At 41.7% G+C, this 144,179-nt stretch overlaps 2 protein-coding genes and 1 long non-coding RNA gene across 10 annotated transcripts; 2 read left to right on the top strand and 1 right to left on the bottom strand.

Moving 5' to 3' along the window:
- The first annotated feature begins 23,798 nt into the window (after positions 1-23,798).
- Positions 23,799-39,540, top strand: MSH6 (mutS homolog 6). 2 transcript variants are annotated; one of them, XM_061354050.1, is made up of 10 exons: positions 23,799-24,024; positions 25,624-25,826; positions 28,453-28,631; positions 30,966-33,510; positions 35,193-35,458; positions 36,001-36,118; positions 37,544-37,633; positions 38,530-38,684; positions 38,814-39,013; positions 39,369-39,540. In XM_061354050.1, exons 2-10 carry the CDS (start codon positions 25,667-25,669, stop codon positions 39,448-39,450), a joined length of 3,795 nt encoding a protein of 1,264 aa, XP_061210034.1. In that variant the 5' UTR covers positions 23,799-24,024; positions 25,624-25,666; the 3' UTR covers positions 39,451-39,540. The 2 variants fall into 2 exon arrangements, with proteins under 2 accessions (XP_061210034.1, XP_061210044.1); XM_061354060.1 differs by having other exon boundaries at positions 23,818-24,024; positions 30,969-33,510.
- On the bottom strand, positions 39,507-116,775 carry FBXO11 (F-box protein 11). Of its 3 annotated transcripts, none has more exons than XM_061354072.1 (23): positions 116,315-116,775; positions 76,566-76,693; positions 76,364-76,445; positions 69,837-69,981; positions 68,395-68,524; positions 67,250-67,333; positions 67,035-67,167; positions 62,871-62,977; positions 62,661-62,772; positions 57,688-57,794; positions 57,462-57,599; positions 48,447-48,664; positions 47,786-47,871; positions 47,606-47,700; positions 46,075-46,197; positions 45,885-45,970; positions 45,450-45,526; positions 45,194-45,337; positions 44,145-44,255; positions 42,902-43,009; positions 41,620-41,728; positions 40,942-41,040; positions 39,507-40,863 (listed from the first exon to the last, which is right to left on the bottom strand). In XM_061354072.1, the coding sequence occupies exons 1-23, from the start codon at positions 116,421-116,423 to the stop codon at positions 40,734-40,736; spliced, it is 2,661 nt and encodes an 886-aa protein (XP_061210056.1). In that variant the 5' UTR covers positions 116,424-116,775; the 3' UTR covers positions 39,507-40,733. The 3 variants fall into 3 exon arrangements, with proteins under 3 accessions (XP_061210056.1, XP_061210066.1, XP_061210074.1); XM_061354082.1 differs by having other exon boundaries at positions 69,837-69,978; XM_061354090.1 differs by lacking the exon at positions 116,315-116,775 and adding an exon at positions 110,402-110,749.
- Positions 116,776-116,965: 190 nt separating this feature from the next.
- LOC133212534 (uncharacterized) lies at positions 116,966-131,588 on the top strand. Of its 5 annotated transcripts, XR_009725513.1 has the most exons (3): positions 116,966-117,329; positions 117,633-117,723; positions 127,410-131,588. It is a non-coding gene; the product is annotated as an uncharacterized LOC133212534 (long non-coding RNA). The 5 variants fall into 5 exon arrangements; XR_009725520.1 differs by lacking the exon at positions 117,633-117,723; XR_009725514.1 differs by lacking the exon at positions 117,633-117,723 and having other exon boundaries at positions 116,966-117,377.
- Positions 131,589-144,179: the final 12,591 nt, after the last annotated feature.

Raw genomic sequence — 144,179 nt, 5'->3', positions numbered from 1 at the left:
CTTAAAGGTATTTTCCAACCTGCTTAATTCTATGACAAATCAGACTGAGAAAACCTCAGGACTTCAACTGATGTTTTAACTCTTCTGGAAGGTACTGCAGACCCCTATTGCCTCATGCTCATGGCTGCTTTTCCTCATAGGTGATTAGTTGTATATTATATAAATGTCTAAAATCCCTGCAGTATATTAATTCCATTTCTCAGTGCTCAAAAATTCTGAAGAGTCTGCTTCAAAATGTCCTGTATTTTGCCCATAGTAGTTTAAAATCCTATCTACAGTATGCTGATCTCCTCAACCTGAAATGAGGGAACAGTGATCCTGTGAGCAGCACTGCTGCAGTTTTCTGCCTATCATTAGTACATGCCAACACTTCATTAAACTGTCCAAAGCCTGCAAGGGTAAGACAAATGGACTTGACTGTGCAAAAGAAGCAGAAGGAAAATAATCTTTCACCATGTATGTTTTGCGGATGAATGGATGTACATTCAATTGATGGGGTAAGGATTTGGATGGCCGAGAGAGCAGCGGTTTAAAATATCATATTCCTACAGTTGAAAGTCATGTGTTTGTGAGCCATTAGCCCCTGTGAAGGTTGACAGACTGACAGTTCCTGGCATGGGCCATGACATAGTCACCTGTAGATACCTTGGGAAAATCAGAAGTTATCTTGCAGTCCATTAGCTGCAAATTCTAATGTGTAAGGTCAGGGCTGAGGCACAAGGATACAAGAGTATATGAGAGATTTGAATTGGTGTTGCATCTCTTCTGTTGACAAAAACCTTCGGTTTCCAGTGATATTTCCCCCACTGAAAGCCATCTCTATCTCTGAGGGTTCATGATTTTTAAAGGTAAAGGTTTGAAGCCACCGAAAGACAGTGGTGCGTTATGTATAGGCAGAGACCAAGCCGTGCTAAGCAAACACACTGACTGCAGAGGTGAGAAGAGAACAAAGGCAAGCAAAATAAAGCAGCAAAATGGGCACATTTATAAAAATCCTCTAAAAAAGTAAAGCTAAAACAATGTTTTGTAAAAACAGTTTACTGCACACATTAAGCATGCTTTTATCAAGATAACGTTGAGAAACAGAGGCAAATCATATATAAGGACTGTGCTTAGGTTTAATCTATAGGAGGAAGAAAATCAGGCAAAGAGGAACGAATCATGAGGAAAGGATGCCAGATAATAAGTGAGTGAACACTGGGGGGTAAACAGGATAATAATCATCCTGCAGTGGAAATCAGACATTTGGGATGACGGGGGCTAATGTATTAAGATCCTCAAAGCCTCTTCATGCTGTTTAAATTCATGAGTGACCAAAACCACAGCTGGTTGAAATTCATCCTGGGCTCTCAAGGGAGACCTGAAGTATTATTTCATTAAAACACTTGGCCAGTTTTTAATTGCCTGAAAGATTGTCTGTTCTTCCAGGTCTGTTTGATAAAGCATTTTCTTTCTTTTATTACTCTCAGTGCTTCTCGTCGACCAGCAGTGCCACTATTGGTGTTTTAAAGAACTTGGTGGGGAAAAAATCTGGAAATAACCAGTATGAGAAATACAAGAACACTGAAAATCAAAGAGGGGAAAAAGTAGCTTTACTCTGCAACAGTTTACAGGGAAATAAATTAATAGGGAGAAGTTAAACTAGATTTGCCTGAAAATCAGAAGATCTACTGTAGCAAGATAAAACCCTTACAGGCATGCAATCTACAACCGCGAGACCCCAAAGAGCTGCAGAGCTCTTGGGTCCAGCCATGTCCCAGCACCATGCCAACAGCATGGTGGGTATCCACCATCCTCCTGCGAACAGAAAGCTGGGTGAATGTGCAGGATTTGCAGATCTCAATAGTTTTTCTGTCTCCTGAAAGAACAAAATCCTTTCGTATTATGTGCTGTGTCCAAAGGGCTTTGCGCCAGCTCATACTGTATTTCAAAATCGATTTTCTCCTGCCCTGCTTACACAAGGTCCAGCTCTGACACTGGAAATGTTATAAACAAAGGCTGAGGGAGGGGACTCATGGTTATAGCTCCCTGCTCAGTTTTCATAAGGTAGAATCTTGATATTTCAGTACAAGGTGCCTCTGGAAATGTTTTTGCCCCTGGATCTCAGCCTATTTACAGCTTGGAAAAAGACTCCACTGGGCAAGACAGGCAAATGTAACACGGAAAGTCACAAATCAAAACAGGTTATTCATGACCATCGCACAGGTTTCAGACAGCGAAGAGCTGCCCACTGCTAGAAATCATTGCTAGAATATTTCTGTGAGTTTTGAAGGTTTTGGCAAGAGTAAGAACTAACCTTAATAAATGACTTATGAGCTCAGGCTTATTAGAACTCATGCAACAGTTATCTGAGAATCTGTGAAGGTACTGTGAGCTCTTAAACACCTGATTTAATTAAATGCAATGAAGGGCTAAGAGGTATGAGGTGCATTGCAATCATATTCTCTTGATCTATCAATTCATGCTAATAACTCTCTGAGAGGGATTTCAGCATTGTTTGCTGGTGCTCACTCTTTGTTTTTGATGGATGTGATTTATTCCCATTACAGATTCCATCTTGTCCAACCACCAAATTCCGCTTCATTATGCTGCTATTCAAATTTTGCTTGGGGAATATAAGCCAAGCTTAGAAAATCCAAAAAAGAGGGATCCTCTCTGTCTCTGCATTTATTTGCTTTGTCTGACACAGATTGGCTACCACCTCTGTCTCTAAAATACTTAGGCAGAAGTGGTGCAGCAGCCTTACAAAAAGCGTAGCATGAACCATATTGTGAATTAAACTAGGAAAAGACCTAGCCAGTAATTCCTCCTTAGCAGATAATAAAATAGAAACAAGTATCAGAGACTTACTACAGAGGGAAATAATTGTTTCAGAGCTGCTTCCATAAACGTTAAGTATTAAGAGAATTAGACATGCTCTGTAAAATATTAAACCAAACCACTTTTCCCACCCATGTAATTGATATTCCTTCTTTATGTGACGAACAATCTACCTTGTTTGATATATTGCATATTGCCTTTCCCAAGTTCTTTCACCCACGTCCCAGAAATAATTAAGCTGAAATTACTCTGTGCAATGCAGTGTAAAATAAAGATAATAGTTTAAGAATCTGAACACTAGCTTGGCAGAGCCAGACTGTCAGCACACAGGATTGAACCAGAAAGAACTAGAGTCCTTCCACTTACAACACTTGAAAAGCATACTTCTGGTGGGTGCTTCCTTGATGTGGGGCAGCGTTTGTCAGCGTCATGGAAAACCAGAGGAGAGTGAATATTGTGTTCCTAGAAACCTCTGATCTCTTCCTTCACTAAACATGCCAGGCGGCTTGAACTCCTGGCACTGGTGAGCATGCACAGAATACCATTCAGGCAATCAAAGTCACACACTGCAAAGAAAGGCTTGGGTTTTCTATAATGGCATCACTCTTCTTTTCCATAATGTTGTCACAGAGAAGGAAAGGACAGTGGCCCATCAGATCCCTAAGAAACTTACCCTATAAGGAAGGGATCACCCCACAGCTGCCAGTCTGGGGTACCTTGAACTGAAACGCTTCATAGAATCCCAGACTGGTTTGGGTTGGAAGGGATATTAAAGCTCATCCAGTTCCAAACCCCTGCCACAGGCAGGGACACCTTCCACTAGAGCAGGCTGCTCCAAACCCCATCCAACCTGGCCTTGAACACTGCCAGGGATGGGGCAGCCACAGCTTCTCTGGGCACCCTGTGCCAGCGCTTCAGCACTCTCATAATGAAAAAAATTCTTCCTGATATTTAATCTCAGTCTCCCCTCTGTCAGTTTAAAGCCATTCCCCCTTGTCCTGTCCCTTACAGGCCCTTGTCAAAAGCCACTTTCCAGATTTCCTGTAGCCCCTTTAGGCACTGGAAGCTGCTCTAAGGTCTCCCCTTAAGGATCCTTCTCTTCTCCAGGCTGAACCAGCCCAGTTCTCTCAGCCTGTGTCCAGCGCAGAGCTGCTCCAGCCCTCGGAGCATCTCCATGGCCTCCTCTGGACTCCCTCCAGGAGCTCCACATCCCCCCTGTGTTAGGACCCAGAGCTGGATGCAGGACTTTGATGAGAGTGGAGCTGAGTGGGAAAATCTCCTCCTTCGATCTGTTGCTCACGCTCCTCTTGATGTAGCCCTGGACATGGCTGGTTTCTGGGCTCAAGCACACACTGCCAGGTCATGGGGAGCTTCTCATCAGCCAACACCTTCAAGTCCTTCTCCTCAGGGCTGCCTTTGATCTCTCCTCTGCCCTGCCTGTATCTGGGCTTGGGTTTGCTCCTATCCAGGCGCAGGACCTTGCACTTGGCCTTGTTGAACTTCATGAGGCTTACACTGACCCACCTCTCCAGCCTGAGCTGACACAGTGCAATACATGTGGGAGACTCCTCAGTTTTGTAACCCCTGTACTGTTTAAATGGCTTACAATAATGTTAGCTCTTGTGCTAGTAGCACTGTTCCTCTTTAGGAACATTTAGGGAATATTGTAAATCCTTCAGTAATTTTATGGCCAAGGCAGTATAATAGTTATTTTGGGCTTTGGCTCACAGTGCCATATAATTACATCAGAATCTGCATTTTCATAAAAAAGAAAAATGCAAGTTCCTTGCCCTTACAGAAAGCTTTAAAAGAAGAAAAGCTTTAAAATAAGAGTTGATGCACTGTCATCTGCCTGAGGGCCTGAAACAAGAGCTCTAAAGACACTGATGCAATGTGATGTGCTTGAGAGCCTGAAATGTGCTCTAGAGTGTGAACTCCGGTATGCATCATTATATTTATCCCTGAACCCACGGTCCCAGCAAAGCTAGTGACAGCCACCCTTGCAAAGAGCAGTGAAAAGGCAGGAACAGACCATTGTGGTAAGCCCTGACTACTCACCAAGCCTTGCAAATTTATGGAGATTACAGGTTATCCTTGCTTCTTCTCTTAAAAAAAAAAGAACAGGTTCCTATTTTCCACTGCTGCTTTCTCTTGTTAAGTAGGACTATGGCAGAAGGCCACTATGGAGCTACGGAAGGCTCATGCACAGTAAGTATGGGCTCTGAATTATCTTATTCTAGGCACTGTGTATTGGGAATGTCACTTAATAAGAGGATGTGACATGGGGATGTAAAGCAAAGTAATGTTGAAAATTCATGAATGTTGCATAGCTTGGTAAACTGTTATTTTCCTCTGTAAAGAGCCCTGGAAGCACACTTGGGGATAACAGGAAGAGCTGAATCTGTCAGGAAACTGGTGAACAATTATGCAGTTACAGCTAGAAACAGAAAAAAGCAGAAAACTAGAATTAATGAAGCCCATTCTTCCCTTTGAGCCATAACGTTACCAGCCTGCTTTACAGAGCTGGCTCATCTCCATTTGTTAAACTCACTTACATGGTATAACTGGAGGCATCATCTGGCCTTTTGGTGCTTGTTCCTATTTTCACCTGCTAAATCATTTAAGCATTTCTGTAATTAATAAAGGCTTTTAAGTGTTTTTTATTAAAGTGCTTCTCCCCCCATCTTTGGGCAAAGCTGTTTTAATTGCTGGATCGCTAATCAGCTAACAGTAGTTGGTTTGATATTTGTCATCTGACAGTGTATTCTCATGGGACTGAAAAAATGCATGTTTCTGGTTTACTAGAAGTCACCATGACATTTAACTGACTGAAACCTCCATCCCATAGTGAACTTAATATAACCTTTGGTATACTATTGGATAGCAGATAAAGAAAACCTTAACATGGAGTTAAAAGAAAATAGAACTGAAGAAAGAAGTAATGGTAAAACATTTGGCATACAAATAGAACAGAAATACATCTCTATGTGTATGTATTTCTTTCTCTCATTAACTCCATTTCTGTGGCTACGTTTCTGAAGAACAGAAGCTGAAAGAGAAAGATGCTCAAAAGCAGAAAGAAGGGAAACGAGCAGCGTAGGCCATAGCCAGATTTGCTGTTGTAGCTCCAGTTGGGTAAGAGGTTACTGTTGAAGCTGCTCCTCACCACCTCCTCCTCGATGTTGCTGCCTCTCCAAGATCTGCAGGCGTAACTGAACATCCAGATTTGAGTTGTGTTATCTAACTTTAGGGAGTCACTGAATGCACAACCCTTCCAACAGATCCAAAATCAGCACTACGGCATGGGCAGCAGCATCCATCCAAGGGTCTATGTGGTCATGGTCACCCAGATAACCCAGCTCAGCTGCCGGGAGAGCACTTCTGACCAGTTTAACTTGCATCAACCCAACACCACCAGATTTTTACTACTATAACAAAGAGCAGATTGTGCCACATAAAAACTGCAAACAGACTGGGAGTGAAAGTGCACCGGCTTGGAAGAATAGGAAATGAAGAAGAAAAAGTTAAGAGGAAAAAAACCCAAACCAAAATGAGGCAGAATCTGTCTCAGATGTATAAACCATCTGTACTGTGTATCAGTGGAGCAACAAGGATCTGCAGCAATACAAGCTTCGAGTCCCCATGGAAGAGACTGCAAAATGCAGTGGTTTACTTATAATCAAGGACCTGTTCCAGAGGAGTCTTTGGCATTGATTTGTGCTGCATGGGCTGCTCCAGGTGCAACTCAGGTGTAGGTTTTCTGATTTATTTTTTTTACCTTTAAAGCTATAAGAACCCTCTTACTCCTTTTACCAGATCAATATTTCCACCCTAAGATGCAGCTCAATTCTGCAAAGCAATCCTGCCTTTTGTCTGCCTGAGCGTGGATCTCACAGCTCTGTCAATAAACTGTGAAATCCCTCATTTCACTCAGCACAGAGGAGTGGGAATGGATATGCTGGAGTGAGACTTTGAGAGGTCACTTGAGTAGGAAGCCTTGCAGTTGGGATGCTCTCCGAGATATCTGTTTTGGTGGGTAAAACAACTGGTGACTGTTCTCTCAACAGCCGGTTGAACTGTGGGAGGGTGCTTAGCACCGAGCCAGTTCTCAGCACTATAATCCTATAAATCGAAAGAAGTTAATGGAATAAAGAGCTTTTTTTCATGGCTTGGGAGCCCCCTGTGGCTGCAGAATTGGCAGCAGCGCCTGGCTTCGTGTTCCAGAAATCTCACAAAAAGCCTTGCAGTGGAAAATCGAGGCGCATTAGATCTCTAAGCCTTTGACATGTATTTCTCATCACAAACCCTAGTATTTTTTGCCCTTCTCCACACACTTGTGGATTAGTTTTGAATGTCTTACATAAAGACTCTGCAGCTTAGTTTTCCATGTTATTGTGCCCTCAGTACATACTTGCTTTTATCTCCTGCAGGCAGTGTTGGTACCCCATAGTCAGTCAAAGCATCTGACACTGTGGTACACCTTTTACACCACAAAGAGGGTGGTGTCTTGTGCCAGCCCAATCCCTTTCCACTGGAATTATTCATTGTTATTCCTTAAGAAATCAGGACTTTCCAAACTGGCTTCCACAGTTATGAGCCTTCCCAGCACAATACAGTTTAAGCTGTCATTCGGAGAGGGCTGGTGACTCAGCCAGGAGTGTGTCTTCCCTAATTCTCAGTTTATTCTGTATTTAAAAAAGTACCACAGAAGGGACTGCCACTGACATTCTGTGACTTTCACACAGTAAAACGCTTGTTCTCACTCCTATAAAATAAAGGCAACAGGAGAAAATTTTAGACTGTGCCTAAAAATTAGGCATATAAATATAGACAAACATTCCTGATGGGACCGTTCAGATCAAAAGCTTCGTCTCCAGCACAGGCAATGGGAGAGGCCATGTAAGGAGATCAGCTGAAACCCTCAGAATCCACAACTATTAGAGTATGTCCTTATTGTATCTTATGATGGAGCTGAAGACAGTTTGCCTGTGCCTTTTTTGGAGCTTGCTGAGATCATCAGAGTCACAATGATCTAGGACAGCAAGTTCCTTAAGTTCAGACCTTGCTATGTACCTTTGCCCATGGCAATGGGTTGGAGCTAGATGATATTAAGGTCCTTTCCAACCCAAACCATTCTATGATTCTATGTAGAGCAGTACTGTCCTGGGTTCAGCAGTAGCAGTCATTTTTCTCCTTCTCAGTAGCTGGTGCAGTGCTGTGGTTTTGACTTTCGGCCTGAGAGCAATGCTGATAACACCGATGTTTTTAGTTGTTGCTCAGTAATGCTTACTCTGACCAAGGACTTTCTGAGTCTCATGCTCTGCCAGGGAGGAGGGGAAGCTGGGAGGAAGCAGAGACAGGACACCTGACCCAAACTAACCAAAGGGGTATTCCATACCACAGCACGTCATGCCCAGTATATAAACTGGGGGCAGTTACCTGGAAGGACTAGATCACTGCTCAGGTCGGGCTGGGTATCAGTTGGCGGGTGGTGAGTGGTTGTATTCTCTCCCCTTGTTATTTCCCTTATCATTATTATTATTGGTGATAGCAGCAGTGGTTTGTGTTATACCTTAGTTACCAGACTGTACTTATCTCAACCCGTGGGAGTTACATGCTTTTGATTCTCCTCCTCATCCCTCCAGGAGCAGGGGGATGAAAGGGGGGGAGTGAGCATGGTTCTGGGCTGCTGACTGGGCTTAAATCACAAGTACATTTTTCATCTCTTTTAAACCCATCTTCTACTAGTTTCATTGACTGACCCTCAGCTCCCACACTGCAAGATGTGGTGAGCAACAACAGTTCCCTATTCAGCTTACAGTGGCTTTGTAAACCTCAGTTATACCCTGCTCTTCCTTTCCCTCTTCACACAAAACAGCAGCAGCCTTTTTGGTCTGTCTGTGCAAAAGCAATGGCTCCATCCTTTGAAAATGTCATGCCCACGCTGAAGTGCGCAGGACCAGACCTGCCTGCACACAGGGCACAAGATGTGGGTTTGCCATGGCCTCTGCGGTGGCCCCGAGGTGCTGTCTGTTTTTCTGCTAGTGCCCTCATGGTGTTTCGATGCTTTTCCAGCTGCTGCTGTGCACTGAGTCAATGACTTCAGTGACCTCTAGTGATGGCTGCAGGAGCCCTTTCCCAGCTGCCCTAACTGCCTCTTTTGAGCTCAATACCACATAAACTCGACTTACATACAGTAACTATACTCCCATCTGCACTGAAGCAGATCTGCCACCTTTTTAACCCCTCACTTAGTTCCCCATCATCATTTGACTGCTCATCTCCATAAACGTAGTGATTTTACTGTCCTCTGCCCTCTCCAGGTCGCCGAGGAAGACGATGAATGAAACCAACTTCACATCCAGTTCCAGAGACTACTGTTGACCTTTCTCTGCCCTGAAAAGTGACTGTTTTGCCCTTCCTTTTGCTTCTTATCCTATAATCAGATCTTTCCTCCAATCCCATGGAAATTTACTTTAATAGATTTTCATGAGGAGTCTTGTAAAAAATATAATAAGGGTATAATGTCCATTAGCAATCTTTCCTATAATTCATCAAATCCTCCTTGTCCTTGCTAATCAGCAGCATATAGAGTTACTATACAAGAACTAAGGACACTTATCATTTGGCCTCAGATTTAGAAGCACCTTTAAATAATATGCTTTTATTCCTCAGGTTGCACTTTGAAAGGAATAGAATCGTAGAATCCCAGATTGGTTTGGGTTGGAAAGGACCTTAGAGATCATCCAGTTCCATACCCCTGCCATGGACAGGGACACCTTCCACTAGACCAGGTTTCTCCAAGCCCTGTCCAACCTGGCCTTGAACACTGCCAGGGATGGGGCAGCCACAGCTTCTTTAGGTTCCACTCCCACGTGATGTATCTGCTAGCAGAAGGTAAGTGACAGAGCCTCATTCAAGCTGTGTTTTGTATCTCGGTAGCTCAGAGCATTTTCCAAAGTGAAATCTGAAGAAAGGAAGAAGCTGCACAAATATGTGTTTTCCTGCCTTTACATCTGAAAAGGCCTAAAGACCTCTGAATATACCTCATATTACATCCATCTTTCAATAATTTTTACTTTTAACCTCTTAGGTGTCTGAATTACTAAAGGTTATCTGATGGCTTGCAGACCAAAAGGTGAGCCAGAAGGGGGATTTGCACAGGGTGAAATCATAACCAACTCTGAATCACTCTTCCAAAAGATGAATGCAGGTACTTAGTGCTCTAAGCACATGCCTGAGGGAAATTTACATGCCAGTGATGTATTCTTCGAATTCAATAATGCATATGCATGGTTAATTCATAACTTAGCAAACATGGAGAATATCATTTATCAGTAAAGCAGAATTTCTCCTATCATCTTCAGGTTTTTTCCCCTGTTGCCTTGGTCTACAATTCAAAATGAATGATCATCTCATTTTTACTTACTCAAAATACATTAAAAAGAAGATCTTTCATGTTGGTCAGGGAGCATTTGTTTATCACACAGTTTGGAGATCTCTTCAACAGTACAAATATGAACAGGCCTGCCTTTCTCCAAGACCAACAGCACTAAGGAAAGTGGGGACAAAAATTAAGGCTGTCAAAAATATATAAGCTGGGAAAAAGACAATTTCAGCCTGGCAAAAATGAAAAACATTTATAAGAACCTACTACTGATACTTTTACTGGTGGGATTTGAAAATACAACCAACTACAAAAGGAATGCCTCCTTGCATACTTCTTTACAGTACTATGTAAACTTGGAGATTTCCTAAAAAGTGATCTCAAATTAGAGCTTTGTTTCATTTTTCAAATGACTCCAAAGGTTACAAAACTTGCAATATTACTGGATTTTTGTTGTTTTAACTTAGCAAAAGATCTGGAGGAGGGGAAATAATGAGCACAGCCTAACCAGATCCTATAGTCTCAGTGTTTTATGTAGGGGTATAAGAAAACATAATTCTACATGATTCTGTAACACTTTTCTAGCAGTAATCTACTGTAAAAGTTAGGTTCAACATATATCTAGTAACTATTTTTAAATGATAGCAAGGTCATCAGAATATACACAAACTCTATATCCTCAATATATATACAAACAAACACTATATCCTCAATCTGCAGTATGAGTCCCAGTAATTTAAGCTTTTTGTTTCCATATCTGATATACCACTTAGGATTCAATTACAATCTGTTGCCTTCATTTAAAACAAATTATTTTCTTTCCCGTTTAGAAGTAAAATAACCATCTTGGGTCCAGTCTATCTGACGGTCAAACATAAACCCCAGAAAGCTGAAGTAATCTGAACTCAATTTTACTTTTGATGTTAGGAAAATATACCTCCTCCATCCCATTTGAAACAAATTAGTCCATCCTATACATTAAGCAAAAGTCAAAACTGAACAGCAATGACATCAAATATTATAAAAACAACATTAAAAAATAGATAGTGCTGAAGCAACGACATTCTTCAATCTGTTTCTACAAGATGTTTATAAGAAGCCCTTTAAGTAACAGATACATACAGATAGAAAGTACCATTTGACCCTTCTTTGATCTTTAAATACTTTTACAAGTCTAGCTCTTGAACAATAAATCTATCTATCTATCTTTGTTTTCCTAAAAATCCTATCAGGTCAAGATTCATCAAGTAACTATGTTCATCTTCATTTACTCTTTCTGTTGTAACAAAGCTGTGATTAATATTGTATTAACCTGTCACAATTGCAGTCAAAGACAATAATGCCTGGTGGTGATAGAGTGATAGAATAGTTAGGGTTGGAAAGGACCTTAAGATCATCTAGTTCCAGCCCCCCTGCCATGGGCAGGGACACCTCATACTAAACCATGCCACCCAAGGTTCTGTCCAACCTGGGCTTGAACACCGCCAAGGATGGAGCATTCACAACTTCCCTGGGCAACCCATTCCAGTGCCTCACTGCCCTTACAGGAAAGAATGCTAAACCTTTAGCACCTGGAGTTAGGAACTGTTTTTCTGATGAGGTTGTTTCTTTTGATTTGTCTTCCTACATGAAACACATAGGGGTATCCAGTGCCCTAACACACAGAACATCATATTACTGGAAGGTAAGAGATTAACAGAAAAAACGCTGCCATGAAACCAACACAAAGCATGTTACGTACTCTTGCTGTTACTCCTTTTACTTCAGAGTTTGGGTCACTGCAGCAGACACATGTATTCAGGTAAACACAACATGCTGGAAAGTAGTTGAAAGCTATCTAATCTTTTAGCTGAGGCAAAGTCACCCACAACCAACCCACAGAATAAACCCTTTTTGGGTGGGGTTCCGTGTACCAACTTTCCTCTTTGATTATGTTCTTACTGGACAACTCTGTATCGGTTAAATAAATTGGTCCTTTACAGTGATGGAGGAGATCTGAGCATTCAGTACACGTGTTTCTTCCTATACATCGTTTCCTACCCATGCAGGAGCTGATTTGGCTAACAGGTGCTCACAGAGAAGCAAGGTAAGTGCAATGCACTTGAGAATGATGATGATGTGGCTCCCTCTACTGCAGTATCCTAGATGGTGTTGCTGGTCTCTGGCAGGGCTCTATGGTGTGGCTATAAGAAAAAAGAAATAGTATTTTTAAATAAAACCAACCAACCCCAAAGTTGACACTAATATATTTGACTCAGTAAGAAATAGCTTTAGGATTTTCTAGAGTAAGTCAGGAAAATACAAGTCATTTCAGATAGTAGAGCTGGCAGAAAGACAAAACACTCCACCAAAACAGATTCAGGTGCAGCTGGAGCCTTATAGCTCATTTTAAGGCAGGGAGGTGCCTTAAGGAAGTGGAATGTTCTTCCAGAAGGTCCCCAGATACAGTCTCACATCTTTTAAGTTTCCTTTCCCTCCTGCTTCCATTGACAACTCTTCTTCTTTTTCAAGTACCTTTTTTTTTTTCTCTCCTAGGAGAATAAAACATCAACTCTCAGATGAGATGTTTTTTTCTGACAACAGCATCAGCCATTGCCATGAAATCTTTAAAGTGGAGAAAAATGCACTGCCAGCCCCAAAAGAAACTGGTTTGGTGTCCTGATGCTGCATTTATTATAGTGCACTCACAGCATGAAAGCTAAGTGTTAACCATCACCTGCCACCCACACAACCACAAGAGGAAGAATGCTGGGGACCATGGAGCTGATCAGTGCTTCTGCACTCAGTGTGGTGAGACACCAGTGTGACCTGTCACCCCTGTGCTACACAAAGCTAGTCTGCTCTCAATTAATTGAATAGAAACAAATCACTGAGGACTGGGAACCACATTTAGATCTGATGTGGGAAATGGTTGACTGGAAATTTGCATTTATTCTAAGCAGAATATTATTCTTACCTGAAACCAAGATGTAAATTTACATTTCCTTTGCAGCCACCTGGAATGACTGTGGTGCTTGTGCCCGTCACTACCTGGTCTCTCAGCGGCAGAGCAACACTGTGTTATTCCTTTGTATCTTTGCGATGTCAGTGAGCATCTGTGATTTGAACTCATGCCTAACTTTGCAGTGGAATTAATTGGCACTGAAGTTTTCACATGATCACCTCCATCTGAAGCAGATGTGGAAGGTGATGTCCAGCTGGTAGATGACTGTGAGTACAGTTCTTGTGCCATTTTCAACCACTCCAGCTAGGCCCATTAGAAGATATCCAGCTTAGCCCCTTAGACTCTCCTTGCCTACTAGCAGGTACTTTACCCTTTTCAGTGGGCAGTTCATGAAAACGGACTACCCTTCACAGACTGCTGGAAGGACGATCACTTCAGGAAAGACAGCTTTCTGGATTCAGCACCATGTGTCTATGTGCACATAGCCATGGGCAGACAAACACACCAGATGCACTTCAGTGAGGATGCAGAGCTGCCCTGTTTGTATTCTCAGCTGCAAGTCCCAGGTTTCTTCCCCATGAAATTCACAACACAGGACGCTTTTTGTGAAACCCAGGTTTCCAAGTCCCCGGGGTTACATGAGGATTTAAGGGTTTTATCTGACAGGCAGGCAGGTTCGTAGCTTTCATCCTTCCAGAGAAATAGTTGAAAATGAGACCACTCGGAGCTGAAAAACCACAAGGCAAATTGCAAAGTTCATTACGTTTTGAAAACTTGTTATTTTTTTAATGCCTGAAGCTGGCAGCATAGCATAAGTCTGCTGTCAGCTCACAGCTTTTACTTAAATTAGATACTAAAGGAGTTCAGCCGTCCTCACCAAAAAATATGGGGCCATCTGTTTCGAGAGTTTAGTCTAAAATTATGAATCCCCATTGCAAGTGCTGCCCAGCTGTAATGAGAGGTAAGTAAGGCACAGCCTGAGGGGAGAGAGGAAGGCAGTGAGCAGGTACTTTACCCAGAAAATGAGCAAACGATACCTCAACTATTTAGTATACTTTCCAATACAGAGCTGTTCCAAAATAGTGAAGTGCATTTTCCATTCATTGGAAGTGTGTTTAAAAAGGGTACCAGTTCGACAAGCTACTTTAACTATGAATCAGGGTTTTCTTTGAGAGACCCTATGTTAAGGTTTAAGGAAGAATGTGGGAGGAAATAGCAGATGCTCCAAGACAAGTGAAAATTATTTAGGTGTGCTTCTATTAGTACAAAAGCTGCACTGTATTATCACTATGAAAGCTGGAGTTTTGAAGATAGACGGTAATAGACAAGCCAAGCAATGATGTGGGAGTCTTCCTGCTGAAGTTACCTTCCTGAAACTATGACGAAAATAGAATGTGTCAAAAAGAACACCATTAAATATGAAACAAACAAACAACAAAAAAAAAAAGTAATGAAAAGGTGGTATGTAAAATGAGACTGTCTCCTGGAAACCCTGTAGAAAAGTCAACTTTAGTGATGGAGATTGTTGTTTAAATTAGGCATGAATGTATGGCACAGCTAGAAGCTTTGACTTCTGAAGTTCACGCGGCACTGATAGCAGACTTGCTGTGCAACCACTCTAACCTTTCACATATTTGACAATGCTGTGTCAAATCTGAAAATGCCAGTGCCTACAGCCTGAGCAATACAGACATTTTTTGTCCAGCACAGGCACACGAACCTGTATTTCTGATGAAAATCACAGTTCACAGGTTAGAGAGTTGCATAGGAAAGATACTTATCATCCATGGCTACAGCACTTCTGTTCAGAGGTGGATTATTATCCCACAACAATTTGGCAAAAGCCTCTAAACCCATGCGCTTTTCCAGTGTCCCTTTAAAATCAGAACTCCTTACTTTATAGGTTTTGACTCCTGTGTTACTCATAAAATGAATATAGGTGATGTCCATCAGTTTTTAACACCCATCAAGGTTCTAACATAAGTTTTAGTTGGACTTGGTTCTGCAGAGCAATGTAGGAAACCCATAGGCAACATAGGAAGCCCTTGGATAAGGAAGAATACCAAGAGGGTCATCCAGTATTTGAGGAGGGGGACCTGCTATGGCCAGCCTGCATGTGCTCTGGATGACACACAGGGGTGATTGAATGTCATGGTCATGATGAGCACATGTGGGCTGGCTGCACATCCTCTCCACAGCTCCACAGAGCAGGATACCTGCTCCATCCTGGTAAAAAGCCTTATGCACATCTCTTCCAAATTCTCCACAGGAAAACAGAGAACAAAATTCTCCAGTGAACCTAAAAATGCAGCATCAAATAATGTGCTTGCTCAGTGCAGACCATCAGGGATGCATCGAGTCCCACTGTGATCAGCAGTGCAAGGCTGCGTGGTTCCATGACACAGTTGTCACTGGCTCATGACTGGATTGTTGGCTTTAGCAGGCAATTAAAGGAAGGGGTGAAGGATGCCGTTATATAGGATGCCTATTTTAGAGATCAATAAATCTTAGCATTTAGGGATTTTTTTAAATTAAAATAGAAACTTGCTTGAGAAGGGAAAAGTTTTAGAGCGTGATCTATGGTAAGGATTAGTGTATTTGGCACTACTTGTGATTTCTGAAGATACACCTTTGTCCTTACCTGAAATGCATTTAGTTTGAAATTCCCTGCCTTTCCACGGTTTGGGTGCCAGCTAATAATATATCTAATAATTCAGTAAAAAAGGCAAATTGTCCTATATCACTCCTTGCCTTGCTGGCTCCTCAGCATCCTTAACTGCCACATTGTATGAATTAGAGTGCCATCAGATACATTTAATGGATGATAGGAGATTGCAGGTTTTAATATAACTTATCAGCAAAAAACTGTGAACCAAACCAATTACACTAGCAAGGGATTTCAATGGTAACTATTAGCTACCCAGTAGAAGACCAGTGCTGGTTGTATTCTTGGATGCTTTGACAGTATTTTTCTCTAATTTTAGAGCAGTATCAAAAAATAATGAACTGGACTTTATAGCCAAACACAGGGGTATTTGTCTGCAGGGTTTTGTTGCTGTTTCTGTTCAGTTATGGTGATCAAAGCTTTGTAGAAACTAGGAGGGGAATGAGGTCAGACTGATAACCGCCTACAGATCAACTTTTTACAGCATGACATTGCCTTTATGTATGTCAGTTTTGAACAGCAGCGTGGTGGAGCATACAAGATTAATGTTTTTCTCTGAGAGAAAGAAAAGAAAACCAGCATCCAGGGGAGCGGTTGGCAGGGACTGGAGATGCCTGTAGAGAAAAGGAAGGTTTATAGAAAACATAAAAGAACAGGAAACCTTGTATCTCCAACATGTGAAAGAAAGATGGTGTAAACAGCAAAAAACAGGAGGTAACTAGGGAAAGGGTCCTGAGCTTGTTTCACCAAGCCCTGTCTCCCTGGAGGCTTCATGTTATGTGCCTCCCAGTGATGGCTGCTTAAATGTAAAGTAATAGTGAAAACCAAGCCACATGAAATAAGCAGTGTTCTAAAACAGAAGCATCTTAGAGTGTAAGCTAGTAGGTTAGCACAATGTATATTGAAACAGCTCTCTAGTGCAGCCACAAGCATACAGCAGTGATTTTCATGAAAACAAACTCTTGCTAAACCTCTGAATTCATATTGTGGGTGCCTCAGCTCCTTTGGCCTTTGTGCTACTTTACAAGCACTAACCTGGCTGTTATGGGGAAAAATCAATTTCTAGATTCACTTCAATCAATCAACTGTTGACTGTCACAAACTCAATGTATGCGTACTTTATAAGTAAACCTACATAAAGCTGCTAACAAAACACAAACTTCAGGAAAAAGACCTCACACAGCGTCTGCATTAAGCAAAAAAAAAAGGGCTCAGGGTAGTAGCTCTAATCATAGAATCACAGACTGATTTGGGTTGGAAGAGACCTTAAAAGTCATTTATTTCTATCCCACCTCCCACGGGCAGGAACACCTTCTGCTGGATCTCATTGCTCAAACCCTCATCCAACCTGGCCTTGAATGCTGCCAGGGATGGAGCTATGAATTCCCAGTAAGATGACTGGTTATTAGCAAAAGAACACTCAGCAAAGATTCATAGCTCAGCTACAGCTCTCTCATTAGGAAAACCAGTCATTAGCTGAGATCTGAGGATCTCAGGGGATCCCCCGAGGATCAGGAGATAGATCCAGCATGCACAGGGCTCAGTGGGCACAACACTCCTCCAGTGTGAAACTCAAAGTATTGTAGCAGAGCAGAACAGGCCACCTCATCTCAGGTCACCTCATCCTTGTCCCAGTCTGCACCTTCATCAGAGAAACAGCTTCCAGAAGACATCTCCCAGATTTAGTGCAGATGTCACTCAGCAGTAGATTAGCTTCCCATAAAGAGCAAAGTTAGAGATTTAAGAAGGAAAACAAGAAGCCTCTTCTCTATTTTCCCTTGCATTTTAATTAGTAGGAACCAATCTTCCTTTGGCTCTCTGAGCAGTGTCTGGCAGGAATGCAGAACTGAATTAATTCTCCGAGCAGTGACTGTACTTGTTCATCACCAACAGGCTGCTTTCCCTTTGCCGCTCTCACCCATCATCAGTGGTGACAGGTGAGATCTCTGAAGTGAGGGAACATCAGCCATGCAAATTACTAATACTTTCTTTTTGCAACACTGATTTGCTAATTCAGTGGTGGGATAAAAAAAATGGAACTTGCTTAACCCTATCCATCCAATTTAAATTTATGTTCCTTGCCTGGACAGCTGCAAATATCTCATGGTACTTAATTAACACACCATTGCCATGATCTGTCTTTCATAAACCTTTAAATCAAAACTGTTTGTTTTCCACAAGAGATTATCTCGCCTAATTGTGGATCAAATCATGGAAATCCAATGCTCGGTGCTATGCAGGGCAGACTGATTACAGTTGGGTTTTTTTTCTGGATTTATGAGTTAATTTTTCTTTGCAAATTGAAATTATTAAACTGCATCATCAAAAAACCCACAAGTGTTCATACTATTAATAGAAGCACAATAAAGCAGAAGGCAGGAAGCAGGAGAACTGTGGGTGGCTACTACACCTTCAGAAAGCAGGAGCATCTTGAAACCAACAAAATCAGCAGATGAATGTTCCTGCTGTGTGGGAGCAGGATGGAACCATGGGGAGGAGTTTGATGGTCTTCAGACCTGGCCCATTTTTCTTTTGTATCCTGCTCTTTTCATTTTTCCTTTCTAGTCCAGAGAATCATAGAATCCCAGACTGGTTTGGTTTGAAAGGGACCTTAAAGCTCATCCTGTTCCAACCCTCTGCCATGGGCAGGGACACCTTTCACTAGAGCAGGTTGCTCCAAGCCCTGTCCAACCTGGCCTTGAAAACTTCCAGGGTTTGGAGACATTCTATTATTGTGTTCAGATCTATACTGTGTCACACGAGGAACATCTGAATTGGAGATGCAGTCTGTGTGCGGTTTTGGGTGTGAGTCAATTATGTTTAGACTTGGTTTTTGAGCTCGTTTCTGGTAATTCTGCTACGTACCATTCCAGGAACTGTCATTTCACTTCAGATGTGCAGCTAAAAGAAGGCTAAAAGAAAGCGAAAGGAAAACATCCTAAAATGTCATTTATTCAGAAATCTTAACATTTTCATCTCTTATTTTCTTGCTTTGTCATGTAAGAAAAACAGTAAAAAGGTTTTAGTCACAGAGTGTGCAATTAAAGGGACACTAAATGAACACGCATCTCTTGCTTCATTTCTTGCTGATATACAAGCTCCTCTCAAACTGGTACAAGGAAGCTGCATGCCTGCATACATGCAGTAAGCAAGCAAAGGGGAAATGAATTCTCTTCTGTAACCAAACTGAAGGTGGTTTCTTAATGTAATTACAGAACAATGAGTTACTGAAAAAAACAGTCCTGAAAAAACAGTAGCTCATTGTTCTGTAATTGGGTTAAGAACTTACTCTGACTTACTTTCATATTCATGCTTATCCCTTCAAGTATGCTGGATGATGATGAGGGAACTGAGAAGTGGTAAACTTAGCACTGGGGAAAAAGTGCTCTTTAAACACCCATTTACAACACCCTCACATATTCCTTTATCCGAGCCCTCATAAAATTAGTATATCAGGCTATCTGGTTTTTTACCAGCCTACCAGTTCTATTATATTTAGGTCAGAATGACCTTAGCAGTCATTACCATGTTGTCATGGTCATATTTTCCTTACAACTCAGCTTTTCACTGATTATCTTATTTACAGCATCCATCTCGTGCTTAAATTCTCCTTCGGGACAATTTCTGGGATAGGTCAATATTGTCTTCAGTCCTGTCTACATCAGTAGGATGAAACTGTATCTGAAGATTGTTCCACCTCACAATCTGAGACTGGTCTGGCTCCCTTTGTCACCAAGGTAAAGCCCGTAAAGCAGTTAGTACTACTTTAAGGTTACTTGTGACTGTCTTGCCTCTAGGCGTATAAAAGCAGCTCAAGTCAAACTCAGAGAAAGGACATTTATTGTATGAAGGAGCCTTCTTTCCACTCCCCACTAAGCTATATGAATGCCAGAGTTATTTCACTTGGTTTTGATAGAGATAATGGGTATTTGCAGCAGCCCTAAAAAATAAGACTCACAATCTTCCTCCATAGTAATGTTTTGTGGCAAAAAGTGAAAACAAAAACATACTAAAACATTTTAGAAAATGGGTTTATACTAAAAGGGAGAAGTAAAAATTGTCACATTTGTCCCACTGAGACAACTGTGGAATACTGGAATAAGAAAATCTTAGTTTTGTTCAAAAAGGAAAACATCCTACCTATAACAGCCAAAGGTATTTTTCCTGACTTTAGGAGCTTTCTGTTAGCTCTGGATGGCAAACTTGTTACTATGCTCAGCAGACACATAAAGAGGGGGAGAGCACATATCTTGCAGCTTAAACACCCACCAAAGTGAATTTTCCCAGACTGCTCCTCACATTAACTATCATAGATATAGCTCTCTTGCTAATGGTTAAGCAGATTTTGCCTGAAGAGCTTTTAAATTTTGTTACTATGGTCAACCTCCTCGATGGACCTTTGTATCTGATCAACCTCCTTGCCCTGCTGGGGCTGTTGTGCTCACCAGTACCCTGCTCTGCCCACACAATTGAATATCCAAGAGGAAATCAGTAAGGGGTGGTGTCCTCTCAAGGGTCTGGATTGGGATCAATAATATTTAATAACTTCAGCAATGACATAGTGGAATCAAGTACACCCTCAGCAAGCTTGCAGTCAACACCAGCTGTGTGGTGGACACACTGGAGGGAAGGGATGCCATTCAGAGGGACCTGGATAGGCTTCAGAGGTGTGCCCATGTGAACTTCATGAAGCTCAATGAGGCTAAGTGCAAAGTCCTGCACCTGAGCTGGGACAATCTCCAGTATCAATACAGGCTGGCGGATGAGAATGAAGGAATTGAGAGCAGTTCTAAGGAGGACTTGGGACGTTGGTTGACAAAAAGCAGCTCATGACCTGGCAGTGTGCAGAAACCAACCATGTGCTGGGTTGCATCAAAGGAAGCTTGACCAGTAGGTCCTGCTGCTACCTAAGCATCACCAGTTTGCTCTTTGCTGCACCTGGCAACTTCAAGAACAAGATCCTGTACCTGAGGAATGAATCTTTCTTCCTGTCAAGTGTTTCTTGCAAAGAATATGAAGACAGCAAACACTAGAGACAACAAACAACCAGGCACCTGGCCTCAAGTGTACTTTGCTTTTCTGTTGTTTTCTATATATCCTTATTGATTTGCATTATTTCATTTTTCCAGAAACACCTCAAAATTACCTGTTTAGCATTTTTCTTGGTCCAGCATCTAATAAGATAGAAATTATTTATTCTCAACTTTAGAGGAATGCCTAGGCATAGCAGAGAGTCACTGCACTGCAAGCTAGCTCTTGAATCCTGCTCCACCATCTAGAGCAGTCCATCACCCTTTTCTGTATTAACTGTATGATTTAGTATAGCAACATTTATCCAAACTTGGTTTGGTTTCAAAAATTTAGAGATATTGTCTTGAAAAAAGCCAAATCCTTGCCATTTCCAGTGTTTCTAGAATGGAAATTGTTCAGAACCACTGAGGGAGCTAAAAAGAACAGTTGAAGGCTGTGTGGGAGTATTTGCGTATGCATTGGCAGGGGGAGAGGGAGGAAAAGAATGAAGAAAAATACAGTGCTTTTTGGTGTTCAGCTGAGCTTAGTGTAAAGTCTGCACTACAGCAACTTAACAATTCCCTATGGTTTTGTCTTTGAAAGAGGATAGTAAAAAAAAAGGGGGGGTAGGACGGATTTGTTTATGTTTTCAGTCACATCACCTTTTATCAAGCAAGTTCAAAACTTTCATGTTTTAGTTATTCTAAAACCTCCCCTGCTGTGACTGGTAGAAAACCAAGTGGAATGATGTATTTTACTGGAGAGAAACTGAAGACCACGTCATAAAAGCCCCCTCTGTATGAGCATGTGTGAACAGCTCTCCAGGAATGTGTGTGGATGGAGAAAACAGCTGGCTGAGGAGCAGGAAAGAACATGCCAAGCAGTAGCACGCGGGGTTTGCCAAGAACTGATAAGCTCCAGAGACCAGCAGTCCGGCTGAACTCACAAGAAACAATGAACAGTGGGACTCTGCCAAAGCTGTCCAAATCCACTAGCGTCAACCATGGGTTGTTCAACCCAGGCTACATCCCAGAAGGCTGCTAAATATGTGAAACTACAAGATTATCTATCTATCTATCTATCTATCTATCTATCTATCTATCTATCTACCTACCTACCCACCCACCCACCCATCCATGCATGTATCCCCAGCACAAGAGGAACATGGCCCTGCTTGAGCGAGTGCAGAGGACAGCACAAAGATGATCAGAGGGTTGGAGCATCGGTACTTATTAGATAGCCTTTTATTAGTCTGTTATTAATAACAAGGGACTTATTGCACACTGCACTCACTTATTCCCTCACACCGTTCACAGTCATGCACTAACATGGGTGGGAGACCAACCCGGGCTGTTTACTTAAAACCAAAGGCAGGTGTTGATGTGCCAGGGGCTTTGAGGAGGCTGTTGAGGAAGTGTTTCCAGATGATTTGCTTCAGATGATACGCCTGTGTGTTTTATATATTTAGATAGACAGGTAGACAGATAGAATCACAGAATGGTTTGTGTTGGAAGGGATCCTAAACCTCCTCCAGTTCCAGCCCCCTGCCATGGGCAGGGACACCTTCCACTAGACCAGGTTGCTCCAAGCCCCTGTGTCCAATCTGGCCTTGAACACTGCCAGGGATGGAGCAGCCACAGCTTCACTGGGCACCCTGTGCCAGCGCCTCACCACCCTCATAATAAAGATTTTTTTCCTTAATGTCTAATCTAAATCTACCCTCTTAAAGCCACCCCTCCTTGTCCTGTCACTACATACCCTGTAATCCCCTGGACTATTCTCAGCAAGCTAAACTCAGTTGTTTTTCTACTCCAGTTTGAGGTGTATGTCGCTGAGGATGCACCGGATTGTAGATGAAAGCTAGAGATGCTAAATTAAGTGGAAAATACGCTTTGAAGTTAAACGGAAATAATTCTTTTAGTAGGAACGCGATTTTAAAATCCTCCAGTATTGTCTGGGTTTGTGTGACCTCTCGTGGTCAAATCCCTGCCTTGCAGCTCCATCTTTTTAACTCGACAGTGGAAGCGCTCCTGGGACTTGGCTACAGTTAATGCTGAACTGTAAGGGAAGGTTTGGCTTGCAATAGTAAGCCACAGTTTTAGTGAAAGAAAAAGCTGTGCTAACAGACATCTTGTGTCACTAAATGATCTTTCTCTGAATCTCATAGAATCCCAGATTGGCTTAGGTTGGAAGGGACCTTAAAGCCCATCGAGTTCCAGCCCCCTGCCACAGGCAGGGACACCTTCCACTAGACCAGGTTGCTCCAAGCCCCTGTGTCCAACCTGGCCTTGAGCACTGCCAGGGATGGGGCAGCCACAGCTTCTCCGGGCATCCTGTGCCAGGGCCTCAGCACCCTAACAATTTCTTCCTAATGTCTCACCTAGATCTGTCCTTTATCAGGTTAAAGCTGATAGAGCAAGAGCAGATGCCACGGCTTCTCCTTCCCTCAGGGTGCTTCTCTGGGAAGGCCCCACCAACAGGAAGCACCGCGGCCTCCCCGCGGACAAGCACAGGTCTTGATGGGCTGTGGTTACTTAGGCTGTGAGATACTGAACAGGGAGAACGCTCGCCCGGGGACGGGGTCTCAGGCGCCGCAGGCCGGGACGCTGCCTCACGGCGGAGCCTGAAGCGCCACGGGCTCTCCACCAGCAGCGGGGAGAGAGAAAGCGGGACGGGCATAAGGAGCCTCTCCGGGCCCCGGGGCTGAGGCGGGCAGGCCTGAGGAACCGGGACACCGGGCGGATAACGGTACCACCACCACCATCCCCATCCCCGCCGCGTTTCCCGCCAGCGGCAGCTGGGAGGGGCGGGGCGGGGCGGGGCGGGGCGGTGCCGTGCCGTGCCGGGCACGCTCAGGGCCGGGGCGGGGCGGGGCGGGCGGTGGCGGGTTTGGCGCGCTGTGGGCGCTGCGCTTCCCGCCGTGGCCATGTCTCACCAGAGCACTCTGCTCCGCTTCTTCACCAAGGCCGCACCGGCACCGCCTCGGCCGGCACCGCCGGAATCGGCCCCGTCACCAGCACCGGTCCCGGAGCAGCCAGAGGCCGGCGCGGGGACCCGCCGCCGCTCTTCGGGGGAGCAGAATGGGTGTGAGACCACCGCAACCGAGGCGAGGAACGGCACAGCGGGCAGAGCAGCGGCCCGGCGCAAGGAGACGGGGAAGAAAGGCGGAGGGGACGGCGCGGCCGCCAAGGCGCACGGGTAAGCGGCGGGGGGGCAGAGCAGGCCGCGGGGCCGAGGCCTGCAGGGGGCAAAGCGGCAACGCGCGGCCCGTTGCGGACGGGGAGTGGGTGGCTTTTGAAGCGGGACCCCTCGGGGCCGCCGGTGTCCGTACGCCTTTCCCTTCCCACCGGGAGACGGTGGCCGCCCGCCGGGCCTTGGGCCTGCTGGGGCCTTCCCGGTGGGGAGCAGGGGCCGGTTCGCAGCGAGCCTCACTGCGCGGGGCCGGCGCTCGGTAGGAACCGCCGGAAGGTGCTTCTGTGTGTGTCTGTATAAACATACACACAATGCACCCAGCGTGTGTGTGTCCTGGCGGGGCGGGATAACGCCGACATCCGCGCAGAGCGGGTCTGGTCCTGTTGTGTTTGCCGGGTTGAAATACATTCTTTCAGTACTGCCTAAGTCTCCTGTCAGGTCTGTATCACGAGTGTCCCAAGTGCTGTCGAAGTGAGTGTCGTAGAATTGCGGTCACTTAAGGTTGGAAGTGACCCCAAGGATCCTCTGGTCCAACTTTTTTTAGGCAAAGCATGACCTAGACCAGATGTCCCAGCGGCCTATCCAGCGGAGCCTTTAAAGTACCCAATGTTGTGTCATCCACCACTTCCCTGGGGACGTTATTCTAATGCCTGATAGTTCTCCCTGTGAAAAGTTTTCCTCTTATGTCCAATTGGAGTCTCCCCAGCAGTAACTTGTCCCCATCACCCCTCGTCTTTTCTGTGCGACTCGTGGTAAAAAGAGTCTCCATCTTCTTTATAGCCACCCTTTAAATACTGGCACATGGTGATAAAGTCTCCTCTGAACCTTCTTTTCTCCAGGCTGAACAAATCCAACTCTCTCGCGTCTGCCCAGCCCTTGAGTCATCCCTGTGGCCCTTCTCTGGACTCTCTCCAGCCTGATCAGTGTCACTGTTTGGCTACAGGCTGTAGGAATGCCCCCGGCCATCAGTGGCAGAGTGTGGCAGTGGCTGGGTTGAAATCTTGGGGCAGGAGGAGAAAGCAAATAAAAGCTGCATCAAGTGCTTTGCAGCAGAGACAGTTTTATTTATTAATTAATTTTTTTTGTAGCTTGAGGGTTTTCCTTAAATCACACTAATTTAATTTAGGTACCCTCTTGAGAATTAGTCTCTGCAGGAAAACTTGTCATGTAGGTTCATGATTCATAATACATAGTCTGCAGTGCTTTGTTTTAATGTCTGGTTGGATCCAGTTGCTCTCTCTTCCCCACCCTTAAGTGGGCTGCTTCCCTTAAGAAGGGGTAACAGACACTAAGAATCTGATTACATATGGCTCTAGGTGGCCCTGCTTGAGTGGTTGGACAAGATGACCTCCAGAGGTGCTTCCCAACCTCGTCTGTGACTGTAAAGGTCTGTCTCAGTGGGGATCCAGGAGAACTGGGAGGTATAAATCCAGAAACTTGGTTGGGGGTGGTGTAGGAAGACTGTATAATCCAGGTCATACCACATGGGAGCCTTCCAGGATGTTTAGAGGGCAAGCTGCTTGGAAGCAGTGTGCAGTTATGTTTAGGAAGAGAGCTGTTTTAGGTGTTTATGTTCCTTACATTACACATCTGTTGTCTCTGCAGTGTCTCCTGTGAGTATTCGCCTGGTGACCTGGTCTGGGCCAAGATGGAAGGTTATCCTTGGTGGCCGTGTCTCATATACAACCATCCAACTGAAAAAACAATAGTCAGAGGAAAAGGGAAATCCACTCGTGTCCATGTACAGTTTTTTGATGACAGCCCTACGAGGGGCTGGGTCAGTATGAAGTATCTGAGGCCGTATAAAGGTAAGAGATATAAATAGAACTTTCTGAAATGGAAATAGGCCACTTGCTTTGGGAAAATAAGCATGAGGTGTAGGATATGGTATTGCCCATGGAGAAAGAGCAGCAAAATCAAGATCAGTATTGAGTGGGAAAGCATATTTTGTGTTTTCTCCCATCAATGTAAAAGAAGATGTAAAAGATAAATCCACTGTTTCAGTTTTTAGACCTGAAATCCTTAAAATATTAGCAATGCCAAACACAGTTTTTAAGCAGCTGTTTGGGAACTGCAGTTTGTCCAGAATGAAAACACTAGGTGCAGGGTGTTAGGTTGCTAAAATCAATTCTACTGTGACATTATTTCTTTTAAGCTATGTAGTACAGTTTTGTTAATAAAATATGCAACTTTGTTAGGGTAGTGCTTGTTGTTACAGAGCAGACTTGGTGCTTGTCATATTGAAGAAATGATTTGGCTAACTAAAGAAAATCAAATGTCATCAAGAATTAAAACATTTTGCATAATAAATCTCACCTTATTAATAATTAAGGTCTGTTTTCCCCTTGTTTTGTAATTCTGGTGTTGCTGTGTAAATCAGTGTGCTGCCGTCTTGTTATTCCAACAAGTGCTTTAGGTACAGTACAGTATTTTTGACATACTATAGATTTGCTTATGATGCAGTGAAATAACTGAATTTAAACAGTTTATTTCTTTTTACAAATCAGTTCCATTTTGTGATCATGTAGTCATGTTATTTTTTGGCTTGTTGATACTTAAATGTACTGCACTTAAGGCATAGTTAGTTTAATTTAAAATGGTAATGTTATTACCGGAAGTGTTAGCATAATTTAACCCAAGGGAATTGGTCCAGGGTTTGTATGTATCTTTCCTGGAGGTGTTTTAAAAGAACCAAGTATATTTTAACCTCTTAGGAGCAAATGCAGGTAAGGAAATTGATCTCCTTGCCGAAAGAGAATTGCAGAACAGAAGTGTTTGGAACTTCCAGGCACAGAAACACAGGGTCTATCTGTAAGAAATACGGCTAATGCAGAATAGAGTAAAAGTATTTAAAGGACATGATTTGCTTTTAAATTCAGACAAAAAGCATCTTTATATACAAAATAAGAGTTTTGGAGTCTTTGAGTAAGAAAATAGATTTCTTACACAGGGTTATTGTTTGTAACTGAATACATAGAGACAGCAGGGCGCTAGACAGTTGGGCATACAAGAGGTGGAGATACACTTGAGAATGCGATTAAATTATAAGATGCTATTTTTCTCCTGCCATTGTTATATTGCCAGTATTAAACATGCAGTATTTTTAGGTTGTCTCAGTTCATTTGCAAAATCAAAATGGAGATCTGGTTTGCTAACGTGTTGCATTCGTGCTGAAGAAGTAGCTACTTGTAACTGGATGCTTTGCTACTGCAAGCTCAAAGAAATGAATGTGAGAGAGAATTCTGTTTGGCTCATTTCTGAGGTAGTTGGCCTCCTACAAATCAGCTGCCTTTTGTCTGCTGTTGATTTAGAGCTGAAATGTGAAGGGATTCACAAGAGGACATACTCAAGCAGATCCTACTGTTGTATGCAGCCAGCTACACTAAGCAAGAACAGAAAAAGGGATCACCTCTCCCCATCTGTAGTCTACTATTATGCCCTTTATTCTTGTTTTATGTATTCAGATTGAATACATAATACATTATGGATACGATTCATATTTTGAGCATTGCATTAAGATCTGAAGCGTGTAATAGCCTGTTGTTTATGATGAAAACTCCCACCACTGGCAGAGTTCCAGGCCAGGTTGGAAGGGGCTTTGAGCAACCTAGTCTAGTGGAAGGTGTCCCTGCCCATGGTAGGGTTTGAACTGGGCAATCTTTAAGGTCCCTTTCAACCCAAACTATTCTGTGGTTCTATGAAGATGAATTTTAGCATCTTTGGGGACCCTTTCTAGAAATCAGTCTGTAGACTAGTTGACTTTGTGTTTATGTACAGGTAGTGGAGGAGGAGCTGTGGTGCTCAAGGGATATGAAAGAGGATGAGGGGATAGTGCAGTTATTAATAGCAGGCTTTGCTTGATAAGCTGCAGTGTCAGGTGAACTGGCAGTGTGACTGCTGTGCAGTTAATCTGGCTGGTATTGGGCCTTGCTGCAGTTACAGGAGCAGTTTGAACAGCCAGCAGAGCTTTAGCCAAAGGGCCTGTCATAGATGACTGATGGCCATAACTTGAAGATAATTTTGTGGCTGAACTTGCCTATCACTGCTAAACTAGCTATGTGGCCTCAGTCAGGTCTGCTGCATTGCTGGTATAAAGTGTTACTTTTCAGTAGTAACTATAGTTAGTGTGAGGGTGTTTAGTGCTCAGCTTAGAAGTATTCAGATGTGGTAATGAGTTACAGAAGTAGAAGCAGCTCTTCAGGTGTTCATGTATGGGCATTCATTTTGTTTGTGAGTGGTTATACTTTCTCTAGGGGTACTTATTTGCCTGAATGAATATTTAAGATGTGGTGGAAATGACTGGTAACCACCAAATTTAAGGTAACTGTACTAGTTGTCTGAATACGTTTCAAAGTGAAGTATGAACAATAACTAAAGGGCTGGCTGAATGCTAGACTAACTTTGGTTTCTGACAAGTTATTTGTGGTTTTACAGGTTCATCAGATGTGGAGGCACTGAAGGGTGGTATGTTCTACAGTGCAAAGCCTGAAATTAAAAGAGCAATGGTGCTAGCAGACGATGCAATGAATAAAGATAAGACCAAGCGGCTTGAACTGGCAGTATGCAATGAACCTTCAGACACAGAGGAGGATGAGGAAGAGCAGGAAGTGGAGGTAAATTTTTTCTTTCTTGCTGTCATTTTCAGAGGCAGTGCTAGAACTTAGAAGCTGTCTTTTGGAACTAAGAGTGGAGTATCTAGCTGGAGAGACAAGTCTGAAACCTCCCTGGTGTTCTGTGTGGTAAGGGCTGACCTCAGAAGCTGCTTAACTTCTCTGACTCTTCATAGTCCTTGGGTAATTCAGGTGACCCACTTTCTCGCTCACACTTTTTTCGTGATGCATCTTTTTATCTTCTCTATCTGCTATTCATCTTCCAAGCTCCCCTTAAGATCAATCTGAAGTTTTCATTTGCTTATGATATAGAAATTTCTGATTTTTTTGAGTATTAAGGTGTTAAATAGGAGTTTTGGAGCTTGCCCTGTTCTTGTAGAGCAGCATTAGAATACAAATTCTTGTACTGTTAACACTAGTCTGTTGGTCAGGTAATTAAAAGATCTTTTATTTTATTGTATTCACCTTGTATTGTGAATCATTCAAATATTTCAGTACCACCAGATGCATTGGAACAGATTTCTTTAAAAAGGAATCATAGAATAGTTAGGGTTGGAAAGGACCTTAAGGTCATCCAGTTCCAATTCCCCTTGCCATGGGCAGGGACACCTCACACTAAACCATGCCACCCAAGGCTCTGTCCAACCTGGCCTTCAACACCACCAGGGATGGAGCATTCACAGCTTCCCTGGGCAGCCTGTGCCAGTGCCTCACCACCCTTACAGGAAAGAATTTCCTCCTTATATCCAATGTAAACTTCCCCTGTTTAAGTTTTAACCCGTTACCCCTTGTCCTATCACTACAGTCCCTAATGAAGAGTCCATCCCCAGCATACCTATAGGCCCCTTTCAGATACTGGAAGGCTGCTATGAGGTCTCCACGCAGCCTTCTCTTCTCCAGGCTGAACAGCCCCAACTTTCTCAGCTGATCTTCATACAGGAGGTGCTCCAGTCCCCTGATCATTCTCGTTGCCCTCCTCTGGACTTATTGCAACAGTTCCATGTCCTTTTTATGTTGAGGACACCAGAACTGCACACAATACTCCAGGTGAGGTCTCACGAGAGCAGAGTAAAGGGTCAGGATCACCTCCTTCGACCTGCTGGTCACGCTCCTTTTGATGCAGCCCAGGATACTGTTGGCTTTCTGGGCTGCAAGCGCACACTGAAGCTGGCTCATGTTCATTTTCTCATCGACCAGCACCCCCAAGTCCTTCTCTGCAGGGCTGCTCTGAATCTCTTCTCTGCCCAGCCTGTAGCTGTGCCTGGGATTGCTCTGACCCAGGTGTAGGACCTTGCATTTGGCATGGTTAAACTTCATGAGGCTGGCATCAGCCCACCTCACAAGCGTGTCAAGGTCCCTCTGGATGGCATTCCTTCCCTCCAGCGTATCAGCCAAACCACACAGCTTGGTGTCATTGGCAAACTTGCTGAGGGTGCACTCAATTCCACTGTCCATGTCACTGACAAAGATGTTGAACAAGACCGGTCCCAACACTGATCCCTGAGGGACACCACTTGTAACTGGCCTCCAGCCGGACATGGAGCCATTGACCACAACTCTTTGCGTACGAATGGTATGAAGAAACTGTTAATGGGATAGTGGTTTCTCTTACCTCCTCTGTCAGCATGGCCCATCTACTCTTTCTTCAGTGTAGCGTTGCCCCAAGGGACAGATGCCATTCCAAGCACTTTGTTTGTGGCAACGGTGCAGTGGGCACTGGCACTTGACAGTTGGACTCTTGGCAGTCCCTCCAGTGCTGGTTTTCTCCACACTGGTGCTGGAGTTCTTGAAGTTTCAGCCTGAAAAGGCAAATAAAGGCAAATAATTTTATTTCTCCTACACACACACATGATCTTCTTGAAGGCTACTACAAGGTAGTATGTCTATGGGTGGAAACAGGTAGTTAACTAAACCCCACAAAACAAACACACCATCACCACAACAACAAAAACCCAAAACAAACCCCCAAAACAACCCCAAAAATCCAAGTCAAACCACTGTGGTCAAAGTTTATATAGGCTAGTACCTAATTTCATGTACCATATGGCTTTTGTCCACTTTAAATGTTTTGTTCATCAGTGCATCACTTATGCAAAGTAGTGAATGAGGCTGTAAGGAATACAGAGAGGAGTAATTATGCCACTGGCTGGTAGCAGGTACTTATGCAAGGGAATAAGGTCTGTGAAGGTAAACAGAATTGGTTGTGGCTCTTACTGTCTCTTACTTGAAATATCACAGCTACTACATAAGTTGAATGTTTTTTCACTTCTTTTTGCAGCAGCAATACTTTACTTTGTAGGCAGAATTTTCTTTTGGTAAAATAATCTATCTCCCCAGCAGATGAGTGGAAGTGCATCAGGCAACAGTGATGACCGTGATAGTGAGGAGGATGTGAAGAGTAATAAGCGAGTCATGACCGGTGAAGGTGCTGTAAAAACCAAAAGGAGAAGAGTGCTGGATTCTGACAGTGAGCACGATGGCTCTGACGAAGAGTTCAAGCCTGATGTGAAAGATACAGCAAGCAGCGAGGAAGCTAGCAGTGGGGTGGATGAAAATGAATCTAGTGACGTGGGGACAGATGCAGAGAGTGTTGCAGAAAGTCCCATCAAAGTCCCTTCTAAACGAAAGAGAAGACAGAGAAACAAGCCTGCTAAAAGGAGCAGCTTAGAAAATGAACGTTCTGAAACGCCCAAAATAGCAGCAACGGTTTCTTTAGAAGCTAAGTCTAAGCTGACATCATTTGCAGCACCTGAGAATTTTGAATCTCAAGCAGCTGCTTGCAGTGGAGGGAGCAGTGGCTTCACAGTGTGGGAGCATGAGAAGCTTGACTGGCTGCAGGAAGGGAAAAAGAAAGATGCACGCAAGAGGCGGCAGAATGACCCTGATTACGACCCCTGCACTCTGTATGTGCCTGAGGACTATCTCAACAAGTGCACACCAGGGATGCGGAGGTGGTGGCAGCTGAAAAGTCAGAACTTTGATGCTGTGATCTTCTACAAAGTTGGAAAATTCTATGAGTTGTACCACATGGATGCAGTCACTGGTGTGAATGAGCTGGGCCTGATCTTCATGAAGGGGACTTGGGCACATTCAGGGTTTCCAGAAATTGCGTTTGGCAGGTTCTGTGATGTTCTGGTGCAGAAAGGCTACAAGGTTGCCCGTGTGGAGCAAACAGAGACTCCAGAAATGATGGAAGTGCGCTACAAGTCGATGGCCCACCCGACAAAGTTCGACAAGGTTGTACGCCGTGAGATCTGCAGAATCATCACCAAAGGAACTCAGACTTACGGCATCATGGACTGTGATCCCTCCGAGAACCATAACAAATACCTTCTGTGTGTGAAGGAGAAAGAAGACTCCTCTGGACAGCGTGTTTATGGGGTCTGCTTCGTTGACGCATCAGTGGGGAAGTTCTATGTTGGGCAGTTCCCGGATGATCGGCACTGTTCGAGGTTTAGGACTTTAGTAGCACATTACACTCCTGTGCAGGTACTGTATGAGAAGGGGAACCTGTCTGTGGACACACAGAAGATACTGAAGGGCTCACTTATTTCTTGCATTCAGGAAGGGCTGATCTCTGGTTCCCAGTTCTGGAATGCATCTAAAACACTAAAAGTCCTTCTTGAAGAAGGATATTTCAAGGAGAGTGAGAACTCTGAAAACGGATGTTCTCTGCCCTCTGTAATCAAATCTCTGACTTCAGAGAGCGACTCTCTGGGATTAACTCCTGGGGAGAACAGTGAATTAGCTTTGTCAGCACTTGGGGGATGTGTCTTCTACCTGAAAAGATGCCTGATTGATCAGGAGCTGTTATCGCTGGCGGACTTTGAGGAGTATATCCCTGTGGATATTGACACTGCAAAAACGATGAGGCCAAGTAGTTTCTTTGCCAAAACTGACCAGCGGATGGTGCTGGATGGAGTCACCCTCATGAACTTGGAAGTCCTGCAGAACGGGACCAATGGAACCACGGAAGGTACTTTGTTGGAGAGGATCGATTCTTGTTGTACGCCATTTGGGAAGCGCCTCCTGAAGCAGTGGCTCTGCGCTCCACTTTGCAATCCGAAATCCATCAACGATCGTTTGGATGCTGTCGAGGACCTTCTGGCAGTGCCAGATAAAATGTCTGAAGTTAGTGAGCACCTGAAGAAACTGCCTGACCTTGAAAGGCTGCTCAGCAAAATACACAGCATCGGATCGCCGCTTAAAAGCCAGAACCATCCTGACAGCAGGGCCGTCTTCTATGAAGAGATCAAATACAGCAAGAAGAAGATTGCTGACTTCTTGTCTGCACTGGAGGGGTTTAAAGTCATGAGTGAAATTGTCGATGGCATGGAAGAAAGTGCCAGTGACTTCAAGTCTAAAGTCCTTAAGCAGCTGGTCACCCGCAAAGACAAAAACCCAGACGGCCGCTTCCCAGACTTGAGTGCTGAGCTTAAAAGGTGGGATACTGCTTTTGATCATAACCAGGCTCGAAAGACAGGGGTGATTACTCCAAAGGCAGGTTTTGACCCTGATTATGACAAAGCACTACAGGATATTAAAGCTGTTGAGGAAGAACTTCAGAAGTACCTGGATAAGCAACGCAAACTGCTTGGATTCAAATCTGTGCTGTACTGGGGGGCAGGCAAAAACCGATACCAAATGGAGATACCGGAAAGCATGGTGTCACGGAAACTGCCTGAGGAATATGAGCTGAAGTCAAGCAGGAAGGGGTACAAACGTTACTGGACCAAGGAGATTGAGAAGATGCTGGCTGCAATGGTTAATGCTGAAGAGCGCCGGGATGCAGCACTGAAGGACTGTATGAGACGCTTGTTTTACAACTTTGACAAGAACAGCAAGGACTGGCACACAGCTGTGGAGTGCATTGCTGTGTTAGGTAAGAGCTCGTCTTCTTTTTGACATGCAACAAAGAAACCATCGCCTTGTTTAGTAAATGATGGAATCTCATCTGGGTAAGCAAAAAGGGCTCACTGCCAGCGCTTAGTCTGTAGTTTAAAAGCTCTGATTTTGGTAAAACATTGATAACTGTCAGGGATCACCTGTTTCCTGCTGGTTGGTAGGTGGCAGTTGCTGGGTCTTCACATGTGCAAGATCTTCCTTCTGTTGTGCCTCTCTAGGTGTGCAGCTGAGGATTTCTCACAGCTCAGCATAGCCTGGAGGGTCTCTCACTGCTTTTGGGATACTTATGTATGGATTGGTAGATTCTTATAAGTGAAGACAGTGATAAGAGGTGGAGGTAACAAAATCTGACCTGCTAGTCACCTCCTTCCAATCTGAGCAGGTTGCTTTCATAGAGTCACAGACTGGTTTGGGTTGGAAGGGACCTTAAAGCACACCCAGTTCCAGCCCCCAGCCACAGGCAGGGACACCTTCCACTAGACCAGGTTGCTTCAAGCCCCTGTGTCCAACCTGGCCTTGAACACTGCCAGGGATGGGGCAGCCACAGCTTCTCTGGGCACCCTGTGCCAGAGCTTCACCACACTCAGAGCATCTCTCTGGGCTTGCTCCAGCAGCTCCAGGTTCCTCTTGTGTTGTTGCCCCCAGAGCTGGATGCAGAGCTGCAGGGGGGGCCTTAGTGGAGGAGAAGGGAAGAATCCTGTCCTTTTCCAGCAGCCTTTAAAATTAAAAATGTGGTCATTGTCACTGCCTTGAAGAAGGCCATTGAGTAGAAAGACTCCCCAAAATATTCCTTAAATTTCTGGGGTAAGACAGTCATCTCTGTTCCCTTCTCAGGACTGGCATACTCTGTGCTGTGAATTCTCTGCTAGTGTGAGGCACTCTGGGATGTCTTTGTTGCAGGGGAAAATGAAAGCACTCTCTGAATGCCACTAGGGCAGAAGATGGAGGAGAGGTAGAGAGGGAGGGAGCGTTGTCTGGGAATGGATTCTCCGAGTGGTCTGGGAGAGCTGGGAAGCAGCCACACTGCAGTGGCAGCCAGGGCTGGGTAGAGGAGAGGCGGAGAGGGAGGCAGCTGTAATGTGTGTAGATGAAGTCTCTGAAGTCACATAACACAGTCCCATTTTGTAGGCAGTTGGCTTTTAGAACTGTAGAGGCAGGTGAGCTGAGGGGGCTGTGCTGCTGCTTTCTGCAAGGCCAACACAACTTCAGTGGTTATAAATTTATGCTGGTACTTGCAAGCAGTGTTAGGATTCTTCAGGTTTTCATTGGCACAAAAGCTGATTTTCTCTTGGCTTACCTTGTTCTGAATTAAAGCAGTACAAGAAAGTAGTTGTTTTAACATACACGTCGAAACATGTATGCTAAAGGAAGTAGCTTTTGAAGTGAAATGGTGTGGATTTTAAAGACTTGTAAATTACAAGTTAAGAGTGGAGGATTTTTAATCTGACATCATCGGGAATGTGGAAGGGATGAGGAAAGACACTGTGGATATCCACACCTTTTATTTGTTCTGGAGGACTTCCTGGGTGTTTTCCTTACCAGGAAAATGAAACAGAAACTGGTGTTTACAAAAATGCTATTGAATGAGTAAATGCATTCCAGTGAATGAATAAGGAAAGGTCAAAGTGTGACTTATTGGAATTTCTCTTAACCTTATAGATGTCTTGATTTCCCTCGCTAACTACAGTCAAGACGGTGATGGACCACTGTGCCGACCCGTAATTCTACTGCCTGCGGATAGTGCTCCTCCCTTCCTGGAACTTAAAAATTCACGCCACCCATGCATTACAAAGACTTTCTTTGGGGATGATTTCATTCCTAATGACATCGTGATAGGCAGCAAAGAAGAAGATGGCAGTAGTGAAGCTTCCTGTGTCTTAGTAACTGGCCCGAATATGGGTGGCAAATCTACGCTCATGAGACAGGTGATGGTCTATTGACGTGGGATGTTGCAGAGTACATCTGTGTTTTGCATAAAGGAATAGACTGTTTATAAATGTCAGAGGAGGTACCATTAGTGGTCTTCAGGGTGTGCAGTGCAAAGACAAAGTATAATGTGGTAGAAAATGCCCATGTTTAGGTGGTAAATTTTCTACTTCAGTGGGGAAAAAGCAGTAGAGTATCTTTCCTCTCTTCCAAGTGGCCTTATGCATATCTAGGACTTGATATCATCTGGGAGAAGATGCTTCTGCAGGTAGAACTAGATGAAAATAGGGATCAGCAGCAAGTGTGAAAGCAACAGGGGTTTGCTCTATGAACACTGCTTGCTGTGACAACTTGTGTTTTGAAGACTTTCAGAGTAGTTTAATCATACTTGGGATTATGATGCTGCAGGCTGGAGCTGTTAAAACAGTAGGAAGTTTATGTACTCCAGCCTTTGTTTTAGGGGGAATAGAGTCTCATTCCCTTGTTCTTTGTGGAGCTGAAGCTCTAAGCACATGTGAATGTTTTCATGTTCGTTCTGCAGGCTGGTCTCCTGGCTATAATGGCTCAACTGGGATGCTACGTACCTGCTGAGGTCTGCATGCTGACACCGATTGACAGAGTGTTCACGAGACTTGGTGCCTCAGACAGGATTATGTCAGGTGAGTGGCTGAAATCCAACTCTCCACAGTGCTCTTGCCAAGGAGGGAGTTTCTTTCCTTGCTCTGAGTGGCAAGTGGCAAGGGATCGTCTGTTGAGTTTGCAGGGAGAGCTGGGCAACGGTAGTTGTCTCTTGTTGCTCAGAGTAGAACCAGGACTGTAGTTATCCTTCATTTGTTTGATGTGCTTGTCCTCTGTTACGTTTGACAGACACATATGATTGCTTTTTAATGAGTTTTAATATTAAAACCTGCCTTCCACCTGAGTGCAAGTCTAAGGAGTATCTTTTTGGATAGTGTAGAGTTGATTGTGTTCTACTCACATAGGTACCTTTTTCCAAGTGTTCTGGAACAGGACAGTGATGTGCAGGTAGCTATTGTAGAGGATTTGTTTCTGTAGTTTCCATGGCAGCCACTTTGTAATGGATGTCAACAGGACTTCTGTGAATTAAATGTTAAGTAATAGCATTTTTTACCTACCTGTGTGATTTAATGGGTTTATTTTCTAAAGAGAATAAATGCTTATTCCTAAATACTGTTAAAACATACTCAATCCTGGGAATTTCTTCAAATTAATGCAGAAAATCAGGATTGCTGCTTAATAACTTATGTTGAAAAACTTGGGTTTGAGCTCAGTAGTGCTCATGCAGCACGAGTACAGGAAGTAAATACTTGTTTGCTCTGAAGTTATATTAATCGCTGCTGCGTGTGGTTATTTGGAATGAACCCTACAAAGCACTAGTAACTCTGGACTTGATGCATGTGGGTTTATCACGTGCAAAGGTCTGAATAATTGTGTGATTCCGCTCATGAGCTGCTGAAGAACAATTGCAGGTCTAAATTTCAGGCTTTGTGTTACCTGGGTTGATGGAACTCCCCAGAGATGTTCAGTCCTTAGCAGGAGTCCGTTTCTTTTGCCATACTTCACTCGAGTACATATGAGTATCTGAATAATTAATTACCTGATGATATCAACAACCAAACCAGTAAGTCTGGTCTCTTAAGTCTCTTTTTAAGCTTTGCTGCTTGCTTTTTTCACAGAGAAAGGCCACACACCTTGGGCCTGCCTTGTGCACTTTTAGAGCACAAAGATTCTCCCCATCTTGTACCCTTCGTGCCCCTTTTTGTCCAGCTGGTACATGTGACCAGTGATGTTAAAAGCAGAGATGGGGTGTCCTAAAACCTAATTAACTGTACTTTTGCCAATGCCTGCGCTCTTAAGGAACCAAAACCTGCTTTTTCTTCTGGCAAATGGAGACTGCTTTCATGCTGGAAAAAAAGCAGTTTTATGTTGTTGTTCATCTTCACCTTGCTGTCAAATTTCATTTTAGCTTGATCAGGATTTTAGTGCAGCTTAAATGAGGGTTTAGTTGTGGTTTTCAGATCTTTGCCTACTTCATGGTGTGTTTTGTATCATTTCTTTTATAGGTGAAAGTACCTTCTTTGTTGAATTAAGTGAGACTGCCAGCATTCTCCAGCATGCAACAGAGCATTCCCTTGTTCTTGTGGATGAACTGGGTAATCAGTCTGTGTTATAACAGATGGAAACTGAACTGCAGGTTAAAGGCTATTGGTAAGGTTGTTGGGCTGTCTAAATGACAACCAAGAATCCACAGGCCATTTTACCATAATGCTCCCAATGTTTAGCTGGTCAGCATCCATGTAATTCTCTCAAAACACACTTCTTGGGTGCCCTTGGACCTAATGGCCCACCTCCATCCCCAAGTCATTATTAGCCTATTTCTGGCTGAGTTTCCTGCTTTCCTTTGGGTGATTACTTGCAGCAAACCTTGAGCAAGCCAGTAGCAAGTCTCAAGAGAGAAGAAATGTCATTTTCTAGTGTGGAAGAGTGGTATTGTCACAGGACAAATACTCGGGTCACTTCATGCTGAGGCTGGTGGCTGTTACCACTCACTGCTGTTTGTCAATCTTCCACACAGCAAGGAGGAAGGGAAACGACACAGAGTGATAGGGCAGGTTTGTGCCTTGGCCTACAAGAAATCTGGAGTGGGACTTTTTGCAAGGGCCTGTAGGGACAGGACAAGGGGGAATGGCTTTAACCTGACAGAGGGGAGATTGAGATGAGACATTAGGAAGAAATTCTTCCCTGTGAGGGTCGTGAGGCACTGGCATAGGGTGCCCAGAGAAGCTGTGGTTGCCCCATCCCTGGCAGTGCTCAAGGCCAGGTTGGATGGGGCTTGGAGCAACCTGGTCTAGTGGAAGGCGTCCCTGCCCATGGCAGGGGGTTGGAACCAGATCAGCTTTTAAGGTCCCTTTTCAACCCATTCTGATTCTGTGATAGATGGCAAACAATGTGTTGCACTTGCCTTTAGAAAAGCATCTTCCCTGCAGTTTTTTAATCCGAACAATTAAAGGTGAACATTGAGTTCACTTTGCCACTCTTGTTCCTCCAGGCAGAGGCACAGCTACTTTTGACGGAACAGCGATAGCCAGTGCAGTTGTGAAGGAGCTTGCAGAGAAGATCAAGTGCCGGACCCTGTTCTCCACCCACTACCATTCACTGGTGGAGGACCACGCACACAACGTGGCTGTGCGCCTGGGGCACATGGTAGGTGTGATGTTGGGACCGCTGTCGTGTGGGGTTTTGCCTTATCTCCGCTGTCCTGCACTCCTCTGCCCAGAGTCACCTAAACACATGAACCGTTACACACACTGACTCGTAACTTGCTCTTTCTAGGCATGTATGGTTGAAAATGAGAGTGAGGATCCAAGCCAGGAAACAATCACGTTCCTGTACAAGTTCACTGAAGGAGCATGTCCAAAGAGCTATGGCTTCAATGCAGCAAGACTGGCTGATATTCCAGAGGAAGTTATTCAGAAGGGGCACAGAAAAGCAAAGGAGTTTGAAAGAATGACCATGTCACTGCGAGTATTCAGGTAAGGCCTTGGTTTCCCTGTTACAAGTCCTGCCTTGCTTAGCAGGCATCCATCTTAAAATTTGGGTGGTGGCTTTTGCTGATAGCAAAAGGGGCAGTTAAAACTCTGAGTATCAAACATACTTCACCAGCAGTCAGGAAGTACTGAAGCCTGACTTACAGAAGGGCAGATATGATGAGTAATGTGGTATTTTAAGCCCCTGCTAGTCTCCAGGGCTCAGAGCTGAATTTGCATAGAGGTGTATGGGAATTGAGGAGCTTTATACCAGACACAGGATGGCATCTGTGTCCCCTAAGGCAGTGTGAGGGAGGCTGAAGCATCTGCATTCAGTGAAGCTGACTCTGATCTCCCTCAGGTACCTGTGCCTGGTGGTGGATGGTGCAGTGAGGGATGGAAACGCTGTTCAGAAACTTACCACTATGATCAACCATCTCTAAGGACCCAAGTGGCTTTGGACTGGTGACTTCTCAAAAAAAGCTGGTATCAGACAACGTTATGATCTAATAAACTTTATTTTTTAAAAATGACCATTTTTCCATTGTCTTTCCTAGGAAATTAAACCCTTTAATTCTTACCTACCCTCTACATAATGGTTATTGAGTACTCCACAATATATTAAGTCTAGATGTTATGGTACATGCATACACTTTCAGGCTGTTGATTACCCACTGTCACCAATACACATAAATGGAAAAAAGCTATGAAACTGGATAGGGCTGTATATATACTTGTCTCAGCTTCATTAGAGCAGGAAATTGCTGTGATTTCCAGCAGGTTAAGTAATGTCCGAGACTGTTCAAAAAAAACTATGAACAGAGTAAAATACAAGACTGTTTTGAGGAGACTTTCTACGGTGTACTTTAAAACATAGTAAAAGTTCTTTCACAAAACTTAGTTACGTGGGTACTTTGTTTTATAGTGCATTATAGTCTAGGAAGTCTCATTAAAACACTCGCTCTTTTCTTCTTTGTTAGGGTGGTTTGAGTACAGACTATTGCTGGGGCAGGGAAGGAGATTATTCTAACTTGGGAGGACACCAGAAAAATTGCTGGATATAATTTAAGATTAGTGTTTTCTCTTTCATAGAAAGAACGTACATACTGGGACATGAGTACAGTTACAGCAAGTCTAGGTGTGCTAACAAAACAGGACACATTCAAGTACAATAAGAGTTGGTTTTTTTTTTGCTTGAAATTAGAAACAAACTACATGAGATTAAAGCATTAAACTCAATAGTTCTCAATCTGAATAAATGTTAAAAAAAAAATCAAAAGAAATGCAGAAGTGCTAGCTCACATTTTTTTTTACCATGTTACAAAAGCAATTGGTACCCATGTCCATAAAGGCAGCAACAAAGAATGCTGCTTGTCTACAGAATAGTACTACTGCAAATTGGACTGCGCTTCAATGCTACTTGTAAAAACACCAGCTTTCAGAAGTTGGTATCTGTACAAAATTGCAGCTTATTTTTTTTTTCTTCACTTCTGTCCCTTCAAAGTCTTTGTTTTACACAGTAATGCTAAAACGCCCAGTTCTGTTATCCTGAGTCAACATATTGCCACTTTCTTTTTTGGTAGGTTGAGCTCCATAGTGTCAACACCTCACACATCCGCTTTAACACAGTGTCTCTCTGCAGAAATGGGCAAGTGTAACTTCCTCCAAAAAAAAGGTTTGAACAGTTATGCTATTTGAATGGCAGGACTTGCTTTCTGAAAGGAATTCAGTTGTGCTGCAATGTATTGGATTCTATAGGTGGAGCAGAGTCATATAGTGTGTCTGTATCATGTGTAGGCTCTCCAGCAAGCGTACAGGGATTGGACAGTGTTCCAGCACCACAGTCACAGAAAAACCTGCAAAGAGAGACAGCTCTTTAATTCCTCCTGCACTTGCACTGTCCAAACAGCTCAGAGTACGTGCCCAGAACATACCTATCGTGTCTAATGAATTCTACGTCATGTCCTTGATGGCACTTCTTAATGCAGTTCACGCATATAGCATTGCGGTCCGTGGTGTTACAGGTGTGACATCTGAAGGGAAACATCATGTTTAAGCACAAATCAAAAAGGGGTGAGTGAAGGGCTGGGGGAGCATCTAGGGGCACAACAGTGCTAAGAGAAAGATATACAGGGAAAGACTGCTTGGGTCTACAGGAAATCCGGAGAGGGACTTCTGAAAAGGGCATGTATGGACAGGACAAGGGGGAATGGCTTTAAACCGATTTAGATGAGGCATTAGGAAGAAATTCTTCCCTGTGAGGGTGCTGAGGCCCTGGCACAGGGTGCCCAGAGAAGCTGTGGCTGCCCCATCCCTGCAGTGTTCAAGGCCAGGTTGGACACAGGCGCTTGGAGCAACCTGGTCTTGTGGAAGGTGTCCCTGCCTGTGGCAGGGGGTTGAGACTAGATGAGCTTTAAGGTCTCTTCTGACCTAAGCCATTCTAGAGTTCTATGACAAGGAGAACTTGCTTAATCCTCATCTGCTGCAGCTGAGGAAGAACACGCATCTATGTGCTAACAGACATATGGCAACTGTTTTAGGGGTCTTAGGATAAGAGAAATTGTGTTTATTTGAAAACATGGCTGTAGGCAATGGAAAAAAACCCCTGTTACCTGTAGAAGTCATGCATCGGGTAGCTGGTGTAACTGGATATCTTATATAAACACTGGCCTCTACTGACAGCTTTTTCTATGGCATCTTGATTGTTCATTATTTTGTTATCTGTTGGGGGGGAAACAAAGCCAAGAACTAATCACACCTGGACAGATAACTCTGGTTTAGTTTTGGCACTGAAGCATATCAAATATTCCATGCCAGGTTAGAAGACAGATGCCCAAAGACTGCAGTGCACTCCTTGACCAGAAGGACTTCCTTTTTTGCACGCATTGTGTACAATACGTGATCAGCTTTCATTTAAATACTCTCTGTGAACTGACCCGTGAATTAATGCTTAGAAAGAAGCCTTCCTGAGAGGATGGAGTCTTCTTTTGAGAGTCTGAAATCTGAACATTTGAAAGCCTCTTGATGACCCTAAGGACTTTCAACACATCCCTTAGAACGCAGGAAACGTGGGAATTTGGTCTGACCACTCCAGCATTTAAAAGACGTGTCGAAGGCACAGTGAATTTCATAATCCTCTCTGTTATTCACCTACTAGATCTTCTGTCATGTCCCGAAGTGCCCCTCAAACTAGTTTTGTCTGCTCCACTGGCATCACAGCGCTGAGTGATGCAGTTGGCAAGCCCAGGGGCTGTGAAGCAGGGAGCGAGAGCTCATGCTTATGTGGTCTAAAGGAGATAAAGTACAGCCAAGTGGGTAAAAACCCCGCAAACCAAACCTTTTTCTTCTAGAATAACCTCCTGGAGCTGCCTGTCACTGAAACCATCATTCCAATCTCCTCCAAGAGGATCTTGTCTCATGCACACTTCCCCACTATACATGGGAGTTTTATGCATGCAATCTGTTCCTGTTTTCTGAAAAAAGGGGTTTGAGATTGTGAGTATTCATGCTTTTAGATCCTAAAAGCCAAGTGAGACATGCTTCTTTGCTGGACACTTGCATTCAGGTATGTGACAAAGGAATTGCCATTCTACTAACTTGAAATCTGAGATGGCCCAAAGTACAGTACCCAGCTCAGAAACAGAGCTAATAACAGAGCTCTGACATATGAACCTTAACTTGCCTTCGTCTAAAGCTATCTTAGATTTTTAGACCCAGTAACTTCAGTTATTGGCTCATTACCTTCAGCTGAAACTCTTGGTGTCAACTCAGCTTAAAGCGCTACTAAGACCTGAGTCAGAAACGCTATAAGGAATGGCATGGTAAACCCCAAACCCAGCAGCAAATTAAAACCTGCAAAGCGAACAAACCCAACCAGCGAGGGCTCAGGCTCACCTTTCATCGTGACATTGACACCAGATGCAAGAAATAAACCTCCAAAGCGGTTGTTGAAAATCTGATTGCCTTCTAACGTTGCAGTTGCGTGATTTGTTATTTCAATACCTTTATTGGGTCAGGGGGAGAGAAAAAAAGAAAGTGGGAAAGTTAAACCCTCAGTGATTGTGCATTTGTACCTCTTGTCATGATCTGTACTTGGCTCATTTTTTTTAACCCTCATAAACTCAGGGGGAAAAAGGAAACTTACACAGCTGGAAATTACACTCTCATTTGCTATAAAACTGAGGTTCACATACTTCCATTACATCCATTACAGCTGGCATGCGTGCTGCCTGGCCGTAACAATAGATTATTACTTTATGTGATAATAAAACAACATTATGACTGTGTATTTTCAAGAGGGATATGATTCTTGGATGCTTAAAGCTGTCATCTTCATGTATATCTGAAAGTTCTTGGGCACATACCTTACCCTTCTTAGAGTATCTTTGAAAAATGAAAGTTCTTAAGATGGGTAACCTAAAATTCATTTCTTTAAATCTCAACTTTTATCTGTAACCTGTGTCTTCCAAGTCATTTGTCCAGGACTGCTCTTGACAGCAACCTATCCTTCTCCCCCCACCACACTGAACACCTTTAGAGGCTCTCCTCAGAAAACTTCCTGCTTCTGAAAGAAAGATGGGAGAAAACTCAATAACGCAAATTTAGTTGGAATGGAAAACGGATGGAACTGCAACCATTAAACAGCAAACCGCACAAAAATCACTACCAAACATTCCTAGTCTCTTTTGGAGTAAGGAATGCTCATTTTATTCATTTTTCAAGTTTGTGGAGTGAGAAAGTTGTACTCGAGATGTAATTCAGATCTCTAAAACGTCTATTTGCTGTTGCCAACGATTTACAGCACTGATAAAACATTCAAACTGACATCCAGCAGATCAGCTACTAATATGCTCTAGATAGCTTCCTCAATTACTTCTAGAAGAAAGTAATGAAGAAGTATTTCCCAGCCAAGTGAGAAGCAGAACATGTGCCGCTCCTCAACACCCAGGAATTCCAGAGGCTGCTGTAAAGATATTCTGGCTACAATTCTGAAATCAGTTCTAGAATACACAGAAGGCTATCCCCAGCCTCTGATAAAATCCCTCAGTACTGTGGGGTAAACAATCTCAGCGTTAGCTCTGTGAAGAGCTTGCTCTTAAGCTCTAACACTTCAAGACTTGATTTAAACAACACAAACCTGCAGCAAATCCATCAAATATTCGGTTTTTCCTTAGCACAGGGTGGCTGTTGGTGCTGATAAGAACACCAGCTTGAGCATTCCTGAAGATATCGTTCTCTTCCAGGAGACCTGTGACAGACCAAACACCACACTGGAGCTTGTTAACACTTCCTTACCTATCACCATCCCATAAAGTACTTGCAAAAGATCTCATGTATCATCACCCTGCTAATACCTTTTATTTGGGGAATACCCATCAGCAGCACTGAAGTTAGCAAGACAAGTTTAAAGTGATCCTCAGTGCATAACCATGTATTTTTTTCAGCATACAGAGAGAATTTGGGATCATATGCACCATTACAGAAAACCCTGGTTTCCTTCTGGGGGAAAACTAAGTCTTTACACTTCCCAAAGGTTTCTTCCATTTTTCTAACATCTTTCTGTTCTTGTCTTCTAGAAGGAGCAGCCTGCCAAAGCAAGGCTTAAATTGCATTTTTGTTTTACTGCAGGACAGGGTTACTTTGAAGTGCTTAACTTAAAACATAAAGCTCATTTACAGCAAGTGATTGCCTACAAAACATCGGAATCTGGTATTGGGACACACAATAGTCAGCAGGGGATTTCAGAGGAGGACCACTTGTAAGTTTACAAATATACCTCCTGGAAGACGTGTCTTTACTTTTACACCACCACCACCCCAGTAAACCTCTGATACTGGCTGAATCTGAACTGTTCAGATGCACTATTTTGGCTGCATGTCTTGAATTAAATACTGTCTTTCAGTCAAATAGCAAAGCTTACAAAAGCAGATGAGATAAAAAGACTGCCCTAAGCAGCAATCCAACAGTCATCTTGGATGAGATTAATTACCTCTGCCTCCCACAGATTTCAGTATTAGTGGTAATTAAGGCTAAAAAGCACCCATGTATGTTCATTGTAACTGTTTCATTACTTCAGAAGGTGAGAGATAGGTTTCTAAAGAGCGCTTTCAAAAGGACACTGCTTAATCTGAAATGAAACTCTTATCCAGAATACTCAGTATATGCCACAGTAAGGGAAAAAACTACCTCTTCCCCCATTAAATATACAGATGCCTCCATCTCTTCCATCATGGATTTTATTTCTTCTTAGTGTAGGATTACTGTCTGTTTTAATCCATACACCAGCCATTGCATTATCAAAAATCTCATTGTCTTCTATAAATCCAAGCCCTAAAATTGAAGGAAGGGTGGAAAAAAAATAAAATCAAAAAGGATAATAAATGGGAAAAGGTAATATTGCAAAACATGAACAGTTCTGGATAAACATGAAAAACAAACCTACCAGAATTATAGACAAGAATACCACCATTCTGACCACCCCAGATCTTGTTGCGTCTGATTTTGGGGTTGCTTCCAGTTCTAGAGAGAAATGTAAGCAACAAGTCATGTAAAACAGGTTACTGTCTCCCAGTGCTTAGAACACCTCTAAACACGTGCCCATAGATCTCGCTGCTTAAAAATCTTACTAAAATAGAGTTATTTCCAAGCATGCAGATGTATTTTAGCTTTACAGACTTCAAGGGCCACACATTCTATTCAACATCCAAGCTATTATAACAGCAGAACTGTTTTCTAAGTTGAAGCAGAGGGTATTCAGACATACTGGATTTCCAAAACAGTTATTTTTAGAAACAGAAATGCAAGAACAATTAAAAAGGCCCAGAAGAGCACAAAACAAGCCACATCTGTTTTGACGTCAAACCAGAATGCACTTTACCTTATCTGGACCCCTGAGTACATGTGGTTATAGATGTCATTGTCTTCTAAAACGCCGTGTCCATTGTCATAAAAATAAACTCCAACCTAGTACATCGAGAATTAAATTATTAATTCCAAAGTATGAAGTATGAAAACACAAAAGAAGTTTATCCTCAATGGCCCTCTTGTAGCCACAGAGCAACACTCACTTGTTTCCCACTGTGTATTCTGTTCCTCCTCAGGACTGGAGTGCTCCCTGTTGTCACCCAGACTCCAGCCAAAGTATTGCTGTAAACTTCGTTTTCCTCAATCACACCTTGTCCTTTTTCATGCTAAATACAAGACAGTTTCGGAGTTGAGATAATCTGCCAACAGCCAATACTGTTTTCCTGGCTGTACCCATCCCTCCCCAATATGCCTTCTTTACCACAGCAAAGTAATTCTTTTTTGAGTACTATTTTTTAGTAACAGCACATCATGATGCTGAATGTTTGCCATGATACAAAGACCACTCTGCATGTAAATCATTGTATCTTGGGCTTGTTCAGCCTGGAGAAGGCTCCAGGGAGACCGTGTAACATTCTTCCAGTACCTAACAGGGACCTACAAGAAATCTGGAAAGGGGCTTTTGACAAGGGCCTGTAGGACAGGACAAGGGGGAATGGCTTTAACCTGACAGAGGGGAGATTGAGATGAGACATTAGGAAGAAATTCTTCCCTGTGAGGGTGCTGAGGCGCTGGCACAGGGTGCCCAGAGAAGCTGTGGCTGTCCCATCCCTGACAGTGTTCAAGGCCAGGTTGGATGGGGCTTGGAGCAACCTGCTCTAGTGGAAGGTGTCCCTGCCTGTGGCAGGGGTTGGAACTGGATGAGAGCTTTAATGTCCTTTCCAACCCAACCCATTCAGTGATTCAATGATCTCAAAGTCTGCAGTAATCTTTGCAAATCTCTGCAAGCTGCTGGTAGAAAAAGCACCACCCCAGTGCCACATCTGATGAAAGCTATGGCACCCAGCACATAAACCTACAGCCAGCTCTATCCACCAGACTGACAAAAAATTGATGTGTCTCTCAAGGTAACTATCTTTACTATGTGCTGTGCTTAAAAGTAAAGCAGTGTATTCTTGGTCAGGGTAATCTGTTCTGGTTAGATCTACAGAACAAACAGATGAAGCTGCACACTTGAATCATCAGCTGAAGCACAGGTAACTTTTGGTAGAAAGATGGGCAAATTATCTCTCGAAGTCTGATATTGCTTAGGGGAACCTGACAGCTCTCAGTTCAGTTAGCAGAGCCTTTGCACATGCTGGGAATTGCACTTTATTCCTCCTTTTTACAATACAGGACCATACAGCAAGTGCAATGTATAGCATCCTGAAGGCAAAACCCAAGTATTTTCTGAGGACATGATAAGCACATTACACTCCAAAAGAGCTGAACAGATGTCTATTTTCTTAAATAATAACAATCTTATACGAACACTAAGCCTTTAAAAAGCTTTTAACCAAGAAATGGTGAAATTCTGTCATCAGCCAATTTTACACCTTTTACTTTGTAATAAGAATAATTTAGTGACATTGTTTTAAATATCAGCACCACCGTCAGTCTATTAGAATTAACCTAGTTTATAACGTAAGAGCTTCAGTCATTGTAAATACAAGCAAACATTTCAGAGAGCACCCCTTCCCAAACTTGGTAAGAAGAGGAAACAAGGTTGTATGCCTGCTTGTAGGTAATACTCACTACATAAATTCCTCCATGTTGACCATCATGAATCTTGTTGTGTCGAACTATGGGACAGCTGTTTGTTCGAATCTGTATTCCCGCTAATGCATTACCTGTTATAACAAAAAGATGTTCTTTCAGACAACTTATGTACTGGTTTGGCTCAGAATTCAAGAGGTAATAAGCAAATCAGCTTACCATAAATGTCATTTCCTTCAATAAGGCCTCTTCCATCACCAAAGATATAAACACCACCTTGATTCCCATTAAAAATTGCATTCCCCCTAAGAAACAGAAGTATCCACATTATGAAATTATTGTAATACAGGTACGTAGTGCCTAGGACCGTACAACAGTCAGATTTAACATAGAAAATGTATGGTCTGTTGCTTTGAGAACTACATACTTCCAAGTATACATGCAAATTAAACATGCAGTTCAACCAAACACAAGACAGCAATTTTATTTTCATACATATACAAAAGTACTTTCAGTTCATTATAAATCGAATTATAGAGTGGTTTGGGTTGGAAAGGACCTTAAGATCATCCAGTTCCAACCCCCTGCCATGGGCAGGGACACTTTCCACTGGACCAGGTTGCTCAAAGCCCCGTCCAGCCTGGCCTTGAACACTTCCAGGGATACAGCATTCACAATTTCTTTGGGCAACCTGTGCCAATATCTCACCACTCTCAAGTAAAGAACTTCTTCCTCATATGTAACCTAAGCCTCCTCTGTTTAAGTCTGAACCCAATAATAAATGAAATAATAAATAAATGACATAAAATTGCTCTTTTCCCATCCCCATCTAATCTCTTCTTCCAAGTAACAAAACATCAATGGGGAAAAACAAAATTACCTTATTGTTGGGTCACTGTTTGAGGTAATCCAAACACCTGCAAAGTTGTTTGCATAGATTTTGTTCTCGATGAATTGTCCTCTTCCTTTTTCATGAACATAGATTCCTCCAGTCTGGCCGTGATGTATTTCACACCGAACTACTGTAGGGTTGGCATACGCTTTCACTTCAAAACCTGCTATCCTGTTTCTGTGTATGTTGCAGCTTTCAAAATAACCCTTAAAACACAAAAATGCAGTTTCCTTTAAAAGTCCTTTTTAAAATTAAGGCTATTCCTTACCCTCCCTCCCCTCTAAATACTATCCTCATTTAAAAGAAAACAGTACCAAAACTGACAATATGTAAATACTTACATAGCTAGTTACTTTTTCCCCCTCTAAAACAAAAAAGTGTTTCAAAGACACTGTGTTAGCATCCCTATTTATTACTACCCATGGAATACCAAGAAAAAATGGCAACTCTGGATCTGCCACCTCAAAGAGGACTGAATGTCAGGTTTCCTTAGCAGCTCCTAAGGATCAGACTCCTTTCAAAGCCCATAAACCCCACAGGCTTTGTATGAAAAGGACAGTGCTATGGGAAGACTACCTACTTATTTTCAAACTCAGAACCATACATATTTGATAAGAATATGATTGATTTAGTAAAAAAAAGTCTTCTAAATTTCTTTGAAATAACTGGTCAGAATAAATACATGTGAATGTTGGAGTAGTTTTTCCAGGACTGGACTGGTCTGAGAAACCAACTGGTAAAGCTCCCCCCGAGCTCACCCTTTTTAAAAGGGTGCACACTTCCATTTTGACACTGCAATAGTAATAGCAGGCCTACATCAAAACTGTATTTGAACAAAGGCTTTATAAAAAACCCATAGCTATGAAGAAAAAAGACAAAAAGATGTTCCACAAAGCCATCCTGGCCATGATCCTTCTGCCATGCCAACAAGCACTCGTGCAGCAGCATCAAGAACTGGTCCATCTGAAAATTCATCTGGCAAATGGCAGACCATTTTTCTGACAGTTTTGGAACACTTTGACACTAAAATTCAACCTATTCTTTGAGGTGAACTTTAATGGTATTATATGCCCATTTTTCCCAACTGAAAGAAGAGAAACGGAACAACTGAAAAAGAGGAAGCATCTCTTACTGGAGATGGTGGACAATCACTAAGCAATGTGTTTTAATTTGTGGATGGCTTGGATGCAAGTTCTGGCAAGCTCTAACCTAGACTATCGCCAGCAGGCAGCTGTGAAGACCAAGACCAAAAGCAGCACATGTGACATTGAGAGCACTGCTCTGCTGCTGACAACCAACAAAACTGCACTGTTCCCTACATCCAAGAATACGCAGCTGAAAACCAACATGAACCAATCTTACTTTTTCCTTTTCTCCTAGATGGTTTTGTAGAGCAGAGAGAGACAGGCATCTGTAGTATAAACTATCTGTATGATTCCAGCCACAGTTTTAGCATTATCAGTCCTCATGATTCAAAAGATTAGCTGTTTACTGAACTAGTAACGTGTATAGGTAAAACATCTGACTGGAAAGGAAAGGGGCCCAACTTTCATAGGCATCTTGGCTGCATACTGTTTCTCCTGTAGCCACTTCAGTTGGTTACTTAGTCTTGCTAATTGTGAGGTTTGTTTTACTTACAAACTACCAGAAAAGCACAATTCCTTCTACTGCTCAGTGTAACTGGATTCCAGTGTTTGTACTCACATGACCTACAACCAAAAGCACCTCAGTCCTGGAGTTTCTCCTACCTATCACTCAGGAATTACTCAAGTTACTGCCAGCTTAGGGAGAAAGCACTCTTACTTATGTGCTGTGGGACAGTATTGCTAAGGGATTTCATCAAACTTATCTGGATTACAAACAAGCAGATATACATATATAAGGTTCAATGAGGAAATCAAGGCAGCAGGCACTTCTTCCTGCTTTGAGGACTGCAGCTAGGGAAGGCAGTGCATTGATTAAACATGCTCCAAAAAACATACTATCAGTGTGCACAGCTTCGCTCCCCAGGCCCCTCTGGGAGACAAATAAAACAAAACGGAATGGAAACAATCTACTTTCTGTAAATATCCAAGAAGTATTTTCTTCAAGGATTTAGGATTAGATTTCTTCAGAGTGAGTCAAGATGTTTTCAGACAGACAGGGGAATCTAAAGGAGATCTCAGAAACACACCTTCCTGTCAACAGGTAGCCTTTGGGACTTCTTATCCCAAAAGGAACCACTTCCTTGTCCTCATTTTCACTTAAAATGAAGCCTTCAGAGAAACTTAAGTAATACGACTATGCGGTATAGAGCGTAATCCTCTTAATGGAATATATCATTTCAATTAAAGTATTACTATACTTGGTTTAGCATCTTTTTAATTACTTCACATATCATCTTCCCTTTGAGTGCCAAATATGTTGTGACTACAGCAACACGATGAAGGAGAAGAGGTATTTCAGATGTGCTTCATCATAGCCGTTTCAGATTCCATGTCAAGTTGCAAACAAGCAGAGATTTTATCATGTGGTCAGCAACATCTCTGCAAGCTTCAGCAAGCACTGTTATTTAAGAGTAAGAAAGTATGAAAGAAATCCTTTTAACTCTTGAAAACAATACATACACTGTGTAACCTTTAAACTTGCTTGGAAATGAAGTAGAAGAGAAAGGGGGCTCCTTTGCTTGTCCCAGTGTACCTACATAATACGCACCTTCAGGGAGGAACAGAAGTACCTGTACATGAACTGTACTGTACCACTAAGGCCCAGAATACCATAAGATCACCTGATAGCAGAGTACAAGTTTAATTTCATCAGAAAACAGAGCCTTCTAAGTTATTGCTTTCTACCTTCTTGAAAAAAATAGGCCTGCTGATGGAGTAGAAACTGAGAGTTTTCTGTAAGCTTCTGTGAAGGAAATGCTCCTCAAAAGTTCAGCAGAACTAAAAAAAAATAGATCATATCTCAGATTCCCCAATAAGACTGAACGCCAGGTCAGAAAGTCAAGGCTTTCTGAGAGGTAAAATGCTATAACATTCAATATTAATACGGAGAAACTGCATTAAAAAGCCCAGTCCACCTCATGCAGGGTCAGTTAAACTGAACTGCTTGCCCTTGAGCTGATGCAGTTAAAAACACTGTACTTCTGCAGCTGTTGAGACCATGTCTGAACACTATCTGCACATGTAATTCATAGAATCACAGAATGGTTTGGCTTGGAAGGGACCTTAAACCTCACCCAGTTCCAACTCCCTGCCATGGCAGGGACACCTTCCACTAGACCCGGTTGCTCCAAGCCTCACCAAACCTGGTCTTGAACCCTGCCAGGGATGGGGCAGCCACAGCTTCTCTGGGCACCCTGAGGGCCTCAGCACCCTCACAGGGAAGAATTTCTTCCTAATATCTCAATCTCCCCTCTGGCAGCTTAAAGCCATTCCCCCTTGTCCTGTCACTACATCTTTTTGTAATATGTCCCTCTTCAGGTTTCTTGTTGGCCCCTTTAGGCACTGGAAGCTGCTCTAAGGTCTCCCTGGAGCCTTCTTTTCTCCAGGCTGAACAAGTGTAATGCCTCTCAGCTTTAAACTACAAAACTATCCTTACTCTTACGATAAACTGGAACTCCTCTGTTGCTTGCATACAACTACTAAATACAATTTATGACAAATGTTTCTAACTTGTCTTAGGCAACTGGCAGGAGACGTCAGCGCAGGGCACTGAGGGCTGCCAATGCAGTGTTGATGCCTGCTTATTAAACGCTTGGCACAAGCACTAAGGCAAATGTCAGAAGATTGCCAGTTTAGAAATAAGAGGTGAAGTTTCTACAAGTATCCAAACACAAAGAATAGTCTGAGAACATGAAACTGAAAAACAAAGCACTCCTGAACCTTTCAAAGGCAGCACTCCAGCACAGAAACCCACGGGAAAAGAACGTGTAGGCCAGGAATTCGGCACTGGAATGTACTTATCCCACTTCACAATCACAAGCAACGGGGGGAAAAAAAGCCACCCCCAAAAATAACAGAAGTGAAGTGAGAGAATTGAACAAAGAAAATTCATTATTTTGTTTAGATACGTGGTATTTGTATCTGAAGGGCACTATGTCACTCAAAGAGGATGTAAATACTGCCAATGATGTCATTTCATCAACTTCATCACAAGCATGATGCAGAACAGAGGACACTGCCAAAAGAAGGCTTTGAGATGGAATGGGAGGGGGGAATCTTTCAAAGGATTTTATGACTAAGAAAGGTTTCATTAATTTTTGCAGCTGAGAAATATTATTCACATGTTCTCTTTAATGTGTTAGTGTTTCCTTTAAACAAAAAGGAAACATTTATTTCTATGCCATTTTGCTTGTGCTATCACACTGATCACAGCATTGGAACAGGCATTCCACTGGTAAAAAAACAGTTCAAATATACTTCTACTTAAAATTAATCAAGTGAATTCAGTCTGGCTTTTTAATTTTTTAGTATTTCAATACCCACATATTTAATATTTATACTTCAGTACTTACACCAAGAAGCAGCTCCTAACCAGACTTTCCAATTAACCCTCAAGCATACAGACATCTTCCCTCCAGGAGTTACTGAAGCACGCTCCTTTACCAGTTGTCTGTAGCTTAAATAACTTCATCAATGTTCTGAGCCTGCTTAAGTCTTGGAGGGGTGCAGGGATCTATGTATCCACTGAAGCTGATTAGGAGTCCTTATACAACACAGCTTAAATGAGGCAGTGGCAGTGTCCAGACAATGAGATAATGTAAAACAAAGACATAACATCTGAAGTTGACACCACTCTTTTCAAAATAGCCGACCAACTACATCTACAGTAGTAGGGACAAAAGCCTCGCTAGATTCCATCCACAGGGGATTTTCTACTACTACTTCTAGCCTGCCAACACTCATCAGGAACCCAACCAGATCTGGGTTAGAACTAAGGCAATAGAACAAGTACTTACAAAGGAAGGAAGACACCAAAGGGAAAAAAAAGATCCACGATTTAGTGCACCTAAATTCACCCAGTTAGGGCTAAAAATGTTGATCTTTAAAAACCATCTGCTTCTCTTCTTCCTCTTCCCTGAAAGCTTTGCTATGTTACGTATTAGCTATAATTGCATTAATCATTCATCAAAATTATGGAAATTTATTTCCCCAAAGGAATGTCTTATTACGAGAGATCATTATTCTATTCAACAGGCATCTGAGATTTAATCAACAGTCCCCCAACACATAACACACTGTAGAAAAGCCTGATGTAGAAGTTCAGTAGGAAGGCTAAAGCAATTTAGTACCTGAATTAATAAAACATTTTATTTAGGAATAACATGACTTCAAAATGGTGAGCTACAGTTTCCTCGGAGCAAACATCGGATGACTAAGTTTGAAATTAATGTTTGCTGTAGTTAGATCTCTGATCAAGCTAAGTTTTTTTGGGGGAAAGGGGTGGTGACAGCAAGATGGAATACATGAGGAATACACAAGGAACAGTGGTTCCAAAGGTCAGATGATAAAAATTGAGAAAACTGAAATGAGAGAACAGAAGTCCAGTCTACACCCAAGATAGGCCTGCAGAAGTGTGACTTGGGACTCATCTTTCTCAGCTAGTCTAAGCCATTACTGGCTAATGCTTGCATTTTTACAAGTATTACTTATCCTTCTCAGGGAATAAGTACGATCTACCAGCAAAACTACTTAGATAATAAAAGACATTTACTTATGAAGAACATCTGTGGATATAACATTAGCATAGGTCTAATTATAGTGGTCTTGCCAAAGAACAGGCCTAGCATGTATTTACCCATAGCTGACCAGAAGTGTGTCAGGAAGTAAGGCTAGGACCAAAACGCAGGGAGGGGAATACACTCCCAAAGTACGTGAAACATGCAATGGTTTGGTTGACCTCATTCTTAGCAGTGTTCTGAGATCAAGTCTGTTACACTGAGATTTTCATTACAGCAGCAGCACAGCACCAAAGAGGTTCCTATTTATCTACAGCACCTTTAGAAGTAAAACCTCCAAAGCAACTAACAATACAGTTTATTATTCCCTATCACCAAAGTTATAGGCAATCCATGTCCTGCAGTATCCAACAACTACAGCAAGATAATAAAATTCTGTGGTATCAGTTCAACCCTCCCCCCTACAATGAGCAAGGACATCTTCAACTAGGTCAGAATGCTCAGAGCCCTTTGCAACTCGACCCTGAATGTTTCCAGAGATGGAGCACCACCTCTCTGAGAAACCTGTTCCAACGTTTCACCACCCTCATCATAAAAAAATTCTCCCTTATATACAGTCTCAATTTCCCCTCTTTTAGTTTAAAGACTCCCCCCCCCTTGTCGTACCACAACAGACCCTTGCTGTGGTTTGTCCTCATCTTTTTATAAGCCTATTTTAAGTATTGAAAGGCTGCAATAAGGTTTCCCTGGACCTTCTCCAGGCTGAAAAAGCCCAGCTTTCTCAGCCTTTCCTCATAGGAGAGGTGTTCCAGCCCTCTGACTAACTCCTCTGAACCTGCTCCAACAGGTCTGTTTCTTTCCTATCCTGAGGACTCCAGAGCTGGATGCAGCACTGCAGGTGAGTTCTCATGAGACCTGGAGGGGCAGAATCACCTCCTGCTGGCCACATTTCTTTTGATGTGGCCCAGCATACGGTTCTGGGCTGAAAGCACACACTGATGGGTCATGTTGAGCTCTTCATCTGCTAGTAATCCCAAATCTTTCTCCTCAGGAATTCTCTCAAACCCTCCATCCGCCAGCCTGTATTGATACCAGGGGCTGTTCCAACACAGGTACAGGACCTTTCTCTTGGCCTTGTTAAAATTCACATGGGCCCACTTCTCAACCTTGTCCAGCTCCCCCTGGACAGCATCCCAACCCTTAGGTGCATCAACTGCACCACTCAGCTTGGTGTCATCTCAAGGTTGCAGAGGGTGCACTCAATTCCACCATGTCATTGATGAAGATATTAAACAGTACTTGTTCCAATGCAGATCCCTGAAGGACACTACTTGTCACTAATCTCCATCTAGATGTCAAGCCATTAACCTGTGCCCTCTGGATGCAACTATCTAACCAATTCCTCATCCACCAAACAGCCCATCCATCAAATCCTCATCTTCAGTCTGGAGATGAGGATGTCTTATGATAGACAATGTTGTAGATGACATGTAGATCTTCCCTTGTCCACTGATGTAAGTCACTCCAACATAGACAGCCACTAGGTTGGTCAGGCAGGACCTACCCTTAGTGAAGCCGTGCTGGCTGTCTTGAATCACTCTTTTATCCCCCATATGCCTTAGTATAGCTTCTAGGAGGCTCTGTTCCACCATCTTCCCAGGCACAGAGGTGAGGTTAGCAGTTCTCAGGGTCCTCCTTTTAGACTTTTTAAAAATGGGTGCAATGTTTCCCTTTTTCCAGTCATAGGGAATTCACCTGACTGCAAAGGCTTCTCAAATATCACAGAGTGGCTTGGCAACTACACCAGCAAATTCTCTCAGGACTCTGGGATGCATCTCGTCAGGTCCCATAGACTTACATGTGTTCCAGTTCCTCAGATGGTCACAAACCTTGTTTTCTTTTACAGTGGGAGGGACTTTGCTCCCCAGTCCATCCACTTGAGAAGTGTGGGAAGAGAGGACGCTAGTGAAGACAGGGGCAAAATAGTTGAGTACCTCAGGCTTCTCCTTGTTTGTTGTTACCAGTTTGACTGGTAACAACAAACTGACCAGTTTGCTTATTGAGGGCATATGCTTTCTTTGACCTTCCTTTACTAGCAGACGTACCTGTAGAAGCCAATCTTACTCTGCATCCCTTGCCAAGCTCAGCTCCATCTGTGCCTTGGACTTCCTGAGCCTATCCCTGAGGTCAACTGGGCAGAGTCCCTGTACTCTTCCCAGGATATTGGTCCTTGCTTCCACTGCCCGTGCATTTCCTTCTTGTCTTAATTTTGACCAGCAGGTCTTGACTCAGACATGCCAGTCTCACCTTCCTTTCATGATTTCTTAGACCTGAAAACCAAGAGCTGTTGTACTCTATGGACAGCATCCTTAAAAGATCTGCCATACTAACAGTGACTAGAAGAAAACTACTAATTTTTGCCAGCTGGGAGGAGGGAACTAGGACTTCGTCATTCAAGCAGGAAAAACAATGATTCGGCACTGTTAGATGACATGCACAATATTACCCTAAAATATATCAGCAAATAAAAGCACAGAATCATAGAATGGTTTGGGTTTGAAGGGACCTTAAAGATCATACAGTTCCAATCCCTTGCCACAGGCAGGGACATCTTCGACTAGACCAGGCAGCAACCCTATCCTTCAAGCCCTGTCCAACCTAGCCTTGAACAATTCAGGGAATAATAATAATAACAACAATAATAATAATAATTTCAGTGGCTAGAAAAGCTTTATTTCAAGGGCTATGCAAAGTCATTACTTGCTACTCTACTGGTACATGGAACTCATCACCTTCATCCCACAGGAAAAAAAAAAACAAAACCCAAAACATTATTTATGGAAGAAGGCCTGAATTCTGCAAGGAAATTCCGTGTTAAAATTCCAGTATAACTCCATGCTAGACAAGTCTTCTTCCCAAAGAAGCTGGACATACCCTGTTTGAGATTTAACGTGAAAATAAGACTAAGACTCCACAGAGCATTTTAGTTCATTTTTTAATCTTCTAGCACCTTATTTTTCATTCTGTTTCAAAGAAAAAGGAATGCAGTGATAGTGTAAATGTAAGCCCACCATTTACATCCTATTTCAAGAGGTATTTTGTCACTGTAACATAATTTGATGTAACAGGCTGCCAATCAACTGCAAAACCCTTTCTTAAACCTGTTCCAGCTAATAATGTCTTTAAAGTGGAGTTATCCACTGAAGGGTAAGAGAACAGTAGGCATATTTTAAAATACCTGTTCACATGTAAAAGCATCTTTTTTGAGCCTTTCCTCAATGAAGGGAAAATCAGCTATGCAACATCTAATTTCTTTCTTCAAAGGAAAACAGGTACGTTACCATGCCATGGTCAAAAGTGAAAACGCCAACATCACGTCCATGGTGAATGTGATTCCGTCTGATAATGGGATTTCCGTGGTTTTTAACCCAAATCCCTGCTAACGCATTATTGGAGATCTCATTGTCCTCATATATTCCCTAGGAAATAAAGATGGCAATTAAAACAGGAATCAAGGATGGTAGCAAACAATTTTATCAGAGTAAAGAAACTGATGCTGCAAAATACCTGCGCATGGTCTGTAATGTAAAGTCCAACATTTTCACAGTCGCTGATGTTACAGTGTTTAATAGTAGGACAAGCTCCTTGGCCACTAACGCATACTGCAGAGCCAACTGGAAGAAAACAGCACAGTTACCATAGCTTCAAAGCAGAGTGTATTTATAAATAGTCTGGCAGTGCTTTTGCAAGAAAAGTTAGTGTGAACTGGTATTTCAAAAGGACTCGGCATGCAGAGCGCCAAAGCACTGCAAGCCACAGGCAGAAAACACGTCATCATCTTGCAACTGGTTTAAAATCCCTCTGCAAGGGGCACCTGCATATGACTGCCAGAATAGACAACAGCTTATATATTGATTTGTGCTTATGACAGTTGTCACTCTCTTATTTCTCTATGTTAGGCTGACTGTATACTGACTGTTCACACAAAAGGACAACAGAAACACAGTAAAATTCTGTATTTACTGCTTTTACTTCCCTTCAAATTTTCCTAACCCCATAATTCCAAGAGCCCAAACAAATAGTATTTCTGTAGCATACAAAGACATACTGTCTATCTAAAGATGAGCAGGATACAAACAACACAATCTCGAGTACAAAACTACGTACACATCAGAAACCAACAGGTCTCTTCCCAGCTGAATTACAAAGCTCCATTTTAGCTACCATACTATCACCCAGAAAACAAACCCTTTGCAGGCATCAAGAACTTGAACTGCTTAAGGCTTCATTAGGTCAGCTCAATTCCCTGAACTCCATCAAATAAGAAAATACGAAATTCTACAGCCGCTAAAAACAAACTGTGGATTCATAGTGATTTCAGAAAGGTCAGAGCTCATCCTGGGGTATCTGGCCTACTTAACACACAGCTTACCCACAATTAAACATTACTACATAAGCAAGCCAGTACATGCTCTATTAGTCAGTTTTCATATTACCTTCTAGCACAGAACCACAAAGACTGCTTTAATAATTCATAGACTCATTTACAGAGGGGTTTTTTTTAATCCTGAAGAAATTATTTTGATTGTCAAGTCTGACCTTATGAATAATACAATCTATAATGATTCCCTGAATTAATTCCTGCTTCAATTCTAGTAATAGGAACTTCAGTGTGTATCTTTTAGAAACACATTTAATTTTGATTTGAGCAATTCCAACAACTGAGAAACCACCATAAAGCTTAATAGCTGGTGACAGGGTTGCTATCCTGTTAATGTCCATTTTAATTGCTCGTCTGAATTCCTCTAGCTTTAGTACCCAGTTCCTGGTTCTCTTTATACTAGTGTACGCCATGCCCAATGCATGTATGTATTTTAGTGCAAGCAATTTAGTCCTTCAGCCTTCTCCTTGATGCAAGTCACAAATTGCAGTCAGTGTGTTTTTCATGACAACCGCATTTTTCTGCTTTAAGGACTTTTCATGGAACTGTTTCTAAATTTTCCACATGTTGCTATGGACACAAGGGAAGAGCACTTTACTCTGAAGCAGGACTAAGGAGAGGCGTAATACGGTCTCTCTACTTCTGCTCAGTATTCCCACTGGTGCAACTAAGATTCACATCACTTCTTTTAGCCACTTAACTACAGGAGGGCTCATATTTAGATCTTTACCCACAACTCTTTAAGCTTTTCCCAAGATTCTCCAGCTTTGCAGGAGAGATTTATCCTTCAAAACCAGGAATAAAATCAAGCTGTGCATATAACTGATTTCACACTTATTCACAGTAACGTGAATACTGTTTGAGAGGATACCTTCCAAAAAGGCAGCAACACATACTCGTGGTTATTCAGATACCCTCAGCCATAAGTCTTCATTGTCTACAAGCCTCATCAATATGCATTTTATTTCTTCTCTATAAGCCACTGATAAACGGCTTAAAGTCAAAAAGCCATCTTTGAAACAGCCACAAAAAAAAAAAAGCGCCATTTAAATTTACCCTGAAAGTATTTTTCACCTATTTAATCTGGTAATTCTGTGAATGTCTAGTATCTTAAGGCATGATATACTGAAGTCCAGTATTTTTCAAGGATGCATGCAATCATACCAGGACTGCTACCTTCTTTTAGTGAAAGTCAGTCATCAAAAATGCTGATTGTGTGATGTAACCATTATAACTTGCTGTAAACACGTTGAGTTTTTTTCAGTTCTAAATTTTACTACCTCTTTATTCTACACAGGAGCAGTAAGCAGAAGTACCTGCCGTATTTCATCCCTCTTAATCTCCTTCGTGCTGCTGTTCCCCACCTTAGGACATACACCATCACACCCAGGTTTTAAGTTACTGTTGATACATAATAGGAGCCCGGAAGATTTCTTGGCCAGTTCTTTCTAAACTCCTGCATCATTTTAGAATGTCTTTTTTTACAGCTGTTTAACCTCAGCCACGGTTACTGTCAAGAGTGGAACATATTTCATTATCCCTCCAGGGTATGAACGCATTTATCATTCCTGCCTATTCTCATTAAATATGGAACAAAAGTTACACAACACTTTGCCATTCAAATTCTGCTGTTCTTTGATGGATTAGCATCACTGCTCTCACTCGCTTTGTTTCCCAAGTTAAGACACAAGCAGTTTCTTCTAGACAGACGTTAGATCTTGTCTTGTTTATCAAGTTCTTCTGAGGGGGCAGGAAGGGTATTTTGTTGGAGTGTGTGTAGCAGGGGGTGTGTGTGTGTTGGTGGTGTCCCACACGTTCCTGGTGTGGTGTGCTGACATCACTCCTCCCTCACATGTTGCTTATGTAAATGAAAGCAATCTGTATTCTGACTCACTTCAACTGGACTTTATTATTGATCATGTGAAATATGTCCTTTTAGAATACCAAGCACATGTATTACTGGTTTAGGCTTTATTTTGTTTACTCAGAATATAATGATTGCACACACTTAAGCAATATTTCGGGAAAAAAAAAGAAAAAAAAAGGAAAAGGCACACTGCCATCCACTACTACTTTTATCTGTCAAGGTGAGGACTAATACAGATTTCTTCTCCAATAGAAGCAACAGAACCTCTAGACTCAGTATCTTGCATTTGAACTATGCATTTAAACTTTATTTAGTAGTATTTCAAAGATGCTTTGGACTGGCAAGGCACTGATACTTACACAGCTCACATCTTCCCATATTATATACATCAATGTAAAAATGTGCTTTAATGCAATTTGCAGGTCTACAGGAAGAGTATCAAGCATGTGTTAGAAAATTGTGAATGCTCATGGATCAATACTTCAGAGATGGCACTGGAAACAGCCTCTCTGGCAGGCTGCCATCCTTCTTCCCTTTTTACATGCACTCAGTACTTCCCGAGTAGGTCAGAGCAAGGCTTGGTAGGATTAAAAAGTCAATATAAATTAATAATCAATACATGATGATAGTACAGCCTACACACAGCCTCCAAAATGGACCAGAAATTTTAATTCTGGAGAAGAAGAGCAATAATTCAATGCAGCAAACATTCAGAAATCCAGAGTACTTAAGAGGGCAAAAATCCAAAATGCTCAGAAATAGTCTTCCATAATGAAGTGGTCATGAAAAAAAAAAAAAATAAATTAATCAAAGCTTAATATTGAGAAATAATTTTCACAAGAACACAGCTTTTCTATAAGTGCATGTTTCAATATGAAGCCATGCAGCTCTTCAAACTCCTTTTATAATGAAGCTGAATGTGATCCAAGAAATGAATTTAATTCTTCTCATTTGTTATCAGGATCTCTAGTATTGATATATAGGAACCAACAGTATGCATTTCTTTGTATACTTCAATTTCCCAGTATTTAGGATTAAATAAAGAACTCAAGATACTGAGAGCAGCTAGCTGTCTTTTGTTCCTCTTTTTTAGCACTTTTGCATATTAGCTGTTATGCCTCCAATAGAACAGATGGCGATTTGAAGCACAGAGCTGCCTTGACCAAAAGTGTAGTTTATAGCCTGAAACCTCCAAGAAAGAGCCTATCTTCCTCTGCAAGGCACAGACAAGATGTCCTTCCACCATTCTTTTTACAGTTCCCTGCAGAATTCCCTCCTCCAAAGTTCATACCAGAGAAGTGTAGGGTTTATTATCTCAGTGATGATCTCCTTTGTTGTCTTCCCTCTATGTTGAGCTACGTTAACCTTTACACACAGCCTATGTTGATCCACTCCATTTCACTAGCTGAACTTGGGTATATAAAGTTCATATTGCCATTTCCATGCAAAGAATCAGTGCTTTAGTTCTCCCGTACCTCTTCTTTCTCACACTTCAAATCCATTTCATCTGGTTGTGTTCAAATCCATTAAACTTGCTATGTTGTGCATGCAGTGATGGTCAACTGCCACGTCCTCCTGCCAAATGACTGAACTGCCACCCAGCCTCTTACTTCCACTATCTCTAACCTTTTCTTTCCTGAATCTGGACTACCAATGTTTTCCTAATCAGGTAGTATAAATTCCTTATTATCTCAGGTGGTGAAATGAGTCTAACTTTCCACACTGCATTTCTTCTGTCTGTATAGAAACTTGTATGTTGAGTATGTTGAATCATTCCACTCTTGACAGGAAAGTGAACTTAGCAGTTACAGCTCATGACTGTTTCATGCCATCAAACCAAACAGTGCATATTACAATGAACCTAATGTGAAAGTCCCATGTGTGCCCCCTTCAAATGCTCTCTCCTGGCAGCTACAACTGTATTTATGTCAGAACCAGGTAGGTTTATATGAACTGTCACTTTTCAGGTTTTAAACTAACTGCCCAGATCCCAAACTCATTAAAAAACAAGACCAAGTATAGATTATCCAAAGGTCTTAGATGCAAAGTAATCACTGTAATAACATCGTTTCCACACAAAAACTGCTTGCAGACCTGTAATAAATACACGAATCAAAAAATGTACTGTTGCAATAGTGATCATAATCGATTTGTGTGCTGCTTCCGTGTGCCCTGGTTAGTTTGGGAACTCGAAACACAGTGTTAATGACAAACAATAAAAAGCCCACTAACCCGTACAAGTACTTCGAATAATACAGTGATCTATAATTGGGCTGCAGTTCACGGTGATCTCTAAGCAGTGGTGTGCATTGTGGTGCTGAGCAGATTTGTCATCAGGGTTGAACTGAAAAAGGAAGACAACACAACAATGTAGCATTTATTTAACTGCACAGCCATGGAAATGAGATTATTGAGAGCTCTGCTGAAGTTTGAGATTCTTACCCTGATTGTCATATATCCAACATAGGCATCTTCAGAACCCTCCATAAAAACGAAGGTGGAATCTCTAGTGTTTTCTATTATAACTTTATCTGCTACTTTTCCGGGTGCTGTAAAGAAGACATTTATTAAGTCTCAGTTTATGCCACTGAAAAGAAATCCTCAAGAGTTACAGATTCTGTCCACAACAATGGAGGAAAAAAAAACCAACAGTATTCCTGGCACATAAATAGTCTTCTTGTCAGAAAAACCTTAAAACAAAGTTTTGAAGACAATGAAGAAACCAGTCTAAGACAATCCTGCACCAATTTAGTATCTAGTACCAGGAGAAAAATCTCTTGTACAGAGCTAGTTTTGGCTACTCTTTATCACAAACTGAATTACCAATTTAAACATGGATACCAGTCTGGAGGCACTGTAATTCTATTACTGAGTTCAATTTATTTTGGTACTCTACACCCTTTAATAAAAGCTAAATACATACATTCCAAAACTAATTTGAACCAATTTAAAGAACTACTTAGGAATCTGCCCATGACCTACAACTGACCTCCCCATACTCCTCAAATGTAAGATTCAGAGTTTTGAATTGATATCCTCATTCTTTAGAAGGAAAATCTTATAAAATTAAATTGAACTATACTTTTGAATGTACAGAAGGTTTCAACATGTTCCTCTGCAAGTTCTCACAATCTGCAATTTGATTTCCTGTATTAATAGCAGGCTTTGCTCTATTCTTTATCTTCAATTCAAAGGAAGGAAATGTTGACATTGGTATGCAACAGCCAGAAGAGGGAGCACAAGGTAACGGTCTCACATCAGTATAAATTCAACGATACTCATTCACAAGCAAGGTAGCTTGATTTAAAACTGCACATTAAATGCAAGCCAGAAGAAGGCTTCCTCAATACACGAAATGTAGAAATATTATAGCAGATAAATTATCTGATAGCAATTTTCAAGCATTCCCAACTTGAGACACACCAATGTAAATGTGACCAGCTATTTACCCTAAACTCTGCATTTTATTGAAGAGCCCACACACAGGATTTCTCATGAGCAGGTATTTTTCTGTTGTCAGTACTAGCGTCAACAGACAAGTGGTATGTCCTGTTCTTTCTTTATCACTCGGGCAGAAAGGTGCCAGTCAGAATGAAGCAACATTTACATCATTACCCAGCTTGTTCTCACTATCTAAAAGGCAGATCTCTGCTTTCATTACTGCAGTGCTGCAAATACTTTAAGGTAGTCTAGCTCTGCTTCATACCACTATCCACTTCGCACTAGAAATAATTCAACAGAAAACATGTACTAAGGGACTACCTAAAGAATTAAAAATTAACTGGATGTTGCCTCAGAATTCTTCTATTCCTCAAAAGGAACAATTCCACTTTTCTGTGCATTAACAGAAAAATAACTAGCTTCTACAGAAAATAGTTGTGACCCTCTTCAATCGTATCAGACAAAAAATGCAGAGGCCCTTCTAGATCTTGCAGGCTGTAAAAACTAAAGCGAAGAACACAGCCCTGAACTAGACTAAAATGTAATTTTCTATTCAAAGATGCACGACAGACATTTAAAGTTCAGGCATATGAAAGTTCTCTGGCACTCAAAAGTAAGAAATACATCTAATTATGACAGTCTTCATTTTAGATTTTTCTACCTTTAAAACTACAATAATTCTTCTACTATTTTTTAGTATTTTTATTTCTTGTTTAGAAAATTCCTTTGATAATCCCTTTTTCACTCACACGTTATTTAAATCAAATGGAAAAGGCGGGAAATGAAATCTGTGTCTCCCAAAAACACAGGAAAACATGTATTTCGTAAAGATTCTCAGATCAGGACATGTCAGTACAACTGCTGAAACTCAGTTACTAAGATGAGAGACTGTATCTAGAATGAGACAAGCACTCCATGGAAGGCTTGTATTCCTGTAGCAATCTGACACAATACATATTAAAGGAAAGCAATAAATAACCCCAAATTTCAATAGAGTAACAAACCCAGAATACCAGGCATTATTCTGCAAGAACAGTTTTGCTAATATGAGAAAGCAGAAGCTTTTTGAAAGCTCGAGGTATGCAAAACTCCATTTCTAATAATGTGCTTCTTCAGAGGTCAGCAGAAGAAACTATTAAAGAAATTTGAGTAGAACTGCAGAGAGATTTGGTGCTGCCTTAATCCCACCATCCTGAAAAGCATGCCAGACTGAACAGAGAAGAGGAAGTTCTCCAAGGCTTAGTGGTTCACTTTAATTTGTTTTCTTTTCCAGACAAATGAAAATTGACTCCCTCTACAATGTCACTCACCATTCAGAGGAGAAAGTCTGAGGAAGTGAAGAATCAGCAGTGCCAGAAACTGAAATATAAATACATCTAGCATTTCTGGATTCCTCTTGGAGGTTTTGTTCCCCAAGACAGCTATTCTGTTACAAAAATACACAATGCAGATCCCTTGCTTTTAAAGAACTGTAGTTAAAATAGCTGTTTTTTCTGAATAGCTTAGTTAATTCCAGTGGAAGAGAAAGCAGAGGGCCTTTCAAAACTTAAAAAGGAGCCTGAGAACATGCAGGAGTTCAACCTGATATCAAAGATGTCGTTTCAAGTTTCATGAAGTAATAGAGAAATTTTATATCCTAGGTCAGTGCCGATCCAGTTTCTTCTGGATTTTTAAGCACTTCAGGAATACAACTTGCCCTGTTTGTACTGGCATCTATAACTGTCATCTGAAAACAGATGCTGGGGTTATTTTGTTATTTGTCTAAGGCCACGTCTGCATTAAGAAGCACTGCAGCATGACAGGAGTGGCACTACAGAGTGAAGTAGTGCTGTGGGTCAGACACCCACACCATGTGTTGCAGGACAGGGAGGGTAGAAGAGACACTGACTTTGGACAAGTCCTAGCCTGGTCCCTCTGACTGAATGTACACCAACTACTAGAGAGCAGGAAGAGTATTCCAGGAACATATCTCAGATTAGTCTCATCTAAAAGGAATCCAGTTTGTGCTCCAAAATGTCTCCACAGCACAAACCAAAGCACTGTAAGTAGGGAAGTTCAGGATATGAGCTTCAGAAATGTAGTCATGAACTGAAAAACTAACACACTAACACAGCTGCACCTTGCAGATCTGCAGGGACAAGTTTTAAGGCTAACACTGGAACAATCTGACTGCATTGCTCAAAACTGTTCTTGCTGCCAAGGCTGCGAAACCCAGGCAAGTGCCAGAATAAGCTTGCTGAAGAACACAGCAGCTGGTATTCAGAACAGATAGATACCTGAAAAGAGGGACTTGGAAGAAACAAAAACCAAGTAAAATCCAACAAAAACCTCACAAACAACACCCCCAAACCCCACAAAAAGCAACACACCACCTCAAATAAACCCCAACCAAACAAAAAAACCCCAACCCAGACAGAATCTCAGAAAAAGCAAGGAGCAAAGTAACTTTAAGGTTACCACAGGAGCAAGAGGTCTGAGAACCCTTAAACTAGGTGTGGACCAGACACTAAGACAACTGAAATTCTTACCACACTATCATGCTACTGGGGATTAGCATTCTCAGAGTGGGGACAGGAAAAGCAGACAGCTCCACAAGCACCACAATTTGCATCCAGATCTATTAGCTTACACCAACTTCCTAATCTTTCCTATTCCAAAAGTCTCGCTTCCTTCTCCACAAAGGTTCTCCTTTGTGGAGGAGAACAGAGAAAAGAACTTCCTGTCTCAGAATCTTTCTGCTGGATGCTCTCATTTCCTTCCTCAAGATGGAATTAAGATGCTGAAGGAAAATGGGACAGATACTAATTTCGGCTTGCTCCCACTGCTGGATTCTACTCGGGAGATAGGTTATATATAAACAAATTTCATAAGAGCCACCTGAAAATTTCAACTGCAGCCATGTAACTGAGTATACTTCCTGACAAATTCGTTTCTTAATCCTAATGAAATAAACCGGTAAATAAGTTATTCCAAGAACTAACACACACACAATGGTACTTCAATCTGAAGCATCATCTACCTTTTAGTTTGACACTTATACAGAAAATACTTATTAGGCTGATGAAGAAAGATAGGCATTTATATTGGATATTTAATAAACCAAAATATCTTTGTAATTAAGGTTATAATTAACACAAGTCATACTTTGAGACAAAGATTAAATACCTGCACCGATCATGGTGATTGGAGATTCTATATATATCCATTCATCAGTATATATACCAGAGTGAACAAAGATAAGACCATCAAAATGAGCTTCTTGAACTCCACCAAGAGCATCTTCAATAGTATCATAATACTAGAAGAAAAAGGACAGGTTTACAGGGAAGTATCTATGCAAAGATACAGAAATATTATTAACAACTGCTTTAGAAACATACCAACATATTTTCTCTTCCTTTGTATCTTGCAGGATTACTGTAGAAGTGTTCAGCAAAACCTGGCTTTACATGTGCTCCTTTGTACTGAAACAAGGAAAATAGTTTATAAGCTTGCAGACAGGTGGGTCTGAATGCACAGACAAGAGATCTACTAATTCCCTAATTCACAAGCCATTTGCTGGTATCAGTTTGTTCCAGGGACTAAGGATCGTATTCTGACCTCCCATATTAGGCACTCACTTTGAAATGGTACTGTCAGAAAAAGTCTGAGCCTAAGTGATTGACTAAGCCAAGAAGCTAACCTACTTACATAGCCACAAGCCTCTGAAGTGACTGAAAAGCCTCTTGTACCTTATCCCCTCCCCAGCAGATGTTCTTATTTCCATCTTTTGATTTTTTAGCAGCTTGCCACAAAACAAACGACAATTCTATGGCAAAGGAAAAAGAATCCTATACCTTCACTTTTGATGGACTACAGAATGAAGAACCTTGCCCTCAACAAGCTTCAGAATTTTACTAACCAGTCACACATAGCATTGTATAATATACTCACCTGGATACATATTTCCCTTACTTATGTTTTTCAGATATTACACCAAGCCATTTTTACAATACCTTTGAGACTTTGGACTGGAGGTTCAATCACATGCCTTAAAGGCAACTTGTTCAGCTCCAGTCACATCAGCTGTAAGTCACTATTTAAGCCTAAGTGATATTATCAATATACTGTTTGGTTTACTAGGGACTGCATACGAATCTGACAACCAGCACACACACTAGTTCAGTAATATATGACAGCAACAATATATTCAAAGTTTATTTGCAAACCACAGACCATGACAATCTCTCCCACAAAATTTAAGTAATGCAAAACATGAGGAAGACACAACATAGAAGAGCTGGATGCTCAAGTGCTCCACTTTACAGTGATGTGTCCCCCTAAAGTGTGCCTCAAACCATGAAATAACTTCAGACATCCCCCTATTGCATAATACAATACAAGAATCTCTCCCTACCACCTCAGTCCCATCATCTTAAAAGCTAAACTTGAAATCATTACTATTAATCAGCCACATTTCAAAAGTTGGGGTTCTTACTTGTATAAACCACCTTTAAATTGTAATATAAATGAATGCTACTGTTACCAGTTGCTGAAAGCTTTCTTTCCAGGGATTCGGATGTTCATATTCTTCTGGATTAATCTGATAAAATTTTCCAGGTTCAGGATGCATCATGGGACGAGTGTACTCAAATACTTCCATATACAATCTTTTCCTGAGCAGAAGTGTCAAGCAGAAAAGAAAATTAGTGTATTTCTGATTACTATTCTACTTTAATATATACGTCAAATGTTAAAAACTAGGTTTTCTCAACAGTATTTGCCAGTCTGTGACAGTAAATTTGACCAGGATCACTACCAAACACTTCCAAACCATTGTTTTTTCCTGTTAGACCAACTTCTGTGTTTTTCTAAGAAAAACCCTGGCATGTGTTTCATGATCCAAGAAGAGTTCTCAGTATGTAACTGCCATGGAGAAACTTAACCAGTTAGTTACACTATTTGAGAAACCAGATTCTAATTGTATATTAATTTCAGCATTACTTTAACACTTAGAAAACCTAGTAGCGTAAGAACAACAAAACTTAAAACATGTCACCACCTCTTCTCACCTTGCCAAAAAAAGGCTGGAAAAAAAAATATGATGCATTCACAGAGAACGAATTATGCACTGTATTCCAAAAAGAGTTCATCAGTGGACACATTACAGTAGCTTAGAAAGAAGAAAATAGCACACAGCAATTGGTGTCTTTTGATTAGTGCCAGAATACAAACAATAACAGTGCCTGAGCCTGCTGATATTAAGCCCAGACTTACAGAATGGCACTGAATCTCAGTAGTTGTAATTCATCTGACAAAACATACCCAAAATTGTCTTTAGGACAGTAAGAGAAAAGAGAGGTGGGAGTGGGGAGGAAGGCATTTTTGCAATGTTATATTGACATTTTATCCTTATTCTTAAAGTCTTATTCTTTATAAAAATAAAAGGCCAAGAAACAGGTGTTAATTTTTCCCTTATAAGAAAATATTAATTTAGATCCCATTTCACCAAGCTCTCAATAACCCACAGGTAAGATGGATTTATATGGGGCAGAAAGAGTCTGAGTATCCAATTATTAATCCAAACCAAACAAGCAATCTAAGTAACACTAGGCAAAACTTGCATCTAACATTAAGAGATGTGTTGATTCTTCTGCATCAACACAATACCCACAGAAGCCTGAAAAAGGTTAAAGAGGGGGGAAGAAGGAAAGAAGTGGCTACTGAAGGAATGCCTCACTGATTTTTAAGACAGCCATTATTTAACTAGTATCTACACTACAAGAGAAATAAAAGTTTTACTGCTTCACACAGATAACCAGACATTCCTAAGTTACAAATAACACTGAAGTAAGCCAGACGTATTAAAATACAATTGGCTTTATATCAGCTAATTGCAACCAACATATCAATTTTTCTATTGTACTGACATTTCATGCAGCACATCTAGTTTTTCCTCAAGATAATGAGCAATAGCATTTCACTTACCACAAAATGGGATCATTAGCCAGCTCACTGAAGCGTTTACACACACAAGCTGCTCTACAGAGATCCTGCTCTAGCAGGTAGGAGAAGATCTTTAGAACCACTTCATCTGGCAACTTCTCCTGAAGATACTGCTCTGCAGGTGCTGCTAATGAACAGTAATCGATGTAAGATCATTGACATATTTAACCAGCCCAAATTCCGACTAAACCAGATCACCAATATGCCACCTGAAAGATTCCCATTTAAAACACCAATGACCTCAAAGCAGCTTTTTTTGATTTCTGAAGTACGTTTTCAGCTAAAGCTAAGGCATAAAAGAGGCGAACAGCTGACTCTGGATTCAGGTAGAAATTATAGTCTTCCTCTTTCAAAAATGCTTAGATCACCTTTTTTATTGGAGGAATCAATGTGCATACAATGGCAGACATTAAGAAGGCTACTGTGTATATTTCAGATATACTGGCTCCTCACTATTAGCTTTGTTGTGACAATAGCAACAACAGTAACTAATCCCAACATCAACAGCTCTGCAAACGTTTTCAAACGCAAAAGAATTTACTCAGAAACCATGACCATCTCAAAAAGCTACTACTAAAATCTCCTTTTCTCCCGAAGTGCACATAAGGAAAGAGAACATCTTTTGGGATGCAGGAAACCAGTAGCCAGCAACAGTTTGAGTCCCCTCCTTCCACCTACTCCCATTTATGCTCTCTTTTAAAATGAAAAATCCAAGCCAGAAGCAGTGTTAGCCTTGCCAGATGTATGCCCTGAGAGAGGTCTGAGGAAACTGTTCCTGTACCCTGCGGCAATGTGAGTGTGCTTTGTTAAACCCCTGCTCTTGGGCACATGCATGCTCTACATGTGAGTTCATACAGGGAAACCTTCATCTGCTGTTTGTGTTCTCCCAAGATCCTTCAGTGGCAGGTATCCTCACAGCAGCAGAGGTCTCTCTGCACAGGTCATTTGTTTTGTTGTCTTTAGGATCCCTTCTTAGGCAGCACTGTTCAGAACAGCTTCCAAAGTTTAGAGGATTTGTATGGAAGGCATTAAAAGCTCCTGCTACATTCATAATGCAATTACATCCAAGTAATGCCCTTTGCATTATTCAAGTTTTCCTAGAACATCTGAACCTAGGAAGCAACAGAACTGTGATTCTGGCTTCTACAGGCTACTAAAGTGACCCTCAGAAAGACAACAGCTACTAGATTTGAGGGAATAATCATTCTGAAAAATAGTTTCCATATGAGATTCCACACCAAAAAAAAAGAGACAAGCCCCAAGCCTTCCTTGGACAAATTAGCACAAATACTCGTGTTATTTCCAACTAGAAGAGAGTGAAGATATGAAATGCAAGGACCAGAATGGTGGCTGTTATGAAGATGCCAAGCTGCTGTCTGTAGACCACATCACCAGACCCTGTGTACTACAAAAGAACTGATTATAGCTGGTTTTGCAAGGTTTTGTGCTCATATCTGCGGTGAGAGCAGTTCGCAGCAATGCTGAAATATTACTGACTTTGCAGTGACTCCCAGAACCTCCTCTTGCTTTGTGCAAGTATCACATTGGCGATACTTGTACAAAGATACATTGTACATGTACAAGATACATTGTACAAGCATTACCTTGGTGATTCACAAATACTGATTTCCTCTAAGATGTTAGGAGGGCATTTATCTAATGGACTGATGGTGGCTGTGCTCAACAGTAGTAAGACTTACAGTCATAAGCTATAGGTACAGGCCAGTGCAACAAAAAGCTACACTGTACAAAGAAGATGAGGGTCACTATTCCACATGCCCATAGCTATGAGCTCCCGAAGTATCCTTTAAGTTGGCAGCATTGACCATGGCAGGGTAGAACAGATTTACTTTTTTTTCCTCATCCTTACCTACCTAAACGAATTCTTTTATGGATCAACTCTTTGTTGTAGTTCACTGCAAGCTACAGAAGTGTTAGCACAAGGAAGGATACAGGACTGAATGTCCAGAAACTGGCAAAGATAGTTCCCTTCAGGATCTAACAAGCCAGACTGAAGACAGAAGTCAGCAAAATGAACAAAGAGCAAGTAGTCTTCAAGGGCCTCATGCTCAAGAGACACCTGAGGAGCCCGAAGTCTGGGGACCATATGCCAGGAGTCCACAAGGTGAGCATGGCTGGGCATCACCAAACAAGTCTTATGCACATGATCAATGCTGGCTTTAAAAGGTCCTTTTACACTGGAGATACAAAGGTTCTTTCCTGTGTCGAACAAGCAGCAGCAATTCATTCTACAGTCTTAATAACACTTGAAATGCATAACAGGATAATTGGACATTCCTTCTGAATTCATCTTTTTCCAGTAGCTTTCCAAATCAATGTGGAGATACAGTCTTCTACTGTCTCACAAGCTGAAATGTGATACTGCGAATGCAAGGCAGTAAATCCTTACAGCCTTCCACAACCTGTCTTCTCCTTCTAATGCACAAACCCCTGAGGCATACAATCTGATCTTCCCAAGACGTTCAGTTACTTTCCTAAATGAACTGCACAAATTCTTCTTCCTTTAAGTTTATATATGTTAGGGCCTCGATTATTCTTTTATTGAAGGGGGAAGTTCACTAGTGTAATGCCCCGCACTGCTCAGCGGTTCATAGTCTCTAGGCCCTATCTCAAGACAGAAATTGAAATCCAGGTGCGTTTCCTTACAACAAAGAGTAGGGACTAACCTTGTAAGTGCCAAAAAACTTCTTCAATTACAATAAATAGAAAGATAAAGCCAGAATAAGGTCTCCCAAACCCAGGAATTTTGTATTTACTTGGAAGCCTAGGCTCTGCTTGCAAAATGAAGACAATGGTTTTAGAGGTGTTTGCTATTCTAGCCCACCTCTATGCAAAATCCACAGAAATGAGGGATTGAAACTGCACTTCTAATCAATTCAGAACCAGTGGTTGATTTAAGATTCCTCCACTCAAATCACCGATACAGTGATTACCAGGTAGAATTCTCCAGTATCATATGAAAAAAAAGCTAATTTGCTTCTTAATGTGAAGTCCTGAATACCACCTGGGTCCAAGAGAGAACGCCACGCTTTTGTTTTATACATTCACACTTCACCTTTTGGGTGTCTTTTCATAATCTGTTGAAGTCAGGATGCATTCAACATGTTCTATCTCCCAGTTTACGAAAATAAGCCAAAACGGTTTAAACAGTTCTCTGGTCATCAAATCAGAAGCTTTTATGTGCTGCTACTCCTGACAGTTTTATGGCTATTGACAAGGTGAAGGTTAAACACATATAAATGCATATTCTTACTTTTAAAAAATAGTAATAAAATTGTCAGTTTTCCAAGTGCTGAAAATAGACAAGAATAAAAATAAAATCACCAATCTTTACCTTTGCCCTAACAGATGCTAACAGTTGAACTATTTATGATTTTAATAAAGTGCTAATATACTAGATAACTGAAAATCAGAACCACAACGGGTTATGTCATTCTGTTTCCACAGGATATGTGTGAAGTTAATTCAGTTTCAATTCTGACCATTTAATAAACAGAAATTAGTGACAGTAATACCAAGGCAAAGTGCAGAAAAAACTGCCTGAAAGCTAATTACCTTCTTTGTACAAAGACCAAGAATGCCATTCATGAAACCCAAACTGTAAGTTATATCTTGCAGCGGTAACTTTTATGTCCATTTTAATGGAGAAGATGGAGACAAATAGCTTTTGCTCCATAAGGCAGCATTTAGTAAAAATACTTTCTTATAAATTTAAAAGACACTAAGTTCTGTGACCTATGAGCAGTGCATGTATCTAATGCACAGGATAAGCAATGAGTGATCCAGTAACTCAGGGTTCTCAGTATCTACTGAAACTCTGTAGTTCAGAGAAAAGAAAGAAATCATCTCTGAACTGAAGCCTGCCAAAGACGGTTAAGCCTGCAAGAACTGCCCAGTATAAAATGGTTATGCAAATATAGTGGTCTTAAAGCAAGAGAGGAAGGAACCTACACAGCAATAAACAAAAAGGAAGAGTACATCAAATGATTAAAACCCTGGATTAGAATGACATGACAAGTGGCAGTGAAGACTGAAATATCCCAGTAAGCAGAAGCATACATTTACAGTTGAGGTAATGTAAGGAAACTGTCAGAGTGTAGAGAATTGCAATCTTTCTGTAAATCAATAAATACTGTATTAGCATATGAAACAAATATTTGTATCAATAAGATCTAAATGCTGTAAATGCTTTCTACAGATGTCTAACAAATGCTGACTTTGGAGGTTTACCAGTCAGCTGTGATGCAAGCAGCACAGCTCCATCATATCTATTTCTTGACTAAATTTTTGGTTTCTGTATTTTTTGTATTCTAAAATTTCTCTTTTCTGTATTTCTACGTGTTACTTTCCCATCAAGATTCTTGTATATTCACTAATCTTTCTGTCTTGGGATTGAAGAACTTGTTGCCCATCACAGGACAGAGCTGCAAATGGTAGAAAAAAATACATCAATATTTCAAAATTCTAATGTGTTCATTGTGACAGTATCAGAGACTGATTTTATCCCCCCCCCTTACAATTTGAAATGGCAACTCTCTCTCAGCAGCAGTTAATTCTGAAATCAGTACTAAAATAAGGAATAGTCTTCTGTTTTTCCAGCTAATGGCTCCACTCCAGTTGGAAACTAACTGACTCCATTTCTCCTTTCATTTACACCCAAATTTTCCTCAACTCAGAGTCCATGTGAGAAGGAACAGTTCTCCACCAACACGATCCTGTGTTTCCAATCCCACGCTTTCATTTCATCTACAGTTCTGAAAAAAGCAGCTATATGTTCCAGATGACAATATACAATCTCCACTGATGGCAATCCAGAAAGTCTCATGCTTACAACTCAGTCACAACAGCTATCATTATCTATGCTAACAAAAACAGTGTGTGTATGGGGAAATCTCACTGCAGTCAATACCTGTACAAATTTAGAAGATTACTTCTGGAACTCAATTGGGAAAATAAAAAATAACCATCCTTCATACCAGGAAAGAGATTAATAGAAAATGGGTTAAGAAGGACACTCTTCTTAGACTGCAACTGGTTTGAATGCAATCTTAAAAGTCCAATAAAAAAAAAATAATCATTGATTACAATTCCTCTGGTGCTTCCATCCTGGAGAAGCCCCCACAATCTTTCCCCACATGAACTCAAGAATGTAACAAAAGGAATGTGCAGTCAAAGCATGGAGAATTCCTTTGGAAATCAGTGCCTTTCATCCTGTAATTTATACCACAGAAGTCAAATCACATACCTTCTCTAAAGCAAGAAGGTGAGTACAAGCATAAGGAAGAACACATCAAAAGTGAATGACCTTGAAAAAAATCCCTAAGAACTAGCAAGAGAAACTGAGTCTATGACGAGTTTGCACAAGGCTTCAGATATCAAATCAGGAAATGAAACTCTAAGTAGAATGGCACAGGTTGATGTTCAGTTGGTTCTGGTTGTTTCAAGGATATAAATCTGAGATCAAATGATTCTTGAACAGTTGTTGAAATTATAAGAGTTAATGGGGGGCTTGAAAGAGAAAATCTAAGCTATGGAGAAGGGGAGAAGCCAGAAAGAAGAGACTTCAACAGAAGCAATCAAAATGGACCAAAGCCTTGTGCCAGCTGCTCAGTTTTAATTCACAAAGTTAAGGGAGACATGGACTAAAAACCAAAAAAAAAACCCTAAACAAACAAACAAACAAAACCTCCAATACAACAAACAGGAAAAGCAACAGAAACCACATCAATGGGAGTTTGCAAGAGCTGGTGTTGATTTTCCAGGGAAGAGTGACAGCAGATCTCCTGGAACTAAGGAGTGTGTCAGGAGACAAAAAGAAACAGAGACTGAAAAAATGATGCAGAAAAAAAGAGAGTAAGTAGGGTATGTATGACTATATGTGTATGTGCGTATAAGTATACATATGTGCATGCACACACACAATATAATTATATATGCATGTACTGCACATATGTGCTTATTATACAGTGTACATATATATTAGTACCTATCAGTAAGCATGTATAATTTTTTTTACTTACAAGCACACAAATTCTCTCCCTCTCTTCACAATTAGGTGCTCTAATGACACACTGAAACTACCTCTAAACAATATACTGCAACAATACATCAACATGAGAAACAGTAAGTACACCTAGTCAGAGTGCTGTACCACTGCAGCATTACTGCTTCTAACAGTAGCTTGGATACATATACACAGCACTCCGAGGAGAGTAAAAAACCCAAACAAAACCAGAACAAAACCAAAAAACCCCAAACCAACGTGCCTGCAACATGCCAGACTGAGGGATCAGATTCTAAATATCAGGTTAAATTCATCCTCCCAAGTTTGAAGTTCAGAACAAGTTTGCAGTTGTTTTTTCACTGCTGTTTCTTGGTTGGAGGACAGACAGGAAATCTAAGTTTGGGGGTGGTTTGTGGGTGTGTGAAGTTAAGTGATGTCTCCACCCCTTCTTCCCCACCCCCTTTGTTGTACAAAAAGTTATTACCTGATAAATCCTGGGACTTTCCAGATACTCTTGCACGTTTAGCTCGGTGACCAAAGTTTTCAGTAGCTGAAGTGGAGGCACCCTTTAATGAAATAAGAAAGAATGAGTTCAATCATTAGGTGGCTTATGAAAAGTTCTGTTCTTGCTGTTCTTAAACCAGTAAGGTTTACTTTACAATTAAAAAATCAAACAAGCAAGTTACCTCCATGCTGCTCTTTGTAGGGCAAGCTGTTCTTTTAGGTAGAAGAGTTTTTCTGCGAAGTTGGTATGGACTATTTTGTGCACCAGGACCTGATTCTTCTGCAACCATATCTGCAGGTACATCATCATCTGTCAACAGAAAACAAAGAGAATTTGACAATGGGGATTGAAGTTTTGGTTTATGCCAGAAAAAGGTTACAGAAGTTTTCAGATATAGACATCCAGCCAGTGGTGTGGGGAAGTAGTGCTGGAGCACAGAGAACTTTTGGTGGGGAGTGTGGGGAAATCAGAATATATACACAGCATACATAAAATTACATGAGAAAGTACACATGAAATAACTCCTCATATGTACACAGCAGCTATACCAAAAGCTGCTCAAAAAACCCCAAACCACCAACCTCCCCGGCCCCATAAAAACCTCAGCTTTCAGTTTCTCTGCAAGCATGTGCTTGCGCTCACTGTGCTAATTCCATAACCTCATCACCTCAAATTTTTGACCTAACACTAGCAGCATAACCAGGAACACTGGAGCTTCAATTATTAACCAGGTGTTATCAAGAAATCCTTTAGTAAACACAGCATTTAGTACAAAACTCAAGGCAGAATTTTCCCCAAACATTTCAGGAACAGCCTAGGCCAGCATACAAATGCTTCTGTAAAATGAAGCCAGCTTTAAATACAAACACTCTGTTTACCTAAATTATGCTGTAAAAGAGTGTATTTTCTCCAAACCCTTAAAAGATTAACAAAAATTACACCCCACCAAGAAGTGCAGGAAGTGTGGTGAATAAGGAGTTTTTTACTCGTTTCAATGATGTAAAAGTGATAGCCAGAAAAGCGATACCATTCAAGTAAGCAGTTTTCCTGAATATATTTCAGTAAAGAAAAACAGACATAAACACTAAAAAACACACCAAACCAATAACACCCCCCCATAAACCCCTCTATCCTTCAAATATTAAACCAGTCTGTTTAAAACCACGAATAAAAGCAATTTTAAAACTTCTACAGATCCCTGTCATGATCCCAATATCATGATTTTCCTATGGGTTGTTTCGTTGGGAGGGGGTGAGCTTTGACATAAATTGTAAACCACTGCATTTACATGGGATGCATGCCATCATAGCCCAAGCTGCTACACCTCTGTGATAGCTAACCAACAGAATTCCAAAGAAAAAGCTATTCCAGTGTCCTCCTGCTCTTTTCTGGTCCAAATTTCTCATCTACCTTAGCAGGTATTTATAAACACCTTGTATCATAAACACTGCCAGGACATCTAAATAGATGACAGAAGCTGGTAAAAGCATGAAGTTAGCTGGTGGCACGCGTGCCACTTCACACAGTCAGCTCAGGGCAATCTAGGAGAGCGTCATCAGCTCATTAATCCACCTGAAAACCAACCCTGCCAGAAGCACTTCCATGATCAGCCTTCAGCCAGCTCAGCAGCTACTCCTGCTCTGTGCAAGGGGGGGACAAGACCACACAACTGGGAAGAACCACCACCCCTCTACCCCTTCTGCAGCAACAGCACAAGATTTAAGGACAGAAGCAAACTGTTGAACTTCTACTAAAAAGTCACCACTCTTAAAGCAACAGAGGCAACCTCTGTAACTTCAGCTAGAAGCTAGCTCACTCTCCCTTCTCCTTGTCTGCTACATACATGACATGCCTCACGAGCATCTCAGTATTTCCCTGCCTATGAAGGCAGGATATTTATGCATTATGAAAAAAACCTAGAGGACAGTGATAAAGGAATTGTAGTGCATTTTCTTGTCAAGAAGTACCTGGTCCAGCACTGGCATTGCCCACCTGTGGAAGGTTACTGACCCCAGAGCAGACCCATTGTACACTCACAATTCAGTTACCTAATTTTACCTGCCTGTCAAAAGTACTTGAACAATTTAACAAGATATCAGCAGACAGAAGAGAGAAAGTGCTACAGGAGAGTTCCCAGCCTTCCCTTACACATCAGGGCAGAAAAGGAATTGTGGGTCTGTCACAGTTTAAACCCAGCTGGTAAATCAGCACCATGAAGCCACTCACTCACGTTCCCCAGGAAGGATGGGGAGGAGAATCGAAAGAATGTAAACCCCACAGGTTGAGATAAGAAGAATTTAATAACTAAACAATAAAAGAAAGAATACCAACAATAACAATAATGATTATAATAGGAAACAACAAGAGAAGAAATGAAAGCCCAGAAAACACAAGTAACGCACAATACAACTGCTCACCACCCCCTGACTGATGCCCAGACCTACCCGAGCAGCAAATGGTCCCTTCTGGGTGACTCCCCTGGCTTATATACTGGGCATGACGTGCTGTAGTATGGAATACCCCTTTGGCTAGTTCAGGTCAGGTGTCCTGTCTCTGCTCCCTCCCGGCTTCTTCTGCCCCTCCTCACTGGCACAGCATGAGAGACTGAAGAGTAAGCATGACTTATCAACAACTAAAACACTGGTGCGCTATCAGCATTGTTCTCAGACTAAAGTCAAAAACACAGCCGTGCACCAGCTACTGGGAGGAAAAATAACTGTTACAGCTGAAACCAGGGCAGGGTTCGAGATGGGCCCCACCATGAGGAATGCAGGCAGGCACCACCAGCAGCAAGGCTGTCTGATAGCAAAGCACCCGAGCACTGCAGCATGTATCTACTTCTCACCCCTCATGTCTATTTAATATCTGATACAATAATTGTGATTTCTGCTTGTTACTATCCCCAGAAGCATGCTACTCAGGGATTTTCAGTGTCCTACCTTAAGCTTTTTCTCCTGTTTTGCATTAAGATACAAAATGACAGCTCCCCACCCTGTTCTGGATGGTCAGTATAATAGTTCCGAATTGCCACATGAAACACAGCAAAAGCAAAGAAAACAGGAGGAAGAAAAGAAATAAATCAAAGGACAGAATTTTGATCCCTTGATAGGCAATGAAAAGGGCAGAGACAAACCCCAGTCAGGTCTTTAGAAGTAAACCCACAGAGGCAACCAAGGACAAAACACACTACTGCTGGAAAGACAAGGCAGAAGCCTGTGGGGGGAAATGGAAGTAAAGGTCAGTTTGGCTGAAACACTGAAGGACTAGCTAAGCAGAAAAGAAATGTATTCATTTTCTTGCAGTGGATTTGTGAGGATGGCAGGAGTCCCACTTGAAGATCACTTTTCAAACACAGATGACATTCAGGGATATGCACACATTCACTTAGATTCACAGCAGTTATCCGAAGAATTAAAGTCATCTTTTTCTCCACTGAGTGGCAAAAAAGATGAGAGAAGGGCACTGAGGGAAAGTACAAATCCATGCAGCAGGCAGGAAGCAGAAGGGTGCCCAGGGCACACATGTGCCAAGGTGCCCATCACGACTGAGCAATGCTGGCCTGCAGGCACCAGGGAACGTTATCGTGACAGCGGCTCACGTATCATGAGAGTGGCTCATGGGGAGGAAAGTGCCTTAGGAACCAAAAGCTTCCACCCAGCCTGGCCCTGCCTAAACCTGCTAATTGCACACACATAATTTCATGGCTAGGAAAGGATAAGCAGACTCAGGCAAGGTAGATGACTTCTTTCTCATCAGCAGGTACACCTTCGAGGAACTGACCAGCTCCTGCATAGATTGAGGACATTTCAGGGCCATTAACAACTGATAATGTTTTTCCAAATGTGGCCTTTGGAGTTACTGTCAAATGAAACACTATCAGGAAAGCCAGGAGTTTTACGTAATCTGTTACAGAAGCAGCCTTGGTGCTTGGTTTTAGCCTTCCAGATGCTCCACACTGTAAGGTCTGAACAGACTCAACAGCTACAATACCAGCTTCGAGATAAGTACTTCTCAGAACGTACTATTTCCTGAAGACAGTACATTACCTTTCCCTAAGCAATCAACCTGGCAACACTCAAAATAGACTTGAGAACTCCACCAGCTGAATTCTGAAGATCCTTCCCTAAAAAACACTCTCACATAACAGACACATGCTTGCTTTGAAGTAGAAAAATCAACTTTAAAATACAGAACCTCAGTGCCTTGAACGTATTTTGGAAAACCTGGTTTTAAAGCATAACTGTATCAGCTACTACATCTAGTAACATAAATAAGAGGCATTATAATCACATTTACTGATGGTAGAAGTATTCAAGTCAATAAACAAATTTGGAGGAGTGTGTGTCATGTTAATATCCTCATACAAACACCTGCTGAAATGACTGCCAAATGCTGTCACAGATTTACCCAAGTCAACACATTTGCAGGTTTTAAGAGATTAAATTAAGCTAAATCTGCTCTCAAATCAACGTTTACCTGAATATTTTACACCAATTATATTGTATAGTAAGATAAACTAATTTCAAGCAAAATCATATTTCTTGAAAGTTAAAAACTTCATGATACTGACAGATCAAACCTAAATAATTTAAGAAGTATCTTATTTGATACTTCAAAATAGCCCATGAAACCTGACCCATAACTGTACAAGTTTTAACACCCACAAAAGACTTGTAAGCACAAATACTTCCAGGAGGAAACTGAAACGAGATTAATCTGCCACTCTGTCAACTGCTATAAGCAAGACAGTCTTGCATTTCCACAAATGCCATGCGAGTCTCTACTTTTAAGTGTGTAGGATAAAGAGTATATAATTGACTTTATTCTGTTCCGTGAAGAGACTGTAAGTTATGGAAGAGTGACAAAGGACTACCAAAATAACTTAACAGATATATATATACATGCACAGATCAAAAGGTTGATCATGTCCACACCATCTTCTCTACAAAACACATGTGCATGTGGTTTTACTTCTACTTGACACATGTTCAGATAGTATTTCCAAAAGGAGTCTTACATATTAATGACTGTCATGAGGAAATAAGGCTAATAAAAAGCCTTAAAAAAAGAAGAAAAAAGAAAAAAAAACTATTTAACACACACACACCCCCTACCCCAATACACTCTTACCAGACAAAAAGAAAAAAATAAAAAAAAGAGGGTTTCAAGGACTAATTTGTAGAGTTTAATTAGTTGCAACACAGTAATTTCCCTTTTTTTTGTGCTGTTTTTCTGTATCTTCCCAAAATGGGGTAGGGAAAACAAACCAAAAATAAGAAGTCTAGAGATGCAAAATGCTGGGGCGGCAGGTATTCCTAAACAGGCACAGCACTGGGATTATTCCTGCAGACTGGGGAAAGAAAATGGTGAGAAATGTAACCAGTTTTAAAACAGAGAAATCCTTATCAAACTGGGAGTAGGTCCTAGAAAACCTCCAAAAAACAAAATTAACCCATACTGAACCTGTCTGAACAAAGATTCATCTTGCCTATCAAACAAATTTGAACATTAACAAGAGTTCATGATACAGTGTCTTAAGTAGAACTGGTGCAATTTGGGAGTGAAATAATAAACTATCAAGACAAAAAAACTGTCCATCTTCATAACAAGAAGAATATCTGATAAATGCAACCAAAATGTGAGCTGATCCAGTTCAGTTGCTTTGGGTAGAGGAAATCTTGCCATGCCTTTGGCAAACCATGGGTAAGGCATACTGCCAACCCGTGAGATGACAGCTCCAACTACCTCACTGCTGGATTAGCTTAAAATTGGAAAGGAGCAGAACAGACAACACAAATTTAAGTGAGTAGAAAAGGGAAGTACATACAAAAGAGACAGCAACAAAGGCAAAATAATTTACAGAACAGGAATGCAAGGCAGGAGTTCTGAATTTGCACATACAGTAACTGCAAGAACATAGACATCTCCGTAACAAATTGTCAACCCAAACCCGACGGAGAATACACCCACCCACCATTTTTCTTTAAGCAGCAAAATCTCTGGGAGTGAGCTGTTAAATAAATGTATGCATCAATGGTGTGACTGACACTCATTCTATGTCCTTGCAAACACCCCTAACAAGTGGCTGAGGCTTTAAAGCAGATGCAGCAACAAAGCCTGAAAGACACTGAACATAGAAATGGTACATTTTACTCCTTGTCTCAGAGCAAGTTGTTTCTCCCACTAGTAGAAGCTTTCCCACTGATTCAGGGCAGCATTAAAAAGTTTAGTTTAAATTATAGATGGCAGACTGCTTTTGAAAGCAGAGACCATTTTCGCCTGAAAGCTGATTATCCCTCTATAGAGAAAGCCACTAGAACAAGGAACACCACCCTCCCGTCCCCAAAAACAAACCCAAAAAATAAACCCCAAACAACTCAAACTGAAGAAGATGACATACAAAGTTCATTGAGCCCAGAACCAACATGTCCTAAAGGCAAGAGTGCTTTGGTGGTCTTCCACTGTCAAGTTCTATTTCCCCAAGGTGGTCTTCAAAACAACCGCAAAACCCCAAGAACCACCCCCCAGAAACAAGACACGCATACACAGCAATTGTCTTCATTTCATGTTTAATGTTAATGAAAAATTGGTATTAAAATGAGAAGTAGATGCAAACTTGTCTACTACTAGCATGAAAGAGACTTTAACAAATACCATAATACATTTTAATTATCATCATGGAAAGAAACTCTGCAGTATTTTCCAAGCAATATCCAAAGCAGCTTGACTCACAAAGATAAAAATCTAAGAGGTGGTATTTCTGCAAGCTTCTGATGGCACAGGTCAACAAGAAGGATTAATCTCTGACAGGAGTCAAGGCTGTTGGGAACTGGAAGAGACCCGGCAAGAAAGATTCAGAGACAGCTCTCCACTCAGAGAAGCAGGCTTTCAGTTTGGAAAGGGGACAGACCTAACATTAAAAATGTATGCTTAAAGACTACAGAGGATCAGACTTACTGAACACCATATGGAATAAAGAGATTCTGTCTTCTGGGAAGCAAGAACTAGACACAATAACCATTACCAACTACTAGAGTATTTATTTTAAATATACATACCATTTCTCACTGATAATAAACTGAAGATATATACATTATGCAAGCTTACTGTAATTTGTAATGGTTTACTTGAGAAACAAGATGTGGAATACCTAGAATTTTTCCTGCATTGAAGTTGTTTCTTATTTAAGTGAAAAAAGAAATAATTAAGCTTTAAGCTAAAAGTCTCTGTATTTGTATAGAGCAAAAGAAACAACACACACACACTCACAGGACTCAAATAGCATTTTTCTGGAATATGCATTTTCAGCTTTTAAGCAGGTACCCAAATGAGACAGCTTATTATTCTTTGGAAATAGGTCATGCAGTTACAATGGCCTAAAAAGAACAAGAATAGATCTGATGCTCAGCTCTACCTGTATTTGCTCAAAAGCTCATGTTAGTTTTACGACATGTTTAGATGTATTTTCTATAAGAAGCACATTAATTACTCCTTTTATCTTCATAGAGAGTTTCTTAAGGTTCAGATTATTTTTGTGTTATTCTTCAGATCCAGTGGAAATCAACTTTTATCTAAGAATCTGATCTTTTCTCCCCTCAGCACATTGTGAATCCCATTACAGCATCCTCACATAAGTCACCCAAATCAGATGGGAGAGAAAACGCTGCCTCAAAGGTCTGTCAGGTCAGCCAGCACCCTCAAAATACTGCATGCTAAAATACAGCTCATACACACAAGGCAAAAGCTTCAGTTCTTAGAGCTGGCACAAAGCAGACAGGGAGTGAAAGGAGACAACTGCGAAAGATAAACTGGCTGCAAGCCCAAACCTTGTTCCCAGCTATATTTCTTTAAAAATTATCAACCATCACAAACAGCAACTCTCATCTCAACCTCCTTCACTAGGGAGTTCATAGTCTAAAACTATCTAGCACAAAAACCATGTGTGAACATTAGTTACACACAGCTCCTATTTTCCTTTTCAGAAGCCAGGAGCAGAAAGTGATAACTAGGATTTGATGAAAAATTCTAGCTTCTTTTCCAAAAGAGGTACTGAACACCATGTTAAAGACAGCATTCCTAAAAATAAAAAATACATTAACATGCACATTTTTATTAGACATACAGAAGAACTGTGCAAGTACTGCATGCTTGAGCTACTTGTTAACTAACTCAGAGAGAGAAGAAAATATCTTTTTCCTCCAAATAAGCAGCTCTAACAATCAGCAGCAGCATGTTTCAAACACTGGTTCCAATGCTCTAGAATAAGAATATAGTTTTATTCCTTTCTCTTTTTTTTTTTTTAATTATCCTGTTTTCCCAAACTGATGATACTGTATTATAGCATCATACAGAACATAAAGCAAATCAATAAACAAATTTCCAGGTGCCTGCTTTGTAAGTATTTGATTAAGAGAATTTCCCTTCCTGCTTAATAGGCAGCTTGACTCCTGCTCTGCCAAGCTTTCACTAAGAAAGCACAAGGATCCCTTTTTGGGTGCATTCCTCATTAATAAAGCAATACTCTCAAAGCTGTAGCTTTGCTGCATGATTCCTTGATGCTACAATTAAAAAGCTGACCAAGTAGATTTTAAAGGTTCAGGAATATAGAGTATTTAAGAGCCTTTTCTCATTACATTTCCTATTACATTAGGGTGATACTAAAGAAAACAGACTTTATTACTACAAACTGATTTATTCCACACAATAGATGGAATACTTATTCCATCTATTCTGACTACTAACTCAAGTTTCCAACTAGGACCTATTACATTAAAATTTCTACCTGGTCATATCACTTCATTTGTTAGAGCAGTTGGGTTACCAGTTTCAAAGCTCATCCCCCTCTTTGGCTGAAACACACCAACTTTAAGGGCTTTAAGATGGCAGAGGATAGGTTTAGATTAGATAAAGATTAGAGGAAAAATTTCTTCCCTGTGAGGGTGCTGAGGCACTGGCACAGGGTGCCCAGAGAAGCTGTGTCTGCCCCATCCCTGGCAGTGTTCAAGACCAGGCTGGATGGGGCTTGGAGCAACCTGGTCTAGTGGAAGGTGTCCCTGCCCGTGGCAGGGATTGGAACTGAATGAGCTTTAAGGTCCCTTCCAACCCAAACCATTTTGTGAGTCTATGAACTTCCATCTCATTAGAAGAATGTCGCCAGTGACAACAATAAAAACTCACTGTAAGAGGTTCAAATATTCCCATTTTATTCTGTATCAGAGTTGACCAGAAAGATGATCCTGATCAACTATGCTGTTCGTAAAAAGGCCGAACATTGACAGAATGAAAAACAGCCTTCAAACCTTATGTACTGGCAAGAGGGCAGATGCTGGCTGGGGTCAGCTGGGACAATCAGGTAAATTAGTTTTATGGAATAGCCATTAAGACAAACTGGTATTTCCATCTTGTCTGACAGGCTGGCTCAGGCTAGATAACATTTTTTTTTCCTGAGAAAAATGTCATAGTTAGCATATGTACAATAAACAGGAGATATTTGTGAGGACAGATTATTTCTAATAAGCAGAGTGTAGCCGAGCTATGAAGCAGAAAGCTTACTTTCTTTAATTAGAGTAAGTCTGGATATTCTTGATACTAGTGAACTCCAAGAAGAATGAATTAGAAGTTTCTAAATTCCTGGTTTTATTAACTTCCAGTGGCAGTTATTTCAGCCTAATCTCATCCTACATGAGTAACTGCCTTTAGTGCTGCTGGAACTAAAGAATAAGCACGACACTTATTTTCTCTCTGGTAGAGTTTCTGGTAACTGGAAAAAAAAGAAACAAAAAGGGGGGTAGGGGGAGCCCACAGTATAGAAATGAGTAAATTCAGTGAGAATGCAGAGATTTATTTTAATGCATCTACAATTTACATTTCAAATTTTCTATGGTCCGTAACCATTTGCAGAGATTTTCTGTGATGCACGCGAAGCTAAGAGAAACATGGCTCCCTTTGAAAGGACAGCAAAGTGTGTGCAATGAAACAACCCACATAGCTATAAGTCTCATTATGACTAAACCCTATTGCAGCTATTCAAGCCTAACTCCCGTAAAACAATTTCAGGGCACAATCATTTCACCAATTTTTCAGGAAATGAAAGCTTCCCACAGATTTTTCTGCCATAAGCCACATCTGCAGGCACTGCTGTAACATAGGCAGAAAAGAAAAAAGTATAATATATCTCTTGCTACTAAGAGTAGTAGCAGATTTGGAGATACTTGCCATGCAAAGCCATCTGCCTTCTATGGACTCTACACCAGAAACGACTGACATTTATCAACACATTGGACCAACTGGAACCTAGTTACGTCAAGGAGCAGTTTTAATATACTAAACTAGGAATTTTGTAAGGTTCACCAGAATTAAGAGTTAGAAATGCCAATCTTAAGGAAAGGCAGTCACAGATCTACCTTGCAATGACAAAAAACTAAGGTGGAAAAAAAGGCAACAAGATGAAAGGCCAGAGAGTTCTTTCTGTTGTGGGGGTTGAGGGGGTACAGTCAGTATTATTGCCTCCAAGAAAGAAGCAAGAGGAAGAAAAAGTACTGTAACAGTACTTTAGAGCTTCCTGGGTTTGGCTGTCATTCACCTCTTTCTGTATCCTACTATTACGTTACATCAGAGGAAGAAAAATAATAGTAATCAAGAACCAGGAACCATCAACTTTAGAACTTCATATGATTTAATGTAACTCGGAAAACAGAGGATCACCAAGCAAACCTTTGTTTGAGTCTTCATTTTTTTTCATTGATCCTAGGTAACACTTTGTCATAGCCTTCAGAAACAAAACAAGCCAACAGACTACAAAACATAGCTTTTTTGGAGAAAACTGGAACAGATGGACAAATCAAGGGACGGAATTCTCCCCCTATATTCTGTTCTGGTGAGACACATCCCTCCTCCTCGCACCCTCCAGTCCTGCATCCAGCTCTGGGGCTGAAATCCAAGAGGGATGTGGAGCTGTTGGAGCAAGTACAGAGGAGGCCACAGAGATGCTTTAAGGGCTGGAGCACCTCTGCTATGGAGCCAAGCTGAGAGAGCTGGGCTGGTTCAGTGTGGAGAAGAGAAGGCTCTAGGGAAAGCTTAGAGCAGCTTCCAGTGCCTAGAGGGGCTACAAGAAATCTGGAGAGGGGCTTTTGACAAGGGCCTGTAGGGACAGGACAAGGGGGAATGGCTTTAACCTGACAGAGGGGAGACTGAGATGAGACATTAGGAAGAAATTCTTCCCTGTGAGGGTTCTGAGGCGCTGGCACAGGGTGCCCAGAGAAGCTGTGGCTGCCCCATCCCTGGCAGTGTTCAAGACCAGGTTGGATGGGGCTTGGAGCAACCTGGTCTAGTGGAAGGTGTCCCTGCCTGTGGCAGGGGTTGGAACTGGATGAGCTTTAAGGTCCCTTCCAACCCAAACCGATCTTGGATTCTATGAAATACATACTGTCTAAGCAAAGTTTTCAAGTTATGATCAGCTGCAGTGGCACTTTACACCAGTCATTAGTCTAGGAAGCAGCACACCAAACAGTCCAGAAGAAAAAAGCTTGGTTTTAACTTTGACAGACAGCTGGGAGGAAAACACACCTGGAGCTAATACTCAAAACTTTGGATATCCAAGAGAATGTCACTAGAAAAAGATAACTGAATTGTCAAAGGTAAAATATGGATTCTGCTACCTCTTTCAGCTATTTCTCCTATCTTACTCTTACAATGATATTAAATACATATGCCACTTTCTCTTCCTGCCCAAGTACTACAAACTTAAATATTTTTTTCAAATATTACAGCTAACAAAACAAAAACACAAAGAAAAAACTGAAAACCAAACAATACCCACCCCCAACCATGAAATGACACCAGGTCGGTTGCCACCGTATCAACAATGTGACTAACAACAGTAAACCGAAAACTCCAATACACTACAGACTGAAGAGGAAAAAACCTAGCTCATTAGATCCCTCCAAAATACTGTTCTTCTATTCACCAAAAAGACAACCTCCCTATTGCAGTACATGTTTACTCTACCTTTTAGCAAGGCTATTCAATGATAATTATGCCAAAACATGTGCACATCAAAAAAGAAAGCACGCATTTATTGTCCTTGATCAGCCCAAAGTATGCTGGATCTAACGTACTTTGTAATAAGACGGAATTAACAAGACTAACTGTGGCAAGGTTTGCATGCACCAAGACAAACTGATCATTACTTACTCTGAAAAGCTTTCTAAATGACTGTTCCTAATATTCTATTACTTGAATTACCAACTCCGAAGTGCCTGACAAGAGTAGGAAAGCATGGCTCTGTTTACCTTCAGGGAAATGACTGTGAGAAAACTGTGTGTGGAACTATAAGCAAGCATTGTCAGGGTGTGGGGAAAAAAATGCTTTGTTACTCATTACTTTGCCAGCATGCATGTTATTAAGATGGGTTAAGAAACCTGCCATCAGACTCAAGCACTAGTGCAGCAGGTAACTTCTGACTGAAATCTAAATCGGTTCAGAGCTACAGTAAAAATAAGAAGCTGATATCAGCACCAAATACCATAGTACTAAGGGCCAATAGACTACCTAAACCCAAGCTGCTTTGAGAACAGAAGTAAAGTAAGCCCTATATGGAGGGCAACTACCCATATCCAAACCTTCTACTCTGGAAAATAAGACTAAATCGGGTTTCTACCAAGTTTTAAAATATTAATACATTATATTAATACAAACTGGAAGAACACAACTGTCTGATTTTAATCATAGAATGGTTTGGGTTGGAAAGGACCTTAAAGCTCATCCATTTCCAACCCCCTGCCACAGCCAGGGACACCTTCCACTAGACCAGGTTGCTCCAAGCCCCTGTGTCCAACCTGGCCTTGAACACTGCCAGGGATGGGGCAGCCACAGCTTCTCTGGGCACCCTGTGCCAGCAACTCAGCACCCTCACAGAGAGTGATTTCTTCCTAATGTCTAATCTCTATCTCCCCTCTGTCAATTTAAAGCCATTCACCCTTGTCCTGTCCCTACCCTCTGTCAAAAGTCCCTCTAAAGATTTCTTGGAGGCCCCCTTCAGGTATTATAAGACTAAGATCACCAACATGTGTTACAAAACAGGCATCCAGAAAGATGGAAACAATGTTTTGCATTGTATGTTCAAGGTAATCCCCCCACAGGAGGATACTTTGCTCTTCCATGCCCTATAGAGTAAGGATCTCCTAAGCACCCAATCCAGCAGTTACTACTCCTGGAAATCTGAAGGGTGAGGAGAAAAATGACATTCTGATTTTTATTAGAAAACCAAATGACTGTTTTGCTATATTAATTCAGGTTTTTACCTTTGTTGTTTCTCTCTTTCTCTCCTTCTAAACAGAACGTTCATAAAACTGTTTTTGAAGTTACATACTTCTTATTTTAAACCTAACCACTGTTCAAGTTCTATACACATTAGTTACCCAGCCCATTCCACTGCGCTTCGTAAACCAGCACTCTACAGCACTCACCTAGTTTTAAGTTTCCCATTTTCAACTGCAATGGAAACATGCTATTGGATGCAGCCTGATCATGTATTTTTACCTATAAAAGCAGTATCACACGTAAGATGCTGCATCAATGAACTTCTAAAAGCTTTTTTCAAGTAGCTATTAAATTTCCATTAGTATAGTCTATTAACACTGTCATCTCACTGTGAGGAGCTCTTACACAAGTTTACATAAACATTTAAGGGCATTTGAACTCCATAAAAAATACATTTTTAAGACATAACAACTGATTTTGACACAGGAACTCTGTTTTTAGCAAAACTCAGACTAAAACACCAGCAGCTGCAACTGCTAAGGTGTGTGTGGAGGTGGAGGGCAAATATCAGTGTATTTGGCTGTCAATTATATCTTCTGGCAACTAATTATGTTAATTGCAGCTACATTTTTTTCACTGAGATTCTGAAGTAAAATGTGACAGCAGCTTCATTTAAGAGCTTCCAAACTGAGCCATGTTTGCAGCCAGTGCTTCCAAGTCTAAAACTCTGCAGATGATGCCCTGTATCTTGATGTTTTCACTCACTCACAATTTCATTTAAAATAAATAAATCAAATCTAGCTTTTTCTCAGCATCTCTCAACTATTTTTCCTCACAGTGCAAACCTGGCTAAAGGTCTGTTTTACTAAACAATCTGGAAACACCATCTTAAAAAAAGATAAAAAGTATTTTACATTCTTTTCCCCACCCCAAATAAAGGAGCTGCTTGCTATCTGCATTTCAAGTTTCTTCTGAGGAACACTGAGACAATAAAGTTCAAGCAGGCAGTGTAAGCTTGGTTACCTGAGAGCAGGCTTAAGTCACAAAATGGAGAGGAACTAATAATTTTTCATACTGTAAAACATCCAGAGGAAAGTGCTGAAAGTTTTCAACAGGGTTATTTTTTCCTCTCTCCATTGCCTTTTATGTCCAGTCTTCCTCTGTACTTACAGCAGAATCCCCAACTTTTCCTCTTCTTAGGCAGGTCCTCTTTCTCATGCACCTAAACTTCCATTTTGTTTAGTCTCCATAGTTCTGGATATTCATCCATTTTAAAACCAGATTGAATGGTTCTTTGTCATTTATTCCATACCCTTTTTTAAATCCTGAGCCACCACACTCCTACAAATCCCCTATAATTTGTCATGCTTCAGGATGGTAAATTTCTATTTTAAAATAATGTGCATTAACTGTAAAAACTGCTTGAACATATGCAACAAAAGGAATAAGGAAATGGTGTGGTTAGAGAAAGGGTCCAATAACTCAGCCCCTTCCAGACTCTAAAAGCCCTGCACTATATACAGTAATCCCGTGTTGTAAGTCATTAAGATACAGACTGAAATGGCCATGGAAAATGACCAGAAGACCACAAGGCTTTATGACGAAGAAGTAGTGCTCTTTATCACCAGGCCAAAAAAATAAAGATTATCTAGAAAACTGACCACTTTAATAAGCAACTTGTCCTTTCGTGTATGGACAGTTCCATGACTACCCATTTGCCTCAGGTATTTTCCCTCAGGCATACACACAAAGCAGGGTATTTAAAGAACAAGACCTTGAAGAGTCTGTAGACAAAATACATACAGAAAAAGCCTGAATCATTAAAGTCCTTTTCTGATTATTTTGCCTGTGTTTGATAGACTCACAAACTGTTCTGGGTTGGAAGGGACCTTAAAAGCTCATTTAGTGCCAACCCACTGTCATGGGCAGGGACACCTTCCACTAGACCAGGTTGCTCCAAGCCCCATGCAACCTGGCCTTGAATGCTGCCAGGGATGGGGCAGTCAAAGCTTCTTTGGGAAAAAAATGTGGGAAAAAACTGATTAGAGAACACTAAAAGACTTCCCATGGCAGCTGCCTCATGGGGAGGTTCCTCTCCATCCCGTAACTAGTACTGACTCCCTCTCTATCCCCCTATTCCCAACAAGCCTACACAGGTCTATCCTGTCCCTTTTAGTACTTCTTAGTATTGATGAAAAGTTAAACACACACATCCAGAATAAAAATGCAGCTGTTTGCACATGCATAGCTGTCAAGGTGCACAGCGTTCTTCTGCAGACAATTTTGATATATGTATAAATAAAGAGTCATGTAAGAGAAGAGTCATGGGTGTACAGCCCTGGAAAACTTCCACACACGCTGATCCACCAGGAAAGAAAAACCTCTCATTTGGCCAAACTAATTTTACTTTGTACGTCAACAGACTAGGTCAGTCGCAATACCTCGGTTGAAGAGGGCTGCCACTTATAGCATTAATTCATTGTGGGTTTTAGGTCATTTGGTTTTATTCCTGCAACCTTTTAAGGATGTAGAGAATTAACATTAAGAAAGAACATCACATTACAAGCAAGAGATGGCTAACGAACCTGCAGATAAGCTCCATATGACAACTAATCTTACAGATAATCATCTCTTCTGGAGGACAAACTGCTCAAGTATCATGTAAAATAAAGACTTTTTCTTGGCCCAAAGCACTGCAAAATTTCCCTTAGCTTACAGCTCCATACAAATAACTTGACAAAACATTTAAATACTGGAAGAACATCAGGAAAAAGAATTCCATGTGAACATAAGGAGACTTGTTTTTTTGCTCCAAGGATGGCTGAGCCCTTGCAGAGGTTGTCTGGAGAACTTGCAGAGCATCCAAGTGTTTTCAAGGCAGCCATGGCTTTTCTAATTATGGCTTATTAGAGCTAAAACAAGGCAATAAGCAAAAGATCAGCTCAAATGGCTGTTCCATCCATTTTGGAAGGGTGACCCAAGACTTCCCACACAGTCAGCAAAGGGAGAAGGTGCCATCAGAGAACAATTCCTTCATTGCTTGACTCCAGCATTCTCACCAGGCAGGTAACAGCTCTCCTGCTTCTGCTGCACCTACCAAGACTAAGTATTTAGCATCCATGTTTCCTATTACATGTCATGCTAGTACACTGTAGCTCCAGTCCAACTGCTTTGAAAAAAGGAATGCTTTGTTATAAAACAGAAATTTGTAGTACCTTAGCGTCTTGAAAACCTCAGCCCATTTTCACTCTCCTGAGTACTCCACACATTAAAAAATCCTATCCTAATATCATGATGTTTCGAAAGACCAGCCATAGTCACTATACAGCTTACACTACTACATAAACATGGGTATTTTCTACACTGGAAAGCTATGTTAAGCAACCAAAGAATCTGTATCAAAATATATTTTGTCAGCAAGAAACCTACTATGAAGGAATAAGAAGAATATTTTGGGTTAAAACAAAACATCCTCAGCACAGCAATTTAAAGATTTTATTAAAAGTACTAAAATTTAACTTGTTAAAGCATTCTGCAGTTACAGAAGCTCATATGCATTACCTCATTCCTTCCCAAAGTTAGACGCAGTTTCAACTTCTTCCTGGTCCAGAGGTTTGAGGGGAAAAATACACCAAACATTCTGACCAGGAGTTAGGCTGTAAAACGTAAGGTACTTCTACACACTTGACCAGGCAAGTGAAACATCACCAAGCCTTTACAAACACACTGTGTTTATTTAATAACAGCTACAGGACTATCAACTGATGAGCTATTTATAACAAAAAGCTACTTCAGAGTAGAAGCAACCTTTTTACAAAGTTGAATGCTGATGAGTAACTCATCAAAACATCACTTTCTATTTCTTTAATTGTATCTACAGGGAAAAAAAACCCAAAACCAAAACCACACAAGAGGGCAATCTCAAAGTGATTCATGAAGACAGGCACACAGAAATAAACTGCTGCCTGGCCCTGTGATCAAATTTATACTGCTCAAACTTGGTTATAACAAAAATAAAAGCTTTTATTACAGACGTATAGGAAGAGATTTATCCCTTAGCACTAGAGGTGAGAAAAAGCAAGACAAAGTCCAAGACATCCAACAGATCTTCTTTAAAAGAATTAAGATTCCACAATCAAATGCTAGGGTGGGCACAGAGCTGTGATAACCCCCATTCCTGTTTACCAGCGAAGCCTTCTCAGACACAGTAACCTGAGGAGGGACTTACAGTCTCATCAGGCACATACCCCTGGGCTGTGCACACCAAGCTCTCCAACTACAGTCCCTTTGCTTTCTTCCCATCACAATTCTTGTGCCCTTCCAGTCATTTCTGTTTGTGCCAGGACGGATGATTTACTTCACTTAGAAGTTCTATGTACTTAAGGGTGGACTTCAAAACAATATCTCCATCCCCATCTTTCATCAAGGAAATACTTACATTACTACTGTACACCATCTTGTACAATTCTGCAAATATCCTTCTGGTACAAAGACAGAATTCATTCTTTTTCCATGTTATTGCTTTAGGCTCATAGTTTTTGAAAAAAATTAAATAAAGAGGTTCTACTGTGCCAGTTCATGGTTTCAGGGATCTTTGCAACTGTGAACTGAAGTGTGCAAGAAGACACAGAAAAACTCACCTGCTAGACAAGATCACACCAGCCAGAAAAACACTAATATATTCACCCTCCTACACCTTCACTCTGAATTACAGTCAATTTGCTCAGAGTGCAGCCACACGCAGTCACGCCCCCATCCAAAGCATGATCTCACATTAACAAATCTCAAACTAATGAATCTACCTGCTGCACCGAGATGGTTGTGTAACACCACCAAACTGAATTTGTTTTCCTGGCCCTGTTTTCTGTGATCATCATCATCTTGGGTTCAGTTTCCTTCAGCAAATCCGCCTATCCGTTTCACCCGTTCTGAACTTTCCAAACCAACACACTTGTAAACTACTCAGTTGTTTCACTGCTGGTGATTTGCAGCAGCACTGGAGACACAGCCAAGTTAATAACTTCAAACACTTAAAGCAGGGGGGGGAACCCAAACTTACCCTGAAGAGCTCATGGACATGGTTGCAAGACTAGAACAGGAAAACAGAAAGTAAAATCAGGCTGAGTTAGTTTTCACACAGGCTTACACCTGCATATTGGATGTGTAGTATTTTAGGGTTATGTGAACAATATTCACACCCTCTGTTCCTGCTGGCTTGCTTGTGGCCATCTCTTCTCCTAGTTGATCATTTGGGATGACGGCCACACAGTTTAAGAACTCTGCTCTCAAAGACGTGCTCGAAACTGAGGGAGCCAAGCCAAAACTGGTTGCTCCCATCTCAACATACTCTACCTGACTCACAACCACACAAGTGAGTAATGTCTTCTAAAAGGAGGTGGGGAGGGTTTAAAAGACATTGCTGCTTATATTCTTTCAATTGCTGTTTCTTTCAGACATCACCACTATACAGCAGGGATAGAATTTAAGTATTTTCTATGAACTCCTTTGAATTTAAATAGCACTGAAAACTGCTGATGACAGTAAGGGAATATTTAGTGAACTACACCTTCCAATGCTTGATCTGAATTGCTTTAGCTTGTGCTAATGCTTAGGAAATCAATTCAGTAGCAAAAGTCCTTAATTTCATTAACCACATTTATCCCATGTTTTTCTTTACTGAACTTGCAAACTGTACAGTCACACTCACTACTGTGCAATTGACATTCTGACAGGCCACCTTTTCCCTCCACCTCAAAGATAACAAAAAGCATCTTGATGCCACACAAGCATACATTTCAGAAACACACCACCCCCCAAAGGTCTCTGGAAAACAATTCAACTTGTGAAGAAAACACACAGCCCATGGCTTCCCTATGCGCCCAAGCAGGGGCTGGATAAGTGGGCATTATTCCAACCCTGTGAAGCCTAAGCTTTCCAGCCAGCAAGGCTGGAAGGCAGGCTACTTTGAAATACAGATTACACCTTGAAGAACCCTGGCATCGTGCAGTGGCTGGCTGACAGTATTTCTTTCCCCCCCAGATGTCAGAGCATATGCCACCATTGATGACTAACAAGTAAGGAACACAAAGAAATTTTGGTGCATCAGTCAAACCATGATTGAAAAAACTGTGAAGCCTGACATCAAATCAGACTGCTATCTTTGAAGTGGAATGCTTAACAGCCAGTGACTTATTTCACATCAGTGCTGTCTGGATTTCTGATACAGGCACGATGATGAGAAACAGGCCAGAGCCTGAACTATGATGGAATCAATCTTTATCTCCAGTTGATAGACACACTAGTAGCAGACAAGCATACTGCACTATCTACAGTGACATTCTGGTGTCATGGTTTAAGCCCAGTTGGTAAATCAGAATCACACAGCCACTCGCTCACTCCCCACCCATTCTTCCTCTCCCCACTCCTAGAGGGATGGGAAGAGAATTGGAAAAAATGTAACTCCCACAGGTTGAGATAAGCACAGTCCAGTAACTAAGGTATAACACAAACCTACTGCTGCTACCACCAATGATAATAATGATAAGGGAAATAACAAGGGGAGAGAATACAACTGCTCACCACCCACCAATCTATACCCAGCCCAACCTGAGCAGTGATCTAGTCCTTTCAGGTAACCACCCCCCATTTATATACTGGGCATGATGTGCTGTGGTATGGAATACCCCTTTGGTCAGTTTGGGTCAGGTGTCCTGTCTCTGCTTCCTCCCAGCTTCCTCTCCTCCTTGGCAGAGCGTGCGACTCAAAGTCCTTGGTCAGATTAAACATTACTTAGCAACAACTAAAAACATTGGTGTTATCAGCACTGTTCCCAGGCTGAAAGTCAGAAACACAGAACTGCACCAGCTACTGAGACAATGACTGCTACTGCTGAACCCAGGACATCTGGGAAAATACTATGGCAGTTGGAAGTGTCCGGTCATAACCAGAAAATAACAAGTAAACAAAGCTAGGGTATCACCAAAGACTTATTTCCATTAACAGTCACCTCTCATGTTTTCAAAGTATAAAAAAAAAAAAAATCATTTCCAGAAACATTCCTAGGAAAAAATAATAATAATTAAAAAATCCACTTTTTATCTCAGATTCTCAAAGTACTTCTAGAAGACTCCGTCTCTGGTGGAGGAACGTTCAAGGCCTCTGTTACAAAGTAACAGCTATGTATGTAGGATGCAGATACTAGATAATAGAAGAGAAAGAATCTTAAATACCAAGAAGAGTCAGAGCGCACCCATTCTGCTCCTGTGCTTTTGCCTTTCCTGCATAATTTGATTCCAGAGATCTGCAATGCTTGAAGGAACACTAGTCAGTGCCAACAATTCAGCCCTAACCCTGTACTAACCATAGCTACTAGAGGCAAGAGGGTTTTATTGACCATCTGGCATTTTCACCTTGAAGAGAGCTTCTCTTAAGTCTTCCTAGAGGAAAACCTTGCATGCAAAGCATATACACACCCATAGTGCTACCTTTTACACGGCCAACTCCATAGGCCACATCCACTTTCTCGGCAAATGCCTATCACAGGATAGCAAGTCTGGAGTGCAACCTCAGTAGAACAGATCCCAATAATCTTATGCATGCAGAATGTATAGTACATACATTTAAAAGCATAAAAAGCCCCATGACACAACTAGATTCATTTAGTCTGTTATATTTTTTATGTTTAAAAACATGTTTTGAATGCTCACTATTTATCAAGTAAAATATATTGTGTGCCCTCAACATATGCCACATAGGTCATGAACACAGCCTACTAAAGAAGTAGATGCTTTCCTCCACTGAACAAAAACATACAATTAATTATATTTCAACTATTAATTATATTCCTTTCAGAACAGCATCCTTAGATCATTGTTCGGGTTTCCGCTAACAGAACTGGAATGTTCTAAGCGTTCTAACATGTGCCAAGGATATTCTACAAGCGCACTGAGTTCTGCCATGTCTCCCCTGTACTCTGGTTCAGCACATGGAGTATCAGCCACCTTTGTTATGCTCATGCTCAACACAGCCATAAAGATTGTCTGAAGATGCATTCTAAACTACTGTTAGATTAATTCTTGAAATATTTACTCTCAAATTATGACTAATTAAAAAAACTTCCTATTTTATAGATTGAATAAACATTTTATACTAAAGTGACAGTATATTACTTGAAGTAAATTATTCACATGTAATTGTTAATATTTTACACAGAATACAGATTTTAATAATCATTCTTTAAAATATTAACTTTCAGCATGCATCATTTCTCACCATTCTGAAGTTAACCTACAGCAGCTATGGCTGGTTCCCAAATATTTCACAAAGTTTAAGGCAAGCACAAACAAGAGGATGAAGCCTTCACAGCACAATTCTCCAGTATATGGTATCTATTCAAACGTTGCTTAAATGATTAGAAAGGCAAGTAAAGAAATAAACACACTTCAGAACACAATCCACTCTCCTTTTGGAAGACTCCCCCCTTTCAGTTCCTTCTTGAGGAAGCTTGATCCATGTAGCCTTCACCCATCCACCAATAACAACAATACAAGCCCCTATTTAAGACTATCTCTGCTTTTTCCTCTTCATCAAATTGTGTTTGCATTTCTACCCTTCACTACGATACACCCAATCCCCGAGTTACCTGCATTTTTTGACCACAAAACAGACTTCTCCAGGTGAGGTTGAGATTCCTACATCTGGTTGTTCAGTTAAGGACTGAAAAAGGCTGCAGGACAAGACCCCTGTCTTGAGTCAGAACACTTGCACTTGACTCTCCTCCATCCTTAATTGCAAAGTTTATAAACCTCTCCCTCCTTACAAACACTAATCTCTGTAGACAGAGCTGGGAATAGATGCCTTGAGTCTTTTCTGCATCTACCCCACTTGCACGGAGCATTTGATCTTGAGTTTCCAAGCATCCACCTACTTTTGCTGAGTGTGCACATAGAGTACATGAAAAGTAAGACAGCTATAACAATAAAAACAACAAAACCAAATACAATAGCAGAGGGGAATATGAAACAGGAGGAACCAAGCAAGTAAGCAAGCCAACAGAGTCAAGGGAATCCATCATCAATATACATGCTGTGATGTGGAGGAAGTGATGCCTAAATTCTTGTGCAAGATTAATACCAGACACAGTAAGGTGGAAATGGGAAGAAAAAATCCAAACACAACCACCAAAACACACAAACAACTTCAAACCAACCAACCACAACAACAAAGAAAACCCAGCAGTAACTATTCAGAGTTTAGGTTATAACAATAATAATAAAATAACATATTGGGCCTCCACACTTATCACAAGTAAAAATAAAGTTCTAGAAGGAAGAAAAAAACGTTATCACTTTTCTGTGTTCAATACACACTCTGATTCTCCTGAGTGGGGGTGGAAGGAAATTAATTACTCAAACTTAGAAACTCCCATTTTCTAGTAACTTCTGTAGTTTCAGCTGAAGGAACTGTTATTCGTACATTCTTCCCAATACCAACCTTCCCACACCTGGAGACAGTGTTCTACCAGCGCTAGGTAACAGCTATATGTCATTCTAACACCTTGTTTGAGATATGGGCAATGTAGCAGCCCATACTACTCAGCAACAAAGCAGCACATACATAGACACCATGTAGAGAAACACTCCACAAGCTACTCTAAGCCTCACATACATGCAAGAGGCTGACAGCTCCTTTAAGCAATATATACCTATTACTTTCAATTAAACATACAAAGAAGCAATTCAGATATACCAGGGCTCCCATCTGCTACTAAGTAAAGCAGACAGCAATAACATGAGCTATTTTCTGATCAACTGTATTAGTCAAATGCAGTTACCTGACTGAAAAAAAATTAAACATTAAACATTTGTAACAACCTAGACTGGGAGAGGAGAAGTCATATTTAGAGCTCAGCCCAGATTTACTGCCAGGCAGTAAAGTGTTGAATACATATAATTAAGCATACACAAACCAGCATTATGTTAACAAGATTTTAAGAGCATCAGTTAGGTAAAAGACTAAAATCATCCTTTATTACAGCAAACTCTCCTATATTCCAAGGGTGAGAACCATTTACACTATACGTGGTGCCACCTATTAGTCACAAAATGTCGGCATTCCTGCAGACAAAGTGAAGAGCTGCAAGATAACGTAACAAGTTGAGAAATCTGTTAATCATGTTCCACATTGGAGAGCTAGTGCCTTCAAACTTTAAAAGCACAACAGAAGAAGTCACATGGATTTCAAAAAACAAAATCCTGTTTGACTTCAGCTTAGATTTTTAGGCTAAAGGGAAAAAGCCTTTAAAAAATATATTTTGTGGTTTTTAGAGAACAAATGGGAAAGGAGAGCAGCTCTCTTTTAATAAAAAGTTATGACCTATGGCTGAAGATCTGCAAACCTTCATATATAACACTGTTGCGAATGGAAGAAAAGCCTAAAAAGGGAAACTAGAACCAACACAGAGAGCAACCAAATTGCCAGTGGTAAGTACCAAAAGATGTGGTTTGGTGCCCCTGGAGAAACACAGAGCTGCAGACATCTTGAGTAAAGAGCAACTTCTATGGAACAAAACCTTACTGTGAACTAGTGTTGCTCACTGTAGACACCTGAGATAAAGAGAAGTGAAGGAAAAAGTTGTACCGCTGTCCCATCCTCCCCACTCATCACCACAGAGACAGAAGACCAATGTGCATCAAAACACAAGTTAAAATAATACCAGGACTCCACAGCCCCGCAATGGGACTGTCTGAGCCAAGACACGATGGTTGCCACCATAAAGCTGTCTCTAATGCATCCATTATGAAGTGTGGTGCCATAGTAAAGATCAAAACCAAAGCAGCTAAATCATGGACTTGAACACTCAGAATACTGACAGCATCACACAAATCCTTTATCAGAAAACATTACACTGGAAGTAATTTTGACAGTGCCACTGAACTTCATTTTGCCATTATAAATGAATACAAGAGTTTGCCAATGCCCTTTCTGGTCCTCACAATTATAACATTCCACATCACTGTATTATTTTTTTTCCCAAATCAACTCTATTTTTCAGAATTAAGAGTACAGAGAACTAAATATAATTTCCTGGAAAACTGAAGCAATTAAGGACAAATGCTTCCATCACATCTGAAAAGAAAGAATAAAAGTCTCCCATCCAAAATTTGCTTTCACCTGGCAAATGACATGATTAATGTAGGACAGGTCTACAGAAAAATTTAATTCCTGTGCTACATCTAGTTAAAATGAGGAGATGCTTCAGACATGTCCTACTGCATGTTCATAAGACACCAACCTTAACAGCCAGGGGAGCCCTACCAGTTATTTTTAAACACTGGAAAGGCACAATCAACACTTAGGCGGACTTCGAGCCCAACCCAGTGTCTTTTAACAGCACGAAGTCACACCTATGCCCTTTAATGATCTCTGGGCTACTGGATGTGCTAGAAGCATGGGGAGAAGTGGACAGAGCACACATATGCCAAGCTATCACCATCTTTATAAAGGTCCTTTTAGAGCAGCCAGCAACTGGTTTAAGTTAAAGCAGACTAACACCTGCACCAGACCAGACTGAGGACTAAGAAGCCATTATTCAAGCAGTGCTGCTTCCTGCTCTCTACCTCCAGCATATCAGCTGGCTGTATAGGATGAACAAGTACCAGCAGTCAGACTTATGCAAGAGCCAATGTAAAATGCCATCCTGAGATGCCCTATACTTCCCAAACTAGTAAACTGTCAATTCCTGTCTGGTATTGAATAAAACCAAACCAAGAAAGCCAGCCAAGAGAGGGAACAGTACCCCTCTCCCAATAAAAAAAGAAAATCGAAGTATTTCAAACTAAAAGCCATATATTGTTTGACTGCCAACTGCAGGGGTTTCTCCAACTACTTTTTCTCAACAATTACCTTTCATAAACCCACACAGTCTTCCCCAGATAAAATGGTGTTATTAGTGTTTTTTCTCCTCTCTCTGCTCACAGCAGTGTGTCCATAAGATCAATTGAAGCATTAAGAGTTCCCACGTCCTTACTTAGCAGCCTGTAAGATAAAGTTTCTAAAGGACTAGTGCAAAATCTCAACATTTGAATCTTCCACATGATCCCTTCTGTAGGTTGTCTCTCTATCTACTTCCTTCAGTATTTGTGCTTTCACAATATAACACTGCACTTTAGTAAGAATGTGTAATTTTCTTGTGCCACATGTATAGTTCAGTGCACCCACAAGCACACCTATGGCTTCACAGCTGTAGCATTAGTGCTGTATCCCAAAACCACAAGAAATAGTCCGTAAGGAGACAGAATGCAAGTTAGAGAAATGTAATTTATTCTCACAGAAATGCCCACTGCTCCTCTTGGGATTTTTTAAGTTAATTGCACAAACAATTAAGACAACCCTCACTCTCTTCCTTACCCACAAATAAGGCCTCTGACTGACACACAGTGGCAAATTAAAAACCCCTAAGTCTGCCAGCTGAAGCCAGCCTCAACCCTGCCAGATGCCCCTTACAACACAAGTTGTTGCCCCAATGACAGATGGCTGCACAGCTCGCATGGCAATTCAAGAGCAGCTCCAGTTTTCAGCCCAGCATAATTAAGTCAGCCAACTGCAATTCCCATTTTCCTTAATATGCTGCCCTGAAAGATTAAAACACCACCGCAACTGTGTTTTGAGCTGTTCAGTGATCCTCACCTTGAACAGGGATCAGCTGGGAGCACAGGACAAGTGATAACAGAGAACAACTTCCTATTCGACCAAGCAGTTTTTATCTTGGGACCAGCTGAGTACTAAAATACGCCCAGAAAAGAGACTGCATAGCTTAAAACTAGCCTACCAACCACAGGAACTCAAGAGCATCATGTTCAGTTCTGTGCTTTGCAACAGATGTGGTCCCATGATAAAATTAAACCAATTTAAGAGCACGATACTTCCAATGCAGGAAGGAAGAAGCAAAGCACCAATGAGAAAAATCCCTTCTGGTGATCATCTGCAATTACACTGCTTAAACCAGGGGTGAACCCATGCCCTGGTGACTTTGGGCAAGTCACATCATTTCTTTACACTTTCATTTCCCACCACTGGTGTCAGAACAATGGCACTCCACTAATCCTCAGGTGTGCAAGGAGGACAGCTATAGACACCACTGACAGCCTACAAGACACAAAAGTGATGTAAGGTAAATACTGAAATTGATAAGACAAAGGGGATCCTTTACCAGTCCATCACTAGAATCACTGTAAGAAATGGTAGGATAAGAGACATTTCCCCACAGTTACTGCAACCCCAATGTAAGACCTTAAGGCGGAAGGGAAGGATTAAAGCTGAGGGCACTGATGGGGATCTTCTTACATCACTGAATGCCTGAACAGCTCTTCCCAAAGTTAACTCCTAACCGATACAAAAATAAGGATTTCTGTGAGGTCAGCAGGCCATAGAATCCCAGACTTGTTTGTGTAGGAAGGGACCTTAAAAGCTCATTTAGTTCCAAACCCCTGCCACAGGCAGGGACACCTTCCACTAGATCAGGTTACTCCAAGCCCTGTCCAACCCAGCCTTGAACATTGCTAGGGATGGGGCAGCCACAGCTTCTCTGGGCAACCTTTGCCAGTGCCTCACCACCTTCACAGGGAAGAATTTCTTCCTAACGTCTAATTTAATGTCCCCTCTGCCAGTTTAAAGCCATTCCCCCTTGCCCTGTCCCTATATGCCCTTGTCAAAAGTCCCTCTGCACTTTTCTTGGCAGTCTGTTTAGGCACTGGAAGCTGCTCTAAGGTCTCCCCTGATCCTTCTCTTCTCCCGGCTGACTAAGCCCAACTCGGGAACCTTCTGGAGTAAAAACTGCTCCTTTGCCTCACTCCACGCACTGCATTACCCTTACCAGAAATACTGAAAGAATAAACAAAGAATCACCAAGTTACTCCTCTGAAAAAAAAAAAAAAAAAAAGTTAAACATATTTTTACAATAAAAGTCAATAAAAAACGTAATTTCTTATTTAACTTAAACCTCCAAGATCAAACCTTTTTACAGAGACTCTAACAAATTTCATCTAGATGGAGAGACTCTGCCAGCTAGATTTGGAGAAACAGAGAAGAATTCTGCCTCCACATACATGAAAAATACCTGACGGGGAAGAGGGAAAGGCATGCCTTGAGAGGCAAGGTATCACTTACCTGTATTAATAAAAAAGGTGTTGGGTTTCTTTTGTTCCATTTAATTTTTTTTCATTTTTTTTTAAGTAAACTACAAATTCAACACAAGCAGGATTTGTGGGTACGAAGTTCTCAAATCTTGCTATTCTGACCTACCCTCTTTGTCCCTTTCTTAAACCATAGTTCTCTTTCACAAACTAGAGGTATTAAAATTACTTTTTGGTAATATATTCAGTCACTTCTGCAGTAATGAAGAATTTGGGGGAAGACAAAATATATCCCAGAAATCTTACAAAAGAAAACTTCACCAGGCTCTAGCAGTTCCCCCAACCAACATAACGCACACACAACATTTCTATTATTGAAAAATACAGCCTTTCTGGCAACAGGATCCTACACACATATCTTAAGAAAAATCGTACTGATTTTTTAACATACAGGATATACACATCATTTTAGTGACTACATCTACATCAAAACAAAACAAAGACACTAAAACAGAACACTTCTTCAGTTTTACTTACTATTTAAAACTTGCTCATGTTGAAAGTGGTAATTATTTCTACCACTCAACTGACAAAACCAGTTGAATATTTCTGCCTTCCCCAACCATTACAGTACTACTTCAACAGACGATCTGTTTGCCAACAGTGGTTGTCCACAGGAATGCTGGAGTCCAGCCTTGCTGCTAAGGAAGGTGGCACCCAAACTATATTTAGTCTGAAACCACTGTGCCAAACTCACCAGGATTTCGGCCTGTTCAATGTTTGAGCTACTGTTCTTGACTTCATGCAATTGTTTAACTTTTCTAAATCTTACACACAAAAAATATTACATCAGCAGCTCCTAGTGCTCTTTTGAGATCTTGGCCATTAAGGTGACTGAAATAAATGAAACAAACTATGCAGTCAGTCTGCTAGGATCTACCCAGGAGCATAGCAATGAATCCACTCTTGCAGCACCAGTGAATGGCAGGTACTGCTTGTTAGGCCTTTCAAACAGTTAATTTATTTTTTTTTCTCCATATACTATCCCTTTTCAACTTCCACTGTATTTTATCAGCATAAGAGCAACCCACAGGAGTGCACACTCAAACCTTCAGTTTCTTGGAAAATTTGTCCACAAAGACATAGGCTGAAGAATAAGGTGAATGTTGAAACTGATCTTAAACTAGACTAACAAGTATCAATATTAAAATTTTCAAGTAAAATTTGGTTTAAAATTCATTTTCTGTTCTCCTTTCCCCCCACATTTTTACAACTCATCAAGTCATGGAATGGTTTGGGTTGGAAAAGACCTAAACGCTCATCTACTTCCAACTCCCTGCAACAGGCAGGGACACCTTTCACTAGACTGCATTGCTCCAAGCCTTGTCCAGCCTGGCTTTGAACACTGCCAGGGATAGGGCCATTAAGTTAATCTTTAACTTAACACTTCCTTTATACTCACTTTTTTTTATCTTCAGCCTATATTTTTTGGAAGCTATAGCTAACATCTATACTAAAGCAAAAAGCCCTTAAAAGATAATGTGTATTTCAACATCAGCCTGACCAATATTTTCCTTTAAGATTACATATTAATGTTATTTCGTCTTTAACTGAGATCAAAATACATTCACCTTTCTAATATTTAATATGTAAGTTAACACTTGTAACATTAACAAACCCAGCTGTCCAAATGTTACTTAGACAAAACGGGAAATCCAGTATCACATCAACATAACTGTTTGAGAACAGAGCTGCATTAGACACCCACTGAACTTGCTCAGGTGTGCCTTTTACAGTTACTTAAACCTTTTAAATTGAAGTAAAATTTGACAAGGGCAAGCATCCACACTGATGCTATCAAGCATATCAGCAGATTGCTGATCACAAGCTACTGATCAAGAAGCAGCTGCTGCTAAATTTCACAAGATACAAAAGGGTCTAAACTCATTATCAAGGGGCACCTGAAATCATTCAGGTATTACCCATTATCACAATCACAACCATTCTTCTTCTAATCATACAAACAGCAAGAGTAGCCCAAAGCACTTCTCCTTCCCATTGATGCTTAGCTAGCCAGAGGCCTGAACAACTTGTGTTGAGGGAGGTTCTCTTAACAACCATCTGCATCACATCCCTTAGATACTCAACTGCTATATAGCTTTGCAGAAAGTTAAAAACAGAAGCAGCGAGGAACCACCAAATGGATGCAAATAAAACAATTATCCTGTGCTGGAAAATGCGCTACTCATTTTTATATACTGCAATCACCCTCAGACCTTCAGTCCTGCAGCTTCTGAGGTCGCAATGGATGGAGCTCAACTGTCCCTGCTCTTGACTTGGGCAGCTGCTGTCAATACAGGTCAAAATGGAGTGACATTCCAGAGTAAACTCTGGTTTATTTTAAGTAATTGATGCTCAATGACTGCTGAAGAAGGTGAAGGGACAGAACCTTTCTCCCAAAAGAGATGCTCACTGATCTTGCTATCTTCAGAGAAAGGTGAAGCGTCACATCTTACTACAGACTAACATAACAACCATCAAAACAAAGTTGTTATCCTTCCTCCTTCGAGGCAGCAACAACTTGAGGAAATAGCAACCATTAATTTGAAGAGCTACTACACACAGTTTAAACTGATGACCCAACAGCATTTGGGTCATCTTTTTGGTTTGTTGTTTTCCTAATAGTCAGGAAATGCTTATTTGGCTACAAAGCAGCCATTTTCATAGAATCATAGACTGGTTTGGGTTGGAAGTGACCTTAAATATCATCAAGTTCCAACCCTCTGCCATGGGCAGAGGTAACTTTCACTAGACAAAGTTGATCAAGGCCCTGTCCAACCTGGCCTTGAACACTGCCAGGGATGGGGCAGCCACAGCATCTCTGGACAACCTGTGTGTCTCACCACCCAGACAGTAAAGAACTTTCTAATATCTAATCTAAACCTATGTTATTTCAGTTTAAATCCATTACCCCTTGATGTCTCACTACATGCTGTTGTAAAAAGCCCTTCTCCTTATTTCCTGTAGCCCCCCTTTAGGTAGTGGAAGCTGCTCTAATATCTCCCCAGAGATCTTCTCCAGGCTGAAGAAGCCCAACTCTCTCTTCATAGGAGAGGTGCTCCAGCCCTCTGAGCATCTTCATGCCCTCCTCTGGATTCCAACAGGAGCTGCCCTCAGCTCTTAAAATAATTATTAAAATCATAAGCTTTCCTATGCTTCTGCAGCATTAAGTTTTCACAAAAGGTATACTGACAAACTTTCACAACTAATTTCTCAAAGGACTACAGCAAGTCTGCACCAAGACTATGTCTGAAGGAATCTGAATTTCAAGAAAGAAAAAAGTCACACTTTTCCCCTCGCTTTCCCAAGTACAAGAGGCTTGAGAACTGTAAATTGCCCAAAATACCTCCTAAACATTCACTGGCCAAATACAAATGAAAAATGGGGAAGAAGCTTTATTTATTTGTCATAAACACATAGAACAGTAGTGTAGTAATTAATTAAGCAGATTCAGCTGTGGGAGAAGGGAAGTGAGGTAGATTCAAGAGGCAGTTCTGAGTTTCTCTTTGGTAACCTTAGAAATTCAGCAAGACACCAAAACAAGGCAGCACTATCCAACTACTGAAAAGTATTTTTCCATATGCATTCAAGTAGTGTTTTAGATTTTTAATAACTATTGATGAACCAGACTGGATAGCTATGTATTTCTGTCACAAAAATCAAATTGCAAATAAGAGCTAAGCACTAAAAAGGAAATCAATTGTTTTACCTTCCATATCTTTTCAGATCAAATTCAAGAGCCATTTGTAGTCAACAGGAGTCTTCCAGCTGGCTGGGATTTCACTGTGCTTTGAATCAGAACATCCAGAAGCATTACAGCAGTGTTAGAATGATTTCAACTACCAAGCATCTTCTGAAAGAACTCAAAGTAAAACCCACTTATATGTAGATACTGTGAAATAAATTACTTACTTACGGTGTTTTAAAATGTGCTAACAAAGCTTTCATTAAGTTCTGCTGAAGAAAAACACACCTGGCAATTGCAACATCTGACTGATTTTCAGGGTAGCATCTTTGTAGTAATCCCTCCTTCAGCAAGGTATAGACTCAAACAAGCAACAATAAAGGAAACTGTGGTGAAGTCCTCATCTTGCTGTTGTAGTGATACACCCAAACTAGCTTGGGGACAAAAACTGCATTATTGTTTTAGCCAAGGCACTCCAGCAGGTCTAACAATCCATGTGGAGAAGGGAGTGCCTTGAGAGTGTAATGAAAGAGGGTCAAGCTAACTCAAATTACCTTCCATTTGCCACAGGCTAAGAGCATACACATGAACAATTACTGTGAATCAGATACCACAGATCAGCTGACATATGGTAACCTGTCATCCTGCAATAATCAGTCCAAATACAAAGATAGCTTGAAATTTAGACTGGCTGTACAGCTGAAACTCATTCCTATTCAGAAAAAAAGAAGACTAAACACTCCAACCATTACTTCTAGATTTGTAAGCTGAAAACGAAGCAACAGAAGGGAACCCACAAATCAAAGCCCTTAAGGTAAACAGGCTGTTTCCAAAGACTACAAACTGGGACTACCAAAAGGAAATAGCTACTGTAACATTAACTATTAATACTAACCAGTCCTTTGGTATAAAGGCATGCACAAAGCATGACCATGAGACTGCAAAATCAGCTCTTCTGCTGGTCTGGACAGTGGTTATTTAAAACACATGTAATAATTCCAAGTATGGCTGTTGTTTTTTCCTTGTAATGGCGATTCCCAGTAGAGCAAAACCCAAGCTTTTGCTTCTAAACCTCATTCCCAGGAGTACTTGTTTCTTTATGCTGTTGTTTGGGAGCTAAAACTAAAGAGTTCTCTGGAACATAAGGAGGTCTATACTTTCAGTGACTTACAGCTAGAACAACCCACATCTACTTTTACTGTTCACCCCCACTATCTTCCCTGCCCAACAGCAGTATCTGATAAAATGTTTAACTCTTTTAAAATCAATTTTCACTAATAATTACAAAACCCATCATCAAACAACCAACCCTCATCCAAACAGCTACCTATGCTCAACAAAGTCAAAGAGGACAAAAACCGAGGAAAAACTTTACACAATTTCTAATGACACTAGACTGGCACTTACCTGGTAGAGCTGAATCAGGTTTTTGGAACACAAAGCCAGTTGCACAAGATGATAAACACTATTATTATTTTGACATTGGAACACTAGTAATATCTGGCATGCACTGGAACGATATATTCATAGCCTTCTGCAGAATAAACTAAGCAGACTCAAGAAAATACAGCTGCTTAACAGAAACAAACCTAGGAGCCCCAGTCACATTTCTAGGCAGCAGTTCCAGCTTCTAAAACAAAAGCAGTGCCTGAGCTCTCACATTTAAGACATCAGGAGGGACCCAGCAAACCTGGCAACCAAGTGTAAACTGCAGGTTTCCGTTACAACAAACAGTAGGATTCATTGTACGTATCATAGCACATCTCGTAGAACAGAGCCATGGCAACATTCTGAGAGCTCCTCTCAAATGGACAGGAGCATCGCCAGTCACTGTGCAAGGTTTCAGCCTCACGCAACAGCTAAGCTGATCTAAGGGTTACCTGCAAGGACGAGGAGCAGTCCCACCTCCTCCCATTCCCTGCTGTGTACCTGACGACCACCTCTCTTACACACTCACCAAACTCTGCGGTTAGCTAGTCTAAAGCACTAAACAAGCAGATTCAGATGTTTGGAAGCTCAGTTTCCCTGGTGATCTGCTTCAGGGAGCTACAAGGCAGGGGATAAGAACTTGGGTCTAGAGGCTGAAATAATGGGATTACCCCTTCCTCTAACAGTCAGGCTCTGAAATTACTTAGTTACCTTGTCAAAATACAACTGAAGGAAGTATCTCAAAGGACAACATAAAAAATAGTCCCCAAAAGCCTCCTAGAAGAGCCGAATGGTTTGCAAGTGTCATTTATTGCCTGTGTCCTCCCAGCTTTTACATATGGATGAACATTTTAGAAACAAGCAGCAGTATAACCAACAAACCTTAGTTATTGAGAAGAACCACAATAACCACTATGCGAGCTTTCTTTAAAGAAGTATTCCAGATTGAGAGATTTTAATCACTTCAAAAGAAGTCCACTAAACTTTCCAATAGGAAGTACAATTTAAAATAGTGGAAGATACCTCTAGCATATCATCTTTACTTTAGAACTACATCTAGATCTCACTTTCCTCACAAGAATTTAAGTCTTTTTTAAAAGTAACAATATATCATAAAAGCAGGATTTTTATAGATGTTTTGTAATTTAACTGCATGTTTTAGTTTGGTTTCTTCCCCCCGCTCATTGAATCAAGAACTGAAAGACTCAAACATCCCAGGCTATATACAGATACTATAGCTTAATACCATGAACAATAATAAAAAAATCACCCAGGTTATATACAGATACTATAGCTTAATATCATGAACAATGAAAAAAAATCACCAAGTATGTCTCCCCTCCTACTCAAGTGCTAAACAGAGAAACACCACATCAGCAAGAAACAAACAGAAGCACTTAACAACCAGAAAACACTAGCTGATTAGGAAACGACAAAGTCAACTGAACAAACCTTTCATTTTCTCAATTCCTATTAGTTCAGTCATGTTTTCCTCTTGTCTTTGCTTTCATTGTCCACACACTGCACAGGCCTGATTTACTTCTCTAACACCATCTGTTATAATATATAAGGCTAAATCCATTTAATCAGCACATCTAGGTATCTTAGAGAACCACACTACCTCCTCTTCCTAACAGACCAAATGCTTCACAGCCACAAGCTGCAAGAGGAAGTTTAAGTACTGCCACAGGTGTCCCGCATTTCAATACACCTGCATACTCGTTCCCTTTCCAGAAAGGACCCAGGCTGGAGGGTTGGCCAAATGAGTTGTGCTTGCTGCAGTGCCAGCCCCTGTGATGATCCCACTGTGTGTATGTGCAGAGTCACTGTGCTGGACACAGACACATGCACACAGCAGTCACTCTGCATAGGCACTGCCAATTCAGTACTTGCCAACCACACCAGATTTACCAGGCTGGTGAGGAAATTGCCGATGTAAAGCAGGCTGCCTAAGCCTGACATTCCCAGGCAGCTGATGGGCTGACAAAGCATTCACAGAGCTCCAACCCTATGTGTAGACATTAAATCTTCCATATCCAGTGCACATAATGTTTATTATGCTTAATGCCCTGCACACCTGTAGTAAAAGCCTGACACACGCTGGGCAGCCTCAGTCTACCTCAGTCTAACTGTGATCTTCCTAGGAAGCACCTGAGCAGGAGAGGGGTATGACCTTATATATATATATATATATATAAAACAGATCCATCAGACAAATGTATGAGGCTTCATTACTTCTCTCCTTAAACCACCGGGCTCAAAGATATTTTTTTTTTAACACACTAACTGAATTAAAAAATAAAAAATATTTAGTACTTCTGGGAAACTAACAGTCTTATGAATTACCAAAACATACTATAACTATGGGCAATGAACATTATTGTGTATAGCAAGAATACACACACTAGATTTTGATATCTCCAAATCAAAGAGAAAGCTTTAGCATAAATTTAGGCACTTATACTACATGAAGGACAACAGAAGTACCCAGACACTCCTTTGTACTCATGATGTGGAATCCAGCTCTGGGCAACAGAAGTTGTTCTTGAAGTACCAAGTTTATAGATTCTGAACTTTTATCTGAAAGGCAGACTTGGGAAACTTTTCACTGCAGAAACAGGGATTACATATCTGTATGTAAATATATCTCTTCCCAACCCAGGACTCTCTATTAAGTAGTACACAAAAGCCTGAATTAGATTTCTTTCCACCTGGAGCAACTGATGCCTGACTCCTTGACTTCTTGCCATAAGGGATGATCCTATAAAAACTGAAACCAATTTAGTTATTTTGAAGCAAGTCTGGGCATTTGCTTCAGAATAAGAATTGTTTCATTCAGTTGCTGTTACAGCCCAGCACATGCCAATATAAGCATTTTGTTGCATACAATAAATAAATATCATCATGCACATGCTTACACACATGCACTTGAAATAGAGCCAAATAAAGACTCTTTAACTTTCCTGAGATATTTATCTCCACATTACAAAATTCAAGCCTTGTGAGCAAGGAATCTACTTGAGCTTAGTTTCTACATGTTTTTGTCTTACACAGCCTAACCTACTCTTTCTCTCAGTACTTGGAGCCCTCTACAGACAAATGACTAATTCAATTACCTTGTGTGCTGACAGGCCAGCTGGTCTCTGTTTCTTGGCATGGATATAGAGTGTAAGTTAGAAATGTCTTTCTCTCATTGTCTTCTTCCTATGCCCTGCCACTAATTTCCACAAAACTTAAAAACTTCACACCCCTTTGTCAAATGGGGTTGAAATGGGATAGAGAGTTCAGAGGCTGCAGAGTGACAGACAGTGTAAGTCTTGTTTTCTTTGGAAGACAGACTAGAGGGGAAAAACAGACTTGCAAGGTAGGTTTATAGGCTGTATGTATTAAATACACTCCCAACTCCAAAAGTATTGACCCAACTTAACCCAAATCTAAACTGGAGCTGCCAATCCCACCACACCCACAGGCATTCAGTGTTATCCCTCCCATTGTAACCGGCACTTGTCCAAAAATCAACCTGGGGGAAAAAAAAAAAAAGGCAAGCAGCTAGTGTTTGGCACAGGCAGCTTGGGAGCCAGTTCCCTGCCTTGTCACATGGACACCACGTAAAAGGAAAGCACGGGATTGTGACAAACGCAGCTGCCATGGTGCTATACATTTGGTACTTAACACTACACAGGATCCCATCCTAAAAGCACTTAATACTGGACATAAAGTGCGGAACCTCATTAGTAGCCTATCCAGTAATGTTCTGATGTTAAAAAGCAGCACACAGGCACTTATGTAGTTCTTATTTTGAGAACAGGAACAAAAAGAAAAATAAAATCGTGTGTGACAGCTCCGAGGTTGACAGTTTTAGCTGCACTCTGGACAAGATTTTTATTTATTTATTTATTTAAATAACTGCCTAACCTTGTCTTCTTCCTAAAGCCGTAGCCAAACCTGGATGCTCAAGGGAAAAAATAAAATAGCACTATAAGCAAACACAGGAATATTTAAACACAGACATCACACAAGCTAGATTTCTTTTGGGTAGACCATTGTCCCGAAGAAAATGAAAGGACCTATCTATTCTGCAACCTTCATGCAGAATTCCAAAACCACAGAACAACCCACTGCCAACTCCATTGGTGACCAGGAGAGAGATCAGGGAGGGAGAAGGTAAAACAGAAATGGCATAGTGTACTTAGTGGCTAATTTAGATGGAGGGAGGTGTGAACAGCAGAACATAAGGCAAAACATCTTGGGAAGTATATCCCGATGACATCTCATCTTGCCTGTACAACACAGTGAGTTTTGGGGGAGAAAAATTTGTTATCTGCAATCACAGGGACACAATCACTGTTTATCAATGTATAATATAGATACCATGATTATACATTCATGAGATCTTCTCATACTACATATGTAAAATACATTAAAATGAGAATTGCTTGACAGTATAAATCACAGCTTTGTATGCTTAAAACCCTTACAAGGAACACTTAAGCCCTTTCATGACTTCTATAAAACCATTTTTTTCCCAGTGATCTATTTATTAATAACAGAAGTCATAACTCAATTTTTACTCAGTGGTGAAAACATAACAGCTGTTACACAGTTGCAAAACACTGTATTTAGGCAGCATTAAATAATAAATAAACTTCAAGACCTAGCACACCTTATACTAAGCAATCTACTTCCATGATATGAAACAACAAGAAGTTCCAAAGATTAACTATGTCCTACGTTATCAATTCCATTCAGTGACATCTGTACTTATAAGTGCTGTGCTGTAATATGAAGGAGGAAAGAAATTCATAATAAGTAATATTTTTTCTTCATTTAATCACAGCTGCACTCACATCATCTAGTAACTTTTTTTTTTAACAGATTTAAATCTGAGCTTAATTGAAACCATTTCCTAGTAACTTACACTGCATTTTTGTGCAGCCTTATTTTAAGATGACCTACATTGCTTGGGAATAAAGGTGAAAAAAGTCACCACTAACTTGTGTGGTACAGTCTAACCCTAATATATCAGTTTATAATTTAGTGGCATTATTCATCATCCTTTACAGTAACAGCCCTGCACAAAGCACTCAAAGTCACAGGTAAAACTGGCACTAGCTTCCAGATGTAGTGGATTAGACCTTGGAAGTTCTGAGCCAGGAACAGGAACTGCACTAGAGACACCCCAAATGCAGATGTAATGCTAATGGCAAAAGATCCTCGTGTTGTTTGATACGCTTCTGAGCAAGTCAGACCTAATGCAACTGACCTTCAAAACACAAGAAAAAACATCCGTAATTCCTGCAATCTGTGGAACTTGATTTTGTAATAACATTTTGTCATATTTTGGTAGATGGCAATGATCAATGTAAAAATAACATAAAATCAGATTAATATAGAGTTCCACAAAGCACCAGAATAATACAAATAAATTGCAGCCTCATATTTTAAGAGGAAAAAAAAAGTTTCTGCCTGTATCTTTAGCAAATTAATAACATGAACAGCTTGAGACAAGCCATCCAATGTAAAACTGAATAATCATAGCATTTAATCCATAAGCACACCTTTCCGGATGCCTTTTAGAAGTTATATTTTCATCTGTTTAAAAGTAAACTGGGGGGTTGAAAAGAGTGTCTATATTCTGTATATGGAACACTGATGATGAAAATGCTCAGTGCATGTCATTGAGAGGAGGAAGTTCTTTTGGGGTTTTATTTTTCTTGTGGGTTTTGGTGTTTTGTTTTTTTTTTAATTTAATTTTTAAATGTCAATATACCAGAGAAGTCATTTTAATTATATAATTACTTAAGATTTTTGAAGGTTTACACAAGACCCATAATTGGGCATAAGACATCACATCCTCTGGTTATATACACAGCAATCTGGTCTGGGTAACATTCTTTGCTCTGACCAATGGGGGGGGGGGGAAGGAAGGGAGGAGGGAGGGGACGGGGGGGGGGCAGGAGGAATGGAGAATTAAAAATACTTTCCCAGATTAAATTTACTTCGTTCACTTTAAATGTTTTGATGGCTTAAAACGCACTAAAACGTTTGTCACGATGCATCTCCGTAGTTAAAATACCTCATTCTCGATGTGATATCCTAGATACTCAAACAAAAGACATTCAGATGACAATGAAGGCGGGTTTTTTTTTTTTTCCTTTTCTTTTTCTTTGATTTTAAAAAGACATTTGTACATCTTAAAACTGCACCACGGATCAGTCTCCTTTATCATGCCAGAGTTGTGACAGCGAATGCATGAAAAATTAAAATCCAATCCACCAGATAAGACATGCAAAATGTCTCCTCCAATCCCACCCCCATCTCGCCTTCAAAAAAAAAAAAAAGGAAAGAAAAAAGCCAGCCCTGTACAAGAGGGAGCACACGCACATCGCACCCCCGAGAGCCATCGGAGCCAGGGCTGAGGGGCCGCCAGCCTCTGCGTACCACCCCCCCGTACCCCAGCACTGGCAACCCGGGCTCCATTCGGGGAGGGATCGCACCTCGCCGCTTCCTCATGCCCTCAGACAATGGTGCTTTTCCCCCATTAGCTCCGAATTGTCAACATTTTTACGCTAGGCCCCAGCCCCACCGGCGCGGGCGGACCCGGCGGGAAGCGCTGAGGCGCTGGGGGCCGCAGCCCCCCGCTCCGTTCAGGCCGGCCCGGGGCCGCCGGCTGCCGTGGCGGGGGGAGACGGGGGCGGTTGCTGAGCTAAATAAATGGCCGATCAGCCGCGGCCTGCGCCCCCCCGCCGGGCGCTGTAACCAAAGCCCGGGCGCCGAACTGCGCAGCAAACATTGCGCGGCGCGGCGGGCCACGGGGCCCGGCGAGACCCGGGCCGCCGCCCCCGGACACCATTACGCCGACAGCAGTGAAGAAGGTGCAGGCGCAAGCTGCACCCCCCTCCCCAGCCCCGCAGACCCTCGGGCGCCGCTCCCCCCCCCGTGCCTTCCCCCCTCCTTCTCTCCCCTCCACCGACCCCGGGGCCCAGTTTGCCGCTCCCCCAGGGAGGCACCGGCTAGCTTCCCCGCAGCCCCCGGGGACGGGGCGGGGAGTTCGGGGCGGGGTGGGGGTCGCTCGCCCCGCTCCGCTCCCGAGGGGGCCGGTGGCGATCAGCTCCCTCCCTCCAGCAGGCGTGGGAGCAGGGACAGGGAAGGGGCCGAGCCCCCGCCTCCCTCCCGCTCGGCGGCAGGGCCCGGCGGCCCCGAGTCGGGGTAGAGCCCAAGCCAAACAAAGCGCGGCCTGAGCGGGAGCCAGGGGGTGAAGCAGCCTGGCCTTTTCCTGCCGGTGCCCGGCCGGGCGCGGCGGGGACCCGCGCCGCCAGCAGACCCCGCGTAGGCCCCCGCTCGGCGCGGCGGCGCCTGACTTACCCCGATCCCCGGCGGCGGCGGCGGCGTTGTTCCTCTCCTGCTGCTGCTGCACCGGGCGCGGCCTGGACACTCGCCTGGGTCTCCTGTTGGCGGCTCGGACCGAGTTCATTTGCCGACTCGTGTGGGTGGCGGGAGGGGAGGGGGGGAATCCTCCGGCAACCGGTGCCTTGTCGGGGACAGGGGGGAAAGGAGGAAGCCCCGGGGCGGACGCCTCACAGCAGCGGGCAGTAGGGAAGGAGGGGGGGGGGAGTCTCCAGGCGCGGGTCCCGCCGCTGCCGCCTCCTCGCCGGCTCGCTCTAGAGGCAGAAGAGCCGCCGGCCTCTGGCTCTCCCGAGCGCAGGCTGTGGGGGACGATCGCGCCGCGGCCCCCGTCCCCAGCCCCCCCGAAAATCCCTCTCTTAAAGGAGCCCCGCGGTCCTGCCCGTCTCAAGCCCGTCGCTGCTCCGTGGCAGGAGGAGCCATTGACACTGCCAGAGACACACACTCACAGGGAGGCAGACGCTGGTGGCCGCACTCCGCCAATCACCGCTTCCCACACAGCCGGCCCGCGGTTGCGCAGCCAATCGCCGCACCTCTTCTATAGGGAGCGGGGTGGGGAGGGGCGGGCGAGCGGCGCGGAGCGGGGTGGGGTGGCGGAGCGGGATATAAGCGGAGGGGCGGAGGGCGCGGGGGGGTTGTGCCGTGTGGGGTGAGGCGGGCTGCGATGGTGGCGTCTACTGGGGGCGTGAGGCGAAGCCGCGGGAAGCTGGCAGCGGGGCCTGGGCCTGGGCCTGGTAGGGCCCCGTGCCGCCGGATCCGCCTGAGGCCAAGGGGGCGGGCCGGCAGGCGGCGGGAGCGGGCTCTGTGAGGGTGGCTTGGGTGCCTGTCACGGGCCGCTCCGCACCACGAGTGCCGCCGGGACCTCCGCGGGTAGCCGGCCGGCAGCAGAGAGAATGTGGCGGGCCCTGAGTGCTCGCATACCTCTGAGGCCGTGTTTGCTGAAGGAGGCAGGTGGTACTGCCTCTCTGTGTGCCGGGTAACAGGCCTTGAGTGGGGGTCAGCCGTGGGACGCCTTGGGCAGGGGGTACTGGCCTACTTCGGTTTGTGTATACTAACTGTTTTATTTCTTCACTGGTTATTAACAACTTTTTCACTCAGGGAATCCATCTATTCTTTGGTTAGTGTTACCTTTTGATAATACAGCAGTGTACTACCAGCCTTGGGCAAGCAAGATGGTTGAAGCTTTTCCTGCTTTATTATGTTTGTCATATTGGTGCTTAATCGTTTTTTTGCTTTTAGGCCACTGGCTGAAGTCAGCTGCGCTCTTTTTCTTTCACAGAAATTACTTAATAAATTAGGTGGCAAGACCCAAGCAGTAAGGAAGGTTTCTTTACAGGGTTGCTTTGGAGCCTGCTTCTAATGCTTCAAAGGTGGGTTTGTGTGTAGTCCTGCTTAAAATGACCACGTGGAATATGTAAAGCTAGGGCTTGTGTCTGCTCCTGAGAACCAAAAGTGTGTTATCTGTTACGAAATGTAAATAAGTAGTTGTAATTAAAAATACATTAGGCAGGAGCTTGTTGAAAGCTGACAAATGAAGGCATAACTGTAGAAAATGACAGCTTAAAAAAAAAAAACAACAACACTTTAGAACCACTTGTGTTTGTTCCTCTAAAGTCAATGATAGTGAAATTGTACTTTTAAATTCATATTGGACCAGAAATAAATGTATGAAAATGCTTACAGTAGCTGTTAAGGAGCATATTTTGTTTCCTTGAGGAATGACTAGAAAAACAGTGGAGGATTATTTTCTGTTCCTGAGAAAAGCAATTCTTAACACCTCTAGTAGCAGGAGAAGAAATAATAAAGGTAAGCACTTGTGAGAAGAACCTCATAGGGAAAAAGAATAATCACTCTGTTTGGTGTTAGTTTCTGCCAATTAAGGATGCTGGGGAGGGACTCTTCATTAGGGACTGTAATGATAGGACAAGGGGTAACATTTAAATTTAAACAGGTGAAGTTTAGATTGGATATAAGCAGAAAGTTATTTACTGTAAGGGTGGTGAGGCACTGGAAGGGGTTGCCCAGGGAAGCTGTGAATGCTCCATCACTGGTGGTGTTCAAGGCCAGGTTGGACAAAGCCGTGGGAGGTGTCCCTGCCCATGGCAGGGGTGTTGGAACTTGATGATCTTAAGGTCCTTTCCAACCCTAACTATTCTATGATTCAATAACAATTACCAGGCCAGTGTACTAAACAGAGCTATACAAGTACATATCATAAAAATATTTTTCTTCTGATAGCAGCATTGTGAAACTGCTTTAACTCTTGAATGGGAGCAGTGACCATACCCAAGAACTTTGCTGAACTTAGTGTCATAGCTAAGGATTTTCACATCATTAAAAACCTACAGTCTTTCAAACATAGTGTTTTAGTAGCTTAACGGCATTTCTGTGCAATTGTTTTAGTTGTGCTCTCTTCACCGGGATCTATCAAATGAATTCTTGGTGTCACAAGGCTACCTGAAATTGCTCAATATTGATGTACTCCGAACTTTTAGTACACTTAAGTCTTTGAAAACCTATTCAAGGATCAAATGGATGGTGAGCTCATTATCACCTAAAACGTAAGAATCTAAAGTGTCTGATACTTGGATAAAATTTTATTGAGAACTTTAATCAGAGCAGGCTTTAGACTTGCTTAAAAACGTCTTCAACTTCAACATTTGAACCCAAATGACCACTTGGCCAAAAAAAAAACCCCAACCCAAAACAAAATGCTTATTGTAATTAACTCCTTAAGCAGGTAACTTATGTTAAGGACATGATAGAGGGAATCTGGCAAAACTTACTGTAACTAAGAAAAATACAAGAAAACAACAGGTCCAATATGTCATCTCCCACGTCAGTCTTTAAAAGGTTATACTTAACCATCCTGTGCTGCTGTTTCTCTACAGCCTCTGAGAGGAAAAGAACTGTTCTATGATGGAAATGACACTGGGAGTCCAAACTAACGTTCAGGCTTCATTGTGTCGACTGCTGTGGAGATGCTTTAAGCCATCCTGTATGATGTGCTAATAAACCTTTCCTGAATGTGGGTGCAGTTCATGCTGGCAAGATGAGTTTGCCTTTGTCAAGACAGCTTTTTCTTTATTTAAGTGGGGAAGAGAGGGAGTGGGAAGTGGATCTAAACTATACTGTGATTTTTTTTGCATAATTGTTTGCAATGTAAACGCTTGCTAGACTGGTTATGTTGGCCACAAATCACCTCTTGGTGACCCATGAACAACTTACATTATGAACAGAGAGGTAAAGAGTTTGCTTAGAGCATTTACAGCATAAGCAATTTTGGCAGAATTGTCAAGTGCTAGCTCATCATACTGAGACTATCTTCTAGGCTGCACTGAACTTCAATGTATATGTATTTAAACACTAATGATACTGGATTCTCTGTATGTAAATGGGGAGTTGACTGCTGCTTTGAAGAGATCACCTGCCTTCTTTGTGGAGGAAAGGATGCCAGAGAGTGCTTAGCAATAACAATAACTTATGTGTTAACATAGAATAGTTAGAGTTTTGTATGTAGCTAATGAGGCTGCTTCACAGAAGTAGTGTGAGTTGTAGTGAAGGAAATACTGATATAGGGCCTCCCATCTCTTTGTGAGGGCAAAGGGGAGAGGAGCTGACTTCCTCTAAAGGCAGTTAAAGAAGATCTGATCAAGATAATGGAACAGGTAAGTATTCCTTTTTTAGAGTCTCAGTAGAGAATAGATGAGAGACTAGAGATGGTGGGACCATGGAGTAAGTAGGATTAGCAAATGGGTGTGGGGCAGTGTAAACTGGTATGTCAGCAAGGCTGCTTCTGGCCAGGGTGATCTCCAGGAATCCACACTGGTTTATTCCCTTTTATGTACATACCTACTAGCAACCTGAAAAGCCTTGCTTCAGAGACTGTTAGAAATGCTTTGAATGTGGGACAGCTTCATGTAAGTTGTGGTCCTTACTTGTCCTGTTCATGCAAGTATTGCTTTAACTGTTGATCAAAACAAGTGTAGGATAATAGATTTAAGTGAATGGTGATCCGTGGATTGCTTTTAAGGGGTTCACAAAAGGTAAGAAAGAACAGACTTCAACTTGTACATGATGGCCTAAAGCTCTATTTAAAAATTGTTCAGAAACTGCAAATAAGAAAAAACTGAAGAAAGAAACCCCACATTGCTGGCTTGCAGTTAAGTGAAAAATGTGCAGTAACTTTAAGTTACTTTTGCTTCCTAATGTTTGTGAGAAAACAAGAAACGTTTTGAGGGCATTGTTGCACTTTGTTATGCAAAGCTCACTGCAGTGCCTTTAGCTACAGCTCATGGGTTTGACCAAGAAGTCAGTTTTTATTGTGCTTTTTAATCAGTTCTTGTGGCTTTGCAAAGGAGCCACATGTCTCTCCCTCTTCTTACAGATGAAAGTGAAGCAAAAAGGGCTGAAATTACTTGCCCAAGAGCATTTACAGGCTATTGACAGGGCCAGGAATAGAACTCAGGGTACAGGAGTCCTTATCTAATTCTTTCTCCACTGTGACATTACTGCTATCAGAAGCATAAGACTTTTGCATATTATTTCTGACCATCTTTTAAGCTGTTAAGATATCTGTGGACTAAGAATACTGCATTGAAGATTCAGAACTGAATCCAGTGTGGACTACTGACTTTAAAATCTCAAACCTGGAGGGTTGTTTCTCAAGCTTAGAAGTGAGCCTTTCAGAAATAGCAGTATCTAAAACTGGTTGAACCTGCTTACTCTGCAGCTCACAAATATTAATGCCATTTTGTTATGATTTCTCTGACCCTGACTTCCTTACGTGTGTTTTACATCCCATATAATGCAGCTAAATCTTCCCACTCTTACAGAAAAGACTTGAATCTCCCCTTCATTTACCTGGGATCCATGTCTCTTGAAATTTAGCTTGATGCTAGATGACCTTAGTGGGTTGCCTTTTGGGTGAATGTCTGTGGCTGGGATGTTTTCTGTTGCTCTACCAACCTGGTTTCTGCACAAAGAAGGACCTCAGGGTGGGGAGAGGTGTGTTGTTTCCTGTAAGTACACATGACTATTACAGCATGTTTATCTAACATGTTAATTTTGATTCTGCCCTAACAAAAGCTCTCTGGAAACCCAAATGGTACTTTATTTCTCAGGTTTTTTTCTTTTAAATGAAGCTAACTGCTAGAAAAAAAAGCCCTGAAGGAATGCTGTCCGAGTTTTAAGGCATTATTGTCTGTCCTTGTGTAAACCAGGTGGATATATATGCGCATCACCTGCCTTCTAGATTTTTAGGGGAGTATCTTCAGAGGAGGGAGAGGGTATATGAAGTTCTTTCCATCTGAGGGATGTTAACTGATGGGAAAAGCACCCAGTTTTGTATAGTTGGGTGCCTGGCAAGGCGGGAAGCTGGTGTGGGGAGTGTGGTCCTGTGGGCTGTCACAACAGGGCTGTTACCACAGAGCTGTGGCTGCTGCAGGGCTGTCTCACAGGGTCTAACCCTCTTGGGACCTGAGAGTCAGAAGAAGGCTTGCAGCAGGGCTTGGTACCACACTCACTTGTGCAGCTTGATGTGCTGTACATGGGAGCATGTGGGAAATGGGGTCAGCAGCTACCCTTGTGTCAATGAAATTTTGAGAAAATTATATGTTCAATCCTGGTTATAAATCAGGAGTGTTGAGAGGGCTGGAGCTCAGAGTGATAGGAGCAACAGCTTATAGTAGAGATGAAACCTGAATGACAATTTTAAGACAGCACTGGGGCAGAGATGTCACTGTGCAGACCATCCTGTGGTCAATAACAGGTATTTATGTTGAGGAGCTAGTGTGGATGCCATCTGTGACGTGAAGGTGGAACTGTATATTTTCAGTCTTGTTTTCCCAGTGATACTGGGATACTGATTCCCACTGTCCTCCAGTGAAGTTGTCAGGCTTGGTCCTCTTGTACTGAATTTAGATGTGTAGTGACAGGACAAGGGGAAATGACTTTAAACTGGCAGAGAGGAGATTTAGATTAGACATTAAGAAGAAATTCTTTACTATGAGAGTGATGAGGCGCTGGCACAGGGTGCCCAGAGAAGCTGTGGCTGCCCCATCCCTGGCAGTGTTAAAAGGCCAGGTTGAATGAGGCTTGGAGCAACCTGGTCTAGTGGAGAGTTAGACAGAGCCTTGAGTGACATGGTTTAGTGTGAGATGTCCCTTCCCATGGCAGGGGTGTTGGAACTGGATGATCTTAAGGTCTTTTCCAGCCCTAACTATCCTGTGATTCTAAGGTGTCCCTGTCCATGGCAGGGGGTTGGAACTGGATGAGCTTTAAGGTCCCTTTCAGCCCAAACAAGTCCTATTCCTTGATGCAAAGCTTCATTGCTAAAATGAATTAAAGTGTGTTAGGTATAAATCACACCATTTTATTGGGGACCTGGCAAAATAGCATGATTCTCCTGAATGATCTGTCTAGACATAATAATGAAATAATTTTGGCTCAGTGGTTGTCATTCACTAAAGGTTTGTTTCTCATGACTCCTTTTCAAACATGACTGTACAGAGATTTAAAGAGCTTGGGCTATACACTTGTAGTTCCTCTCAAATCTGTGGCTCAGATTTAGGAAATTTCCCAAGTTAGTTAGTTTCTGGTTTCTGTTAGTTTCTAGTTTCAAGTTTGTCTTGGGCTCAATTTTTGTTTCTTGGAGTCTACTTTTTGTTTTGCTCATTGCATCAGCAGTGTGTCCATATGACAAGTTCTGTTTCTAGAGCTGGGGCTTCCTGCCCCCAGATACGGCTGGTGTGTGTTGATTATATTGACTTGGAGAGGATACAGCCTGAGCAAATCTTTGAATTGAGGCCCCTAGTGAGAGAGGTTTACAAGAAGTACATCCAATACCACCAACCGGAAAAATCATCTGTTTAATACCAAGAGGCTGGAGTTGTATGAGGGCCGGCGTCCAGATTTAGACCTAGCAAAGAGAGAAAAATGGCTTCTTCAGTGAAGATTTTGGTTCTTCCTTCAAAATCTCAGTGGGATTCTGAGCTTCCCATTTTTACAAAGCTCTCATGTTCCTTGATGCTAATCCAAGACAGGCATAGATTGGCAGGAGCAGATAAGGACACTTTGCTTCACCTTCATGATGAGCAGCTAAATCTGAAATGAGCATGAGAAATCCCAGTCTTCGTTTTCGATGTGTCAAACTTGGCAGCATTGTAGAGCATCCAAAGGGTGCTTCTTAATGGGATTCAGTATCTCCATACAGAGGAGGGTTGGCAGTGAGAAGTGGTATTTCTTTTGGTCCTGGAGATGAGAAACTGAAAGTGTCTGTAGTCTCTCCATAAGCATGTGACTACATGTGGTACAATTGCCTTCACTTCAAATTGTGAGAGCAGGTGGGTGTAGGAGCTAGTTGTATTATCTGACAGTTTTACCCTACTAACAGGTGATTGTGTTGACTGGTGGGAAAGAGTTCTTAACACTAAAAAGGGAAAATATGAGGAATACTACAGTGCTTTTGCTTTGCTGTCTGGTAGACTAATGCCTTTTAAAATGTCCTGCTCCAAACCTATATCCTGTTCTACAGATGAGTTATTTAAATACAGAAAGGTTGTGAAATCTCATTTCCATGAGCTTAACGCAGAACAAAGTGTAGCATGTCATATGCATGTGTCTTGCCAGTGTGCTCCTTCTAGGTTGGGCAGCTAGAAGAGAGGGGTTTAGGTCCATTTTCTCCATCTCAGTCTCAGATTTCTCAGTCATGGTTTATCTAATGAGTGTGTGGAAAATGCGTAGTTGTCCTTGTGATTGAAAGATTTCCCTAGAAAGGGTTTTTGAATGTCTTGAGAAGTGTTTTGTAGTTAGGGTCTAAATTGTCATTGCTATTAAGAAGCAATCCTGCTCTTCCCAGGGATCTTCTTGCTGCCTTTACCCTGTCCTCTGTTGTGTCAGCTAGCATTTATGCAGCAGCACAGTTAGGCTGATCAAGAAGGTAATCTGACTGCAGACTAATCCAGCTGAAAGCACAGCTATTTTTCAGGCACATGTACAAGTGTTAGCACAGAAAAGTGGTGGGAAAAGATTGCCTCGGTGTGCTGAAGGAATCGGAATTGCATACAGATTGGCTTACTGTGATTGTGGAAGCATGTCTTCAGCATTTACCTGGGCCTTCAGGTGAAAACCATCTTAATTAGATATGTTTTACTGGAATGCTCTCAGCAATAGCTGCTATGCTGAAGCATGTTTTGCTGCTGCTGAAGCACCACATTAGGTTTCTTGATTGAGCTATCTGTTGAAGCAGGTGGCAGTATGTACTTCAATGACCAACTTGGGATCACACAAGTAGAGACTCTTAATGACTTTAAGCAGTTCATTTCTCTTCACTGCCACGTGGTGGTGATGTTGGTTGTTGGCTTCACGGAGCTTTGGACTACCACAGTGAAGGCAAGTGGCATATAAATAGACAAGGAATGTCTTACAGGTCAATATCTATGGATTACTCTCCAGTGCTGCATGGTTTTTTCCAGTTATCCACACGGTGGGGACATTTTTGCTTCTATTTGTTCTCCATTTTACATGTAACCATTCCTACACCCCAGCTAGCAGGGTCAGCTAATTGGTGCCAGAAAATACTTTGCTAAGGACAGCTGACAGAATAGATTTTCAGGGTAGCACGCTGCAGGTGTCTGCTTTTGAATCTTTGCTTGGCTGTCATCCTAGGTTATTCTAGATCACTTTCCTATCCTATCATTATCACATCAGTTAAAGGCTTGGTTGTGACAGTTTTGTCTCCACAATGACCCTGTTTCTCTGGTGAGATCTGAACCCTGTTCTCTTGTCCTCAGTAGGTCAGCTGTCGTACTGTCCTCAATGCCTTTCACTGCGGCATTGCTCGTTGAAGCATAGTCCGTCTCAATCCATCTAATCTAATCCCTGTCCATCTTGAGACTCCAGGACTTTGAGTAAAGTCTGTTTTATATGGAATATTGATTTGCTTCACTTTCAGGATGGCAATCTTTGTAAAGAGTCTTCAATATGTATTTGTCACTAACTAGCTAATCTGGAGATGATGGGTTGATGCTTGCAAAGGGGAGTGGTGGAGTGGTAGGCTGCTTCCTTAAGGAAGACTTGAGGATTTGGCAGTTGAAGGGAACTGAATGCTTGCGTTAGCCGAGTGTGTGGTATATGCCCTATAGGTATGTATTCTCCAGTCTTGACCATGTATTACCCAGTTTGTCAACATAAATACCGAAAGATACGTGACCTTTTCATTATGCAAAGGACAGAAAACCAAGAATTCACACAAATTAACTGATAAAGGGTAACTGTGCTGTGTATGGAAATGCTCTCCTCTCCCAGTTGCCTAAAAATTAATGTCTTGATCTCATCAGTTTTATGCTGACAAGCAGAGATAGAGAACAGATCTGTTCAAAAGATTATGTTTAAATGAAATCAATAGCACTGTAAAATCCTCTCCACTGACTGTTGGTGATGAGCATCAGTGTGATCTAGTTCTCAAATTTGTATAGGATAGGTGAATACGTATTTATTGTAAGGACACATTACAAAACAGCTAGTTTAAATATATGAGTCTTTTTTTCTCTACTTGTCTGTGTCTATTACTAGCAACTCCTGTTTACTGTCACTGAAAGTCTTGTATATTCTTGGTCCTCAGCTTAAGTTTTTATGACTTTCTTTACAGCAAAGCAGAAGAGGAAAATGGAGAATGAAGATTATGTGTTTCCAAGGCTCAGCCAATGATTAGAAGGAAAACTTGTGTAAGACAAGACCAGCCTGATATTTTAGAGAATTTTCCTATTAGGAATGGGACAAAGGGAAGCAATGTCTCTGTGCTCTAAGCTATTGACAGTTGTTGCAAGTGCATGTTTCAGATAGGTAGGCTAGCTGTCTAGAGGTTAATAAGTTCAGCTTTTATTGTTTGTTTTATAATCTTTGCTTCTTAACAGCTGATCTTTGTCTTCCTTTTTTATCAAACTGGTGATCATATTGCTGTGTGTAATTCAGTGAATGACTTGTATTGTTGCCTGGCAAAACCAGGCTCATTTTGATGCAGGTTGGGGGTTTCTTAGACTTACATCTCTGTTGATATCACTACTTGTGTGAACAACTTTCAGTATGGATTAGCATATCTGATCACAACAAAAAAAAAAAGAAAAGGAGTTAGGCATTTTATTAGTAGTAAGTGAAGGAAGAGATTCAGTTTTCTGTAGTAAAACTCCATGCCAACATGATGTTATTTGCAGCAACCAACGTTTGGCAGTGCTGGTTGTGGCAGCGCAGTGCTGGGATCTAGCTCTGAACATGTCTGGGTGCGTATCCCAGTCACAGAGTTTCGGCATCCTGGCTGGCTGTCTTGACAGCTATGTTATGTTGCAAGACACTGTTGGACTATGTAGAAATATTATTTCCATGCTCAACCTGTGAGGTATGGGAGAAAGAAGGTAGCAGTCTGACTTAGGAGTCAAATTTTTGGGGCGTGTGGAAGAGTAGTCAGTGAAGGAACATAAGATGATGATGATTGGGGAATGGAATGCTTGGTGTTGGTTTTAATTAGAATCATCCTGTTCGTCACTCATATTGTGAGATGAAAATTGAAAAGATCCATTATTATAGCACACTCAAAGAAGAAATATTTGTATTAGTTAATGAGCAGTTCTAATTGACCTGCCAAATATAATTGAGTTGAAATACAGATCTATTCCAACAATGTTTTCCTCATTGTAGTGTATGAGAGAAACACAGCTGGCATTTTATTTCTCTAATCTGTCTGTACTCTAATGACTTTTGTCTAAAATTAATACTATTAATTCAGTATTAAACTTCACAATAATCTGTCAGCCAAAAATTAATCAAGCCCAATCAACAAACCTTTTTCTCATGAGCACAAGCCTTCTTATGCCTCTCCCCTTAAAAAATTAAAAATGTGATGCTTGTATTGTGTTCTGGAAGAGTGACTGCAGTAAACCAGAGCAGGAAGTTGATGGATGAGTGGGAGAGCTCAGAGCTGGAGGTTCTTCTGTTTATTGGTGGACTTTGTTCTTGCTGAGGAGGAACCAGCCATTGAACTTCTCTGCTTGTTTTCTCCTAGGTGTGGTGCTGTGACATGGCAAGTGAGGTATGTTCTACCTGTCACTGCAGCAAGTCATGTACAGTGACCTATGCTCTAATCTCCCTGCCAGCAGTGCAGACCAACTGAAGTGGCCCATGCTGTTACTTTACATGTTACTACAAATTAGATTAAAATCTGCTGCTCCAGTTTAATTAGCTGGCAGTATTATTAACATACTTCCTGGAGCCTTTACACTGTAGTATGAAATATGAAGTATTTTTAAGACTTAAACCTCACTAAATGAAGGGAAGCAATCAAAGATTCACATATCAAGGGGAGGAGTTGAAGAGGTTTGTATTTGGATTATTCCACATCATAAAACTCAACTGTCAGGCTAAGTGGGTACAAGCAACCCTTTCACCCCCCAATTGATACAGAAGACTTCTCTCACTTTGCGTGAATGTTTCTGCATTTTCCTCTTAACCATTTTTTTTTTTTGCTTCTGACTAAAAAATATGTAAAGAGATGCTCCAGTCTAAGTACTTTGAATTACTATCAAGCTGCCAGATGCCTTGCCTAAAAATGGTGGTAGGGGAAAAAACCTTATGTGATTGCTTTCCTTTTCTGAAACAGTTATGGCAAGTTTTGACATTGTTCAACTTGGGTCATCAAATTCATACGAGCTATTGTACTACAGTGTAAGGCATACATTTTAGAAGAATGAAAAGTACAGGAAGTTTGATGTGTGAATGTAAATTTACTCATCTTTTATATAATGCCTTCTTGAGGTGCTGATGTTTTCAGTACATTAATTGTTCATAATGAATACTCTTGCATAAAACTTTTCAAAGGTAATTTTCTGAGGCCAAAGAATGACTAAAAAGTTATTCACTAAAGAGCAGTCAATCTGTATCCAAAAGGAGACTTATGGGATGTGAAATAAACTGACTTCACAGGCAAGAAGTTTCGCTAGAAAGAATCTGCCCTTCTACAGGTTTGATGCCTTTAAAGAAGCTACAGAAGTGGTGTTGGCTGGTCCAGAGGCAAAATTATTATGTTCTGATTATGTGCCATTGAAAGAAAGATAAAAAAAAAGCTTTGGCAAAATACCCAGACTTTCTGTATAAGAAGTTTATCTCTGCTACAGGTAATATGTGATCAATTTTGTGCCATGAGCTTCAGGGTGGACAATACTAATCAGTAAAGATAAGGTATGTTTAAAGAATATACTTAAAAACAAGGAAAATAAATCATACTGTTTACAGGCAGTAGATTTTAAACAACCTGTCAAATATTTCTTGGCTGTTACAACCTCTCCTAAGAGCTTTTCCTGGTTTGTAAAGAAAATTAATGTGAAATCAATAGTGCTATTTAAAAATTCACCAAATGTTTCCTAGCTGAAGTTTCACTTCCAGGTGCCACTAACACCACGGGCAGAGTGGGCAGAAATCACAGACTTGACCTTAATGGCAAACAAAAGAGAGTGCAGATGGAAAGTGTGGCAAAGAAAGATGCTTTCAAAAGCAACCAGGAGGAAGACCTGACTTCCCCCCACAAGAGCAAACCTTGAGAGCTGCCATGGGCTGAAGTCCTTTGTTTGGAAATGCAGTCTAGATGCCATGCTGAATTGCAGCTGAAGGATGCAAACTGGCATAAACAGCTACAAAACATTCACATAATGGTGAAAACCAACAGAAACACAGTAAAACAAGTTTCCCATTGCATATTACAACCATATGACCTGCTGGACTTCGGACAATGGAGAGGCAATGTTTGCTACTTCAGGTTGCCTCATTCCATTATCCCAGAAGACTTGGGATCATTGTGGAAATGAGAAGAAACAAGGCATATAATTAGATTTGCTTGTTAGTTTACCTCTTTTAATGGAAGGACAAAGAAGAGTAATACAGTACATGGTGATGTTGCAGCCATACATGTGCTTAGGCTACTTCTCTGCTGAAGAAGATGCATTGTAGTTAAAAGTTGTATGAGTCCATACAACTGTAATTACCTGCAGTTGCCACATTTGATCTGTGAAGGTAAATAGGATTTGTTGGTATCCCCTCACCTCTACAGAATAATGCAGAACTGTTTTTCCAGCCTTTCGCATGGGGTTGTTCAGAAATAGCAGAAGAGCAAGCCAGTAGAGTTTGGGTGTGGTAGCCTTTCCTGAAAGGCTGATTTCCTCAGCTGCTGGACCCAATGGTGAGGTTTAGCGAGTGCTCTCAGTATTATCTCCAGACACCATGCCCATGCTTTCTCTGTGGCATCCAAACAGATTATAAATAGGCTGTGTTATTTCTCATGATGATTCTAGTTTTGGGAGTTTATGTGTCTTACACTTCCCCAAGTTTTTTTTTTTTTTTCTCTGAACTTCAGAGTTAGAAATTTGTTTTTCTTTTAAGGCTAAAATTCAGATTCACATGGAAGCACTTGACTCCAGAAGCTGCAGCTTCAACCAGCAGATCGGGGAGTCATGATAAAATTGGCAGAATTGCACTGCTCTAAGCACTTTGAGACATATGCTGCTTTTTCCTACTTCTGGAAGTAGTCCCACAGATGTCTCATGATTATTCACTTGAGTCATGGTTGCAGAATTGAGTTTTTGGTGGTTTGGATTCCCAGTTTCATACACTGCGTATTTGAAGTACAAATTCTAATAGAAGACTTACCTGGTTTAAAACATAAAAGATGTATTTTACCAAAACTCAGTGTTTTGAACTTGTACGACATCGCCTCTTGACTTAACATTTGGTCAAAATGAGACATCTCCGAGGGAAAAAAAATAGGAAAATAAACTGGACGTGGCACACTGCTATTAAAACTTTGGTGTTTGTTTTTCTTTATGTGGTTTCCACCAGTGATACTGTTGTGGTGTTAGTCACTAGGTGGTGCTCTCCTACATGGTCTTCTGCCTTCCTCTTGCCAGGGTGTGAGTGGCCCAGGCTGGCAGATTTCAACTGGTGTTTATTTTGGAAGGGAAGTATGGGAGTTTAAAAAGCTTAGACAGCAGCATCTCTTACCCGTTTGGACTGCAGTGACTTTAAGAGGAAGATTGCTCTAGAGAGAGTGGGTAGTAGTTTTTGGGCTGAGAATCGTGAAATGAGAGAGTGCCTTTGTGCCATTTATAACCATCTCTGCTCCCAGGTTAATGGACTCTAAGAAACGTGGTGGTGGTAAACCTGTACTTACAAGCAGTTTAAGGCTGTGCTGCAAGGCTTTAATATCTAATGTGCCAACAAATAGCTTTTTCCCAGGTGTGTTTTTAGTGTTAAACAAATGAATTATTAATTTGTATGTGCTGTACCATGAACAGATGTCAGGCACCTGAGACAACTTTGAGTTTTCACTTATTTGCTTTGTCTTCTTGAAATTGATTCAGCTTCATTCTGTCAGGGTATTTTTCCTAGAAAAGGAAAACAAATTCCATCTGCAACAGTCCTTTACAGAGGTCAAAATCTTAGATGTGTCCTGAGAAGAGAGATTTAAAGGTTCATTGGTGTCTGAAAAAGCTTGGTGCTTTCTCTAAATTTTCCACAAAGCTTCTGGAACATTTGAATCGACTGAGTCTAACTCAGTCCAGTTTTCAGGCAAGGAAAGTTGTTTGCTTTTTCCTTGCTTGTAGTATTTTTATGAGAAGTGAGGGCAGGGTAGAATCAGATGGAAGGAAAAAAAGCGTGGAGGAATTGCAACATCAAAAGCTTAAATCTGCATCATTGGTTTGAAAAATGAAAACATTAATTGTGTAGCTTTTGCATCTACATTTCAGGAAGTTTTAAAAATGCCATTTTTGTTCTTGGAAACACTGCATTTATTCAAAGAGGGCTGGGAATGAAAAATATTGATAAGCTCTGCTAAGCGTTTTCATATGGAATCTGTTTTCAGCCACATACCAGAAAATGTCTTTGTTATTTTTTTGAATGAGACCCTAATCTTGGAATGACTTTTCATTTATCAAAGCCTTTTAAGTCTGCTATTGTGTTTCCAGTCAGATCCTTTCCAGTCACTTCTTTTTTCCTGTGTCAGCCTCTTGCAAACTCACCATAGGGCAAAGTTCGCAGTTATTTTCCACAGGCACAAGGATTTCCCCTCTCAGGGGTGCACTTGGGCTTTATGCAGTGGAAGCCAAGCACACATTTATGCCAGCTCTAATTGGTTGTGATAAATTTTCTTGTGGTATATTATATTAAATAGTAAAACCTACAATTTGTGGTTTAACTTGTTAGCAGTTCAGAGGCCTTTGTTTCTTACGCTGCACAGTCGGATGAAATGGCTTAGTGTTTTTTGCAGTACCAGTATTGGTGTCTCATTGTTGGTGTTTTTATTAAGCTTCTCGCTTCAACAATCATTTAATCATGTTAAAATGCTGCTTTCTAGAAGAAAAAGTTCTGATATCTGCAGTTGAGGAATTAGAAACTGTGAGTGCAGCGTGCCAAAGGAAAAATAATTGACTCCTCTTTAAAATTTCACAGTTCTCCCCTTTTTTTGGGGGGGGGGGGTGGGGTGGGGAAGGGATTTACAATATTGTAGCATTTAGGTTCTCTGAAATGTATCTATTTTAACTTGTTCCAGAGTGTTCAAGTTTATTTTCATGTATTTTGTAGGCAAGAAGCAGCTGAAATTCTCTCGGGGGATTAAAAAAGAGCACAAACCCTGTTTGTTCTCCCTTGATTCGCTTCAGATTTTATGACTCTTGGTAGCAACAAGGATTTGTTTTCATATCCTTGACTGAAATTTCCACCTGCCCATCCTTCTGCAGTGAGGATGTGCCAGTTGTCAGCCCGGCTGCCATCTCCCAGCCTCCCACAGCTGAGTGGAGCTTTTCACTGGTCTTGGAAAGTGCCTTGCAATCCCTTCAGATGAGAGACTGATGTTTGGGCTGTAGCTTCTCCAATCAAGCATACTTTTGTATTTCTCACTGGGCATTCGTTGCTTTCAGCTGGAGCTGAGGAGACAAAGTTGCTTGGCTGTGTCAAAGTTGCTTGCCTATAACAGGAGAGAACTGAGGATGCATGGATTAAAACAGACAGCTGTTCTCGTTAACTGTTAAAGCTCACATTCCTAGAATCACAGACTGGTTTGGATTGGAAAGTTCATCCAGTTCCAATGCCCTGCCACAGGCAGGGACACCTTCCACTAGACCAGGTTGCTCCAGTCCCCATCCAACCTGGCCTTGAACCGTGTGTCAGAGCCTCAGCACTCTTACAGGGAAGAATTTTTTCCCAATGTCTCATCTCAATCTCCCCTCTGTCAGGTTAAAGCCATCCCCCCTTGTCCTGTCCCTACAGACCCGTGTCAAAAGCCCCTCCTGAGCTTGCTTCTAGCCCTTTTAGGCACTGGAAGCTGCTCTAAGGTCTCCCTGGAGCCTTCTCCAGACTGAACCAGCCCAGCTCTCTCAGCCTGTCTCCAGAGCAGAGGTTTGCCAGCCCTCAGAGCATCTCTGTGGCCTCCTCAGGACTTGCTCCAACAGCTCCATGTCCCTCTTCTGTTGGAGGCCCTAGAGCTGGGTGCAGGACTATGTGTGTGTGGGGGGGGGTGTCTCACCAGAACAGAGTAGAGGGGAAGAGCGATGTTCTACCAGGCATCAGTGTAAAGATTTAATCAGGTTGTTTAGGTGACCTGTGCTGCTTGTTGGAAGCCAGTAAATGCCCACATCACAAAATGAAAGCATGGCCAGGAAATCTGGCAATTCTGTGCAAGTTTTGCTTTGAAAGACCCAGCCTCATCAGAGTCAGGTCTCTGGAAAAGTATCAACAGGGTGCCACTGTGAATTAACTGGGGCTCAAGGGCTGCTGTTCACGCGGGCTGGCACAGGCAAGCATCTAGCCCAGCTCCTTATTTTGCTTTTCCTTCCGACTATGAGATGTGACTTTGCCTGATTCCCTTCCCATCTTTCAGGTGTTCTGATCTTCTCCTGTCACTTGATTGCTTTGTCTTCTGAGAGCTGAGCTAGCGGGCAGGAGGAGTCTGCAAATTTCATATTCTTAGGTGTTTGTGAGGTAAGTAGCACAATAGGACTGATCTCAATTAAGATCTCAAGGCACTACTGCACTACCAGTCACTGTTACTATTAATAACAAAACTAGTTGTAATAGTGTGGAAAGAGGAATAGTTTAGCATTAATGTCAAGTTAAAGAGTAAAAGCTGTATTTTTGCTATTCTGGAGAACTGTAAACATCTCCTTGAATGGGGATTCAGTTTATGCCCTTACCCTATATAACCTCCTTGTTTTCAAAACAAGATTTAATGTCATTAATGCGAATTGGCATGAAGTCAAGGGAATTTTTTCCAAGGAATTTGGGTTATTATTTTTGTAAGCACATGGCATCAGAAGGATCATTGAGAAACTTAATACCAGCCTTTTTTCCCAGCTATCTCAGATCTGGCTTGTATCCCCTGACCTTTTGCCTCTGCTGCTTTCCATTTGACAAAGTGGCAAACATCCTTTGAACATCTTGGCATCCTTCAGGATATTTCTCATTGCTCTTGCCCTATCTTATCCAGGCACAAGGGATAATTGTGTGATCTGGTCATGATACGGTCATGATATTCTCAAGACTGGCTATAGAGGAGGAATCCTCTCTGGTGTTGCTGTGTGTTAATTGCTGGAACTCATCAATGAACTAGTGTATACAGCTAATATTTAGTTTTATGTGTTCCTCTTCCTTTTCTGCAACATTTTTCTTTTCTGCTCTTTTGTATAACAGTACTTCTTTCCGTGATGGATTCCATGATTCTGAAGTAGTGATTAAGCTACCCTACTGTTGTTGGCTTTGCTTGTGCTCTAGAAATCCTTTTGCATGTTGAAATTTCTGCATTTCAGGAAAAGGAAACAAATTCTCTCCAGTAAGGAAGTGCTCATATTTCTTTTGTAGTCTTTTGGTGTATCAGTCAGTGCTTTGTTTCCTGATAGGTACAATACCTCTATAAGTTTCTCCCTAAAATCCTTCAGGGCGCCTCCTAAAAGAACATGGAGTCAATATGCCTTGCAAATTGTTTCAAGTGATTTGTATATTGGATAGCCTGTGCATAGTTCATTCTCCTTGACAAAATGCAATCAGTTGCTTTGCATCATTCCTCTCAAGCTGCGCTTCAAGTCTTCTTTTATTTATCCAGAGAAGGTTATGAACCCTGATCCCAGCACTGCTTTGAAGTCTTCCCTGATAGACAGAGATGAAGCCTGAGGTGTCAGAATGTCTAGGGAGGGATGTCACACTGAAGTGAATGAGGACCCGATGGGGTGGGCTTGTTGCACAGAGCTAGAGATGGGAAGGAGTGTGACTGCATGGACGTGGCTGCTCTGGAGGCCCTACAATTGCAAGATGTAGCTGAAATCTGGAGAGAAGCCAGGAGGCTGTGCTGAGCAGCCTATGATTTCCCAGTGTCAGTCCAGGGGCTTAAGAAACATGCTTTAAAGGAGGTTTTCTGTTTGGAAATCGATGCCCACGTGGATCTTGGATCTAAAAGTGAATGAGTTGGAGAATTTTGCCATGGTATTTTGCTTCCAAGAGAGAGAGTGGCCTTGATAAGCAGTAAAGAAACAAGACTTACTGTGATTCTCAAGGAAACTCTTTCAGCAGAAGAAATGGAAAGCATGGAAAGACAAATTACAGGATGTGGTATAAGAGAGGATTAATTCATAGATAAGAGTGTTCCCAAAGTACAAGATACTCCTTTAGGAACATCCCCATGTAAAAAGAAGTGTGGGATGCCTTAACCATGGCATGACACATCTGTGGGTATTTAACCTCCTTGCTGTAGCACCTCTGTTACTGCACCCTCCTGTTGTATAGATGTGTTCCAGGCATAAAAGTTGAAGAGACAATATTTCATCTTTATTGAAGCGTAGGCTGGATGAAAGATGTTAAAAATAAGCCTGGGATTTTTTTCTTCTTTTGGAGGGCAAGAATGTGTGTGATAATGTCAGGTATAAAGGAAAATCCTGAAATTTGAAATGAGGATGTTTCAAGTGACACATTTCCCTCTGAACCTGACGGGAAGAGAGAAGAACAGTAACAGCTGATTTCTTGTCATAGATCAGCTGTCAGAATGAGCAGGTAATACTTTCTTAATGGCATCCAAAAGAGAGATCCTCTGGATCAATGTGCACAGCCCCTGTAAAAATAAAAGAAGAAGAAAAAGAAAATGGGAGTAATTATGAGAGGTATACAGTGACAAAATGCAAGATAAAAGCTCAATTAACTAGTACAGAACAGATATTTTGCCTTTGATCATTTTTCTTCCACTCTTCTGCTTCTTCCTTTTGTTTTTGGTTTGGTTTGGTTTGGTTTGGTTTTTAATAGTATGCCAAGAATTAGGTTTCCAATGAGCTGATTCGAACAGGTTGAGCAGATATCTAAGGGAGCAGCCATTGGTAAATCAAGTAGGATCATACAGCTAGAACTAGGGATTAGTTGACCACCCCTTTGTAACTGCAAGGCTTTGCTTATCCAGTCCCTCAGTTCAGCATGACAACAGGGATGTGACACATTGCTTTTGTAGGGGGAAGTACCAGAAACTGTGAAGTGCAGACCAAGCCTTGTGAAAGAAAATCAAACCCATTGGAATCTTGTTTGGTGTTTTTAATTAACTTAAAATTCAGTCTCTTACTTCTGGAAAAGAGTGCTTGATGAAATGGAGGCACTTGGATACGAAATCATCTTCTAAACCACTTGGAATTCATTCTGATAAGAGTGATTTTTGACTAAGCTTTATCTCCAGTTAAATTTTATAGCAAGAATTCAGGCAATGTAAACCAGTATGATCTGAAAAGAAAGAGGAAAATCCTATTGGTTTCTGATACCTATATATTGTACCAGTCAGTCTGGTAACTACAATATCTGACCACCTCAGTCTTTAATGTGTCTAGCTTCGACATTTCTTTACAGCTAAGATTGGTTTTAAAGGTCAAAGTCAACTTCTTAAAATCCACTGAGAATGTGAGAATTTGTTCCTCCGGAAAGTTTGCCTGAATATAACAGGTGAAGATATATTGCAATATGTTGGGGGGGGTTCTGATTATTTTATTTATAAAATGTATCTTTCCCAGGCATACAACCAGCACAAACCTAAATATAAAACTTGCATAATAAGCTGATAAAAAGCAGAACATGTTCCATGACCTTCAGTCTTGCATTTTTCACCCACAGATACTATTTGCAATCCATCTTTTTGTCCAGGGAAAAGGCAGGATTTATAATAGTCCAGGAGAGTGAAAAATCTCAATCCTTGCCACACTAAGGTGAAAGTTCTGAATAAAAGGATCATCTCCCAAAACATCTTCATCAGTGTTTTAGTCTAACCTACTCAGACTATGTATTTTTAGATTATCTTCATCGTAGTACTTGAGCATTACCTCCTACAGCCCACATATGGAATGAAAGACTCTTGTATACTGCTGGTAGATATTTGGGAGCAAATGGGAAACCAAGAGGAATAAGCCTGACATTTTTAACACTTGTAAGCATTTGCTCAAGATGCATCAGGTTCTGATCTGGTATCAGTAAGGTCTATACCGTAAGTCTGAGTGCTGCTGAATGATAACTGAGGAGCAAAATGCTAGAATCCCAGCCTGGTTTGGGTTGGAAGGGACCTTAAAGCTCATCCAGTTCCAACCCCTGCCATGGGCAGGGACACCTTCCACTAGATCATATTGCTCCAAGCCCCATCCAACCTGGCCTTGAACACTGCCAGGGATGGGGCAGCCACAACTCCTCTGGGCACCCTGTGCCAGCGCCTCAGCACCCTCACAGGGAAGAATTTCTTCTTAATATCTAGTCTAAATCTCCTCTCTGTCAGTTTAAAGCCATTCCCCTTGTCCTGTCCCTACAGGCCCTTGTCATGCCTCTTCAGTTTTTTTGTAGGCCTCCTTTAGGTATTGGAAGACTCTTAGAAGCTCTCTTCGGAGCTTTCTTCAGGCTGAAATGCTCCTCCTAAAGCTGTAGTGGACATGGCTAGCTGATCTTACATGATACCATGGGATGACTGGTGGGGAGAGCCAGGGCAGGAAGAAGGGCAGCTTAGGTGGTACAAGCCCTCTTCACTTATATATGTAAGTGAGCACAAGGATTAGGTGTGCCTTGGCTGCAGAACTGCCTGTGAAGCAGCTATGAAGTTGTTCAGCAGCAGGGGTGGGACTCTGCTCAGTCCCACTCACAGAATGGGCTACAGGGAAAAGTTATATCTAGTTAGGATGAGGGGGAGAGATGTAAGATACAACTCCTTAGGAACTTCTGTTGTTCATGAAATAATTTTTAGACCTTGCATGTTGTTGGTGGGCAAGTACTGGAGTCTTCAATGGGCTGCACATGTCTGTGAAAGAAGTAACCCTATGAAAAAAGGATGAAGTTGGACTCTCTAATGCTGTGCTGACAAGCGATATAATATTCATTCTTTAATCCTTCTCTTTCAGGTTTCTAATTTGGTGCTTTCCCTATTCACTTTCTCATTTCTGTCTGTGCAGTACCTCAGAGGCCACTGTACCTCTTATCATAGTATTCCCAGTTTATAAGAGGGCAAAGGGAGCAGAGGATTCACAACAGGAGAGTTGTGAATCTTTCATCTTCATTTCTAAATCCTGTAATTTCTTTAAAGTGCATATTCTTTCTTTCTTGCCACCAGAAACAAGAACTTACTTGAATGTCAAACAGGCCTGTGATGAATCCCAATAGATAATCATAGCAGCAGCTGTCCAAGTTAGTTTCTTTAAAAAGTCTGTATGATCTTTACTTAAGTTTTTAAGTGTTAACTCAAGAGTCTTTTTCTCCTCTTACACAGCCATTTGAAAACAGGGATGTTTTGTTAATTTACTAGTTAAGACGTTCTAAGTGCCTCTAGGCTCAGATTGTGATACTCAACACTGAGCTCCTCAAATATGCCAACTGAAATGAAGCATATAACCATGAGGAGTGAAGCACCCCTGGGCAGTCGACATTGCAATCATGGTATTGTTGATAAAAATACTTAGAAATGCCTTGAAATAATAGTAGTTACCATTCAGCAAAGGTTGGCACCTCTAAAATAGTGGTTACTAAATAATCTTACACTTTACTAACTTGGTTCAACAGAGGATGTAGCTGAAGGGTTTATTACCTTCCTCTAAGGAAGCACTGAACACATACAGTGTTTTTCATGTACTCTACCCTTTAAAAGTCTGTCATACTAAGGGTAAATGACAGTAAATTAAAGTTTTGTTGACTTGTCTTCTAACATCTGTGTGCTCTATGCATCACTAACAGATGCTTATCTCTTTCTTTTGGGCCTAAAAGAAGTCTGAGAGTATTCTAAATTTGAGTCGCCTTATTCACACATATATACCAGTCCCAAAATGAGGATGTGCAGCCAACATGCAAGGCAGTCCCTTCATATAGGAATCCTACTGTGACATCTCTGTCTGGTTCCCAAGAGACAGCTCTTAACACCAGAACTGATTTAACGAGAGGCAAGGCAGACAGCCAGTTTTCAGGCTGTTCACGTTGCCTCCTCCTCTTCTGAGTCTGCCAGGGTACAAAGTCCTTGCATAACCCAAAGACTGAACAGCAAGATAGCAGGTCTCTGTAAAAGATGAAAACCTTCTTGCACACTGTGAAGTTAATATTAGGAAGTTTTATAGTGATGCTACGTGGTGATGCTTCCCATAACAGAGCCCCTCTGCTCTGGGGACAGGCTGAGAGAACTGGGCTTGTTCAGCCTGGAAAAGAGAAGGCTCAGAGGAGATTTTAGAGCAGCTTCCAGTGCCTAAAGGGGCTATAAGAAATCTGGAGAGGGGCTTTTGACAAGGGCCTGTAGGGACAGGACAAGGGGGAATGGCTTTAACCTGACAGAGGGGAGATTGAGATGAGACAATGGGAAGAAATTCTTCCCTGTGAGGGTACTGAGGCCCTGGCACAAGGTGCCCAGAGAAGCTGTGGGTGCCCCATCCCTGGCAGTGTTCAAGGCCAGGCTGGACAGGGCTTGGAGCAACCTGGTCTAGTGGAAGGTGTCCCTGCCCATGGCAGGGGGTTGGAACTGGGTGAGCTTTAAGGTCACATCCAAATCTAAGCATTCTGTGATTCTTGATAATGATATGCCTACTTATCTATTAACACAAATGATAACTGCAAAGCTTTAGAGCTTCATTTTTGACCAGCATTTCTGCATTTGGTTTCTAGTCCTAATTATTTGTGTCTGCAAAACAAGGGTATGAATCAGCTTTCTCATGCTACACTGGTGTTGTTTCCGTATATCTTTAAAAAGCTTTCAGTGTATTTAGTGACGAGTTTGTTCTCAGCAGTTTTCAATCCCAGCCCGATCAGTTGCACAAACAGGGACATTTTTACTTCGTGAACTTCATTTTTCTTCCATCGATTACAGTAGCTTCATGCTGGCACCTTTCAGGGCATCCCTCAAGAGGGCTGTGTTTCACACAGGCTTTTCTCAGAAGAAGAAAGGATTCATTTTTATTTTTTGTTAGTAGCTCAGACCTGGCTATCTCTAGTTCTACTGTACTTTTTCCCTTCAGTTGTTTCAGATTTGCAAGTAAGATGCTACTAGTAGCAGAGGAAGGCTCCAGTCCCTTCCAGTCTGTTCTCAGCACTGCCTACAGGCTGATGCAAATTGGCACATTTACAGCCCAGGCAGACAGCAGCTGTGTAATCCAGTGGCATTTCCTCCTAAAATCTTCTGCAAGGAAGAGGAGCTTGAAAGGGACGTGGAATGAAGTAACAGTCTGGGGAGAAATCCAATTCCAACCCCAGAGGCAATACTCCACTAAGCAATAAATCTTCTCGTCTGTACGTACAGAAAGAATAAGACACTCCTGACTTGCTAGCTCTGTCTTTACAGCTAGGCAGGTGCCTGCAGACCTGCTGCCCCCCTCATCTGCCTCAGGGACCTCTTTGACCATGCTGTAATTCCCTCTCAGCGTATGCCCCAGGTTTTCTTTTCCATGGAAACCGGGACACTGTCAAGGAAGGAGGATGGATGAGATGCTGTGTGCCTTATTCCGTGACGTGGCTTTAGGACATGAGCAGAAAACACCACCAGAGCCAGACACAGCTCTTTGGGGTTTTTAACTTGATAGGTATCCAGTAGTTTCAGTAAGGCAGGCAGTGTTTGATGTGAAAACAACCTAAAAGAAAAAAATCTGGGAGCATCTAATTGGTACGGAAGAGTGCCTACTAAACTGGGAGGAAATAGAGACTTAAAACTAGTCACTGTTACAAAGTCAGACAGTTACATCTCTTAGAGGTAGCAATGCCTCCCAACTAATTCCAGTACTGTCTGTCACTTGGCTTTGAGAAAGAGTGAACAATAGTCATTCTGTAGCAGAAAACATTGGTATCTATTATGCTGTTGGTATCTGTTGTGCACGTCAGTATTGGAAGGATGAATTCTGTGTGATTTCACTGCTGAGATCCCAGTAAGGAGGTTTTTTGGACCTTCTGGGGTTTATTTTTCCACCAAAAGTAGGCCTGCTTCTAAATTTCCCATTAAAACAAATGCTTTTGATCAAAAATGCAGTTCCTGCCACATGAACAACTCTTGATACACTAACAACTGTTTCATCAGGTGACTTTAAAAAATGGCTTGTTTTTAGGGTTGCCTAACCTCAGTTTCCTGTCCTTCAGTGCATGGAGCTACCCAAAAGGATGACAGTTGAGTTGATTCCCTGTGAGGCCAGTGAGGAGCCCTCCAGCTCCCTGGCCAAGCTACTGTTCCAACAGTAAAATGGGCTTTTCTGTCTTGGCTGGGGCAAGGAGGATGCCGCCTATTGCTGTAGGTGGCATGTGGCAGTGACATTATAGGAGAAGGAGTCCAACGTAGGAGGCCAGACCAGAAAGGAGACAGAGAAGCCCAAGCTGCAGCTCTCCAGAGACATGCTTTCCCTACACAGTGAGATGTAATTTAGCTTTGAGCTGTCTCAAAATAAAAGGCTTGAGGATTTTTCTCCCCCACCTCCCTTTTACATCACACCGGTATTCTTCTCTTTACCAGTATCTTTAGGCTTTCAGTTCCTCTACCCAGCTACAGTCTGTTCTGCTTCTGGGAAAACTGGGGAAAAGGAAATGCAAATGGAAAACACGTCCGCTTGTTTCTATCCATCTCTTCCCCCACGCACTTTGGTGCAAGAAACAAAATGTGCAGATCTTAGATCTCCTTTTATTTAAGTCCAGATTGCTTCCTTTAATGCTTTCTCTCGTGATTTCAGCTACACTCTTCAAGAAGAAATAAACCACATTTAAAAGCCACAAATTGTTGCTTCCATTTTGTCAAAAAGGCTGGGCTCCTTCCAGGTTTAGAAATACACTCAAATCTGCCAAGTTTTGTCAAACATTACCTTCCCTTAACAAGCAAGATTCATACTTTTTGGATTAAAGAGATGGAAAGTAACCATTCAAATGCTTTCTATAAGAAGTGCAGACATGGAGGAGGAGGAATGTGGAAAGACAAAGTAAAAAGGAAAAAAGCAGACAGAAATAGCCAGCTGAGGGCCAATCTAAGTTTATAATTGGTATCAGATTCTGCCAGTCTTACTTGTGTAGTGCAATCCCTATTGATTTCTGGAGGTTCCTCACAGGGTAAGCTAATGTTTAACATAAATAAGGGTTACTGAATCTTGTCCTTGAGAAGGAGGGGTCAGGAAGCTGTTATCAATTCAACTGCTGTATTCCTGACTGGCAAGCCTGCTCATTTCAGGGTTAATTAACTGATTCCTTACAGTGGAAGCATGATTGTTACCATTTATATTCATTCTAATATGATATATTCCAACTCCCCCTCCATCATGTCTTACAGAGAGCGATCTGGTGAGGGAGGATGACAAGTCTTTGCGAAATGATCTCAAATTCTGCCAGATACTCAAGTCATATAGCAGTGCAAGATCAGATACAGTGTGAAAGGCAATAATGCACACATTTTTCATTCCAGGCTGTATTTTAAGCCTGTGTGATGCAAAACGCCATCATTACTAGGCAGCTCACTCACTTTTCATATGAACCTTTGCTACCTTAGCCCACTCCATCGCGCAGGAAAGAAACATTGATTTGAATTCTGCCATGGTGCTATGCATCCTAATAACACCCTGGAGTGATTGGCACAGAGGCTGGATTCTGGGGCTGGATCCAGTCTTGCTGCCAGGAGGCAATGTGGCAGAGAGAGGTTATAGCTGTGGTCTTTGAATGGTCCTGGCTTCTCTATCTATGTTTTCCTTCCCTGTGCTTGCAGTGCTTGAAGATGCTGGTTTGTTCACATTTTCCTCTGTTCATTAATGTATATGTCCTTAAAAACACAGCTTTTTAAAACAGATTAATCACAAGGAGGTGCTTAAGGTGGGAAGGCTTCTCTGGAGAGGTTCCACATGTTGTCAGGTAGTCATTCTGAATGCAGTTTCCAGTTAAGTCCCTTGGCTTTTGGAAGTGACATTTAGTTTGACATATGCCAGCAGTGCAATCTACCTAGCCCTGCAAGGTGCAAATATTAACATAAATGCATATTAAGATACTGTGAGTTAGTTCTTTTAACTGAAATAAAGAGTGGGTTTTCCAGCAGAGTTAAGCAAATAGCACTGATTTACACTGGCTTGAGGATTTGGGCCGTTATCGCTTCTTTATATCCGTTTTAGAGGAGCTAAAGATAGCTCCTGGAACATGGCAAGTAATTGTATGTTTAGTCTAACTAGTAGTAATGTTGGGAAATCTTTCTCAGAAATTGTTCTGCTGGATAGCTGATTCCTCAAGGAATAGTTACTTATTTAGTTCAATCCTCCATCCTAGGCCTGCCCCGCGGGTGCATCTTCCTTCTCAGCTATCTCATCTGAGTGAAACAGCTCTGATGATCCAGGATATCTGTGTGTCTGACCAGTCTGTCTTTCACAGGAGGTTCTGGACCAGCTGCATCCATGCTGTGCCACCGCAGCAGCAGCCCTGTGCCTCATTCCCAGCATGCTTGTATGGAAAAGGTGCAAAAGTTGCTCCGATACTTTCTGAAAAGCTCTGGTGTTAGTAAGCGAGTGCAAAGTAATGGAAGGGCAAATGGATGCCCCATCCCTGTCAGTGTTCCAGTGTTCCCTGGCCTGGTGGAAAGTGTCCCTGTCCATAGCAGGGAGTAGGAACTGGATGAGCTTTAAGGTCCTTTCCAACCCAAACCAGTCTATGATTCTGGGGTTGCCTTGGCAGCTCCCGAGTGGCTCCTGCAGCACTGCAGATCATATCATTTTGGTGCTTGTATTTGTTTAAAAAGCTGATTTTTGTTGATAGCATAATTTTAATGCACTTTTCTTGGGCTTTTTCCCCTCTTTAATAAGTATACTGGGAGTACATCTGTGAGCACTCGTATGCTGAGGTGCATTTGAATTACTGGTGGTGCTCATCTTCCCCTATGCTACTGTTGCTATCTGCAGTAAACGCTCATGTGCCTGCATGCCTGCCTAAAGACACAGATGCATGTGCACAGCACCTGATCCTGCTTCTTAATTATTTTTAGCCCAATTCCCAGAGTTGTTCTGCTTCCTGCTGATGAATGGCAAGCTGTAGTAGTGCTGTTCCATTTCACCAGCCTCTCAAGTGTAGGAATTATGGTAAATTGGAGAACAAGTGAGATTAGATTGATAGCTACACCTCCTCCTTTAATTAGCCAACCACAGGATCTGTGGAGGCAAGGATGGGAAATAAGATTTTACCGTGGTGAGAGTGCTGGCGGTTCTTTCCTTTCAGTTCTTTCTTGTCTGTGTGCTCTCACTGAGAGTGAACCCTTCTGTGATGCGGGGTTTATTTACAACTGCCCTGACTATGCTACATCAATGGTTTCCCTGACCTTGGCTCTATGATTATT

This window comes from Neopsephotus bourkii, unplaced genomic scaffold (genome assembly GCF_033783945.1).
Source record: "Neopsephotus bourkii isolate Nb327-2 ecotype Australia unplaced genomic scaffold, CSIRO-AGI_Nbou_v1 NB_71, whole genome shotgun sequence".
NCBI lineage: Eukaryota > Metazoa > Chordata > Aves > Psittaciformes > Psittacidae > Neopsephotus > Neopsephotus bourkii.
The sequence above is the reverse complement of the archived record's forward strand: the minus strand, read 5'-3'. Positions and strand labels throughout refer to the sequence as shown.

What these genes read in the sequence shown, in the direction of transcription:
- MSH6 (XM_061354050.1), top strand. Translation starts at nt 25,667, where the DNA reads ATGGAAGGTTATCCTTGGTGGCCGTGTCTCATATACAACCATCCAACT. An exon ending in AGGAAGAGCAGGAAGTGGAG is followed by an intron (nt 28,632 to 30,965) that starts GTAAATTTTTTC and finishes CTATCTCCCCAG; the next exon opens with CAGATGAGTGGAAGTGCATC. An exon ending in CTGTGCGCCTGGGGCACATG is followed by an intron (nt 38,685 to 38,813) that starts GTAGGTGTGATG and finishes TGCTCTTTCTAG; the next exon opens with GCATGTATGGTTGAAAATGA.
- FBXO11 (XM_061354072.1), bottom strand. Translation starts at nt 116,423, where the DNA reads ATGAACTCGGTCCGAGCCGCCAACAGGAGACCCAGGCGAGTGTCCAGG. An exon ending in AAAGTCCCAGGATTTATCAG is followed by an intron (nt 69,982 to 76,363) that starts GTAATAACTTTT and finishes ACTGTTCATTAG; the next exon opens with CAGCACCTGCAGAGCAGTAT. An exon ending in GAATACACAGTGGGAAACAA is followed by an intron (nt 45,971 to 46,074) that starts GTGAGTGTTGCT and finishes TCGATGTACTAG; the next exon opens with GTTGGAGTTTATTTTTATGA.